The sequence below is a fragment of the Pipistrellus hanaki genome, assembly GCF_964339955.1.
Source record: "Pipistrellus hanaki genome assembly, chromosome: 7".
NCBI classification, from domain to species: Eukaryota; Metazoa; Chordata; class Mammalia; order Chiroptera; family Vespertilionidae; genus Pipistrellus; species Pipistrellus hanaki.
In genome coordinates, this window is record NC_140509.1 from 21,411,445 (window position 1) to 21,555,339 (window position 143,895).

Sequence of the window (143,895 nt, forward strand, 5' to 3'; positions counted from 1 at the left end):
AAGCTTCCTTTCTTGCTCTTGCTTATATGGCCCACATGGCTTGGCAGGGTGTTCTGCTCCATATGGGTACCTTGGCTGATGAGGCTTCTCTACCTTGGAGCTCCGCCATCTGGAACCTGATGTCTCCTCAGTTGCTGAAGCAAAGAAACAGAGCACTGAAGGGTCTCAGACCAGCAGTTACATACCTCATCATTTCTTCTCATAAAGACATTAGTCAGACATAGTCATAGGATGCAGAGTTTCAGCCTTCTGTAAGGCCAAATGGGGTAGGGAATTGGATGTGAGTAAGCACTAGAAATTTCTATCTTGGTGACCTTGGATGAATAATGCTCACAGATATAAAAATGAGCATTAAAAAAGATTATGAAATAACTTCATACCCCAGTTTTCTGCAATTAGTTTTATGTCCACAAGTGTCAGAATTGAGGAATAAAATGTATTTAAATCCGAAACATCTAAGTGAGGAGGTGGAAGAGGAAGAGGATATAGAGGGGATAACTAGGGATGGGGAAAAGGAAAAAATTTAAAAACCCTCAAAAACTTCCCTGTACTCTGAAAAGACAAACAAACAAAAAACAGCCTGGATTGTCCTGACAATCTTTGTTTAGGACTGAACTTCTAGGTAGATCCAACTCAATATGAAACAGAATAAATATAGCAGCAGGTTTGCTTACTAATCAATTATTATTTTTTCTCTGATAGCAAAACATTACATCTCCCAAGATCTATATTACTACAGCTAGGTAGAGCTGTGCTACATTTTGTAGCTAGAAATATTGAGCAATTACAATGGGCCATTATAAGGAAGGGTTATTATTCAGTATTGCCCTAAACTCAGGAAGCTGGAGAAAGTGGCTACGTAAATGACTAGAGCATTTCTTGGAAATCAAAGAAACAGCATGATTTAATAGAAAAAGGGTGAACTGCACAATCAAATGTTCTTGCTTTGTTTCTTAATTCTGCCATTCATTGAGCCTCAAGCTGGTTCAATATAAAAAAGATATAAACATTAACACCTGTCTTACTGGGTAATTGTGAGAAACCAATGGAATATGTATTTTTTATTTTATTTTATGAAATCACTCTCTGGGCTGCAAAGGACTAAAATAACAGTTGTTATTCAAAATGTGTTGGGTTGGTACAGAAGAAATAAATAAATTCTATAACTCATAAAAACCATAGTCTGATCATTGAAAATGTGGCCAGAGAAACTTTCATTTCTTAAGTTTGTTTTTTTCCTAGTTTTATTGCTGGTATTCTAAACATGGTATATTGTATTCTTCCTTCTTCTATGCAGTTCAAGAAATTTTATGGCTAGGGACAATGATCACTTTTAGAACCATTTTCCCCCTAAATTTAATTTTACATAATCAGTAAAAAAAAAATCCATTTATGTAGGAAAAATAAAATAAAGGAAGAAGCTTTAAGTAGTCAATCATGCCAAAAAGATGAATTACTTAAAGTTATTTTGTCCTGAAACACTTACCTAAAAAGGTATTGCATCCCTGGTCGGTGTTTCTCAGTGGTTATAGCATCAGCTCATGCACCAAATGGTCACAGGTTTGATTTCCGGTCAAGGGCACATAGCTGGATTGCATGTTTGGTCCCCAGTCCCAGTCTGGAAGTGTGCAAGAGGCAACCAATTGATGTCTCTCTCTCACATTGATGTTTCTCTCTATTCTCCTTTCTCTCTCCCTTGTACTCTCTTTAAAAACCAATGGGGGGGAAAATATACTTGGGTAAGGATTACCAAAAAATAAAGATATTCCATATGATCAAATAATGAGATTAACCCATTTTAAGGAAGATGTAGTTTGCATATTTGTCTTCACCAAGTAACATGAATTATTTTAAACAATATGTATATGGGTAGGATCCTGCAATTTAAACCATAGAGGTGAACTGGGTCAAATACATGAATAAATCAAATAAATAAAGAAATGAGTAATTCATTAAAATTAAATCTTTACTAGATAAAGACAAGTAATATGTCTATGCTGCCATGGCATTAGTGCTTTAGTTAGCTAATGGGTTGAACAACAAATATTGGAAAACTATGTTTTGGAGTAATAAACACTGTTTTATAAGAACTAATTTCTTCTGAGTGTAACCTCATTTTCACTTTTTGTTTTTTTCTAGAACTGAAAATTTGACAAGTACCATTTTAAATTGCCTAAACAACCAAATGATTAGAGATTTTCTGGATATAGTGCTTCAAAGAATAGGTAGTTACTCATATCTCTAACACACTATGGATATTTTCCTATGACAAAACTAAGCTTGCTATATCACTTTCCTCGCAATTGGATTTGTTCATTTATTCATTCATTTTTTCATTCATTCAATGTATGTTTGAGCTTTTTTTCAGCTGGGCACTCTCCCAGGTGCTGGGAACATAGCTGGTAAAGGGATAGAAAGTGAACGTGGGAGTGGGGACTCTTCAGAGACAGACAGAGGGCCTCTCTGAGGAGTTGAGCACAAGCAGACACCTAAATCAATCAGCCATACAGCATTGGAAGTGCAAATTTAGAAGCACAAGTTGCATTTGTGTCTGGAAGGAGAGTGTTCCACACAAAAGCCCAAGGTCAGAGTGTCCTTTGTGTGTCTGAAAAAGAAGCACATATGGCTACCTGGGCAGGAGGAAGTGAAAATTGGGTCCTTGAAGCTAGATCCTGGAGGGCCTCATCCATCAGAGTGAGAACTGTAAGTTCACTTTGAGATATAAAGGCAACTACTGAATGTTGTGAGGTAGAAGAGAGGGACATGACCACGTTTGTGTTCTAAGGGCTACCCTGGCTGCAATCTAAAGAATAGACTGAATAGGATTATTGTTCAAGCAGGGAAACCAGTTAGAAGACCACAGGGGCAAGCCAGAAGCCCACCTCCATACACCAAAGACATCAAGGACTGTGATTTAAGAGGCAGGTTAAGATGCCAAATTTTCTAACGTCTGGAAGCTCACAAAGCCCTGTTTTGATGTGGCTGAACTTTGTGACTCTGTTTGGTTATTTGTTAATACTCTTCGGAGAAGTTAAAAAGTTCTAAAATCTTTAAAATTCTCAGTTCCAAGTATCAGTAAAATAAAAGGTACCCAACTTTCCTCCCCTATGTAATAGTAATATCAAAGGAGAGAATGTATAATGAAAGCACTGGGTAAGCCCTAAACTTCAAAGCATGCTGCTCTTCAAATGCTGGTATTATTATGCATAATTATTAGTTTTGATTTGATTTTCAGCAAAGAACTGTTTCCTTGAGAATGGTCAAAGAGAAACACAACATTATTCTAAAGTATACTCAAATCTTGCTACCTAGTACCACAAGAAAAGTAAATGGGATGTGAAGATAATCACTTAATATCCCCCCCCCCTTTTTTTTTTCAGAAAAAAAAAGTGTACTTCCTTGAAATTTGGGAGGCATAAAATTGACCATTAGAAATACTTAAATCTGGTGAGATAACTTTGAAAAGGTATTTCTGTGAAATGTCACTGTTTTCATTATAACAGTGAGCCATGGCGGTTTAATTGACTGCAGTACATTGGAATTATAACTGCATTTCAGAACAGTCAGACATCTGTCTGTGCCTGGGTATTGGGACCTCCTGTCCAAACAACAAAGCTCATACCATGGTGCTCCTAATTTTGAAGAATTTAATCAACTTTTTTAAGTGACCAGAGAAGCAGAAGGATGTTTCTCACAATCTCCCCATCCTTCCTTTCATCTTGTTTGTCCACTCTTTTTCCTCTCACTGTATTGAAAATATTCAGGCCTACAGAGAAGTTAAAATGACTGCTGAAGGAATTCCAGCCTATTTTTGAAAACTTCTAATAAGGGTGTCCCTTCCTCTGTGTTTGACTAATTATTTCCTCATAATTAGATTCAGTCCTTTCTCCCAGCTCTCCTCACTCAGATCCTCTTGTCACGGTTTCCCAGGAGATGACTCCGCAATCAAAAGCCTTTCATTTCATGGGAGAAAGGAAGGAAAGAGAAAAACATTTTTAAAATATTGCTCTTCCCTCCCATCAAGCCTTTTGTAGATAGCATCACTTAACATTATTTGCAGTTAGAATTCATATTTATGAAATTTTAGTTTTTGTAAAATGCTTTTAATGTATTATGGTTTTTGTTTTTTAAAAAACACAATAACATAGATACACAGACACAGACTGAAGCATGTATACAGAAGTAAGTGGTAAAACCAGAAAATTAACCTGTCTTTCAATTTTTATTCTAGTTTGTTTCCGCTGAATCATAGTTGCCTAGAAAAGGTATGCTAGTACAGTCTTGCAAATGTATACTCACAAATAATTTAAATATTTTAAATCACCTGCAGGTATAACTGCCTTGACAGAGATTAAGAACATAGAGGATGGCTTCAGGGGGTGGCTGCATCTGGGCTGGAATCCCTGCCCCTTCTCCCATTAGCTTTTTAATACATTCTTATTGATTCAAAAGTATGTATTGGTTACTTATCTTTTTTTCTTTTTTTAATTTTATTTTATTGATTGTGGTATCACATAATTGTCCTCATCCCCTCATTCCCATCCCTAACCCATCCCCACATATGCCCCCACCACCCTGTTGTCCATGGCCACCAGCTAGGCCCATATGCATGCACACAAGTCCTTTGGTTGATCTCTCCCCCTTACCCCCACCCTCCCCTACTTTCCCTCTGAGGTTTGACAGTCTGATCGCTGCTTCTCTTTCTCTGGGTCTGTTTTTGTTCATCAGTTTATGTTGTTCATTATTTCCTCTAGATGTGTGAGATCATGTGATCCAAGAAATACCCTTGTAAGAACGGAAACTGAGACAAGCCATAATGGTTATGCTGAGAGGCAAATGAATCAGTCTGTAGTGAGTTCCTTTCTGGGCTAACAGTTCTTTTGAGTTCCAATTTCAATGTCAAACAGTTTCTTATGTGTATATGTCAGCCATAATATTTCAGATCTGGTTGGTGGACAAATGGTGGTGATGCAGGTCTGATCATCTCTAGTTTGGTCCTTGGCATCCTTCAGTAACACACAGCTGCTGTCTGCTGGTATGGTGAGGCGTCGTCAGCATCTTCCTTTGAATTGTGTCTCTTCTGTCTTCATGGCTGGAGCACTTTTGTCTATTCCTCTCTGTTACAGGAATCCAGATGGTCGTGGAGTTGTTTTAGCTGCGGAAAGGTGTGTCTTTGGAGGTGGAGATCCCAGTGTCTGTGGGTCTGCAGCTGGGGTCGCAGGATATTGGCTAGAGTGTGTGCTGGGTCACGGGGCAGTTCCAAGGCCTGTCTTGTTGGTGATGCTGGTGAGTTTCTAAAAAAGGCCATTTAATATGGCGTGTGCTCCATGCTCTGTATTGGTTACTTATCAACTAATGGGCACTGTGACATAAACATGTGCCAGAAACAGCTAAGGCTCTCATTTTCTAGATGGGAAAACCAGAAAAGAAAAGCAAATTGCTGAAATGTAGAAAGTGAAGTCAGGAGAAGGAAATGCTCCTGAATTCCAGTGTAATTCACTGTCCATATGGCACACAGAGGTCCAAATGCTAGTAAACATAGGGTGGGGCATAGTAGACTTACAGCTGTAACTACACAAAGCCCAGAGCTTATTCTTATATTATTCATTATTGAGTTATGATTGTCCAAATGAGCAACTGTAAACTTACTTTTGCCCAACCATGTAGACTAATTTTATTTTTTAAAGACTACTACTTTTGCAAAGATTTATTGCTTATATCAATATATTGTATATATACTAGTATATACATATCAAATGGACAAAATAGTTTGTGGAATGTTTGGATCAAGCTGTTGGATGTTTAAAAATCTGTAATATCTATTCTTAACCACAGGTACACAGCAGTTAGCAAAAAAAAAAAAAAAATCAGAAAATTACACATAAGGAACTATTTGACATTGAAATTGGAACTCAAAAGAACTGTTGGCCCAGAAAGGAACTCACTACAGACTGATTCATTTGCCTCTCAGCATAACCATTATGGCTTGTCTCAGTTTCCGTTCTTACAAGGGTATTTCTTGGATCACATGATCTCACACATCTAGAGGAAATAATGAACAACATAAACTGATGAACAAAAACAGACCCAGAGAAAGAGAAGCAGTGATCAGACTGTCAAAACTCAGAGGGAAAGTAGGGGAGGGTGGAGGTAAGGGGGAGAAATCAACCAAAGGACTTGTGTGAATGCATATGGGCCTAGCTGGTGGCCAGGGACAACAGGGTGGTGGGGGCATATGTAGGGAGGGGTTTGGGATGGGAATGGGTGGATAAGGACAATTATGTGAGACCATAATCAATAAAATAAAATAAAAAGATTAAAATATATATATTGTAAAATCATGTCAGAGAAATGTTTTACATTATAATCATTGAAGAACAAAAAAGTCTAATATATTTGATTAAGGAATAAAAGTAGGATGTAATGTATATCAAACATCAAAATTTACTTTTGAAGTACACAAAGTAAATTACATAGAGAGATTTATCTTTAGCAAATCTTAAAATTTTTAATAAAGGAAATTAAGGAATCTTTAAGAAAAATGTTAGCATCTATAAAAGTACATTTCCTCTAAGCATTTAATTTTCTAAAGGAGACATTAGTGGCATGTTTATTTTCTTGTGCACAAATCTGGGTGTCAAGGACTTTTGCAAACCTCAAAATATGAGTAGTTGGTAGAAGAGGATTATAATTTATTTATTTATTTATTTATTTATTTATTTTGGCATAGTTCTCCAAGTGTTTGATTTTGCATATTTTAAATTAAAGTAGTAGCACCAAACTAAAATGGACACATCAAAACGTAATAATAAAGTATACTTTTCCAGCTGTGTGTATTACCATGCCTACAATTCTGAGTCATTCACATTATTCCTACTCAAGTAAATACCTATGATTTAAGCCCATTAAGACTGGCCAACAGAGGTAATATTTTGAAGTAAGAAGATAACATTTTTGAAATGCACATACTTCTATTCCCATAACACCTCATTACCTCTGCTCAACCTACAAATAAAAAAAAACAAAACACAAAATGGTAGATAGGTGGGTAAATAGGTAGATGGATACATAGATAGATACATAGATAGGTAAAGAGGCCCTTGCATTGTAGATAAAACATTGTGTAAAAATTTATTTCTAGATAATCAGTTGGAGTTTAAAACTAATGGACAAAATGTGCCAGTTTAAAAAGTATTTTACTTTTTTTTTTATTAAGTTAGTAGTATAGCAGTTTCCAGCATTTTTCAATTACCAGCTAAGTAAACAATGTTCTAAATAGCTTGAAAGGTCATCCATCAAAATTTATTTTAATGCAACAGCTTTATTGAGATATAACATAAAAAGAACTGCATACATTTTTATGAGCCTGGTTCTCTTAACTTCACATAGTATGTTCTAGAAATGAGAATTTGTAGTTTAGGAACTCTGTTATCCTCACCTACCCTGTCTTATTTTGTATTTTTCCTTAGAAGACAAAATAAAATGCTTTCCTCCAATTTCTGTAATTATTTCAATAAAGTGGAGCCCACAGACCCACAATTTGGGGCCTGCTATTGATACTTTCATCTTCAATGTTACTGTCTTTCCAAATGCCAGCTTAAAATTAAAAATAGCCTTAGCAGGTTTGGCTCAGTGGGTAGAACACTGGCCTACAGAAGGACCAAAGAGTGCAGGGTTCGATTCCGGTCAAAGGCACACATCTTGGTTGCAGGCTTCTTCCTGGGTTAGGCACTGGTTGGGGCTCGTGCAGGAGAGAACCAATCCACATGTTTCTCTCACATCAATATTTCCTCTGCCTTGCCCTTTCTCTCCCACTCTCTCTAAAAATCAATGTGAAAATATCCTCAGGTGAGAATTAAAATAAATAAATAAATAAATAAATAAATAAATAAATAAATAAAACTTGTTAACAAGATAGGTTTACCAGAAAGCAAGTTTTACTGACTTGCTTAGAAAACGCTTTCTATTTCTATCTTTAGTTATATATATATATTTTTTTAATTGATTTTTTACAGAGAGGAAGGGAGAGCTAGAAACATTTATGAGAGAGAAACGTTGACCAGCCTCCTCCTGCACACCCTCTATTGGGGATGTGCCCGCAACCAATGTACATGCCCTTGACGGGAATGGAACCTGGGACCTTTCAGTCCACAAACCTACGCTCTATCCACTGAGCCAAACCAGTTTCAGCTGCTTTCTATTTCTTGTTGGGTTTTATTTGGAATTGTGTGACTGATATAACCTTGAAGGATCCTATCCAAGCTAATGAAACGTTTTGTTTACAATAATAATGCATGTGTTTTGTGCCAACTCTTTCTAAATGCTTGACCTTTAGCATCCCATTTCATCCCGAATAATTGTATGGAGGCTGGTAACAATGATATCCACTTAATACAGGGGGAAAGGAGACTTGGAGGGTAGGTACTGTACACAGGACCACTAATGCAATGGGTAGAGCCAAGCTAGGAACCCAGGTAGCCTGGCACTGGTATTCCTGCCTAACAGCCTCACTCTAACTGCTATGTGATATGGGTTAAAGCCAAGGTAGGCAGCACTGACTTAGTCACTAACAATTTTTGTTATATCTAGGCTGTTGTATTGATTTTATGAAATTACTAGAGTCCTGGTGCATGAAATTCATGTATTCGAGGGGGGTATCCCTCAGTTGGATTCTGAGAGGGTGCAGGCTAGGCTGAGGGACCACATTGGTGCAGGATTGAGGCCAGGGAGGGACGTGGGAGGTTGGCCAGCCAGGGAGGAACTACAAGAGGGCTCCAGGGCATGTCCAGCCTGTCTCACTCAGTTCTGATTGTCTGGACCCCAGCAGCAAGCTAACCTACCATTCAGAGTGTCTGCCCTCTAGTGGCCACTGCACAGTCATAGTAACTGGTCGACCAGTCAACTGTCTGCTCCCTGGTGGTCAGTGCACGTCATAGTGAGCAGTTGAGTGGCCTTAGCATATCATTAGCATATTACACTTTGATTGGTTGAATGGCCAACTGGCCAACTGGACAGCTAGCATATTAGGCTTTTATTATAAAGGATAAGACCCTTCTAAAAAGAATGCTTAGCTCATGGACACAAACAACAGTATGGCTTATATATTTTTTTTTTTCTTGCAGAGTCCTCTTCTAGTTTAATATCACAGCAATGTTAACCTCCTAAAGTGAGATAGGAAGTGTTCCAATATCTCCTATTTTTAAGAGTTTAAGAAGGTTTGATATTATGTATGCTTTTAAAAATTTATATAATTCACCTGTGAAACCATCTGGTATTGGACTTTTGTTTATTGGGACTTACTTGGTTACTGATTCAGTGTTCTTACTTATAATTGGTCTGTTCAGATATTCTCTTTTAATGGTGATTCAGTCTCTGTAGGTTGTATGTTTCTAGAAATCTATTTATTTTAGCTGTTCCAATTTGTTGGCATATGATTATAGAGATGATCCTTTTTATTATTTATGATACTTTGTATTTTCATGGTATTAGTTGTAACATCTCTTTTAGAACTAATTTTATTTACTTGAGTATTCTCTCTCTCTCTGTCTCTCTCTCTCTTTGTCTCTCTCTCGGTGAGTCTGGCTATAGGGTTCTCTATTTTTATCTTAAAAAATCCATTTTATTGACAATAATGACAATATTTTCTATTGTCATTTTAGTCTATTTTATTTTCACGTTTTGTTATTTCTTTTCTTCTAACTTTGAACTTAGTGTGTTCTTTTTTCTAGTTCTTGAGGTGTAAAATTATGTTGTTTACTTGAGGTCATTCTTATTCTTACTGTAAGCATTTATTGCTGTGAGCTGTTCCCTTAGAACTGCTTTTGTGTGCCCCAAAGATTTGGTGTGTTGTATTTTCATTTGTATCAAGTTATTTTTAAAGTTCTGTTTGATTTCTTTTTTGATCCATTGTTTATTTAATGGAATGTTGTTTAGTCTTTACCAATTTAATTATTTCAATTTCTTTCTTGTAATTGATTTCTAGTTTCATATTGCTGTGTTTGGAAGAAGTTTTGAAATGATTTCTACTTTAATTTATTAAGAATTGTTTTATGACTTAACATATGACCTCTCCAGGGAAAGTTCCATATGCACTTTCAAAGTACACGAATTCTGCTGTTTTGGGATGAAATGTCTGCTAAATCTATAGTCTAACATGTTATTTAAGTCCTATATTTTCTTACTGATTTTCTGTCTGGAAGAACTATCCATTTTATGAAAGTACAGAATTTAAATGCTCTACCATTATTATATTTCTGTCTGTTTCTTCCTTTTGGTCTTTAATGCTTGCTTTATATATAACTAAGTTTTAAGATAAAGAGAAATGGTATTAATAGTACAGACTTTGTGAAAACTTCCCTATAAATTATTTTTCAGTGCATAGTAGACAGGCAGCAAATATTACAAAGATAAAAATGATTGAATAGTAGATAATTATAATTTGCATGAAGTTGGCATATATTTAATTTTTATCTCAGAAAGCAACAAAATACAATGTAAGATATCTAATTTTGGATGCCATAAAACCTGAGAAAAGGACACTTGTATCAATGCAAAGGCAATAATTTATTCACATAATAGCAAAAAAAAAAATCTACATTGTTATAAAATTCTTATTACTACTCTGAAAAGACTTGCAGACATTAATTTTCACAATACAGATCTATAACAAAACTGACATTTTTAAGGTCAGATATGCTAATTGAATCTTGGGCAAATGCAAGATGCCTTATTGAAAAGAAGTTGGAATAATTAATCTTCCAGATAAAGTACCTGACGGATTAATAAAATCAGAATATCAGTTTAGGGTAAAGGTTAGTAAAAAAATTTTTTTTAAATATTTCTTTTTTCTTTAAGCATTACTGTTACAGACACTTTTGAGGCCAATATTTTTCTCAAACTATTTTCTGTTATTCTACTTAGGAATTTTGGTTAGTTTATCTTTCAAATTTCTGTCTGTTTTTTAAAACTTCAGCATGTATATTAATCACATGGAGATATTGCTAATAAGATAGACTCTGACTTAGTAGGTCTAAGGTAGGGCCCATGTTTCAGCTGCCAGGTGATTCCAACACTGCTGGTCTGAAGACAGTTTCAATGCAGAGGATTTAGGACTGTGGTGCTAGCTTTGGTTGCACATTGGTATAACTAGAGAATCTTAAAAATTACTAGTGCCAAACTACAAAAATCAACAAATTGGGACTACACCAAATTCAAAAGCTTCAGCACATCAAGAAAAACAATTAAAAGTAACTTAATATGGAGAAAATATTTGTAAACCACATATCTGAGAAAGAATTAAGATACAAAATACGTAAGGAACTCATACAAGTCAATAGCAAGAAAAGAAACAATCCAATTAAAAATGGGCAGAAGAACTAAATTGACATTTTTCCAAAGAGGACTGCAGATGGCCAACAGACACATGAGAAAACATTCAACATTACTACTCATTGGAAAATACAAATTAAAACCATGATGAGATATCATCTCATACCTATAAGAATGGCTATCATTAAGAAGACAACAGATAACAGTTGCTGTCGAGAATATAGTCAAAAAGAAACACACATACATTGTAGGTGGGAATGAAAATTGGTCCAACCGTTATGAAAAACAATATAAAGATTTCTCAAAAAATTAAAAATAGGTCTACTATACGGTCCAGTAATCCCATGTCTCGGTATAGACCCAAAAAAAATGAAAACTGAATTTTGAGAATATATATGCGCTCTCATGTTGATTACAACATTACTCACAATAGCCAAGAAATGGGAACAACCTAAATGCCCAACAGATGAGTTGATAAAAAATATATGATGGAATATTGTTTAGCCATGAGAAAAGAGGTTATTCTGCCATTTGCAAGAACACGAATAGACCTTGTGCGCATTAGGTTAAGTGAGATAAGTCAGGAATGATAGTAATATATTATATCACATAACTGAAATCTTAAAAAGTCACTCTTTTAAAAAAATATTTTATTGATTTTTTACAGAGAGGACGAGAGAGGGATAGAGAGTTAGAAACATTGATGAGAGAATCACTGATCAGCCGCCTCTTGCACACTCCCTACTGGTGATGTGCCCACAACCAAGGTACATGCCCTTGACCAGAATTGAACCTGGGACCTTTCAGTCCGCAGGCCAACGCTCTATTCGCTGAGAGAAACCGGTTTCGGCTAAAAAAAAAAGTCACTCTTGAAAAATGGTGGTCACTAAGGGATGGGTGGGGAGAATAATACTGATGTAGTTTCAGTGTATAAACAGGCATTAAATAGTAAATAAGCCATAGAGATATAATGTATAGTATAATGAATATGAACAACAATGTTCTTCTACAATCATTGAACTTGCTGAGAGACTAAAGCTTAATTTTCCCAATCACGAAAAAAGGAAAGTATAGTTATATAATGTGATAGCAGTGCTAAATGTCACTACAATGTCAATCATCCTATATAATAAAAAATGTAATATGCAAATGGTTGTTACACCGTGAATTGTTAACAACTGACTGCGTAATGACCAGGTCACAGATCAGCAGGAGGGTGGGGCAGTGAGTTACAAGCAGGGCAGTGGAGAGCTACAGGAGGGGGCAGGGCAGCAAGTTATGGGGGTGGGGGGGGACAGGTGCTGGGGGAGCTACAGGAGGGCAGGGCAGCAGGCGGAGAGCTACTGGAGAATGGCAGTGAGCTACTGGCAAGCTACTGGCGCATGGATTCGTGCGTAGGGCTAGTAGTACTATAATATTTAAATGTATCAAATTAACACATTATCCATTTTAAATTTACAAAATATATTTCAAATGTATTCAATAAAAAGACGGCTTCATTTCAATTGTAAACATATACAGATCCTAAATGAAGTATTTGCTGATTAAAAAAAAAATACTAGACTCTGGCTTTAATTGTAAGACATTTTATTTACATTGTGATTTATCTGGTCATTGTGATTTTTTAAATTCCCAGGTTTCTGATAGGCAGTAAATTGGTGAAGCCACCGGATTAGAATATATTTAAAACTATTGCATACTTATTTTCTCACAAAATAAGTTAATTCTTTATTTTGGTTATATTTATGATATTTATAGTATATATATGAACCAATATTGTGACTAAAGTATAAAATATAAATTGATTCATGACATTCCCCCCCTCAAATCTAGATAATTAATTAAAATAAATATGATGTCATCGTTCTCTTATAGTGAGTATGTGGGGTAAAATATGTTCATTTAACTAATAACGAAAGTTGTTGGCTTACTAAAAATATCACATTAAGTCTGCACATACACATGCACACACAAATAGTTGTTGATTGGAAATTATAGGAAAAGGGATTATTTTTTTTATATCAAGTAACTTTTCAGGCATTGACAGTTTGCCTTCTTACCACCTACCATCCTCTTCTAAGGGTGTTTACGTAAAATTTGAGTGAAGCAATTGTTTCAGATGGTTGCTAGGGAAACCTAACTCTGAGTTGCAATGGGAAGCCACTTTCTTACTCCTCTGTAATTTTAGTTTATGGATGTCCCTTGATTTATGGCAAAAAAAAAAATGTCTCTGAAATGCTTCCAATTGCAAAGACTTTGCAGCTCTAGGTTCTGGATTTGAAAATTCATAGATGGATTTCAGGTAGTCTGTATGTATGTTTACATGAACATTTCAATGGGAATAGGATTCATTGGATTTCATTAAAGACTTAAATGTGTATGGGAATCGCCACTTTGAAGAACTACTATTCAGAGAAATAACTGCACTCAAATGTCATTTTACAAACAGGAAACTTGAAGTATAAGAAAACAAAATGCCTGTTTCTGGTAGAAACATTTTTTACCTGCTTTATTCTTTTGTTGTTATTGTAAATTTAGATATTGTCAAGATGTGCTTATGTGGAAAGTTAATATTTTTATTCAAAAATATTTGCATGAGTGTTTGACACCTAAGGACAACTATCTAATTGATTACTCTGGTGTGAACATAACTAGAGGACCTCATAAAAAGAGAACTTTACTTCTTATAGACCTTCAAATCTTTTTGTTCCCTGTCATTTCTTATGTTTTTAATTCTTCTAAAATTCTGGTTTATTTTCTTTCAATCAAATCTAAATTTATTTTGTAGAAAAAATACTTTAATGGTAAGAGTCCAAATCTGATTGCTCATAATTTATATTTTATTTCAAAAGAAATCATCAATGCACCTAATATTTAGACTAGTGTGGGTAGCCAACAGGATTTCATATTACACAGAAGGGCTTTTCTCTGATATAGTGTAGATGTGGCCACTATTTTTTCCGCATCCTACCAACAAATGCAAGTGGACACAGCTGAGAGTAGGAAGTGAGGCGGGAAATTGCTATTATGATTAATTTTAACTGTGCTTATGCTTTTTTCCCATAAATACAAGAAAGGTCAAGTGAGGACATCAAAACATCTCGACAAAGCCAAACAAGCCATCATTAAATGAGCAACAAATTAGAAATTAAACATAAACCCTTTAAACACAAGTTTCAAATAAAGTGTGCCAACCATCACTCATACTTTGATATTGTTGATATCAATGCCTCAACTATATAAGCAATTTTAAAAATGATGACAATGTTTTTAAAAGATTTACAGTATGTTCTAAGAGAAGAGAGTATTTACCTGTCCTGGATCACTATCAATCTTTAATTATACCTATATAAAATATGCATATTTTCAAAAATTGTTTGGATTACATTATTTGAGCAAAGTGAATGCACTTGGCTCTCAGGACTTCTAATTGAAAGTCATTTAGAACACTTGATAAGATTGGAGCACTTCAATGCTGTACTTTGCTAAACTTTAATTTCTTAATTCTAAGCATCATCTTTAATAAAAAATAGTGATTGTAATTTATTAAGGACTCTGCCTTTGATAGAGGCACCAAGGAACATTACCAGTGAGGATGTCTCACTCAAGTCCATGTCAATGCGCAGGGTGCAACCCCCAAACATACTTTTGTAAAAGAATAAGTAAACTCACCTGTATTGCACTGGGAACATTTAATGCCATATATTTAAAGAGATTAAACTAATCTTGGTTTTACTGTCATACATGTTGTGTTTCATTTTAATAATTTGCCTTTATTAAATTTAAAAGTCTGGTCCCTAATTTTATATGAAACACTAAATTAAAAAAAAAAAAACCACACACAACACAGTTAAAAACATAAATATCTTAGAATTGAGTCTCTTTCAGTTGTCAAATTTGTATTTAACTGTGTTTTACATGTTAGGACAAAAACCAGTCAAGGATGTCTAAATCAAACCCCAATCCACATCATGACTAGAAATCTAAAAAAATAAATAAATAAAATTTAAATATCGGCTTTGTTGTTTTTAGGGAAGATATTCAACCTTTTGTATTAAATGATTTCTGTACATGCATAGTGTTTTATTTCAGAAACACTTGTTTGAATTGCCAAGGCCTAAAAACTATTCATTGAAGAGATATGTGGGGGTGTAGTTAGACATTTTAACATGCAAAATGTTAATTCATTCTAGCTGTGTAGAAAACAGTTTTTTAAAAAGTTAGCTTTCAAAGTGATAGAAAAATTAAATGGACTCATTCTTATTTTAATTTCAACCCAGGCATTTCAGGAAATCCATAAAGTTTTAAAATAAGATTTAAATAATATTTTATTCTTATTTACATAAACATGAGAGCAACTACTGGATAAGAGCAAAAAATGACTGTGGGTAGTACTCTGAAACAAATTTAGCTGATTTTCCATGACTTCTGATCTGTATGATCTTTGAAAATTTAAGTACCATCTCAGAAAATGAGGTAAGATAACAGCAGCTTCATTTTTGTATTAGGAGGATGAAATAATATATGTCAAGGTCTTGGGTCTACAGGGTGGAACAAAAGGAGGTTTATCATTGTGAGTACATAAAACAGAGTTTATTCTTATACTATTATTTATTAATATTTTATCACTTTCTGTACAAAAGATTAGAAACCTACTTTTGCTCCACCTTGTAGTTATGTTGTTGTTTATTAATGTGGTTATTGTAACACCACTAGAATGATTGTGACTCATTTTATACATGCTGTGATGAAGACCAAGAGGAATGAAGTGTCATAAGCCCTGTTAAGGTGCATATGTTGGTTATTCTATCCTTCTAGTGGCAGCCATCATTCTTAACACTGACACTGACAGGTCTTATTATTTGATATAAATATTGTGATTGGCAGGTTACAAATCAAACATAATAATAGCCTCCCAAGCCAAAACCGGTTTGGCTCAATGGATAGAGCGTCGGCTTGGGGACTGAAGGGTCCTGGGTTAAATTCCGGTCAAGGGCTTGTACCTTGGTTGCAGGCATATCCCCAGTGGGGGGTGTGCAAGAGGCAGCTGATCGATGATTCTCTCTCATCGATGTTTCTAACTCTCTATCTCTCTCCCTTCCTCTCTGTACAAAATCAATAAAATATATTAAAAAAAATAATAGCCTCCCAAAAGTGTGTATGGAGTTATTATTCAGAGTTGAGTCTAAAGCATTGTTATTGAGTTTTTACCTTTGTTTCAAAGAGCTGGTGACTAATAAAACTGAAATCAAACCAAATCAAATCAAACTTGGATATTAAAGCCATACAAAGATATAATAATATCTCTGCTAAAAAGCTACAATAATCGAACATTGTTATACTGAAATAAGAATGGAAATATCGATAAATAAAAAGAATTCGGAGCTTCAAAATTAACCCATGTATCTATGGCTAACTTATTTTTAACAAGGGCGCTAAGATCATTTAATGGGAAAATTGGTTTTTAAATGGTTATAAACTTATTATAAAACTACAGTAGTAAAGTCAGTGTGGTGTTGGTAAAAGAGTAGACAAAAAAAAAAAAAATCCATGGGACAACTAGAAACTCAGAAATAGAACCCCATAAATATAGTCAACTGATCTTTTCAAAGTGGGGAGAAAAGAGAATACAGTTGTGCAAAGAGAGTCTCTTTGACAAATGATGCTGGAACAACTGGACATTCGTATGCAAAAACCATGAATCTAGACAAGGCCTTACAACCTTCACAAAAATTAACTCAAATATTTCACAGACTTAAATATAAAATGCAGAAACATGAAACTTCTAGAAGACAACAGAGCAGAAAATCTAAATGGCCCTAGGTATGTCTATGACTTCTTAGGTAGAATACCAAATGCATGACCTATGAACAAAGTAATTGATAGACTGGACATTATTAAAATTGATGACTTTAGCTCTGTAAAAGGCAATTTCAAGAGAATACAACAAATGGGGGTTACATATTTGCAAAAGACACGTCTGACAAAGAAATGTTATTCAAAATATTCACAAATAAACCTCTTAAAACTCTATAATAAGACAACATACACCAAAAGGGCAATGGACATTAACAGACACCATACCAAAAAAGACATACAGATGGTAAAGAAGCACATGCAAAGATGCTCTATATCATAAGTTATCAGTGAAATTACACACTTAATAGAATGGCTAATTTTTGGAGCACTGCTAACATCTAATGCAAGAATGTGGAACAACAGAAACTCTCATTCATTACCGGTGGGAATACGAAATGGTACAGACACCTTGGAAGACAGTATTGTGATTTCTTCTAAAACTCAACATGCTCCCACTGTATGATCCAGCAACCCTGATGCTTGGCATTTTGTCAAAGGCGTTGAAAATGTATGTCCACACAAACAACTGCATATGGATCTTTCTATCAGCTTTTTATTTTCTTTTTCAAAATTGACCAAACTTAGAAGTAACTAAGATGTCCTTCATAAAGCAAATGGCTAAATAAACTGTGATAGACCCAAATAATAAAAATATTATCTAGTGCTAACAAGGGAAATGAGCTATCAGCCATGAAAAGACATAGAGGAACCTTAAGGCCATATTCCTACGTGAAAGAAGCCACTCTGAGATCTATCTGCCCATTACCCTCAGCCACCTTGAAGGATGGTCTCCCAAGGAGAGCGCAAGTGCAATACCTGCCTTTCCCAAGGTCCGTGCCTGGCCCCAATGAGATCTTACTTTACCCTTTGGGCTTGGGTGCATTGAGATAGCCCTATGTTCTTTCCATAAATGTTATTTTTTATAATGGCAAGTGGTTAAAATGGGAAAATGATAATAGTAAAAAAAGATGTTTCATTGCAGTCCTAAATTGCAGACTGTCACATGATGCCTGCATACTGAATGATGTCCATTCAAACTGTTACATTTTTAAATAATACCCAAATCCCTTAACTGCCACACCACTACCTTCCTTCTGACAGGATCATGATATTAACCTAACACCTAGAACCCTTATCTTTTGTCTTGCCCTTTTTAAATCTAGTCTCTACATCACTGCAAGAGGTTGTTGCAGTGGCCTGACCTTGCTCACTTACCTTGCTTTTGTCCCTCCACTACATGTTTTCTCCTGCTTCCCAGTCTTCAGAAAATGCTGCTTCCTCTGCTTTAACATCCACCAGCCTTCATCACTTAGTAATCTCCTCCTTTGCCTCAAGGAGGTAAGCTCAAGAGTGACTTTCCCTGTAGGGGAGCCATCAATTTTTTTTGTATTCTCCAGGCTGAATTTGGTGTTTTTTTCATGTTCTCATGACATTGCATCCCTCTACCCTAGAAATCCACAGTGATTCTCTCATATGATTCATCAGTGGGCTGTGATATAACTGAGGCTGGGTTATATCTTATTGATCTTCCTGCCCCTAGCTCTTAATGAAACTCCTGGGCATATGAATATACTCCAAAATATTTATTGAAATGAATCTATAAAATGATTATAGAGCAGCAAAAAAATGTGCTCTCACACCCAGGTTAAGAATGTAAAATCTAGGACAGCCCATATAATCTGAGATCTCTAAGCAACCTAACTCCAACCACTGCAAGAGAAAAAAATCGGTGTTAAGTATTATTTTTCTTATCATTTTTAATATATTCAGGTTAGTGGGAGAGCTAAAAGTGGTAGTCAAACAGAAGTACTCAGACTATTGTAAGCTACATTTAAAAATATTTTAACACTTAGGATATGTGTAGCAAATAATATTCATACCATGAGAGCATGTAGTTTTACTTTTTTTTTTCCAGCAAATGTTTTTTTTCAGATCACTTTCTATATCACAGACACAGTTCTAAAAATATCAATCTATTTAATTCTTATAACAGCCTTAAGATGTCATCACATAACCAATTTGGGACTTTCTTTACTGACTTGTGATAATAAGCTGACTCCTTTCCCCAACCTCCAGCAGAAAGATTTTAAATTGAAAAGAATAATAGTATCTGCAGAGCTAAAAATCCTCTTCAAATGTCCTAAAAGGTATCAAAAGATCTAAGGAAGGAGATCACATCAAAATGAGTACTGTAATAATTATCATCTCTAATGTACTTGCAAAAGGGAAAGCAAATAATAAATTGGAGTTTTGAGTGGAATTTTTGTATGACCTTGGAGTACCACATATTTAAAATAAATCACCTGATAAATAATGGACAGAAGGCAATAGAATACTTGTAGGATCAAGATAAATCCTGGCTTGTCACAACATAAAGCAGATAACATAACAGAATCTTGAAAATAGTCGTCTCCTTATTTACACTTTTAGTCAAGAGTGATTAATTGCAGATATAACACTTAAAGAGAGCAGCTTGAAGTACAGACAAGTTGCAGTGCTACAAAATGAAAGCTAAGGACATTGAGTCCTTAGCAAATAGCATACTGGTCCATATTTATGAACCAACTGTCAATGACAAGGAATTTGCACACATTAATGAATATAGATTGGTACTAAAGTTGCAACAGCCTTTCCCCTTTTTGAAAAGAATAGTACATGGAAAAGGAAAACACAGATACTAATAAATCAGAGGGACACATATACCTCTGGATAAAGTTAGCAGAGTTGTATCAATGAACGTGAATGAAGCTACAGAAGGCCTGCTTGTCAAATTTACTGATAACAAGAGGTCTAGAGAAACGACTAATGCTTTAGGTACCATAGTTTCCGGTGTATAAGACGACTTTTGAAACGAAAAAAAGTCAACCGAAAATCGGGGGCAAAAGACCAAAATTGCACAAAAATTACCTGCAGATCTTGACAGCAAAGTAAGTCTTTTCTTTGAAGTGGGGGTGTAGTCTTATACAGCAAATATAGGCCTAAACCTATGTTCTAACTGTAAAATTAGGGGGTCGTCTTATACGCCGGAAAATACGGTAATAAAATCAGCATATAAGAAAATCTGGTTAATCCTCAAATTAACAAAATTAAATTAATACATGTGTATATCATTTGGATATCCTACTTATACTAGTACTAGAGGCCCGGTGCATAGATTCATGCACCGCTCGGGTCCCTCAGTCTGGCCTGTGCCCTCTCACTATCAGGAATATCCGGGGCATGTAGTAGTGCCCAAAGTGGCAGGCAGCCAGGGTGGATTCTAAGCCAGGCCAGGTGCAGTACATCTGGGCTCCGCTGTGGAGGCAGGAGAGGCTCATGCTGGCCTTGAGTCTGAATTCTGACTGAGTGGGGCTCCACTGTGGGAGCTCACTGACCACCAGGGGGCAGCTCCTGCATTGAGCATCTTCCCCCTGGTAGTCAGTGTGCATCATAGCTACTGGTCAACTGGTCACTTAGGCTTTTATATATATGTCACCTTTTCACACAGGCTTCTTTTGATAACCTATTTCTAATATGGCCTTTGGTATTCTCCACTCACCATTACTTCTCTCTATTTAGTTTTTTTAAATTAATTTCTTTATTGATTATGGTATCACATATTTGTCCTCAACTCCCCATTCCAATCCCCCACCCCCTTCCATTCATGCCCCCACCCCCCTATTGTCCTTGACCACTGGTTAGGCTCATATGTATGTATGCACATAAGTCCTTTGGTTGATCTCTCCCTTTTATCCCCACCCTCCCTTTGAGGTCCAACAGTCTGACCCATGGCTCCTTATCTCTGGGTCTGTTCTTGTTCATCAGAGTCTATGTTGTTTGCCATTTCCCCTAGATGAGATCATGTCCTACTGGAAATATACTTATAAGAATAAAAAATGAGATAAGCAATAATCGCTATGTTGAAAGGCATATGAATCAGTCTGTAGTGAGTTTCTTCCTGGGCCACCAGTTCTTTTGAGACCCAATTTCAGTGTCAAACAGTTCCTTATGTGTACGTGTTAGCAATGATATTTCAGTTCTCGATGGTGGGCAAATGGTGGTAATGCAGGTCCAACCCTCTCTGGTTTGGTCCTGGGCAACCTGCAGTGATACACAGCTGCTGACTGCTATTATGGTGAGTTTTAGTTTTCAACATAGCACGTATCCTTTCCTAATACTTTTTTTTTATATACTTATTAACTTGTTTTCTTTCTAGCTTCACTGGAAAGTAAAATGCATGCAGTAGTAACCTAAATTAACTTGTATCACTGAGAGTGAAACAGGAGCACTAAGTAAACATATATCAAAAAATAAAATGCCCATTTTTTATCTTCTCTTAAAAAGAAATTTGACAAGGAAGAACAACATTGAGTTGTTCCAACAACAGTATGTTTTAAGAAATAGGGCATCTGTAGAATAACAGAAGCACTAAGGTGGGATCAAAAGTACTGGGTGGTTTTGCCACTGAGTAGTTCTTTGACCTTCTGTAATTTCTTCAAAAACAGTTTACTCATATGTGAACAAGGCTGATAATGGCCCATCAGAGGTTTTATAATAATGTGTATAAAATAATTTTATAAACTATAATGTACAAAACAAATGTGAAGGACTATGATTGGGGGTCCAGGTATGGGGTTGAATAAATGCTCAATATGAACACTCAGTGTCTTGTGATGTTTGAAAAAATAGTAAGATACAAACACTGGAAATAGTAGTATACATTTTGTACTGGCAAGACCCAATCCAGATAACTGTATTTCCTCTTACCTGCATGTTATTCAAGCTATTGACAAATGTCTAAAGGAAGACCAGGCAAATATAGGTTGTAGAGAGAATGCCATTTCTAAAACAATGGAAATAATTGGGGGGAAAGTGATCTTAGGGTGTATGGGAAGGGGAGGGGACTGTGGTGTTTATTTTTTTTCTCAATATTCTGTATTTTTTTTCTCTTTATTGATTTTGTTATTACATATGTGTCTTTTTCCCCCATTCTACCCCACTCGTTCCCTCAAACCTCCTCTCCCTGCCCCCCCCTCCTGCGTCTGTGTCCATTGGTTAAACTTATATGCACACATACAAGTCCTTTGGTTGTGGTTCTTACTTTGAATATGTGAAGAATTGTCACGTGGAAGACTTAATCCATGCAGCACTAAGATGCCAACTACGAATTAGATATCAAGACTGAGAAAGACAAATGTTGGTTAAATACCTTGTTTCAATGTGTGGCAGAGTTTTCTAAACTTTAAAGCAGTCCCATAATGGTGGATGTAATAAATTACGGTGTCACATCCAAACCAGGGACACATCAGCAATGTTTTCAGGAGGCTTCTACTATTCTGCTGGAGTCTAGCCTAGATGATCCCAAGGTCCTTCCCAAGTCCAAGATTATAATCAAGCAAATGCAATATTCCCATCAGGCTTACTGAGAACGAAAGGATCTTGAAGTCAAACTCAGACACATCCCCAAATACTTTTTCTTAGAGACCAAATCAATCAGTGAGAGAATGACAGGTGATATCAGCCGTGAGTCCAGGAGAAGGAAGACCAGCGGGTGTGGCAATCACCAGAGAGCAATCCTGCTTCAACCACCCCATCCAGCTGGGAACCCCGTTCATGCTGGTTGGCGTGGCTCCTTCGCTTGAGCACGTTTAACTGTGAGTGCACTGATGACCCTCGGTGTCCTTTAAGAATCCGCTGCTCTGTTTCACATGACACTTGCTGTTGCAAACACAAACTTTCACTCACTATGCCTTACAAAAGGGTCTCATTTCCCAGTTTTCAGGGAGAGATGCTGAATTAGAAAAGCTAAACACATGTTAAACTATCTGCCTGGAATGACTTGTGCAGGGTGCTGCTGGAGGAACACAGGGATTCCTCCTCATCCCCTTTATACGGACATCACAGAGACAAAGGCATCAGATACATCCTGCGTGCACCATGCGTTGCCATGTTGCCATGTGCACAGACCTACACATGTATGATTAAGAGAAACTGCAGGTGAGACATGGAGGGGGAAATAGAAAGTAGCAAAGACGAAGATTGGACCCGCAGAGAAACAGGTTGAAATCATTTTCATTACTTTTTCCCCTCCCACTCCAGCTCTCCATCAGCAGCGCGGGTGGAGGCTGTGGGCTGCGGGCTCAGTGCAGGAATGAGGAGTAATTGAGCTTGAGCCGAGCCCAGCGGAGGTAGCGTCTCCTCCCGGTGTCATTGCTGCAGCTCCAGCGCCCGGTCCCTAAGTCCTCAGGCACCTCGCTCCCCGCTCCCCGGTGCAGAAGCGCCTGCAAAGCCAGCCCGGGGCTCCGGTGGCAGCAGAAGTTGCGGGGCGCAGGACTCCGGAGGAGGCATTGGCTCCTGAACTTTTCACGTCATTTTCTCTTCGGAGCCCCTTCTCGCCTCTCCGCGCAGCAGCCGTTCCGCCGCGGATCCCACTGCTCATGGGGCAGGGGCAGAGCCGCTTGCAGCACTGAGCCGAGCCGAACCGGACTGGAGCCCCGTGATGTCCGGCACCAAACTGGAGGACTCCCCCCCTTGCCGCAACTGGACATCCGCTCCGGAGCTGAATGAAACTCAGGAGCCCTTCTTGAGCCCCACCGACTATGACGACGAGGAATTCCTGCGGTACCTGTGGAGGGAATACCTGCACCCCAAGGAATACGAGTGGGTCCTGATCGCGGGGTACATCATCGTGTTCGTGGTGGCGCTCGTTGGGAACATCCTGGGTGAGTCCTGTCCCCAGCAGCCCCCAAGAGGGCTGTCGCATACCCTTCGCCCCAGGCTGCAAAAAGCTCCGAGACCCCTCCCTCCCCCTGGGATGCAAACAAAGGTCCCTGCTCTCGGGGTGGGGTTTTCTATTAAAAAAAAAAAAAAAAAAGTTTTCTGATTTTAGGAACCAGGACCAAGGTCGGAGCGTTGGAAGGGTGATTCCTTGTTTTTTTGTTTTTGTTTTGTTTTGTTTTGGGTGTTTTCTTTTTTTCTGCAGAGAGAAGCGGGGAGCGGAACCGCGTTTCTCTTCGGAGCGCCTGGGTTGCAAAGTGCCGGGAGAGGGGCGGGGAGGGCTGGCGCCAGGTGGATTCGGAGTGAGGGGAAATGGTCCATCCTTTTGTGGGGGCATGGCTGGTGGTTTCAGGGGCTTTGGGGAGAAGGAAAGCTGGAAGGATGAAAAGCTGTTGCCCCTACGGAGCAAGCTTGCTTTGGCTTTTGGAGTCACGGAGGGTTTGCGGGCGAGGTGGAGTGCCCTTTGGCGTGGAGGGTTAGGCTCTGTCTGGAGATGGGCATGAAAGGGCAGGGGGTGGAGGCGGAGGCGAAGCAGCGAGGTGCACTCAGGTACTGAGGCTTAATTAGAGAGGAACCATCCTGGGAGCAATCAAGAAGGAGGGGCATCTGAGAAAAGTGCCAAGGAGATCCCAATCATCCATCCATCCATTCATCATTCATTCATTCATACATTCAACCAATATCCCTACCCTCCCCCTCCCCCAGAACATGCTGTTGCGATGGTTCAGAAATATTTGTAACTGACTGTTGTGTGTGTGTGTGTGTGTGTGTGTGTGTGTGGTGTCCCCTCCCTCCACGCCAAACAAGACCAATTTTAATGCTAGGCTTATCTCTATTTGTCCCTGTCTAAATTTGCATGCAAACCCAGCCCATTCCCCCGCCTCTGCATGATTTCTGAGGGTTGGGGAGTGGGTGTGATGGTGATATGATGGCTGTGGTGGTGCAGCTAGGGAATCCACTTTAAAAGGGCTTTAGGAGGGCCGTGAGGACTTAACATGAATTGTGAATGGACCGAGCATGTGCCTTGATGAATGGAGAGTGGAAGGCAGTTCATATGCAGAGGGCAGTGCGGAGGGAATCTCTGTTGAAAAGAACAGGAGGGGAGCGGGGAGGCTAGGAGAGGATGCTCTCTCCCTCATGATTATGAAAAGGGAAGAAGAGGAGGGATGTGAAATAGTCCTGGAGGCTTTGAAGTCCAAAACAAATAATGTGTAGCTTCAGTGGAGGATGACAAAGGAACTCACCAGGCTTTCAGCATTTTCTCATTTTTACCTTCTCTCTCCCAGTGTGTCAGTCTGGGCAGGAGGCACTCAAAGTAGTCTCTCATCAGCTTAGCAGGTAGTGAGGGTAGTTGGTAGTACATGATGGAGAGGTGTTCTGGAGAAAGTTGGTAGACTTAGTATTTGATAAGAGAAATAAGACTTTTCTGAGAACTTTAGTTTGCTCTTCCTGTATTATTTTAGACTTTTTTTTCTTTTGTTGGTTTTTTTTAAAAATATAAACATAAGGGAATATTTTGGGGATGCCAACAAGGTGGATGAAGGTGCAAATACACATGAGTAGGGCTCTTTGTTATAAGGACACATCTGTTAATAACAATGCCTGTCTTGTTTTCCTTCTTCTTGTCATCCATCCTTAGTGTTCCAACTATCCAGACACATGGCCCCCACTATAGGAACATTGCACTGCATTATGCCAACACTTAATACTAAGTGAATAATTCCAATTGAAAACCTGTTGAGGACCTAATGTGTGCTAGACCCCTTCATATACACTCTCTCACTTAAACTTCAAAGTAGCCCACATTTGACAGAAGAAGCAAGACTTAGAAAATGAAATTACTCATTAAGGAACATGCTTCAGATTCAATTCCATTTTTTCATGACCTCATATCCAGAATCCTTCAAGAATTTTCTACCTTAGAGCTAGAAAGCATACAGAGAATGAATTCCTTACACCTGATTGTCTGCAAGTCTATTAAACATACTTCCTATTCTCTTCTGCACCTGTGTCCAATGCTAGTAAATTACCACAAGGGGTTAATGGTTCTATTATTCTTTCCAACAAAAAAACTTTCCTTGGGGAAATGTTATTGCATTGCAGTAAATGTTTGATATGTCTTGAAGGGATAGCTACAAATCATATTTCCCTTCTCTAATTTTATTTCAGGCTTAATCTCTGTCATAAAATTTGCTCCTCTTTGCTGTTATTTCATTCTGGCTTTGCACAGACCTACCTGTGATTCATACTCTTTATATCCTAATTGAATAGTTTAGGGGCACATGCTTGCTAATCTGGGGAATGTTTTAATCTCAAGAAGACAACTTGTTTCATTACCTAAGGAAAAGAGTGCTGTCCATAGCTCCAAGTGCTGAAATGGCCATTTCCATTTAGCTTACAAAGAAAGCTTTAATCAAAGCCCTCTGCTTTTAAGATTCTGACAGCTATTTTGTTCAGCACTGAATGATACTGAAACCCTCTCTAGCTGAACTGGAATTCATTCTTTACTGACATATTCTGAGAGTTGATGAGGTTAAATTTGACATTTAGACAAATGAGCAGTGTCATTACTCACAGACAACTTCCTGCTCTTTGATGTCACTGTCAAATTTGCAAAACAGATTACATTGAGAACTGTTTTTTTGCCCCTCTGGTATCAGTAATTTTACTCAGAGATTGGCAGGACAAAAAAAATCATATTATTCTTCAAGATAAAGAGGCAACCTTAGGTTTGAAGGTGAAATACCATAATGTAAGTAGCAGATGTAATCACTGACCCTTTAAGTCCATTCATCATTTGCACTTGCCTGCAACTGACTACTTGGAAAATATCAACCTTGTTGAACTTACAAATATAACGTACCAGTTAGAAGGCATTTCTACCACAATGCCCTTTTGTGAAGTGATGTACCAGGATGATAAAGTTTTGATCATCCCACCTTATTTTCTTTAGTCCACAGCTCCTCTCTCATTGTATGCCCTCTCCACTATCAGGGAATACTTCCCAGAGATGGAAAGCAGTTTCCTGCAAAAAAGTGACAAAAGTCATAAAAATGAAGTCAAATATTACTCTACATGGAGTTTCATAAGTATAATCATTCTCATCTAAGGCACACACATTTCATTATATAATTTAAGTCCTAGGGGTGAGGGTGGGACAGTGTTCTTTTTGAAAGCAGTATTTGCCAGCATTAAATTGTTCCCCATAAAACCTACTCCTGGGTGTGCCTTATGCTATATAGCCAATTACTTGACTAGTACATTTTGAGCAATATTATGGTGGGTTTATTTTAATTATATATTTTGGGGGAGAGGGCTCTTGAGGACAACTCAAAGGAAACTCTTTAAGTCCTACATGTTATTTTTATAGTTGACACTGAGAGATAGGTTCTAATCAGTTTAAACATTCAACATTTGGAGAAAGTGAGTAATGCTCTGCCTTTCGAGATTATATATATATATATATATATATATATATATATATATATATATATATATTTTTTTTTTTTTTTTTTACCTAGAATGCTTCTATTTTCCTGTTGGTGTTGCCATATGAAAAATGAGGAGAACATTCAACAAATAACATGAGTCCATCTGTGCTTCTTGCTTCTCATGTGACCATTAACTAGTTATTAAGCTCTCCAAGTCTGTTGTTTTTTTTTTTCGTTTTTTTTTTCTCCATTGAAAATTAAGGGTGGTAATGCCTGTCTTATATAAATCTGATGAGGATGATTTATTCACCAACACATAGTAAACACTAAATGCCAATTTCTCTTCCTTCATTCCCATTGTTGAAGTATCTCACCAATGTGGTTTGCAGCTGTCTTCTGCCTCCATGGCCAGACTGTAGTTCTGTAGCTCCTTATGGTCTCAGCTATATCCTTCTTCTGAATTGTGTATTTAACTGAAAGGTATTAGTAAAGTGGATCTGGCCTTTTCTCAATTGAGGATTTTGCTATCAGCTATTCATAAAATGAAGTTGGCATATGTTATTCTTCTTTTCTATCCCAGCTCCACCCACCAACCCCCTAACAGGTGCTTATAGCCTTTATACCGAGTGACTTGCATTGCCTTCTCACCTCTCTGTGCAAGTCATTCCTATCATGATAATTTTTTTCTCTCTCTTTCATGGTTTCAGTTTGCCTGCATGAGTCCATTCACAGAATTTTTAAATTGTTAGTTGGTTGGTCTATTACTGTTAATGTTTTAAATGGAACCCATGTACACACAGACACACACACACAAAAAAACACGGCAATGATATGTTGATTTAACTGAGTTAAAGCACACTGCTCATTAAGAGCTTACCCAACAGCTGAAACCGGTTTGGCTCAGTGGATAGATCCTTGGCCTGCGGACTGAAGGGTCCCAGGTTCGATCCCAGTCAAGGGCATGTGCATTGATTGTGAGCACATCCCCGGTAGGGAGGTGTTCAAGAGGCAGCTGGTCGATGGTTCTCTCTCATTGATGTTTCTAACTCTATCCCTCTCCCTTCCTCTCTGTAAAAAATCAATTAAAAATATTTTTTTAAAAAGAGTTTACCCAACAGCAGTGAAGCTAAATTGGGTTGGTGGAGTGGGAAGAATATCTGTAACAGGGTTGCTTCTTACAAAGCCAATCTTACGTCCCATGTGTGGAAATGGCAGAGTTACAAGTTCTCACTATTCCTAAAACTAAGAGACACTTCTTTGACGCTTCTTCTGATGCCTACTTCAGCTCTGTGGGTGTGTGCAACCCAGCCTTTCCTACACAGGAAGCAGAAAGAGGTTGGAGATAATACCTTATTCATCTCCTCCAGGACTCCATAGAAGTCATGAGTGGTGACTGTAAAAGGTAATATTAATACTGTCATTAAGCTTTGAACGTGTATGTTTTTAGTTGCAGAATGCAAAACAGACTTATTTGAATAAGAGTTAAAGTGTGCCTCCATCTTTTTATTAAAATTATAACTAGTTAGTTTTACTGGGTAATATAAATCATGTTTTTTACTTGAACAAAATCTCAGTGGTAATTTTTTAAATGCCCATTTCATAGTTAACAGCAATATTTATCATGAACAGGCACTAATGGAATAACAATTGGTACTATAACTTGCATGTAATGGATTCTTCCTACATTAAAAAAAATATGAGTAAAGTGAAATATAAAAAAATACCAATTTTCAAAAAATGACCAATCTGACACTTGAATACAAATTTGTTTTATAAATGAGTATTTCAGTTTTAATTTTTTTTCTTGCTATGTATTAGGTCATACATATGCATTTTATATATTTACGAGTGGCCTGGCACATGAAAATTCATTCCCCCAGGGGCGGGGGTGTTCCTAAGCCTACCCTCACCCTCCCCAATCTGGGACCCCTTGGAGGATGTCCGACTGCCTGTTTAGGCCCAATAACTGGAATCGGGCCTAAACCGGCAGTTGGACATCCCGCTCACAATCTGTGACTGCTGATTCCTAACCATTCACCTGCCTGCCAGCCTGATCAACCCAAACTGCCCTCTCTCCAAGCCTAATCACCCCTAACTGCCGGCCCCCACCAGCCTGCTTGCCTACAACTGTGCTGCCCACTGGCCTGCTTGCCCCGAACTGCCTTCCCACCGACCTGTTCACCCCCCAACAGCACCCAACCTGCCAGCCAGCTCGTTCCCAACTGCCGCCCTTGTTGGCCTGCTCGTTCCCACCTGCTTCCCCCTAACTGCTCCTTTCTCTGGCCTGATCATCCACAATTGCCCTGCCCCTGCTGGCCTGCTCACCCCCAGCTGACCCCCCTGCCAGCCTGCTTTCCCCCAACTGCCTGTGCCTCGGCCCCACCACCATGGCTTTGTCCGGAAGGATGTCTGAAAGGTCTCCTGGTCTAATTAGCATATTACCCTTTTATTAGTATAGATGTAATTTTAATTATTTCATGTTTTAGAATATAATTCCAAATCCTCATGCTCTGAAGCTATTTTAGCATTCCAAAGTCCCTGAATTCTCATTCAGTTTCTCAAATTTTAGGAATAGGCATTGCTGTTATTATTTCTCTGATGAAACAAGATGTTTCCATCTTTCTTCCTATAGCATCCTGACATATCCCACAGCCTTAGTGCCGTTGGCTCCATTAAGTAATGGCTCACTAGTAAGGTGCATTCAATGTCATGTGATGGACGAAGCTGGGGATATTCATTTCTAGTTCCTTTCCTCACTGCAAAGAGAAAGGAAGAATATTTATTGTGTACTATATGCCAGGCTCCACAATGAATGTATTTCATTGATGCCACATAACAAGCTTTTACTGAGGAATTTAATAGCTTTGTTTCATAAATGAGATAAATGAAATTCAAAAAGCTATTTTAATGTGTTCCAAAGTTTAGTCCTACAGTAAGTAGCAGCATTAGGTTGCAAATAAGAATCCATAGGGTTCCATGGCTCACTTGTGTTCCATTATTTCATCCTGTCTCTCTTATTTGCTTCTAATTCTGATTAAGAAACACAAAAGAAAGGAAAGTGGAAATGATACTTAGGTGTGCCCTCTTGACAATTCAGAGTTGTTCTGGCATGTTGCCATGGCATTTCTCTGACAGACTATAGCTGTGAGCTCATCTGATAAACTAATCAAGGTCAGGCTACAGTTACTTCACAAGAGAAAAATTCAAGGTTTTATAGGCACTTCCAAAAATACTTTTGCCTGGCCAGGGGGTGATTCATTGGATACAGGTTAGGTAATTGTGGCCAAGTATTATTTTGTTTATTGTGCTGGGTTTAGGAATAAGTTAAGACTGATGTTCTATCATTCAATATCTTACATGACCTAATGCTTTTTTTTCCTTTTTAAGTTTTCAAACCTACACATGCATTTTAGTTTATTTTTTCATCCTATGTTATAATTAACTAGAGGCTCAGTGAATGAAAATTAATGCACTGGGGGTAAGGGGGAAGGGGTGGTGTCCCTCAGCCCCGCCTGCCCCTCTCACAGTCCAGGAGTCCTCAGGGGTTACCCAGCAATCAGGGGAAGGCAATGCCTCATCACACCTCTGCTGCTGCACTACCAGAAGCACAAGCCTTGCCGAAACCAGTTTGACTCAGTGGATATTGTCGGCCTTTGGACTGGGAGGTCCCAGGTTCAATTCCGGTCAAGGGCATGTGACTTGGTTGCGGACATATCCCCAGTAGGGGGTGTGCAAGAGGCAGCTGATCAATGATTCTCTCTCATCGATGTTTCTAACTCTCTGTCCCTCTCTCTTCCTCTCTGTAAAAAATCAATAAAATATATTAAAAAAAAAAAAAAAAAAAGAAGCACAAGCCTCAGGTGACAATGGATGGCTGGGCAGCCACAATCCAAGCACCATCCAAGGCTTACCTGTGCCTCCAGCATCAGCTGGCCAGCCGCCATCTGACATTTGCCTGTGCCTTGGGCTGGCCCTGGGTGACTAGGGAGCTGAGGGGACTGGGGGACTCTGAAGGCAGGTGCAAGGAGTGGCCAAACCTACCTGGGAGTGGGCCCAGCCTTGCTGCATGCCTGCCACCCAGGCTCGGCTGAAGGGACTGGGCGCCACCATCTTGTGCCTGTGGGTGCCGCCATCTTTGAGGGTGTGGCCGTTAATTAGCATATTCCCTCGTTTTGGTTGTGGGTGCCACAATCTTTGAGGGCGGGGCAGTAATGAGCATATCCCCCTCCTTATTGGCTGTGGGCATCACCATCTTGCAACAGCATTTGGGTCAATTAGCATATTCCCTTTTTATTAGATAGGATGTTAACTTTTAAAAATTATAAATTTATTTTGATTTAACTGAATAGGTCAATATATCACACAACATTGTTCCTAGAGCATAATGGTGCTACATATGTCCAGAGGCATAACTCATAACACCAGATATGAAATGACCATTAGACATTAACAATAGAACATTTTAAGATGAAATACATGACATATATGGCCAGTATTTGAATAGATGATTCATTGGACTGCATTTGTTAATTTTACCTTTGTTCTCAAAGAGAGATGATCTCTTAACCGAGTAAATGGATTTCATACATATTTAAAATAGTATTAACTTTATTGCCAGTAGAACTGTTTTCTAATAAACAACAACAACAAAATGTTCAGAATATGTACTTTATTCTTTAAAATATTTTAGGATTATTAACATTAAGTCTTTTCCAGTAATTTGCTTTCAATATTAAACACATATAAACAATGTTTAATATTTATATAATATTTCTCTCTTCAGAAGATATTGTTACTTATTTATTCTTCTCAACAATTAATGGGGGAAAGAAATCAAGTACTTGAAGTGATTTAAAATCACCTTAAAAGAAAAGTTTGAGTATATGGAAATATCAAGGAGTTTTGTGTCACCTTGGGAAAGTTTGCCATTTTCCTTTATTAGAAGATAACAGGATGAGGGATACTAACTACATTTGCCTGGCCTTCAGCTGTGATGTCTTTGATACCTGGTGTTGGCAACATTCTGTGTTCAGATGTTTATTAACCAAATTTACACACCTGGCAAAAATAAAATAAAATAGCGTTCCAATGTTTAAATATACAATAAGAAGTCACTCTTGCAACTCCTAGAATACTTGAAGTCCTTTTAATCATCACAGCCTCTTTCTGTAAAGGAATCTTTATGAGAGTTTTATTGGTCTGAATAGCTGGGCAATGCCATACTAGACCCTGTTCCATCCAATAACTGGTGGTCCAGGTGCCCCCGAGTTTTATAAACCTTAACAAGTGGTCTCCTTGGTAACCAGCCTCCAAGGTAGCTCCTGATGTTCCTTCATTTTCTGGTCTCCCCATCCTTGTGTAGTCCTTTTCCACATTGTTCCAGGATTGCTCTGAGTGACAGACAACATACAGCACAGATGATAGTATGTATCTTTCAAGATTAGAGCTCCTATAAGAGATCACAGCTTCTACTTTGAGTCCCCACTCTCTCTCTTGCTCTTGGAAGTAAGATGCCTCATTGAGAGATACTAAATATCCATCCAATATCCATAGAGGAAATATGGCCTCTAACAACCACACGTATGATTTTGAGAGCACATCCTTCAGCTAGATTGAGTCTTAAATGACTGTGATTGTATTTTGACTGAAAGTTAACAGACTCTGAGATAGGACAGTCTGGCTAAGTTTTTCACAGTTTCCTGACCCTTTAGAAGGGTAAGATAATACATGTGTTATTTTATTATTACTAGAGGCCCAGTTCAAGAAATGTGTGTATGTAGGATCCCTAAGCCTAGCCAGCGATCAGGGCTGATTGGGGCTTTCCCGCTGCTGGCAGGGCCTTCCTTCATTCCATGCTGCCCCCTGGTGGTCAGCGCATGTCATAGAGAGCAGTTGAACTCCCAATCAATCAAACTCCTGAGGGGACAATTTCCATATTAGCCTTTTATTACATAGGATTTTAAAATTTGGAGATAAATTGTCATGGTAGGAGAAATATGGACTAGAAAAAAAATATTGGGTTCTAACTACTTTTTCCCAGAAGCTACACATGTTAATTTTACCCATGATCACTTGACCATAACAATCACATTCTTTTTTTTTTAATATTTTATTTTTTATTGATTTTTTTACAGAGAGGAAGAGAGAGGAATAGAGAGTTAGAAACATCGATGAGAGAGAATCATCAATCAGCTGCCTCTTGCACACCCCCTACTGGGGATGTGCCCGCAACCCGGGTACATGCCCTTGACCGGAATCGAACCTGGGACCTTTCAGTCCGCAGACCGACGCTCTACCACTGAACCAAACCGGTTTCAGCAACAATCACATTCTATAACCCTAATTGCAAGAGAAGCTGGAAAGTGTAAAGGAACCTTATATCTGTCATGGAAATCCATACCATTGTTACAATAATTTTTAACTTGAATAGATTCAGAACAAGGAAATTTAGAGGAATTGTACTCATGGCATACGACTAAAATAAGTTGATAAATATATCCACTTCACATTTTGAATCTCTGCCAATAAAATTAACTTAAAATATTGGGAAACTTTGCTAAATTAATTACCATGCTAAAAAAAATCTAGGGTACAAAGATATTAGAAGCCAGGGAACCTATACTCCAGTTGGTGAGAGAAGCATATCAATAGATTATTTCAATGTAATGCGGCAAGTGTTCTGACAGATGGTTATAGGATATAGTGAAAGCCTATAAGAAGGGCATTTCATTCCAATTGGGGGATTAGAGAAAGCCCCAGGAGGAGTTGACACCTACACTGAGTTCTATTGCATAAATACAAGTTATACAGGTGAAGAAAATTGGGTAAGGATGTTCTAAGCAGAGGAAACAACATGAGCAAAATCAAAGATGTGTGAAATAGCATGGGCTATGAAGAGAGTGTTAAGCACTTGGGTAACTCAAGTGTAACTGCAGATGAGGAGAGTCTAGAGGTAAGGCTGGAGCATTAGATAAGGGTTGGGTTTCGAAAGACCTTGTGTACCAGACTGAGGATCTTGGCTGGCTTTGACAATGTGATTTAAAGGGAGCCTTAAAAGTTTGTAAAGAGAGTGCTGCCATTGGTTTGCATTTTTTCATGAGAGCATTCTGGGCTTAATGTAAAGAATAAACCCAAAAGGAGAAAGATTTGTGAAGGTTTTACACTGGAGTTTGAGTTCTGTTTGGGGTTCATTAAATTAAGTCTACTTCAATGAAAAAAAAATGATAATAAAGGAGAATCAAAATTATCTAAGTAATTATTTCTATGAGGTTTTATACATGCTGTATTAGTATAAGGAAGGAAAGGAGAAAAGAAGAAAGGGAGAAAATAGAGAACAAAATAAAGGAAGGGAAAAGGAAGAAGACTAAAATATAGGAAAAACTGTTGCTTTTTTGCTTTGCTGAATATTTAAATTTGAGAAATTTCTGTTTACATAATTTTTCATATTATTTTCCTGAAAGATGTATGTACGAATATTACATGTCATGGCTTTATTAATATTTTCCAATATTCTATACAGTTTTCACTAAAATAATTTTTATAGTAACTTATTGTGGGGATTTCAAAAAGTTACTGTACTCCTTGCCATCTTGACCTTTAAATCTTTTTTTAGCCCTATACTGAGACCCAAAAGATGAAAAATTTGAGATCTAATAAATATTTTTATATATTCAAATGAAATCCCCAATTTTTGCTCCAACTCAATTGCAATTTTCTAGTGCTCACTTGAAAATTTATTCATAATGGCATTTTTATCATTCAAATAATCAAAAGAGATATCACATTGACCTCAGGTCATTCCTAAGGGAATTACAGGGAACATTTCTCTACCAGTTAACATGGTAACACTTCAAAATTTCTTAAACTATGATTAGTTTAAAAATTTTACACAATAAAGTATAGATATGTTGTTTTATAAAGTTAACACCTGAAATTTATATATTGTTATTAACCAATGTTAAATCCAATAAATTTATAAAAATTGAAATAAAATTTCAAAATTTTAAAACTGGAAACAAACAAATATATTTAAACACACTTTTATTTGCTATTTGTAGTTCACATTGGGAATAGAGTGGTGGGATTAAGTATTGTGATATACTTTTTTGTTTGCTTTGTTAATCCTCACCCAAGGATATGTTTTCCATTGATTTTTAGAGAGTGTACTGTAGAGGAAGGATGAGAGAAAAAAATAGGGAGAGAGAAACATCAATGTGAGAGAGACACATTGATTGGTTACCTCCTCAGGAGCCCCAACCAGGGCCAGGGTTTGAATTTGCAACCCTTTGGTGTACAGTCCAATGCTCTAACCACTGAGCAGGCTGCAATGTTCTTTTCTAGATTTTTAGTAATTTTTTTATTCCTACTGAGTGACTCTAAAATGAATTTATAAAGGATATGGTTTATAACCATGTGTGGCCTTGATTTTATCAATACATTGCTAGAAAGTGAGTCAAAAAGGTACTGTCTGTAAGAATTCATTTCATCAGTTTAGAGTAAATTTGATGAGTCATCCACTTTTGTAGAGAACTACATTGCTCATAAATACCATTTTAGAGCCAATTTATCTTTTTTCAAATGTGCAGATTGTGCTAACTTTTCTGGATAGAAGTACAAAGATATGGTTAAGTGCTTATGAACCCATTTTGACACTGGGTGAAATTGAGTTAACTTTTCATTATGATAAAATATCTTAAAACGTAATCTCTTTAATGAGAGGACTTCATGTAAAAGTTCTCCAATTTTAGAAAGCTTTAAGAAAATGCATTAACAAATCTCACTAGCTGGTATAAGAAAGGACTTCATAATTATTGGGACAGTTACATGCTTGGTCTTGATATATATTTCAGATGACAGAAGCCTAGAATGACCTTCTTTTTTAAAGTCATCAGAGATGGTGATGGTGACTCATAGATTCCTGAAAGTCAGTAACCCTAGTTCATAGACTTACATGGTTTATTTTTCCTGGGTATAATGGACTTTGCAACTAATTAGTGAAAGGAAGCCAAACTATCTCAGTGGAAAAGAGAAATAATTTAATAACTTAAAAATCATAAATCATAAATGCATGCACACACAATCACAGAGACACATTTGGGGGATTATATTATATAGCTAATAACATTTTAATACACCTTAGTTTTTTTCATGCAGATATAAAGAGCTACCCTCTGAACTTTAAAAATGCCAAAACTGGCCTTGACTTTTCCAAAGTCAAAATACATTCTCAATTATTCTCTGAGTAAAAGAACTAGCTTTTAGGGAAGCAAAAAAGATTAATACAGTAGAGATGAGTAAGTCCTTGAATTAGCATTCACACAAGAAGGAGCATCTCGATCTCTTGATCATTGTAGCATAAGTTAATTCCCTTGGACAGACTCAATATATTCCTGCTCACAATCTCTAACCCCTCTGACCCTCTCATGGCTGGCTCCTTCTCAGGTCACATGTCACACTTTCAGACAAAGTCTCTATGAAGACTCAGTCAGAATCATCACCCCTCTCCCTTGTACTATGATACCATCCTATTTTATATTTGGCATTGAATGTATTACTATTTGCAATTATACTCTTGATTTACTTGTTAGTTTTTCTGTGTGTCCTCAATGTATCATGTAAGTCCCATGAGGAGAGATCCTTTATTTGTCTTTCTGGCAGGTGCATCCTCAGTGTCTAGAACATTGCTAGGCATGCAGCAATTGTTAGCTACCAAATAAATTAGACTTTCACCAGGAGAAATACTTTAGTGATGAGTACATTTTAAAAAAAAAGGCATTGCAGGCTTTAAATGTCTTTGATATAAACATTTAAAATAAAAATTCAGTAATTTGAATTATGTTTGTGATCATTTTGGTCAATATCTTAAGGAACACACACATAAAATGAATATTATATGACTAAAGTAATGATTCCAGAGAACATTTGCAAATCTCTTGCCAGCACTGAAATCCCCTGGACATTAACATGAAACTGTTTGGCTCTTGTCATGAAAAACAAGTGGGATTTATCAACAGTGCAGGGTTTTCTCCCCACCTCCTCCAGAAACTTATACCAAGATCCTTCCAAATAACATGATGTATTTCCATAATAACCGAGGAGAATATGTAATGTACAAAATTCTTACTTAAGCCATCTTTGCTCTTTGTTTTAAAGTAATTCTTATTTGTTGTTGTTGTGTTTTTTCTATTTTTCTTTTCTTTCTTTTTTTTTTTTTTTTTAAGTCTAAGGAAACATTTGTGACCTAGATGCAGTAAGAAGCTGAGACTGAAAGTTATTACCAGGGGCCCACACTTTCTTTCTTTCTTTCTTTCTTTTTTTTTTTTTTTAATATATTTTATTGATTTTCCACAGAGAGGAAGAGAGAGGGATAGAGAGCTAGAAATGTCGATGAGAAAGAAACATCAACCAGCTGCCTCCTGCACACCCCCTACAGGGATGTGCCCATAACCAATGTACATGCCCTCGACCGGAATCGAACCTGGGACCTTTCAGTCCGCAGGCTGACGCTCTATCCACTGAGCCAAACCAGTTTTGGCATGGAGCTCAAACTTTCTGCAATAAAAAGGGTCAAATATAGCCTCATCCCAGGAGGCTTCAGGAATGCCCACAGAGCCTGGGCATTAGGAATCCTTTGTCATCCTGCCCATTGCCAGTGACACAACAATTCTGGTTACTTTGAGATGGAGCACAAGAGCAGTGTTGGGAATAGCTAAATAGTTCTAGATTCTTTATTTAATGAGGAGTAAGAAAAACATAAACAATTTTTACTAACTCTGGACCTCAGTTTCCTGAAATATTCATCAATTTTTAAAATTTTAAAAATCAAAGTGCTGTTTTGCCTGGAGAAAGAAGGCTTTGCTAATTTTGGCAAACACGTAACCAGTTAAACCAATTTTTGTCAATCTTTCTCATTACTGTAAATTAAATAAATTCCAGTAGAATTTACACATTAAACTTTTTGGAGCTGTTATATTGCTCTAATTACATAACTCTTCAACATTTTAGTTAATCCTACAACAACCTATGTGATTTGGCTATTAGTCACTCTTTTTTCCCAGGTAGTAAGTAATATTAAATATCCCCATTTAATATTAGAGAGCTGTGAATTGTGCTCTTGGAACAGTCTCCCATATTATCACTTTGCTTCCCCAAAGGATGAGCACACTAAAGAAATACAGTGTTTTGTTCCCCATTTTCATTTCTCCTTGGATAGTGAAACTAGTGTGCGTAATAAAAAGATAAAGTGTGTAGTTTAAAAAAACCACAAATATTCATGTGCATTTTTGTAAACTCAGCTGAAAGGGTCTGGAGTTTCAGGGACTAATCACCACTGCCCCTGGGATTTGTAACTCATTGTAGGCACCTGGCCACAGAGAGGGGAGGAGGAATGGCAGCAAAAGTCAAGCCTGGCATGGATTTTCTCTCCTGGCAAATAGGAGTGCATAAGACTTCCCTGAGTGCCCAGTCACAATCAGCAACAATGGCAGCATCTACAGATTGTTGGTTTGAAGTCATGAAAATAGATCTTTATCATCCAAAAGGATATAAAAGCAACATAGAAAAGCAAAGGATTCCGTCCAACGGTAGCAGCAAAGTGTGCACACATAGAAATAAGGCAACCTGAATCAACACACAGGTTTTCTAGGGTTTATCTAATTTGGAGCTATTTCCTTTTTATTTATTTAATTCAGCAAAAATTTATTGAACACCCACAGCATGTAATCTGTTCTATTACATTCTGTGGAGGAAGCACAGAAGTGAATGAGACATGCTGCTTACCTGCAAGGAATCTCTAATCTTTGTGGGAGAGACTAGCAGGTAAACAATAGACGGCAGTAGGAGGATTACTGAAGAGGCATGTATGCTAAGTGTTAGAACATGGAAACATAAAAATTGGATCTGACTTGGGGTAGGAAGTACTCTTTCACTTAGTAGGTAGCATTTGAGGTATTGTTGGCATGTGAGTATAATTTTGAAATGTTCCAAAGGATGAAAAGAAATTATACTAATTTGATGAAGTCGCCAGAGTAAATTTATGGTTGCTTGCAAATAGAGGAAAAATTATGCTGAAAGTGTCATTCAGGAAATTCCAGGAAAACACAGGCTTTCATAAATGTTTCTGGCTAATTTCAAGTAACAGAGACTTCAAGTAATCTCTGATGTTTGTGTTGCTTTTCTGGCCTACTTTAGTCTGTGGGTATCTGCCACACAGATACCTGTTATGTTATATCATGGTAGATCCAATGTAAAAAGTTTAAAATCCTGGAGTTATTTAAAAATAAGTTCTGATATATCAGAGTGCCCAAAGGAAGACAGTCTAGGACCGTGGTCGGCAAACTGCTGCTCAAGAGCCACATGCAGCTCTTTGGCTCCTTGACTGTGGCTCTTCCACAAAATACCACGGTCTGGGCGAGTCTATTTTGAAGAAGTGGCATTAGAAGAAGTTTAAGTTTAAAAAATTTGGCTCTCAAAAGAAATTTCAATCATTGTACTGTTGATATTTGGCTCTGTTGACTAATGAGTTTGCCGACGACTGGCCTAGGGCAATGGAAAGTTATGCTAGACCACTTATTGGGAAGCCAGTTCAGAGCCTGTTGAGACTTTTCATGAAAGTGATTATAAGGGTAAAACCAAAGGAGTGGCGTTGGATAGGAAAAACAATGAAGCAAATATACAGGACACTCTGAAGATAGATATTGGCAACCCATCAAATGTAAGGATTTGATGGGAACAGAAAATAATTTTCTGAGTAATAGATATTTTTGCCAAAAGAAAGAATATTGATCATCTCATTTGACTTTTTCTTAACATAGAAACAATAGAAAGAACAGCAAGTGTTGTGAGGAGAGGGGTAATCATGAATTCGGCCAAGGCAGGTTGGGTCAGAATTACTAGAGGAATATATATGTGTAGTTGTTCAATAGGAAGTTGGACTTGCTTTGCCACATGCCATTCACAATCAGTTTTGTTTTGTTTTTTCTTTTTGGATAAGCAAGTAATCTATACAATTTATGTGAGAATTACTTAGGCAATGTCTTCTGGAATAATTAAAAGCATTCAAGGAAGTATAAGTTTATTAATAAGTGAATCAGGTGGCAAGTTCTTTTTTGCAATACTAAAATTTATTGGGGGGAAAAAGCTATTCTGTATCCTTAGCAGCTAAATAAAATAGACAAAACTCATTCCTTTAGGAAATTTATATTCTAGTAGTGTCATTTAAGATATATTTTGACAATAAGGCCAATAGGATTTGCTAATGGATTGCATATGGGTGTGAGAAAAAGAGAGAAGTCAACATTGTCGTGACAAGTAAATGGATGTTGGTGCAATTTAATGAGAAGTGGGATGCTGGGGAGAAGCAGGTTTGAAGTAGGGAAGGGGATAAAATCGAAAGAACTACACAATTTGAAATAGTTCAGGGAGGTGTGTGGTGAGCATCCTATATAATAAAGGCCAGAGACCATAAGCATCACGGCCAGAATGACCAGAGATCAGATCATCACAGCCCCTCGCCAAGCAAGTGGTTAGGGGCAATCAGGTAGGCAGGTAGAATGGTTAGGGGTGATCAGGTAAGCAGACAAGTGGTTAGGGGTGATCAGTTGGCAGATGGCCCTTCGCTGGGCTGGCCCTGCCCCCCCAGCAAAGAAAGAGGGAGGCCCAGGCCAGCCAAGCCATTGCACCCAGCCTGTCACCTGCAGAAGAAGGTCACCAGAGTCAGGGAAGGTGGGGAGGCAGCGCTGCAAAGATGGCAAACAGTGGCAGTGGTGGGGGTGGGGCTAGTTGCTTGCAGCTGGGGGAAAGGGAAGCCCTGATAGGCCCTAATCTCAGGTGAGGCCTAGGGACCCTACCTGAGGGGTCCAGGATTGTGAGAGGGTGCAGGCCGGGCTGAGGGTGAACCCCTCCCCCAAAACCCCCACCCCATTGCATCAATTTTTGTGCACTGGGCCTCTAGTTTGATTATAAAATCAGGAGCTTAAGCATTAAGTCATATGAAGTAAACCTGTGATTTATAATCAGTCATTTTTTATGTTCATGTTTTTTTACATACTCCCCATAGAAATCAAAGACTATAGAAGGAACTGGGTAGTGAATGCAAACATTTTTCCTACATGTTATTTTATTCTTGGCTTTCTCCAGTATGATATTATAACAGATACGTTTCCTTAAATTGGGAAAAGTATCATCTTGAGCCTTGTATGAAGAAACAGAAAATTAGGGTGTGTAGTAAAAATTTTGTTTCAGGGCCCAGGCCAGACTTACTGAGTCAGGTTTATGGGGTAGTAACTCTAGAATCCACATTTTCTTTCCTTTTATAATTTTATTGATTTCAGAGAGGAGAGAGAGATAGAAACATCAATTATGAGAGAGTATTATTGATTGGCTGCCTCCTACATGCCCCCTCCTGAGGACTGAACCTGCATTCAGGGCATATGCCCTTGACCAGAATCAAACCTGGGATCCTTCAGTCCACAGGCTGACATTCTATCCACTGAGCCAAACCAGCTAGGGCTAAAATCGACATTTTCAAAAGAGCCCATGAGAATCCCTGCCATAGGAAAAGGTAAAGTAAGCATCCTGTTATATGAGGTCTCCTATATTTAAAGGTGAGCCTGAAAGCCAGGTAATTTTATATTTGACACAAATTAAAGAGTGCCTATAAAGAGCTATCAGAAGAGAGAAGATTAAAAGACTTGACTTAAAATGGGATTAGACAGAGAATGCAGCAAGGAGGTGTTAAACGAGAAAAAAAAAATGAAGCATTGAGAGTGTGGGAGTAACAAAAGTCCAGTGATAACTTCGAAGTAATAGTTACTTAACATTTTGAGCAGAGGTAGCAGTGGGCACATTTGCTCAATTTATCATTGTTGTAGTCAGTACCCATTGTTTGTTACCCAAGTTTACCAAAAAAAGGACATTTCAGAAGTCTGGCATGGTTAGCAGAATTCACTACAAACAGAATTAGTAATGCAATGATTTAGAAAAATTCTAGTGAAAAATAGTATTGTAAAGGTTTTTCTTCCTTTTTGCATGCTTTAATTTATTATTTTCTACCTGAAGTCATTCTTTCATACTTGAAATAAAATTTACTTCCAATTCCTGTGTCCCTAGAACCGTTAAATAAAATATACACATATATTTTCATGCCTAATAAATGTAGCTAATCAGTTATATCATGGAAGGAATCTGAAGTTTGCTATGAAAAGGTGTTTGACAACACAAAAGCACATCAAAGAGTGGCTTTGATTTAGTTCCAGTGATTTTGATTTATTAAATTATAAGTGTGAGGAGTTGTTAGTCACAGAACAGAAACTAGGATGATGTGAAATTCTAAGAAAATCAACAAGTTTTGGCCATAATATTGAAGATATGGAAATACTGAATGGATACGAATGAAGACAAGGGATAAAAACTGTCCTCCAAGGGCTTGTCTGCAGTAAGGTGTGAGAAATTCAGCTTTTCACTGAAATAGGCTTAATCCTCCAGGAGGAAACATAAGCCGCTGGGAAGCTCCATCTAAATCCAAAGCAGACAGATGGTTACCTACCCTTTTCTTCAATATATTGAAGTTTGCAAATATCCCGCTTACAAAAAGTAGGTGTTATAAAAATATTGAAAAAATTTATAGTACTTGAGATATATTTGGTTATGGTTGGTTAGAGAAGAATCATTTTTATTGTGGACAATAACAGTTCAGATTTGGAATATGTAAGTCTAAATTTTTGCCTATATATTATACATATGTTGCATATAAACATAAAAACTTGGGTAAACTCCTATGTATTTTAAGAAGTTATGGCATTAGTTATAGATAACTTAATTCTCCTTTATATTCAGTTGAAGCAATTCAAATTTAGAATTTCATTTACATTTATAGAAAAATATTTAGGACCTTTCTTGGCTTTTATGAGGAAAGCCATTATCTCCAACTCTCCTGCAACTGGATCCTGGGTTATTATTATTTTTTATTTACCTAGAGTACTGATTAGGTATTCATTGATAAACGATATTAAACTCAATCTTTACTAAATCTAATTGTCTTCCTCTTTACAAGCAATTTCTAAGTATTATATGTTAATCTGAATGCCCTCAATATATCTTCTGAACAGGATGCATGTTGTAGTTTTATGAGCATCTTTCTATTCAACATTCTAATTAAATGCTTAAAGCTCTATTTTTAGCATTGTATGAGCATAAGAAAACATGATCTGTGCTCAGATTTTAAAAAGTAAAGAAATTTACTGAGTCTTCTTAATAATGACCCAAGGTCATAGAGACTGATTCATTCGGAAGGTCACGGACTGCCATTTTCTTGAGGGAAAATGTCAGCCCATGCAGCCTGAATCCTGATGTTCTCCAGAGATCTGATGTGGGTGGTCTGCTGTTGTTAAATAGGTATAAATGAAATATGAGAAATGAAAAATATTCATTCATTCATTCATTCATTCATTCTTGAAACAATTATTAGACATCTATTTATTGACAGGCACTCTCCTTGACACCAGAAAGAACAAATATAAGAAAGATACCATTTTCTTCAAGGGGTTACCAGGGTCCTGGAAAGGACAGAAATGCAACATATTAAAAAAATATAATGTTATATCTCCTATTAAATAGATATGAATAGTGTAGTCAAATGTAAGATCTAATGTATAAAATTAACTTAATGAATGAGAAGAAATCATTAACACTGGAGTCCTGAGCATCAAGGAAATAAAGGGCAGGAGGAACAAAAGATGAAGCAAGCGATGCTACTGAAGCAGAGTACAGGCAAGCCAAATGTTTGCTCCTTCCTGCTTTTAGTATTCAGAAAGACACACAAAAATAGTCTGTGTCCTTGAGAATTTTTTTCCCCTTTCTCTCCATGCAGAACACCTCGGAGTTTATTCACCTCTCTGGCACACCACAATTTATGGGGGAATTCCGACTGTCTTCATCCCAAACTCCTGTTTTCCTGTGATACTTTTTGTTGTTGTTAATCCTCCCCAAAGGATAATCTTTTAATCTTTTTCCCATTGATTTTCAGAGAAAGTGGAAGGGATGGAGAGAGAGAGAGACAGCGATGTGAGACACATAGACTGGTTACCTCCTGCACATGCTCGGACTGAGGCCCGGACTGAGCTGTTACTGAGGTACATGTCTTTGTCCAGAATCAAACCCTGGGCTCTTCAGTCCTTGGGCTAATGCTCTAACCACTGAGCAGAACCGCGAGGGCTACCTGTGAGACTTGATGAAAGTATCATTATCTCCAAATTTCTCGTCAAATGTAATAGTTTGGTTGTTTTATTATTACTTTCTTTGAAGTAATTTTTTTTAAAAAAAAATAAGTCGTTTAGAATCATTAATTTTATCAGTGTAGGACTACCATACTACAGAGTTAGTTCAACAAATGAACTCTTATACCCTTTGCTTTCTGACTTGTGCGTGTCTTTTCTTCTTTTGTTGCTCTGTAAAGACTGGTTCTCAACTTTGGGACATAAATGGGCAAAAATCTTACGTTGGTTGTCTGCCCCAATAATATTAGGCAAAGTTTTATTTATTTATTTTTCAAAACAGGTTTAAAAATAGTGACCTAAAAATGTTTTGTTTCCTTTGTCTAAATTCCCTTTATTTTCTGTGGTGACAGTGTCTCTTAATTTCTTTTACTAACTTATCATTATTAGGAAAGGTAATAGAAAGTTACAAATCTTAGAATGTGGTTCCTATTGCTAAAGGCTTAGGTTTTGCTTGGCTTTGGATGAATATACTATTATTGGAACCATTGGTTATTTGCAAGGTCATTTACTAAAAATTCTAATAGGAGAACATTCAGGAGTAGGCAAAGTAAGTTTACAGTTATGGAGTACATGAAAGACAGAGTTTATTCTTGTGTTATTATTATCACAACCTGCATGTATTTTTCCATAAGAACAACTGTAAACCTATTGTTGCCCAAGCCTGATTTATGTTAATTATCTATGTGACTTCCCTTTAAAAGAGAATAATGCTTTATTTTTTAACAACAATAGTAAATGAAGTAGAATTCATTTAAAACATGATCTTCATATTATAACCATTCTCTTTTTTTAAAAAAAAATTACAACTATGTCATCTGGAAACACTGATCACTTAGTGAAATTTAGAAAATAACTTAATATATAATTAGACATTGATGTTTATTTACAAATTAGAAAATATATCTGGGTTGCTAACCAATCAGCAAATTATGTGTTATTTCCACTTCACTAACAAGATAGGTCTTAATATTAATATTAGGGTCTAATTTTAAAATAAACCTGATGAACAAAGTCAGAAATAAACTTGAGATTCACTTGGGGAAATTCTTTTCTGGTCAGCATCATAATATTTAATTCAACAAATTAGGTATGTATGACCATTGAAACACCAAATCAATGAGATATTGGCAATTCTTTATCTTTAAATCTGATGCTTTCTCAATGAAAGAGCCTTTTGAATTTCTATGAAGAAATTGTGGCTTTTAATTAAAATATAATCATATGAGAAGAAAAGATTAGATTACGAACAAATGTGAAATGAGTCATAAAATATTTAAAATCTAATAATTCAGAAAGAGACACATTGTTTCCTTTAGTCATGTTTTCCAGTAACTGTCTCCCCCAAAACACTGTGAAAGTAGTAATGATGAAGTCATTAACTTTCAGAATAAAGGGCAGAACTAGAAAAGAGTACATGAAGAAGGTACCTAGTTATAATATAGAACAAAAGCATAAATAAAGATAAAATACAAATTCAATAGGATATTGACGTTTTTTAAAAGACAGAAACATCACAATATAAAACACCTGGGGGGGGGTATTATACACACACACACACACACACACACAGCCCCAGAATAATAAAACAAGAGGAAAAGCATGCAAAAATTATCTGATTTAAAGCATTTTGTGTGTGTGTGTGTGTGTGTGTGTGTGTGTGTGTGTGTTTTTTGTTGTTGTTTGTTTTTTTGTTAGTCCTCATCCGATGATTTTTCCATTAATTTTTAGAGAAAGTGGAAGGGAGGGAAAAAGAGAGAGAAACATTTATGTGAGAGACACTGAAACCCAGGTACCTTGCCTAGAATCAAACCTGGACAGTCCACAGGCCAATGCTCTATCCACAGCCAAACGGGCTAGGGCCTGACTTAAAACTTTTGAAATACATTTAGGTAAAGTTTCATGAGGAAAATGTTGTATCAAGGTGCTCTGGCACAGACTCAAGATTTTAAAAAGGAGGAAATGGCTTAAATTAAAATCAGAGAAAACTATAATAGCTAAAACAGACATAGAAAGAGTACAGAAAATAAAAAGGAACACAATTCTGTATATCCCCAAAATGTCTAAATATCAATAGCATAGGGATCTGTTATAGAAACCAGTTGCTTTTTGTCTTCCCAACTACCACATCTCCCCTTCTTCACATATTTCCATTACCTCTTCCTTTAGGAAATTCCCCTTTGCTATTCCATGTAAATGTGGTGGAGAGAGGAAAGAAAACATCATTCACATCATCACCCACTCCTGAACCATAATGCTTGGCAAAGGGATGATAATTTGATCCAAATAGAAATAATTAGCTTGCTTAGTTTTTGCTGCTTGGGATGATTGGACCTAGAGATGCCTAAGATCTTCCCCTTTGCCAAAGAGAAGAAAATCATCTCTTGTAGGAGAATTAAATCAGCTTCCAGAGACCAAGAGATGGAGAGAATCCTCATGATATTATTGGAATCCCTAGATCTAGTTAGACCACCCCTTTCCGGGTACATGAGCTTTCTTTGTTTACTTTCATTAGCTGTGGATGGTATTTCTGCAAAGTACTGACTAAAACAGGAACCAACCTGAGTGATACAAGTAGTGAGAAGGAGGAAGTCTGAAAATGAGAGTGAAAGAATAAAATGAAGGGAAACATGGAGAAGGAACATGAGACACTCTGACCAACTCTTTTCTTTGACATAGTTTACACTCCTCAGCGAGGGTCATATAGAAGGATGAAGATGATACATTTTCTTATAGCCTGGGTGGTCATACAGATAGCTATGGCTGAATGAGTACATTGTTCCCTCAGGAACCTTAGGTCTACCTTGAGGTCTAACCACACTGAACACTAACAAGAAAACTGATCCTTCATATAACACTAACTGCACCCTAACACTAAAAATCCTAACTAACCCTAAACTACCCCCAAAACTAACTCTGATTCTGATTATAGCCATTACCTCGCTGTCCCCCAACTTTGACCTGAAAATCAACTGCAAAGTTAACAAATCTTACCCTTAAAATGTAATACTAAAACTAACCACAGTCTTAACTCTAATCATAAAACTAACTTCAGCCATAGCTCTAACTTAAACCTTAACACTAACCACAAGTCTGCTTCTAATCCTGCCTCTAACCATAACCCAAACATTTACCTGAAACCTGTTTTTCACTAATTAACCTAATCATAATCCTCAAATTTACCTCTAATTTAGTTATAACTAAATTCAAACCTGCTTCAACACTAACTGTTATGCCCAAACCTACCTCAGACCCCATCCATAATATAAATTTCAATCCTACTCCTAACCCTCACTCTGACACTACATGTATATCTAATTGATAGTCCAAATATATCTATAATTGATAATCTAAAACTAAACACAATCCTATCTTGAGCCCCAACTCTTATACTAACCTCAATTCTACCTGCAATCCTAACTCAAATATTGGCAGCAAACATATCTCTAACATAATCTATAACCCAAACTCTAAATTAATCTCCAATATAACTCTAATTTTAACTATAATCCAATTCTTCCCCATACTATAGCCCTAAAAGTAATCCCAACCTTTTTTTATGCTAATGCTAACACTAAATCTAGTTCTAATTATAAACCTATCCCCATGACTAACCCAGGATCCACTATCTTTAACCCTTTCAAAAAACTCAGGCCTACCTCCAGTTCCATGCTAACTGCATACCCAATACAGAATTTACCTCAAAATGTAGCCTTAACCATGATGCAAATTCTACCTATTAATCCCATATCTACCAATAAATCCAACCCCAAAAACTAATCCCAACTCTAATCTCTATTCACAACCCTGTTTTTTATTTTTAAAAAAATATATTTTATTGATTTTGTACAGAGAGGAAGGGAGAGAGATAGAGAGTTAGAAACATCAATGAGAGAGAGTCATCGATCAGTTGCCTCTTGCACACCCCCTACTGGGGACACGCCCACAACCAAGGTACATGACCTTGACCGGAATCGAACCCTGGTCCCTTCAGTCCCCAAGCTGACGCTCTATCCATTGAGCTAAACCGGTCCTGGCACAACCCTGTTTTTAATATTAACCTTAAATTTCAAAGTAACTCCAAACCTATCTCTAATCCTAACCCTGACATTATAATACCCCTAATTTTAGCTCTATGACTAACTCTAAAACAAAGCTCAAACTTAATTCTTATCCTAACCTTAAAATTTACCCCAACATTATTTCTACTCTAATCCTAACATTAACCTCACACCTACCTCTAAGGAACCCAAATCCTACCATAATCCAAATCATAATTCCAAACGACCCATATTTTATCTTAGCATCCACTAATGTACTGGCAATCACTGCTTTGTTTTATTCTCTTCTGTCTTTTCTCACTTTAATTTGATAATTAATCAAAAAATAGCACTTAGAACTACTGCATTAACCAGGATTTGTTTTGTTGCAAGTGAGAAAACACAAAAACTAGCCTAACAAAAATAAATAAGTGTATATGTTTTGAAGTAGGACAGGGGGCAGGATAACTGAATCAAGGAACTGGAACATCCTGGTGGCCTGGATTCACAGATATCTGGATTTGAAGGTTCCAATTCTTGCCATCAGGCTTTGGTCTGTCTCCAACTCCAGACTCCTCTGGCTGTTGGCTTCATTTTCAAGTTTCCTATGACAACATGGCTGCCAACAACTCTGGGACTTGGTCTTGCCTGGACCATCTCCAGTGGTTAAAAGTGCTCCTTTTGGCCCTGACTGTGTTGCTCAGTTGGTTAGAGCGCCATCCCTTGTCCCTCCACACTTAGGCCGCAGGTTATATCACAGTACAAGAATTGGCCAGTGAATACATGAATAAGTGGAACCATAAATTGATGTCTGTCTGTCTCTCTCTCTCTCTCAAATCATTTTTTTTTAAAGTCCTCCTTTTATTCTGGTTGTTCAAATGTGAATCCCAGTATAAGTTTAGATTGAACCTAGTTGATTTTGCGTTGGTCAAATTGCCATTCATTACTAATCATGACTACATTGCAATTATGATCTGTTTGGCCAGTTGTAAGTGATACCAAATTCTGTTTTGTTGTCAGTTTATTTTGTTGTACAGAAGCTTTTTATTTAACATAGTCCCATTTCTTTATTTCTACCTTTACTTTCCTTGCCTGTAGAGTCAAGTTCATAAAATGTTCTCTATGGCAGCCAACCAGATGAGAGATGATATTTGCAAACAGACAAGGTTTAATTTCCAAAATATATAAAGAATTCATTAAACTCAACACCAAACAAACAGACAAACAAACACCAAATAAACAAACAAACAACAGCAACAACAACAAAAAAACACAATAAAAATAGGCAGAGGATCTGAAAATACACTTCTTCCAAGAAGACATAAAACAGGCAATAGATATATGAAAAGAAGCTCAACCTCACTGGCAATTAGGGAAATGCAAATCAAAACTACAATACAATGCAATACCACCTCACACCTGTTAGAGTGGCCATTATCAGCAAGACAAGCAATAACAAATGTTGGAGAGTTTGTGGAGAAAAGGGAACCCTCATGCACTGCTGGTGGGAATGTAAACTGGTGCAACCACTATGGAAAGCAGTATGGTGATTTCTAAAAAAAAATTTAAGAATAGACCTACCATAAGACCCAGCAATCCCACTCTTGGGTTTATGCCCCAAAACTCAAAATCGTATATTCAAAAAATATATGAACCCTATGTTCATTGCAACATTATTCATAGTACTAAGGTATGGAATAACTAAATTGTCCCATGATAAGAGGAATAAAGATGTGGTGCATATACACAATGGTATAATATACTTAGCCATAGAAAAGGAAGAAATAGTGCCATTTGCAACAATATGGATGAACCTTGAGAACATTATGCTGACTGAAATAAGTCAGTCCGTAAAAGCTAAGAACCATATGATTTCACTCATATGTGGGATATAAAACTGAAACTCGTGACCGCAAATAGCAGTGTGGCGGTTGTCAGAGGGAAGAGGGTGAGGGGAGAGGGGGGTCCTAATATATGGTGACAGAATAAGATTTGATTTTGGGTGGTGGACACAGGGTGCAATGAGGTGGACACAGGGAGCAATATAGAGATCTTGCAACATAGAAACCCACGCCTGAAACCTGTTCCTGTTGACCAATGTCACCCCAATAAATTTAATATAAATAGATAAATAAATAAATAAATAAATAAATGAAGCCCACTCTCAGAGACAGGAATTGAGGGGAGTAATGGCATTGGAGGTATTTATATGAAAAGTGGGAGACTTGGGGGGTTCCCCAAAAGAAAAAGAAAGGTACTGCCAATAGGAGTACTAATGTCCACTGCAAATTTTGAGGAAGAACTTTTCTTCATAATGTCTAGCCCAACTTTGTCATTTTATGAGGATATTGCAGATTTGACCATTATTTTAATGCAACATTTCACAAATCTGGGGATGGATCAACATCTTGAAAATTTGGAGACTATAATACTTAACTAAAGATGCTTACTTAGACAGGAACAGATTGGATAGTTTTCACGAATGTAAACAGGGTTCTATTGTGGGTAATATAGGAGTTTTCTAGGAAAAGCTGACTCATGACTTCCTTTTCTTTCTAAGTTTTAAGAAGATTTTTATTGATTTTAGAGAAGGGAGAGGGAGAGATAGAAACATCAATGATGAGAAGGGAAAAAAATCACTGACAGGCCACTTCCTGCATGTCATCTACTGGGGATGGAGTCTGAAACCTGGGTATGTGATTGAGAATCTACCACAACCTCCTGGTTGATAGGAGTATGCTCAACCACTGAGACACACTGGTCAGCCTCTTTCTAAATCTCAACACTATTTTTTTTATGTATAAATTTATTTCTGTTCTTTTGCTAATTTACCCCATGTATACAGATCCAAGTTTATGCATTAGAATGATTTTTCTGGTAAGAACATTATTTTAAAAAGCAGTGGGAAAGTCTATACAAAATAAAATCATGAATTTAAAATAATGGTTTTTAATGTCTCCTTTAGGCACTTGAAAAATTTACCTTTGTTTTATTTTGAGAAAAAAAATTAACAAGAAGATGTAATTGGGGGATAATTTAAAGCTAGTGGAAAAAAACATTCACTATAATTGATTATGTGAGAGGAATATTACATTAAAATTTCAGGTTTCTCCTCTATTTCTGTGAATGAAATGAAAAATTCATAAGGGAAGGATCTAATCAGTCTGTCAACAATCTAAATCCATCACAACATTATTCATTCACTGCACACTCTCAGTGTGTTCCGGACTGGAATGAATGCATTTTAAAAATCTACACTGTGCTATGAACATGAATGAGAACAGCAGTGGTTAACGATTGTTCTTTGGTGCCTGAGGAGCCTGGGCTCTGCCACTCGCAGCCCCAAGTGAACATTCCCATCCATCTGCTTTCTCCACCTGGAAGGGAAGATCCACTCTGATGGCAGCAATCGAGAGGAAAATGTTTATCATTTATGATCCTTTTGTAAAAAAAAAACACAAAAAAACAAAAAACAAAAAAACTTAGGTGAATCTAGATGCTCTTTTACTACATCTATTCTCTATCTTTATAATGCTCTTTTTTTAAAAAAAATATATATATATATTTTATTAAATTTTTTATAGAGAGAAAGGGAGTTAGAAACATCAAGGAGAGAAAAACATCAATAATTTGCCTCCTGCACACTCCCTACTGGGGATGTGCCCGCAACCAAGGTACATGCCCTTGACCAGAATTGAACTGGGGACCCTTGAGTCCACAGGCCAACACTATCCACTGAGCCAAACCAGTTAGGGCTATAATGTTGTTGTTGTTTTTTTTTTTTTAAAAAAAACATTCAATTGTACTATATTTTTTTGTGCCCGTTTGTTTTCTTGTTTCCTACAATCTTTATTAGCGATTTTTCAAAGTGGAAGTTGCAAGCTTAATTCTACAATGCTTGCTTTAAAATTGTTTAGTAAATGCATCCATTGCTCTTTCTCCCTCTGCCCTGCTTATAATTTTCCATTTTTCCTTGTACCTATTTCTAACTTTCCTGATTCTGTTCTCAAAATTAAAATCTATGGAGTAATTTTTATTGTTTTGCCATTCATGAGAAGACATTTAGTGTAATTTTGGCTCTTCTTATCTACAATTACAGGCTCAATATATTTTACGTACTATTATATATTCTATAAATATTATTCTGTATAATAGCTTTCAGCATTTCCTTTAAATTCTGAATGCATATTGACAAATTACTTGTTTTTAATAATATACTATAATTGGTTACACTATTCAACTATGGTTATTCATACTTTGTTTTTTCAGGTTGGTGTCTTGATTTTGATATATTTATTGGTTTTGTGGATCCAAATTTCTCTTTCCTGGCAGACAGTATAATTTTATTAGCTTTGTGAGTGAACATAAGATTGATTAGACATAAAATTCTTTAGTAATAAAGTTTTAATGTCTGATTCTATACACATTTGCCCAAATGTCTTTGCACTTTAGTGCTGTGAAGAAATAATTTTAGTCAAACCTGCTCATTTTTCTCTCTGAGAAGTAACATGTTTTTCTCCTTCCCTAGTAATCATTCATATTATACGAAATTATATGAATATATGCCATCTGATCCGAGTCTCATGTTTAGGAAATATTTCTGTTTTTTTCTTAGTGTTTTATTTTTGTAATAGTGCATATAATTCTTAAACTGTATCAGAATCTGTTCTATTATCTCCTCTTACATACTTTTATCTCATTCTTTTTCTACTGAATTCTGGGATGTTTCTCTTCACAACGTTGATTTTAGATTATAGCGCCTCTAAAGTGTGTTTAAATCCTTCCCTTGAACTTTATCTCATTGTGCTATTTTTAATTCATCCATCTTTTGTTCTCTATTTTCATCTTAGCACATTCATGAATCCTTACTCTTCTTTGAGAGGAGTCACCATATTCCTTCGTTTTTGGAAAAACTAAAACAAAATGCTTTCCAAGATTTCACCAAAATGTTTCTTAGAATAATATTTAACTCAGCCTTGTTTGTGAATCATCTGTGCAATGTTTGGGTTTTAGTCATATATCTTTCTTCCCTCATCTCACAATTCATTTTTATATATATGTACTGAGATATAGGCGCCCCCTCCCCCCAATTATTTTTTTCAGGGGGTGGTTTACCTTTCCTTCCTGTTCACTTGAGTGCTGGCAACTTTTTCTTCTCAGATTCAATCCACAATGTCAAGTTTATGGGTGCAGAACCTACCTAAATGTATGAAATTCATAAGGTGGGCTTTCTGGGCTAGTATTGAAGTGTTTTCTCTACAAATTACGTGATACTCTAACTCAACTATTAGAATTAGATGTGGGTTTTAACTTTTAATATAAACTTGAGTCTAGAGGACTGAATCATTCAGCAAACATTGACCTCCACCTCACTCTCACTTTATATATTTTTTTACTTGGATAAATAAGCATTTCTTTTCATTCCCTCCTGTTTGCCTCCATGCTGTGTGCTTTATAGGTACAGAAAGAGTGGAACTGATGAGAGTTCTATACTTCACAAAAGTTTGTAACAATGAAGGGAGACATATTTGGTAAGTTTTCTAAAATTTTAGAGGATGACCATCTTCTTTTCTTGGTCATTGAAGCTTTTTATATCTTGGAATTGGGTGCAGACAGAGCAGATGTATCAGACTCTCTTTCTTCCTTAGTGCCATTTGTCCTGTTGTGCTTTAGGCAGAGAAGCATATGTAGCTCAGGATCTTCCATCTAGCTGCATCCGTTATGCAGTTAGTAAAATTCCATTCGGACTTAGAACTTTGCTGTTCTCTTTTCTCTGTGTTTAGGTCATGCTAACTATTCAGACAATCTATGAACAGAAAGCTTAGAGAAGATGAATAAAGATACATGTGTTCACTTCAAAAACACGTGTGAAATTCTAAAAGTAAATTTTAATGACACAATTCTAATTTATAATCAGAAAAAATGAGATGATTTGTGTGCATTTATAAATATATTTGAAATAGTAGAATTTATACATTATTATTTTTATTGTTTAGTAGCATTGATCTAATAGTAGTAAAATAAAATCTTAAGCAAAAATAATTTGTCATGGGTATAAATGAACTCATTATATATAGAATGCTTAGGAGAACTTTACATAAATTTGAGAGTTATATTTCACCTCCTACTAACCTGAAGGTTAATGTGATATTATATACTTCAAGAAAATGTGTGGCATATTTAGTTTTACCAGATTATTTAGATACCAAGACTGAAATTTTATAGTTAGTATCTAGAAAATTAAGCCAGAAACATCTATTAACATCTACTTACATAATGCTCAGATTTATGATATGATTAATGTTTTTGAAATAATTTTGACCATAGACCTAAATACTAAATTTATTTCATAAACAATCTTAAGCTGATATAAGAAAAGAACTAAGTATAAAACAATATTACAAATTAAACAGAAGGTAAGACAAAGGCTATATGAGAGCCCATAGCTTCTCAGATTTGGAAATAAGGATAGAGAAAATATTTCAAATAAAAGAATATGGTAATAAATTTTAAAGCAAAGCTTTGATAATCTGAATAAGATAAGATTTCTTTCATTTCTATTTTTGCTATTCCAGCATAAAATAATACTTCTAGCTACATATATCTGTTTCTTTTCTTTCCACCACCAATTCTTGCTAACTCCGTTTTTGCCCACTCACAAAATTTAATCTCATTGGATAGTATTTATTGAATATAGTATTTATGGAGGTGATATCTCCATTAAATAAAGAGTCCATCTATATCCTATCCTTCATCATTTTGACCTTAACATACATGTTCGACTTCAAGAGCTGATTTCATGAAATGATTTCTCTGGATAAAGCTCTGCCAAAAGTATGACAGGAACAAATAATATGAGGGGCAATGCCCATTATACACACCAAATTTAAACTTCAGAGGCTCAAAGTTTAGTTTATTAATGTAATATTTGGTTCAACATTAAAGTTGTTTTAAATATATTTCTATTCCTTTTATAAAGTAAAAACAAGTGGTTTAGAGAAAAAAGTCACCTTCCATTATTCAGAGTTCTCTAAGTATTATTAATATGTCAAAATTAGAATTGGAAGCACCAACATAATTAGATCAAGATATCCTTAAAAACTCCTTCTCAGAAATTGCCTCTATAAAGAGAGAAACTGTGCTGTAAACTTTACATTCACCCTGTGGATGAGTGTATAAAATAAAATTCCTCTCAGGATAGAAATTTGTCCTTTGTCCTGTATATAAAAACTCATTTGACAAATAGCATGCATAGCTTGAAGCTTGATAAATAATGTGTTATTTCTTTTATTACTTACTATCTCTAATTAAACACTGGTATTCTATACTGTGGTCATGGTTTAGTTTTCTGTTTTTTGCTTTTCTCTTGTGGGCCTACCCTGTGCCTGTTTGTGTTAGAAGAACAGGGGGTGGAGACATGAACAAGCAGACACAATCCCAGTCCTTGTGGAGTTCATTTCTATTGCAAATTGAGAGACAATTAACAAGAGCAGTAAATAAATCTATACATTACATTTTTAGATGAAATTAAGTGCTATAAAAATGGAAGAGGATCTGGGGATGCCTGGTGGATATAGGTTCACCTTACAATTGGGTAATTAGAGAAGTGCTCGTTGAGAAGGAAACATGAGTTCTTACAATTGCTTACATGTTCTTATCAGATGTTCCATACAGCCCTCAACTATATCTCAATGTCTAGCTCTCCAGTTTGACTTGCAATTTGTGTGACATTTTGCAAAAATGCCTTTTCTATGCTTTCTCTTAAGGGTTGTTCATATTTTTCTTACTGCTTTTTGTTCATTCTCTCTCAATTCCCAGTAGAGAGGAAGTACCATGGACCACACGCCAGAAGCATTCTCACCATATGTCTCATAGTAGTTGGTGGACAAATACCTCAACTTTCTCTCCATCCTGGGAGAGAAAAATGTGAGATGTGTGTTCTACAGTATCACGATTAGGCCCCCCTCTTAATTAAGTTCAACTTACTGAAAGCAGTATCTTGCCTCATGACATTATTTTTATTAATTTTCTCTCCTCCCAACTTCACTTCTCTATTTCTCAACAGTATTTCTGGGAAGCATTTCCAAATAAATTACATTTGCTTGAATCCTTTTTTTAAGAATGTTTTTCTTGGGGAACCTGAGCTGAGACTGGGTCCAGGCAGAGAGAGAGAAAAAAATGAGAGAGAGAGAGAGAGAGAGAGAGAGAGAGAGAGAGAGAGAGAGAGAGAGAGAGAGAGAGAGAAATAACATCATTAAAATTGTTGCCCTAAGCAAGTGGAAGACTGAATTTGGAGATTCAAATGTTCAAATTCAAGAATACCAAAATTTTACTTTTAGCTATTTGACTTTGAGATATCTATTAGATATCAAGTGCAGAGGCCAAGTAGGTACTTATGAGAGTGGAATTTGGTAGAGAAGTCCAGGTTGAAGTTATATATTTGGAAAGTGTCAGCAACTACTTGATATTTAGTGAAGAGCCTAGATGAGAACACTAAGTAAATGAATATAGATAAAGAAGAGAAAACATCCAAGGACTGAGATGTAAAATATTTTAATAAATGTTAGGAAAACAACAAAACAAGAGAGGAGAATGAAAAGAATGACCTTTGGAGAAGAAATCTAAGGAGCCCAAGGTATTTAATTGTTTTAAGAGCTAAGGTATTTAGCTGTATCACATCTTACTAAGTGAGATGTGGAATGAGAATGGACTGTGAGGATCATTAATAACCTTAAGGAGAATGCTTTTTGAATAGTAAGGGAATAGGGGGAACAATAAGTAGAGTGGATTCGAGAGAAAATAGAAAGAGATGAATTAGATACATTGATATAGATCAGTGATTTTCAACCTGTGTGCCTCAATAATTTTTTTTTAATTGATGCTTAGAGAAAGAGAAGGGGATCAGGGGAGAGAGAAACTTTGATGTGAGAGTGAAACATCAGTTGCTACCTCATACATACACGCTAATAGGAATCAAACCCACAACCCAGGCATATACACTGACCAGGAATTGAACTGGAAACCTTTTGGTTAACAGGAAAACACCAACCAACTGAGCCTCAATGGCCAGGTTACAAGAATTTTAAGTCATATAATTATTAACTATTTAGTCAAATGTACTGACCTCTTTTCTCTTAGCTAGACAAATATAAAATAGTAACAGCCAGCACAACAATAATCATCCAATGTGAATGAATCAAAATTATAACAATTTTTTTGTCAGGCAAAAAAAATATATATTTTTTGGTGTACTATAGAATTTAGTAATTAGTTTATTTGTGCCACGAGATGAAAAAGGTTGAAAATTGCTGACATAGGCAATAACTTCAATGAGATTTACAATTAAAGTAAAAAACAAGAAATTGGAAGTGCTTAGATGGCAGGATAATCTCGGTTGATTTCTGGTGATTTTTTTGTTAGTTGGTTCATATCTTTGCTTTTTAGGTGGGAGAAATATCATCATTTATATTTATATCCATGCTTTTATTCTTGCTCTGGCTGCTTACTATAGCACATCCATATTTATTATTAATCTTTTACAGTTTACCTACCCTATATTTTTTCTCATGCACTTATTATGTTTGCACTGTCTTTTATAAAACTTTCTGTAATATTTTTATGTTTGTTAATAATATCTATTAACTTTATCACTTATTGAAACCATTCTCCTTTTGGGGGAAGACTGAGGCTTAAATAAGTATTTAATATGGCTCTGAGAAACATTTAGTAAGACTAAAGGAAGGCCAAGTATTGGTTGAAGAAAATTTCAGATATTTTAATAGTAGAAAGGACTAAGTTATGGCTCAACCTGTTTAAATAAAAGTGTGTGGCAGTAGTTATACAAATTATCAATTAGTTTTTATAAAAATTAAAATATTTATTTGAATGAATAATCATTAAAACAATTAGAAAATTAGAGAAATTCCAGTTACAATTATAAAAATGTAATATTGTAAGATACTTATAAATAAGAAATGATCTCATGACTGAGATTACACTTGGGAATTTTCTTCACCTTCTTTAAAAGAACAATATTTAATCTCCTATTTTTATTCCTTTTATGGAACTATTTATGTGTTCAAACACTAAGCTAAGATAAAGCATGAGAAACAGAAACTGGGAGAAACGGAAACTATGTGAGGCTTATAAGAATCAATAAGCATTTGGTTTATTTGAAAAGAAAAGTGACTACAGGAATATGGTGAAAATGATATCTACCTATCAGAATTTGCAAAGCCAGCATTACTTTTGAAAATGTCAACTATCAAGAATTCAGGTTCATGTCCTTGGCTCATTCTAACTAGATCAAAATAATGGCTGCAATAATAAGATATGTGACATTGACTGAAAATAAGAAAGGTTTTATATGCATCAGAAAGATTTTATCATTTAATTAATTTCAAAAAAAATTTAACATGACTTGTTCCTCGTGTAAAGATCACATCAGAAAAGAGAAAAATAATTGGATGATTAGAGTGGGATAATTTTTTGTGAGAGTTATCAACATAGGGTCAATTTCCAAGTTCAGGATTTATCATGCAGTGAAAAATAATCCAGAAGACAGGAGTTTTATTATATTCCTGTCTTTAAAACTAATTGATGTATGCCCTTATAAAGTATGCTACCCTTCTTGACCTTGGTGTGTTTTCTATAAAATGGGATGATTCAGGAAAATGTCCAAATTATAACTCAAAACCCTTTTATTTAGGTAAGAAAATCTATATTAATCAATAAATTAATACATTTTGCCCTAATTGGTTTGGCTCAGTGTATAGAGCATCAGCCTGCAGACTCAAGGGTCCCAGGTTCAATTCTGGTCAAGGGCATGTTTCTTTTTTTAAAATTTTATTTTATTGACTTTATGCAGAGGGAAATTGAGAGGGAGAGAGAGTTAGATTTTTGCCTTGACTACAAGATCAAAATGGTGACCCATAAAGTTTCTTTTAACAGTAGCATAATATTATTCCCTGTGTTTTATTCTTTAAAAATATCTGGTATCAAGAGTACTCATGCAGTAGACTATTGCTGCAATGTCAGTCATCTGTGTGTTTTGTTTTTGTTTTTGTTTTATGAAAAAATCTGCTACAACTCCAGATATTGGAAAACACACACATTTTATAATCTTTGTAATACTAGAACAATTTTAGCTTTAAAACCAAGCCAATCTTGCTTGTCTTAATATAACTTTTTTTGGACCTCATTGAGCTTTAATGGCATCATCATGGGATATGGCTTGAGATTTGTATTTGGAAAAGCTTTGAACAATCATGATTGCTACCTTAATGAGGCAGGACATTCAATCTTTTTAACAATCACTATTTTTTGTTTATCAAAATAGGCAGAATTCTGAATTTTATCTGTAAACCTCCACTTAAGAATGCATTATTCATAAATTTGCCTAATTGCTGATTAGATCTAAACCATCAGAGATATATATTTTTGAAATGTGGGGTTTGCGGTGCACACTTCTCATGGATTCTTGTCTGACAAAGTTTGAAGAATAAACTCATGGACTAACATATTCCTTTAATAAAAATGTAAAAGTTTAGTAGAAGCATATACAAACTCCATCTGGGCAGGGGTGTCCTGGAAGGGGACTCCCTGGGGAAAGGGAACCCAAATGGGAAAGGCCTGCTCTCTCTCTCCAATGGTAAATTCTCATGTATAAAAGCCCTGGGTCTGTCACATCCACAATGACCAGAGCCTTGACCTAACCCAGGCTGCACATGCAGTAGGCTCTGGTGGGTGGGGACTTGTGGCAGCAGAGACGGGGATGGGGAAGCAGGGCTGGCACTCACACTCACACTCACAACTACACACACACACACACACACACACACACACACACACACACACAGTGCCCACCAGCTCACAGTCTTTTCTTGCTTTCTTTTCCTCCCTCCCAGCTCACTCTCAAAGCCTCTCTCAGAATGAGGAAACAAAACAGACTGGGCCTGAAAAAGCCTGGATGGAAGGGAGTGTGGACAGAGAGTGGAGTGGCACTCTCTTGCCCTGCCCCCTCCCAGCCAAGAAAGAGGAAGAGGGAGACAGGGAGGCAGGAAAGCCTGGAGGACTGCTAAGAAAAACAAAGAGAGACAGAAACTGGGCAAGATCAGGCTGGCAGGGGAGAGCAGTTGGGGGTGATCAGGCAGGCAAAGGCAGTTGGGGGCCAGATCAGGACTGCAGGGGAGGGCAGTTAGGGGCCATCAGGCAGGCAGGCAGAGGCAGTTAGGGGCAATCAGGCAGACAGGCAGGTGAGCAGTTAGGAGCCTAGGGTCCCAGATTGTGAGAGGGATGTCTGACTGCCAGTTTAGGCCCAATCCCACAGCGGGGTCCCTAATCGGAGAGGGTACAGGCTGAGCTGAGGGAACCCATCGTGCACGAATTTTGTGCACCTAGCTACTAGTATCTAAATAATCTGAATCTACTGAGTCTGTCTTTGGTTTTTAAAGGCTGTAGCTCTTTGTATGAACATGAGCTTTTCTAACTGGTCCCTTTAATTTGGGAACCTGTGCTTTCCTCATTGGTCATTCTGTTACATAGAATTAGTTTCAAAGTTCAAAGCCCACATGGTGCCCCCCTTTTTCTCTTCCTTATCTTGCAACATTCCTCATCCTCTATGAAAATATATTTCCTTCTTCTCTATATCCTGTGACTTTTCTTTATCCTCTATGAATATATGTCTTCCTTCCCTGCTCATTCTGTGGCATTTCTCTATCCTTCCTATATCCATCTTATCTGTTCAGGTTGGAGTTGCTTTTGATCTAACTTATGGCTGGCCAGTTGTCCTGGTCTGAGATATTTTTTATTATTATTATTATTTTAATATATTTTATTGATTTTGTACAGAGAGGAAGGGAGAGAGATAGAGAGTTAGAAACATCGATGAGAGAGAGTCATCGATCAGCTGCCTCTTGCACACCCCCTACTGGGGATCTGCCCGCAACCAAGGTACATGCCCTTGACCAGAATCGAACCCGGGATCCTTCATTCCCCAAGCCGACACTCTATCCATTGAACCAAACCGGTCCCGGCTGGTCTGAGATATTTTAATGCCTTTATGGCTCTCCCAGCTGCTCAGGTCAGGGCTGCTTTGATCTAACTTATGGCGGCTTTAATTGCTCAGGCCAAGATGCCTCTGTCCTCTCTGGACCCCCTCCATTTCTGTCTTCCTGATTTAGCTAGCTAGCTAACCGTTATCATTTTGATGGTAGCCGGAAAGTTATTTGAGGTTGTTTTTCTATTATTGATTTTCAGCTATCGATTTCTGCTCTGATACATATGACTAAATCTGCACCTTACACTTTTTGAGCTGGTATCATTCTTCCTGTGTGTGTGTGTGTGTGTGTGAGAGAGAGAGAGAGAGAGAGAGAAAGAGAGAGAGATGTGCATTTCAGGACCTCCAAATTAAATCTGTAATAGAATCTGGCAATAACAAATATTTATAGCTGTATATAAATGGACTCAGTGATGAGCTATGTTTCAATCAACATCAGTCTTAGATAAACTATGTAAATGAAAGTTGTTAAGTTGACATTCATGCAAAAGTATTACTTACTGAAGTTCACATGGAGCTAAGAAGAGTACTTAGAGCAATCTTAAATTACATTGTCACTTAAATCATGTCTCTGGCCCTAACTCAAGGCCTGAATATAGGTACTGTTGCCAAGGCATCACTCAGAAGGGAGATGTGAAGTACTGCAGAATATTAGCAAATTTAAAATTATTTTTATTTTGCTTACCATATATCTTTTATTATAAGTGTATTTTCTAAGTTAACTCTTTGCATATTAACATTTGTGCTATGTTAACATAATGATAAAATAATCCACATTGTCTTTTAAATCCATTAAATCAGAGCCTCTAAGGGAGTTATAAACAATTCTACCATATGCTATTGTTATGCTTTATGAGATATAATTTAATCTCTAGGCTACCTAAAATCACATACTAAAGAATAATATATTAAAAGAGACTTAATCATGCTATTACGGTATCATTGAAAAGACTTGTTGATCAAGATTTACCTAGAAAAATATTATAGAATACCTCATTGAATTCAATAGTTTTTCCAGAAAATGTCCTTTGGTTTCTTTTTTAGAATGATTCCATCGGAAACTATCTAACTCAGCATAGCTTCTTTGATGTTAACTAAAATGAGGTAGATAAGAATTATTACAAAGATTTGTTATTTTTTAAAATGTTTTTATTGATTTTAGAGAGATCAAGGGAAAGGGAGAAATGGAAACATCCATGAGAGAGAAACACATATCAGCGGCCTCATACATGCCCCCTACTGGTGATCAAACCCTCACCCAGGCATGTATCCTGACCTGGAATCAAATCTCTAACCAGTGAGCTCCTGGTGCATGGGACAGTGCTCAGTCAACTGAACCACAATGCTCAACCAACCGAGACACAACTGAGGCAGAAATGTGTTATTTCTCAAGCTGATATGATAATAGATATTGTTTGGCTACATACCTTAAATTACTAAATATAATGAATCACACAATTATTAGAATAGGAGAAGTCTTTAGTGCTGTACTGAAACTTTGGGGTGTATTCCTAGCTCAGAATAACACCTTTTTGGGGGACCTGCTCTCCAAAACCATAGGACTGAGTGGCCTGCAGATATACTCTGTAACCCTGTAATTCTGACCCTTGCTGAATAGCTCAAGGGTAGACATCTTCCCTGGGGCCCTCAGATGATTTATTCTTTAAATTTATGTTGTGAACTGGGAGGCTGTAGCTAATATCTTCCATCACTTATATTAGACTAAGACCAACACTCATATTCTACTTTCTCAGGGGGGATCTGAGAAACCCAGTCCACAGGGAGTGAAAAAGAAGAGAAGAAAATAGTTAAGAAAAGAAGGAAATGGATGGCCCCAATGGTTTTCTGTTTTCTGATCTCAGTCCCTTCCTGTGGCCAGATATAAACAGGTCTCAGGGCTCCGAAAGACATGCTTGTATCTTTCTAAGCTTTTCTACTTATTTTCATATGCTGGAGTTGGTTTCTTTAATGTAACAAAAAGACCTTGACCAGTGCAACCTGACCTTGACACAATGTCCCAGATTTAAAAGTCCTTTTGGACATTGATTGGCATTGTTTTTTTTTTCTTAAGAGTATTATGAAGTATCTAATTTTATAACATTTCATTTGATCATGAGGTCATTGAAAATAAATACAATTTTTAAACTTACAGTAAATTTTCACAGTGACTGATCTGAACTATCAATCTCACTTGTATTTTGCAAAGCATAAAATGTTTATACTTCATATTGCTGCTAAAATACCTACAATTGATACTCTGTTTGGTTCTGGTAAAGGCATGTTGCCTAAAAGTTTATAGAAGCTGGAGCTTTCCCCCCACCACTTCATTTTGCTCAGTACTTCATTTAATGTAGGGGCTATGTGTTGCCTCCTCTATCTGCTCTTGAGTGGAGACACACTCCTAATGTCTTGTGATGTGTGAAAGCCTTTCACAGTCTAGTCCAGTTGTCAGCAAAGTCATTAGTCAACAGAGCCAAATATCAACAGTACAATGATTGAAATTTTTTTTTAGAGCCAAATTTTTTAAACTTAAACTTCTTCTAATGCCACTTCTTCAAAATAGACTCACCCAGGCCATGGTATTTTGTGAAAGAACCACAGTCAAGGGGCCAAAGAGCCGCATGTGGCTCATGAGTCCAGTTTGCTGACCATTGGTCTAGTCTATCTTTTATGACTTCCCTTTTCAACTCTGTTCTCCATCCTATGGATATCTCTCAGATTGTTTAATACAACATGTCTCCCTAAACTTCAAGCTTTTGCACATAATACGTTCCTGATGTAGAGCTTCTTGGCCAATTCCTATTCCTTCAGGGCATAGTGAGAATATTACTGTGCCTGGGAAGCTTTCTGTGATTTCCAAGGTCCTGGGATATGTATTCCCACAGTGTGCTGGGCTACGTGTCACAATACCACTGCATTTTATTGTTATTATTTATTCAGTGATGTCTTCCAGCTGGCTATGAGTACTGTTAGAGTAGCATGACACTGCCCTGTGCCCTGTTTAGCACAGGGTCTCTCTATAAGGAAGTGCTCAACAACAAAACAACACATGCTAAATTAATTGACATTAACAGACAGAATAAATACCGTCTTTACTGACATCCATGAATATGCTGAATGTCCTGCATTTGTTCATATGTCCCTAGGCCAGTAATGAGGATGAAAGATGAAAATGACATCTCCCTAGAACCTCATCATGGCTGAAGTTCTATCCTGAGTGTGAGGTTTGCTTCTAGTGTGGCTGGAGGAATTTTGTTCCCTCATGATTATACATATTTGGAAATGACACTGAGGTGGACATGGTTAGATACCTTCCCATGCCATTTCATCTTTTTCTTTATCATGGGCATCTCAACCTTGTTCAAGTGGCAACATGACCAGCTTCAGGGGATTTTTAATGAAGCAGAATATATAAAGTATCTTTTCATTGTAATGACTTATTTTTTCTAGTTTCTCTCTCTCTCTCTCTCTCTCTCTCTCTCTCTCTCTCTCTCTCTCTCTCTTTCTCTTTCTCTCTCTCTCTGGGGGTGGGGGGGTGGCTAGTTAATTTTCTTAAATTATTGACACCATATTTGATGTTTTGTTAAATTCTCCATTAGCAGCAGGAACCCTTTCAGCTACATCTATGTGATGCCAAACAGCTAGTAGATTTGGTTAATTAGTGACAACAGTCCATCTGGTTACTTTGGTGAATAGGTCCTTACTCAATTCTCTTTTGTGCCTTCCCAGAATCATGATTATCCTGTGAGCATGAGTTAAAAATACAGCATCATTATGAAACTTCCTGAAGGGACTTTTACATCAGCAAATGAGATAAATCCCCTCTGTTTGGTGTTCTTTGAGCCACATTAACTTTTAGAACTAAAGTATGTTTGCAAAATCACAAGTAGTTGACTGGGTTCCGGAGGGATCTTTTTCTGACTATGTATTTGTCATTACTTTTGTTTTTTATGTTAACAATGGGTTTTTATACCTAGCTTTAGGTTTGTTACCTATTGATCTTTTATCACTTCAATATACTTTTCATGCTATCGTTTGTCAAATGTCTATATGGTGTGCAACTTCTTCAGATTTAGGTAAATTATAATTTCAATTAAAATTCTAGTTCTCATTAAGAAAGTTGAAAAAAAAGAATCTGACAGTTCACCTTGCATAAAATGTAATCATACTTAATTCATATACATCACCCATTCACTTTTACTTAATTGATCATTTTAGAATAATTTTGTTCATTATGAATAAAAAAGAAATTGCTCATTTCGCTTCATCAATAAGCAGTAAAGCTTGTGAGCCAGATCTCTACCTGCTGAGCATAAGTAATAGTTGAACAAATATAAGTGGATGCATTTTCTGTAACTCACATTTCAGAGACACTTTTTCAGATTCAGGGGTCCTCAAACTTTTTAAAGTGGGGGCCAGATCACGGTCCCTCAGAGAGCTGGAGGGCCGGACTATATGAACTACTAATTCCTACTGTAACACCTCGGCTGCGCTCACTGCCCAAAAAACCTGGCGGGCTGGATCAAACTCCTCTGCGGGCCGCATGTGGCCCGCGGGCCGTAGTTTGAAGACCCCTGAATGCGGTTTTTATTCAGATTTAGTGTTATCTTGTATTCTTTAGTCTTAATTTAAAGTTAATTTATAATGTTTTATTTTTCTTTCTAAACACTAATATTGATTAATGAAAAAGTTAGGAATTAGAATGTGAAAATTACGTATTGTATGCTGTTAGTCTGTGTTCACATAAGTGTCTCTACAGCCTTCTGGCTCCTGGCTGGGGCCTTCCTTCGTTCCACCTGATGGTCAGTGCATGCCATAATGAACAGTTGAACTCCTGGTTGGTTGAACTCCCAAGGAGACAATTTGCATATTAGCCTTTTATTGTACAGAATAGGCTGCAAACAGAAACATAACTTTACAAAATGATGCCTTCGATCACTTATCACCACAGTTATTATTTTTTTTAATCTTGAATCCTTTTTTTTTTTTTTTAACTTAAAACATGTTCTGATTCTCACTCCCAACCTCCTATGAGATGAATTATTGACCATAATCCAGAGTAGCGGTGTACTGCTCCACTATAAATGGTGAGCCAAAGGCATGAGTTGTTGTAAGCATGGTTTCTGTAGGCAAAATAAATAACTCAGCAAATGCTTCTTGAAAGATTCTACTATGATATGTTCCAAAAGCTGCATAAGCACAGAGAATAAAAATGTGAACAGTCACTCCTATTTCTTCATTCAACATGTTCCAGTACCTGGAAATACCAGTGCGGTGTATTTTTAAAAAAAATATATATATTTTTTTATTTTTTTAAAGAGGAAGAGAGAGAGATAGAGAGCAAGAAACATCCATGAGAGAGAAACATTGATCAACTGCCTCCTGCACACCCACCACTGGGGATGTGCCCGCAACCAAGGTACATGTCCTTGACCAGAATTGAACCTGGGGCCTTTCAGTCCTGCAAGTCCACTCTCTATCCACTGAGCCAAACTGGTTTCAGCAATGCCAGTGTCGTGTATTTTAATTCCATATAATATACTTATATTTTTAGATGTACAAAGAATGATGTTGTAATTAATAAACTATAAATGCATTTAAAGATTTCACTGTAAGAAATTATAATAGTTTTTATCAACAGAAATAACTAAAAGTATAATGCCTGTTAAGTATATCTTCTTCTTTAAAAAAAAAATATATTTTATTGATTTTTTTACAGAGAGGAAGAGAGAGGGATAGAGAGTTAGAAACATCAATGGGAGAGAATCATTGATCAGCTGCCTCTTGCACACCCCGTACCGGGGATGTGCTTGCAACCAAGGTACATGCCCTTGACTGGAATCGAACCCGGGACCCTTCAGTCCGCAGGTGGACGCTCTATCCATTGAGCCAAACTGGTTTCAGCAAGTATATCTTCTTTTAAGTATAGCTTTTATTAAATTCATTTGACATTATTTGCCTTATAGAAGGGTCTATGTATTTAAAATTTTTGGTAAGTCTACTTCATATATTAATTAGTTTTATATGGTCCCCATGACAACACTGAGAGAGATACAGGATAGGCTGTTTTGTGCTTTTTCCCCCCTAATTGAGTATCAGTGTGTAATGGGAGGGGGTAAATAATATGATTTTAAGGCCATGGACATTGGGTTATGGAATCCTTGGGAGGTTTATAAGAACAATAGTTATCAAATATTACCAATACATATTTATACTGTAGTGATCCTCATGCCTTCTCAATTATTCTTTTTTTTTTATTAACACTCATTTATTTTACTTTTAAGTTTTATTTTTATTATTGGCACCAGTAGAGATGTCCTCATTTCCTTCCTCTTTGTCCACCTCCATCCAGCCCCTGCTCCACTTGCCCCCTCTCTAGTCATATATGTCTATGGGTTGTACATATATGTTCTTTGGCTAATTTCTTGATTTCTTCCTTTCTGATTCTCCTCCTTTTTCTTTTTCCCTGTGGCTTTATAGGCCTCATTAAATCCATATTACATTGTAGGATGAATTCAAGTGCCTAAAGCACTTTCTATTTGTTCAGGATAATATCCAAAAGAGAAAAAAAACAATGATCCTTATGGCATTATGGACACCTAAACTCTAGGTGTCCATAATGCCATAGTTATGTTCAATGTCTGACCTAGATGAGTTGTGGACTGATAACAAATCCCAGAGGATTTTGTGCAATATAAAAGAGCTTGTGAAAACAGGATATAGATTATTGAAACATTTTTTCACATTAAATGTATTTTTTTCTAGTTCAAATTTAAAGGGGATAGAATTTAAATGTTAAAATTTTGATAATCTAAAACAAGGGAAAAACAAAAAAATCCAGTAATAATTATAATTGATGTTCATTGAGTATTTCATTAGATGCCAGGGATTGTTCTGATACTTGGATTTCATCACTTAGCCCTTAGAGCATTCTATGAGGTTAGTACTATTTTTATCCAGGTGTTACAGATTGGGCATAGAGAGGTTTAAGTGACTAGCCAAGGTGACACTCTAGTAATGTCCTTGATACCCATCCAGTTGGCAAGTATTTATTGATTGTTCACTGGGAGTCAGGCATGGAGGTATCAACATGTGTTATTTCAATTAATTTTAACATGAATTGCATGGGGGTAGAAAGCAGAGTCTCCCTTAGTTTTAGGCCATTAAAATAGGTTTACTAAAGTCACTAAACCTATTACTAAAATAGGTTTACTAATAGCTATTACATATTGGAACCTGAATTAGAATCCAGTTCAGTCTGGCTGCATTTTTTCTCCCCATTTCTTAAATATGTGTTTGTGTGTCTGTGTGTGCACATACAACATAAAAAACCATTCCAATGCAAAAAGCATTAATATTTCCAGATATGTGTTTGAGAGGAGAATTTGGTACTGTGTAAAAAGCTATCTTGAACAATATACCTAGTCAATCACACAGAACTATTATTTGACTATTGACTGTCCTTGTGTATTTCTACAGTATTTTCTTATTCCCATGAAAACCACACTATTCTGAGGACAGGTACCTTCATTATCTCTAGTTTCCCTGTGGTGCACAGTACATGATGCTAAGTAGATGCTCTTAGGGGAGGAGGTTGCAGGACAGCGTAAAAAAATGTGAAGGGATTAAGCAACACACACACACACACACACACACACACACAAAAAAAAAAAAAAAAAAAAAAAAAAAAAAAAACCTCATAGTTCACACACCATATGTTGATTACCAGAGGATAAAGGGGGGAGAAATGGTGGTATAAAGATACTTGACTTGGTGCAGTGAAAACACAATATAATATACAAATGCTATGTTATAGACTTGTACGCCTGAAACCTACAGGATTTTATCAACCAATGTCACCCCAATAAATTCATTTTTTAAAAAGTAAATGATCTTGTTTCCACTTGGTGAGGAAAATGGTGGTGACAGTATAAAAAATGAGTCAATTTCCATTGTGAACAACAAAAGGAGAGAAAGGAAAGATAAATGGAAATGAACTAAAAGTGAAATTGTGATTTAGAATTAAATCTATATAATTAAGATATCAAAATCCTGATCAGAGAGTTAAAAGAAAATATATGAAAGTGATCATAACAATTATTATTTATCCAAATACGTAGTAACTTGACAGTTGGCAGACAGGAAATTACTTGGGCACTGGTTGGAGTCTGAAAGATGATTCGGTAGGTGAGTTTGTTTGGGCCGAAGGCACTTTGGTGAAAAGAGACAGTAAGGAAGGAGACAGTTAAGACTCAGAACAAATGCAGAAGTCATGGATGAAGTAGTAAGAGGATTACCAGGACAATGATGAATAACAGAATCACAGCAGAAAGAATACGTGGACTTATATCATAACATGAATAATGATGGGACCAGGGGAAAAACAAGTCAAGCAGAATGGGAAGAAAAAGGTTTGCAACTTGTATATAGAAATTAAAAAAAACAGAAGTTAAAACCTGAAGAACAAATAATGTTAAGTTCCAATTTGGAAAGAAGAAATTTTAATAAGCAAAATCAAAATGTAAAAGTTTGATATGTGACATTGTAGGACTTGGACACCCTGAGCACATGATTTCAGTTTATGACACTGTTTCATAATATCTTTAGCTTGAAATGTAGATTGAAATATAAGGCTTTCTGTATCTTACAGCTTGTGACTATTAAGAAGTCAGGGCCATAATATTCAATTTTTTTCCTCTTTAGAACCACATAATTTCTTCAGGAAACTGCTTGTTGTAATGTTAACAGACATTCTAAGCAAATAAAAAATTTTCCCAATAACAGGACCCAATCATTTGCAGCAATCAAACAGATAGCTCCTGAAATCTCATCTACATTCCGTTTGTCTGTTGAGGTCTCATTCAACTTTCTGCATCAAGTGGAAGCAACTTTCTAAAACAATAAGTTTATTTATATTCTTAAACCTTTATAGATTAATTAAATGTCTTTATTGTTTTTCTAAAATGACTTTTTTAAAATATCATAACAATTGAAACATTTCTAAGGGTTCTCCATTTCCTTTATAAATTCTGTTGTATACATCTCTCTATATTAAGTGTTATATGCAAATCAACCAGACAGTGGAATGACTGGTTGGCTATGAAACACACTGACCACCAGGGGGAAGACACTTAACACAGGAGCTGCCCCCAGCCCACAGGCCCTGATCACCCAATTGGGCCTGTAGCCAACTTCTTAGGCAGGCTCCAATAATCCAATGGGGAACCAGGAACGGGGGTGGGTTGTGGCTGACATGGTGGTGTCAGGGCCCTGATCGCCCTGATCACCCTGCCAGTCATCCCACACACAGAGGATGACTGGTGATAGTGGGGTGGGAGACGAGGACAGGGCCAACTGCCGGCAGCCAGTGAAAATCGGCCAGGCCTACGGACCCTACCTGTGCACGAATTTTGTGTACCTCTAAACTACAATTATTTGACCAGTGACCATAAATTTAATAAATGGTTTGTTTTTATGGGTGCTATTTACACTAATATATCTAGTAATACTAATAAAGCAACAAGAAAGAGTTTGAGATGACAGGGTCCTTAGAGCCACCTGATTCAGAATATATAGTTCATAGACCAATAACAGTAATTCCCTAATCCAGAAACTTTGGGGATTTCTTAAAAATGTATAATATGGGTTAGAGAAAAGTTGAATTTATGCATGAATTTAAATGAATGAAAGTAAATTTTAAAATGTATGATATGAATTAACAAAATAATGAGTTATAGAAATGACTTTTTTTTTCCTGAATATATATCCAATGACGTGGAGGCAGAATTACTAAAAAGATAGCATCAACACATTTTTACCACCACTTAGCATGGTGATGCAGAGCATAATAGCATATTTTTGTTACTATATAAATTCCAATTTTATATGAATGAATACATGAATATTTGAAAACAGATTTTTAAAATCCAAATCACAGTATATAGTTTTGTGTTTTGCACAAAATGAACATTCATATGTTGAAACATGTAGTATAATACTTTCCTGTCTTCAGAACCATCCATTCACCCTTTTCTCTAAATTCTGCACATATGCCTAGAGTGACAGAGAATTTACTTCACCTCTGTATAAAATCTCTTATTGAGAGCTGTGAAAAAAAAATTAGGTAATTTAATGTTTTCCAGAATTAGCCCAGGTAATTACTGATTCCCATAATCTCTATGTTCCTAGGCTCTTTCCCATACACCTCTCAGACTAAAGTGTCATTCAGAGATGTATTAGTAAGCTTCAGGAAAAAGACACTTATTTCCCCCTAAAAGTCCTATTCCAATCAACATCCTAATTATACTACTCATTTACACACACATCAGTAACTAAGAAAAAGTGCATAAAATTTATAAATAACAATGTCTTATCTATTTATGTAATAATAGATGAATATGCAAATTTTCAAGGACACCATCACAGTAACAGTAACAACGGGATAACAGGGTGGGGTGACAGGGCTGGCAGAGGGTTAGTGAGGGACAGGCAAATGACTGGACAGCAGGCTGGGTGGGGTGTCCAGGCTTTCAGGGAGGGGGGTGCAGTTGTGGGTAACCAGGCTGGCAGGATGGCAGTTTCGGGTATCCAGACTGGTGTGTGTGTGTGGGGGGGGGGGGGAGGCAGTTGGGAGCAACCAGGATGGCAGGGGGCATTTGGAGGTAACCAAGCCAGCAAGGAGGCACTAAGGGGTGGCCAGGCTGGTGCGAGGGGGTGGGGGGGGGGCAGTTAGGGGCTACCAGGTCAGCAGAGTGGGGCAGTTGGGGGCAACCAGGCCAATAAAGGGGGGCCAATTGAGGCAACCAGGCCAGCAGGCTGATGCAGTTAGGGGTGATCAGACTGGCAGAGGAAGCAGTTAGGGGCAATTAGGCAGGCAGGAGGTGAGTGGTTAGGAGCCAACTGTCCCGGATTGTGAGAGGGATTTCCGACTGCCGGTTTAGGCATAATCCCCAAGATCAGACTGAAACTGGCAGTAGGACATCCCCAGATGGAGTTTGGAGAGGATGCAGGCTGGGCTGAGGAGACATCCCCCTCCAAGTGCACAAATTTCATGCACTGGGTTTCTAATATATATATATATATATATATATATATATATATATATATATATATATAAAAGTCTAAATGACAGTTCAACTATTCTACCCTCAACCAGTAGTTATGACACACACTGACCATCTGGAGGAAGATGCTCAATGCACAGGCATGAAAACATGGAACAGACTGATGAACCTCAGAGGGAGGGGGTATAGGGGAGGGTGGGAAGAGATTAATAACCAAAGATCTTATATGTATACTAGAGGCCCAGTGCATGGATTCATGCACCAGTAGGATCCCTTGGACTGGCCTCAGAGATCGGGCTCAAACCAGCGTGGTACATGAATTTGTACACCGGTGCGGATCCTCAGCCTGGCCTGAGGAGATTGGGCTGAAACTGGCAGTCCAACATCTCCCAAGTAGTCCCAGATTGTGAGAGGGCACAGGCCAGGCAGAAGGACCCCACCAGTGCATGAGTGTGCACTGAACCTCTAGTTTTTAAATAATAGACATAGTTCTATTAGGGGTACTTTTTAATCTTTGACCAGCAAAAATTTTAATATTCATTTTTATCAATTTAAAGTTGGTGGAGCAGAGTTAGACATGCATTGACGTGTTAGACATATTCTCTTTAAAGAAGAGAACCAAAAATGAAATATCTATATAACATTATATAATGGATCATATTTTGTGTTATAATGGAGATCAGAGTAAAAAGGAACACCCACTTTAACAACTAAAAGTGCCAGGGTTGTTGATTTCTAGTTTAAACTATGATATTTGCATTTTTTCTAAGGAAAGGAAGCAATGCTTTGTAAAAACAATTGTCTATTTTGTGTAGTTTCAAAGTAGAAATGCATGACTCTAGTATGGCAGAATCAGTTATTAAAAAATATTACTTAACCAAAAAATATGAAAGGAAAGAAGAAAAAGCAAGGAATTTGGCTATTAAAAGGAAAAGATTGTCAAGGCTTGAAAAATTATTAGCTGGTGAAATGACAACCTAAAAACAAGCCAACATAGTCTTATGACAAGCCATCCCTTTAATAAATGCTCCATCATTCTAGGCACGTATCTGTCTTTAATCACACATTTTGTTGTTGCTCTACATTTCAGTACACCACAGAACATTTCCTGATATAAGTTGCTTAGGCACATCAAATTTAAATGTCCACAATGAAACTCATAATCTTCTCACCTCCACCCTACCCCTCCTGCTGTGATTCATTTCTTCATCCCTGTTAATTGTCCAACATCTTCCACAGAGCAGATGTGTCCTAGCCCATTTTCCTGAACACAATTTGGTATATCAAATTATTTCCTTTTTTTTATTTCCAAGATCTATTCTAACAGAAACATTTGGCCTCAGCATATAATTAAAAGCTTAACAACACTAATAGTTGCTTCAAAAAACATCCCCTCTTTGTCAATGTGCAGCTATTTACATTCATTTGCATGCAATTCACTTTCGAACCCATTCACTGGGGTATGAATATTACTTAGTCAACTGGGCAATTAATTAATACAATCTTTACATATTCACTTATTGAAATGCACTGCGCAGTTCCTATTTCCATGGGAGTTCTCATGAAGCCACGGGATGTGGATTTTGAACAGCTGCAGCCATTTATGCATTTGCTCTTGTTGCACAGAAGAGCCAGGTGGACGTTCATTTTTTGTTTTCTCGCTTTGCCTTGAGCTGAAATTTTTAAAAATCTCACTTCTTCTGGCATGCTGTCTGAAAGGTTGTTGTCTTACCTTACCCAATAAGGGCTCAAAAACTATGATATGTTTATCCATCACTGATTGCGAGTCGAATTGGAAGTATGGAATAAAGATCAGAATATTCAGTGAAATTTTTAAAATAGCCAGTGTTATAGTTTTGTTGTTGGATGATAGGATAATTTTATTAAGTTTTAATCTATTAAAAGTATCATTTTTTTAAAGCTGATTCATGTTATAAACTCTAAACCAAGTACTATTATGGTCATTAAGACAGTTCTATGAGATATCTACAGACAGGTATCTCATTCTGATACATGTCAAATCCGAAATACAGAGAGGTTAAGTAACTTTCCCAAAGTTAAAGGGTATTGAAGCTGGAATTTCAGTTAGGTTTTTAAAATCCAAAATATATGATTTTTACCTCCATAAAAATCTATGTTTGTTTGAAGAGAAATTTATAATACAAATAGCTTGATCATTTAAGAACCAGGCTTTCTTTTATATTTCTTTCAGGAAACAATATTTTATACTATTCCATACTTTTAGCAGTGAGGTAAAGAATTTAAAATTTTGTGTTCTAAGGAACGTGAGATACATTTTATAGACAAAGGTGCATTTTTAAAAATTAGCTAGTTTTAAAATACAGGATTATTATACAGTATTATCAAAATTTACTTGAAAGTCATAATCCTGGACAAGCCTAAAATTAGTAATAGTGGGGGAAGACACAAATAGTTTTCCCTTCCACTTATTCAGTTATTGCAACTATAGTCAGAGCTAAGGAGTGAAATATGTTTTAACATATTTTAGTAAGTTAAGCATGTATCAGATTCACTTATGTTCATCTGTAGATATAAAAGCCAAGTGACCAGAACAACCAGTCCCTATGACATGCACTACAGTGGCCAACTGGCCCAATCAGGGCCCCAATCAGCCCCTCCAACTTCCTATGGCCCTTGCCCCCCAGCTAGCCCACCTTTCCACCCCAATCGTTCCCCTAACTCCTATTGGGGGTGGGGCTGGCTTGCCAACCTCCCATGACCTACACCTGCCAACCCTGCCCCCAATCAGCCCCCTCACCATGATTGGGGCAGGGCACACCCGCCCCATCCCTGATTGGCCCATCAGGTCAACTGGCTGGACCCAACCGATGCATGAATTTGTGCACTGGGTCTTTAGTTAAATATAAATTGCTATAAAATAGAAATCAATATGGTTTGTAGCAGAGATTAGAGTTTTTCTAATTATAATGTACCTATGCCCTAGCAGAAAGGTTTTCTTTCAGTCTCTAACTGAGTTGAAAACACATTTAATGTGGTCCATTCTATTATCTAAAAGGTCATTCCATTGTTTTCAGTCTTCATTCAAGACACTCTCAGACACTAACTATATCAGGGATGAGCAGAATGACATGAAGTACCACAGTGAAAGGAAGTACTCTGATTTATGCATATTGAATTATTTATTTTTTCTCTCCAGGATTAAATAGTCATGATAAATTCTCTAATGTAAAAAACAAAATCTGAATCATGAAAATTTTATACAATCAAGGAATTACTCAGCAGTCATTTATTGGACACTTACTATATCCAGAATAGAGGCCCTGCCTTTAGAAAATAAAAAGTAAAATATAGTTCTTTAAGATGACACAATTTTAGGACAGATAAACTATATTTGATGGTAAAAATATAAAAGTTGACAAACTACTAAGAAGAGAGAGAAATGGCTAGAACAATTTGAGGGATACCAAGTTTTAAAACAAGTACAGATTTAATAGCAAGTTTTAAAACAAGTCCAGATTTAAATAAAGGATCCATCATGTTAATTTTAAAATAAATTGTACCTACAGTAGCCATCAAATTGCCCTATGAAATTTTGAATAAGAATTTTTTTTAAATAACAAAGCCCTGGAAAGTAATGGGCTCTTCCATTTACAAATAGCCAATAAAAATAAGAATGTTAAACTTGAATCTAAAATGAAAAGAGACTGACAGTGCCCAGTGTTGGCAAACATATAGAGTGACTGAGACACTCACCTTTGTTTGTGAGAGTACAAACTGGCACTGCAACGTTTTGGAACTCTTTAGCAATTATGTCATAATGGTGATCATATACACAGTCTATGATATCAATTTCAGTCTAAGATATATAACTAACAGAGACCTACACATGAATCTGTCAAAGGCATATAGAAGAATGTTAATAACAGCCTTTCTTACAAAAGTCCTAAATTAGAATCAACCAAAATGTCCATCAGTAGTAGACAAATGGTAATCTAATTCATATTGCAATACTGTTCAGCAATAAAATTATCCTATATAATAAAGAGATAATATGTAAATATACCCTCATGCCCTCGCACAAGATGGCCACCTCCATGTCATCAAAGATGGCCATCAGAGGAGGGTAATTGTGGGTGATCAGGCCTGCAGGGAAGAGCAGTTAGGAGCACCCAGGCTGGCAGGGGAGGGCAGTTGAGGGTGACCCGGCCTGCAGGGGAGGGTAGTTAGGGGTGACCAGACTAACAGGAGAGGGCAGTTGGGCGGGGGAGTACCAGGGCTGCAGGGGAGGGCAGTTGGGGTGACCAGGCCAGCAGGGGAAAGAAGTTGGGGGTTACCAGGCCAGCAGGGTAGGGCAGTTGGGGGCAATTGGGTCGGTAGGGGAGCTTTTATGCTTCAATCAGGCTGGCAGGGGAGTGATTAGGGGTAATCAGGCTGGCAGGCAGGCCAGTGGTTGGGAGCCAGCAGTACCAGATTATGAGAGGGAGACGGCAGGTTTAGGCTCAATCCCAGGGCCTAAACCCACAGTCGGACATCCCCTGAGGGGCCCAGATTGGAGAAGGTACAGGCTGGCCCTGAGGGACACTCTCCTCAGTGCACAAATTTCTTTTACCAGGCCTCTAGTAGAACTATATCTACACATACAACATTGATGATCTCACAAACATAATGGTGAATATTGTAATAATATTTTATTTATTGGTCTATAAACAAGTATCTCTATAATTTGTCTAGTAATATATTTATGGTTTTTAGTAGTATACTTTTCTACATGTGACACTTCAATAAAAAGTATATTAAAAGAAACAAGAACAGTAGCAGCAAGAGTCAATTAACTACAATAGACGATTATACAAATTGACCTTTTAAAAATAAATACATTGGAAATATCTTCTCTCACTCTGTGGTATATATTTTTATTGTAAATATTTTTGATTGGTTAGTTTTATTAGGTGACTTTACCAACTGTTAAATCTGTCTGCTGTGTTTCTAGCTAAAATATTTTTAGGTTCTACAATTTCCCTTTGAACATTTTTCCAATTCTTTATTCATATTTTACATAATATTATGCAAATACTTGAACTTAGCCCAATTATTTTAAAAATTTCTGAAAGCTTTATTCTTTTTCTTTTTTATAGAGACTTTTTATCATGACTATTGCCATCTTGTATGCCTGGTGTTTTTTTATTGAATGAGTGACATTTTGTATGAAAATTTGTAGAAATTATTTCATGCTCTTGATAGTTATCTTCTTCCATAGATGATTTGCCTTTGCTTTGGCAGACAGTTTTGGGACAAAAAACCCTATGTCAGTAAATGAAGGCATTTGAAGCCAGTTTTCATTCTTTAGGAAACCTTGTCTCCATCAGGTTTATTCTTACTAGTTAGCAGAAAGCCAAGGTTGCTGACTTATCTCCAGTGTTACCTGTTCAACAGGACTACTCAAGTTCCTACTCATCTTCTCCATTCCTGTTGCTTTCCTTCTCAGTCCTTAGCTGGTGCTTGCAAATGGCCAACAGCTTTGAGAAGAGAAGGGGTGCTGGCTGTCATTTTCTCCAGGATATTGACCCTCAAGTCCTCACTGCCTTGGCAGCTTTCCAATGTCCTGAAGAGATGTGTGCCACTTCTGGCTGTTTTAGGTGGGAGGTTTGCTCTGCAGCAAGCTTATCTGCCATTACAAAAACGAAAACACTTTGTAGTCATAAAACCAATGTACCCTTCAGTGCTACAATATTTAGTACTTCAGAGAAAAATTAGCCCTTCTTTAATATTTACCAACTAAGAATAGATGTGCCTAAAATTGCAGAGTTCTATAGATATTTTTTCTCTTCTTACTGAAACTCTACCCTGGTTTATCTTATCCACTACCTGGCTTTAATTACTATCTTTATTCTGATGAACTCTCAATATTTATCTATATCTGAAATGTACTTCCTGAAATATCGATCCATAAATCCAAATGCCAAATTGATACTGATTGTAGGATAACTCACAAGTGTTTCAAACTCATATATACAAAATGGAGTTCCTCATCTTCTATTCCTATTTACAAATGAAGCCACCTCATTCTCCTTTGCTCCATAGGTAGGTGAGCAACACGATCTTCTCCCAAAATGCCAAGCAATGTATCTGGTAACCACACCTAGTTCTTTATGTCCCCTTACCCTCATATGTCATTCCTCACTGAGGCCTCATATTTCAACCTCATTATTATTACTTGAATTCATTCATTTTTCCCACTTCTGTTGTCAGCACTTTGTTTTCTTGGAATTAGAAAACACTCTAAAAATTGCTCCCTCACCTCCCATTTCCAGTTCAGGAGTATATATAATATATACATTCCCCCTAAGTCATCTTTAAAAAAATAAAATTAGGTTCTTGTGACTCCCTTGCTTACTAGTAGTAAAAGCCTTCAGTGATTCTTCATAACCTGTAGGACAATACCCAAGCAGTTTGACGTGGTATAAATATAGTTGATGATTCATGAGTTGAATGTGAAATAAATATTGAACCTCTAGAAGGTAAAAAAAAAATGTAGTTAGAAATTTTGGTATGGAAAGAAAAAGAGAACACAATACAGACTTATCATTTTGGAAGTTAGTCTCCTAGAGATGAGAATTGAAGTTGTGAGAGTAAATAATAGAGAAAAGAGAACATAGGAGAAAAAAGATAAGAGGTGAGAAAAGTAATGCATGTCCTGAAAGAAGAACAAAAATAAGTACATTGTGTCCTGACCAACGTTGCTCAGTGGTTAGAATGTGGGCCCCCACACACCGAAGGGTTGCAGGTTCAATTCCCAGTCAAGGGCATGTACCAAGGTTGGAGGTTTGATCCCCAGCCCAGGTCGGGATGTGTGAAGGCAGCAATCAAACAGGAAGAAAAACAGAAGTGAAATGTCATAGGATAGGCTGCATTTTGTTAATTGGTACAAAGGGGCCAAGGATGAGGACGGACCATTTGTCTCTGAGCAGCTCTGAGGGCAGGGAGAGACCCAGATGCAGCTCTGAGAGGCTGCACCGGGAACCAGACTTACCTGAAAAGAATAAAAAGACAAGGGCAACAGAAAATGTCTCTGTAAACAAATCCTACTGAAGTGAAATTACAGCTACTACATGTAGCATTAATAGAACTGCAGATTCTAAGACCCCAGGATCTTCTGCTCCCCTAAACTTCTCTGCAAACCAGCCTTAACTAGGAATACCTATTAATCACAGCACCATGTTGGTCTTTGACAGCTCCTTCCTGTACAGAAGGCTCGGTGCCCAGGAGGTTGAGCTCCTCCCTGAGAGGAATCATGCCACTCACAGACAGGTGAAGAGTCACCCCGAGTTCTCCACTTTCTCCACTGTGTTTTTCTCCTCTGAAGATTTTTTTAAAAATTTGATTTCCATAAACTATCTTCTCCGTGTTTCCGTTTTATAACATTCTTCTACGCACAGTGTCTCCCTGCCCATCTGTGTGTGTGAACAGACTATTTTCCTAAATCCCTTTCCAGATGAATTGTTAATTGTGGTGTCTTAATTATTCCCCACACTGCCTCGCTGATATCAACACCAGAGGGACATCAGCTAGTCTCCATGCGATTTCCCGCCCACATTAACATAATGAGCAGGTGCCAATGAAAACATATTTGTCAAATGATAGACTTTTACATTTTCTCGGGGAAACAAAAACTGAAATGTATTTTAGACGTATTGTTGTGCATGCATATGTGATCACTTTTTCAAAAGTTTGCTTTCTGTCACTATTAGATAACCTTTTGGGTGGCATATTTCACACTACAGATGTGATTCTTGGCAGTAGCCCATCTGTCAGACTTGTAAAAACAAAAAAAAAGAAGTGGCACATTTGCCTGCTGTTCTTCTGGGTACAGACAGAGAGATTTATAGACAACCTTGCCAAGGTGTGGAGGTGGAGAATGGGAGATGGAGCTGGCATATTGGCCCAGGAGGAGAAGGACACAAACTAAAATTAGAGAGAAGGGTCAATGTCAGAGTGTGGGGTGCAAAGAGAGTGAGAAAAGGGGAGGCGGGTGTCTTAAGATTTCATGCAGAGTTTGTAATACCTTTTTAGGACTCCAAGTCAACGTCCCTGTTTCTAAATTCTACATTCTGTAGTGTTTCTGGATGGCTTTATGTCTACTTGCTTTCTTATGGGAGTTAAGTTTAAGGCTACTAGTATTTTCCATGTGTATTCAATTGCTTTATTTATTGTTTTTAGTAAGAAAAACTGCTTCATTTCACCTTACCTCATTCATTTGTATTTAATTGAGAAGATGGTGCCTATTTTATTATTTGTAACAAATATTTTTGGTCTAAAAAAATCTCACTTGGAAAAGTGTATTCATTTCCTCATTATAAAGAATATTACAATTTACTTTATGTTTAGAATTCATCCCTGAAGTGACAAAGTAAGCAGTTTCAAAGGCTTTCACTGACACGGTGTGGCAAAGGGTGGAACTACAGTATGTTTCTAAAGGTATTTCCTGGCATGTCTTGGTAATTTTATATGTATGTAATACAACAAATAACCACCTAGGGATTATCTTATATATCTATATGCATGTATTTATAGGTTAAAATTTAAAAACCCTAGAAAGTGAACAATATTTTATTAGCAAATCTAAACTACAACATACAAATAATTAAACATATATAAAAATCATGCAGTTACTTCTTTTTAACACTGCCATTAATATTGTAGAACTACAGTATTTTTGAAACATTGTGTTTTCATAAAATCTTTTAGCTGTTTGTGAATTTTAAAAATTTATAAAATGCGTAATTAAAATTGCTCCTTGACAGTTCCATTTAGGATTATTGAGAGACATCATTATAGTTCAATTTCTTTTTCCAATTTTATAGCATCTTTTTTCATCGAAGTTGATTTTTAAATTTTGATAAGATATACATAACTGAAAATTTGCCATTTTCACTATTTCTAATGGTACAGTTCCATGACACTAAGTACATCGACACTGTTGGACAACCATCCCCACTATGCATTTCCAGAACTTTTTTCATCTTGTGAAACTGAACCTTTAGTCACCTTAAACAGTGATACCTTCCAAGGGTCCTCAAACTTTTTAAAGTGGGGGCCAGATCAAGGTCCCTCAGAGAGCTGGAGGGCCGGACTATATGAACTACTAATTCCTACTGTAACACCTCAGCTGCGCTCACTGCCCAAAAAACCTGGTGGGCCGGATCAGACTCCTCTGCGGGCCGCATGTGGCCCGCGGGCCGTAGTTTGAAGACCCCTGCAACCTCTCCTCCTTCCAGCCCCTGGAAACCACCATTCTTCTTTTTGTGGTAATGAGTTTGTCTCAGTACATAACCCAAGTAGAACTACACAATCATCATCCTTTTGTGTCTGGCTTATTTTGCTTAGTATAATAACATCTAAACCTTGTTTTAATGTTACAAAATTAAATACATTTTAAAATGCGTAAAATAAAATTGATATACTTAATGCAAATATTTTCAAGATGCACAGTAACACACACTATATCATGCTTAATTACCTCTTGAAATCACAAAATTGGTTATTACTTGACATTTGAAGACATAAGCGTACGTTTAATAAGAGTTGCAATCTCACTTCTGAAGTTTATATGTCTTCAATTGTCGTATCACCAACAGATTGACAGCATGTCACCTTATGTAGTGTTAGTTTAAATTTTTCTAAGTTCAAATGTCAATTTGAGAGAGAAACATTTTCCATATTTGGGCCTGATAGGTATTAAACTAAAAGGAAATAGTTTATTATAAGTGCAGAATAAAATAGCAAAGGTATTTTTAAACTAATATTTCCTTTTACTATTTGCAAGTCAGTTAAACCTTTGACCCAAACAATGGTTAAGGTTATATCTAATGACTGCATCTATATATTATTTTTAAAATCCATCTTTGCATCACAAGCTGCTATGTTCCCATACATCTTGAGCCACTTTTCCCTTCGTCAGTCCTGTGGAGAAAAGATGGGTGATATATATATTGTACAATCAGATTCTTACCAAAGGAGAGAAGGTAACCTTACAGAAGGGCAAGAGAGGAGGGAATAAACAGATCTTTATCTTCTCGGCACCTCTGCATCTCAAAAAAAGCTCTACTTTAATAAAGTCTGTGCTAGAGCTGGCATGTCATTGATGGTATTCTTGCCTTCAGTGATGGTCTTTCATTCCTGTGTTCTCAAAGATTCCTCCCTTGTTCGTGGTTAATGAGGGCAGGCTTTTCAGTTCAAATTCACTATAAATAGACTTGAATATTGATGGACCATGATCATTCAGAAAACTGGTTTTAAAAGTAATGCCAAGTTCATGTCTTGGAACCTACCAAAGCTCATCAGAATGTAGTGTATGGAGACTTGTGAGCCAAGCGAATAATTGCCATGCAATTATGTTATGCCAGCTGTCAGAGATTACTCAAAAAGGAATGAAGAAGATAAATGCTTTCTTCAGCTAGGGGGCTTTTCTCTCCCTTTAAAGCAGAGAAATGGGTAAATGCACTCATTAGTGTTAAGGTTTAGGAGTCATTCTCTGAGGCTTGGTGCTCTGTTCTCCTAGCCCAGCAGGGCAGTGGCCCTGTCCTGATGAGTTGCAAACTTACTCTAGAGCAGTGACCCCTTATTTGGAAATAGAGTCCCTGCAGATGAAATTAGTTCAGATGGAGCCAGTGCCTAATCCAATAACACTGGTATCCTGATAAGAAGACAGCCATGTGAAGGTGGAGACACATGTGATGATGAAGGTAGAGGTCAGGGTTATGCAGCCGCATACCAAGCAATGATTGCCAGCAAACAACCGGAGGCTAGGAGACAGTCAAAGCATTTCCCTACAGGTTTCAGGGGGAGCAAGGCCACGTTGACTCCTTGATTTTGGACTTCTAACCTCCAGAGCTGTGAGACAATACATTTCTGTTGTTTTTAAGAGACCCCATTTATTGTACTTTGTGGTAGCAGCCCTAGGAAAACTAATAAGAGTTATGATGTAGAGAAAACAGATAAGGTTTATTCCTTCCATACATGGAAAGAATTTAAAACCCATGAACAGAAAGGAAAGGGAAGAAGTTATCAACTCAACATAAACAAGAACTTGCTAGTAGTTAATGCCACCACAAAATGAACTCCAGGTCCTTAGCAAGTTATGAGTTTCCTATTATTAAAAATGTTCAAGCTGGATCGATCAGGCAGGTAACTGAGGTGACTTATGCATCAAATGGCAGGTTAGATTGAATGATCTCTGTTGAAGTCTCATCAGATAGATGTTGGCCACTTCCTTTTCATCTTCTGCTTCAATAGAGGGCATAATATAATGGCATAGCATGGGAGATACGAGTTACACCTAAGCTCTGGCACTTATAGCTATATGTCCTTAGGTAGGTTTCATAACTTCTCTAGCCTCCGTTTCCCACCCGTTAAATAGGAATATTAATAGTCATCACTTCATAGTATTATTATGAGGTTTAAACTAGTTAGAAACTTAAACTGATTAGAAGAGTGCATGGCAAAAGAAAGTAGTATGAAAGTGTTGCTTGGGAAGAAAACAACTTGCTTTCATATTGGTTAAACAGAATGCATTAACACTGTCTTTCTTTCCATCACTGCTATTTCTCACCTACAAAATATGGAGAATTAAGAGAACTGGGGTGGGAGGGTGTCAATTTGGGAGAAAGGAGACACATGTAATACTTTAAACAATAAAAAAAATAAAAAAGAGAACCAGACTGCTTTTTTTTTTTTTTTTTTTAAGTATTGTGGGGTTTTGTTTGTTTTTTGTTTGTCGATTCAAAATTATACTATTTGGACCATTTTTTGACCAATTATTAGTGGTATGATGCTTTTGACAATTTCCTTATAACAAGGCTTGATAATGTGTTAGTCCCTGCTAGGATGGGTTTGTGCATGGGAGGGAGGGAGAGAGAGAGAGAGGGAGGGGACAGGAAGAGAGAGAGAGAGAGAGAGAGAGAGAGAGAGAGAGAGAGAGAGAAATAGAGAGAGATTTATGTGTTTCTGAGAAACAAATAATTCTGCAGCATCGTTTTCAGATACTAACAAACTACAGTTCACCCTAACAAAGTTCACCTGAGTTTGAGGGTCCTAGGGTGATGGAGTTAGATAAAGATGTAAAGTTTTTTTGCAGAATTAAATCCTGGGAAATTTAACCCTATTAAATTAGCATCTGTTGGTGACTGAAGGGTAATTTCAGCTTCAGGAGCTAGTGAAAGTATTTTTCAGTATATGAAACTCTTAATAAATGATATATAATTACCAAAAGGAAATCATCATTCAGTGACTTAAATTTAACAAAATGTGCTTTTGTTTCTTCACTATATAAGGTTATTAATCACTGCATCATTTGGGTGTATATAGGAGACAGCTCTGGCAGGTTAATGATACCCCAGGCAAATTCACAGTTACTCTCTGTGAAACAAACCATCAATAAATGTGGTAGCAGTGCTTGCAACTATTATAATTCTGAAGTCAGTTATTATGTAACTGTTGGATACACCAGACAGAAGGAGGGCAGATGATCAAGGACTGGTTGTTCCTTCCATAAAGAGCAGATCAGTGAGATAGCGCAGCTCTTAAACATAAGTGTATACTGAAAGGCAACGAGGCAGGCTCAGCTGTGAAAGACGGAAGAGTATGTTTGTGTTAAGGTGATGTTTAGAGGCCAAGAAGTATAAGAGAAAGAAGGATTGCACTTCTAGAATTTATATGGGCTTTGTTATAACTTCTTTATTTTCCCAAAAGAAAGCAACCAGCGTGGTGAAAGGCCAGCTCTTCTCTTGGTGTTTAATCCCAGTTCTTCTGCTTTATGAGCCATTTGTCCTTAGACAAGTTCCATGAATTCCCTGTGTCTCAATTACCTCATGTTGGTCATGATGTCCTCCCTTCTGGTTTGTTATCCAAATTAAATGACCTCGACATACAAACCATCTCGCTCAGTGTTTGGCAATAACAGGAGCTGAATAGTTATTGACTTTTGTCTTTGAAGCCTCTTCATCTATTGACGTTCCAGACACAGCGTTTGAGATCAGATAAGCTTAAAAGTCAGGGATGAGGCAAACTACAGTTCATTGGAAATCGCTAGCTTCTAATTCAACTTAATTCAGTAAATACTTTTTTGAACATCTACTACATGTTGAGCACTGAGGGAACATCAAGAAAAGTCAAAGGCTATTCTATAACTTCTGGGAATCACAATTCAACATGAAGTAAAAGTTAACACATTCTTATGATCCATTGAGAAATGTCTTGCAAGGCAAGTGAACTGATTTTAAGTATATATTCAGCATTCACACAGATTGATGAATTCAATGAAAATTCAGCACAGCCTTAAAGTATCTTTCCTTTTCAATATTTGTTTGTGGACTTTATAAGAATATTAATTAGCTTAACAGTGTTTCCTCTTGAGTATCTATTTTGTTTCTTTGTTTAGTTTACTCTCTTATTCTTTCTTGGCTACTAGAACAGAATACCACCATCTGGATGGTTTACAAATGACAAATGATAGAAATTTATTTCTCACAGTTCTAGAGGCAGGAAAGTCCAAGAACAAGGTATTGCACTTTCAGGCCTGGTGAATGACCACTTTCTAATTTATAGACAATAGACTTTTTGCAAGTAGTCCTTACAAGTAGTCCTTACAAGTAGTCAGAGATAAGGACAGGAATCCCATTCATGAGTGCTCCACACTTATGATGTAATCTCCACCCAAAGGCCCACCTCCTAATACCATCACAATGAGGGTTAGGAGGTAAACACATGAATTCTGGGAGAATACAAGCATCCAGTCCATAATAATTACTATTCCTTTTTCTTTCCATATTAGTGTGTGTGGCAGTGTGGAAGAACCACCACATGAGGACGGTGACCAACTACTTCATAGTCAACCTTTCTCTGGCTGACGTGCTCGTGACCATCACCTGCCTTCCAGCCACACTGGTTGTGGACATCACTGAGACCTGGTTCTTTGGAAATTCCCTCTGCAAAGTGATTCCTTACTTACAGGTAATGGTTTATTATATATTTTTGGTGCAAACACAGAGCTACTGAAAAAAATTACTTTTAATTGTAGTCACAGTGCTCTAATGACTAGTTAGCTAAGAAAGCAATAGATTTGCCCAAGGAATTGGCAAATAAGGAAAACAAAAAAAATCAGCAAACCTAAGGAAAGAAATACTTGAGACTTTCTATATAAACAAGTTAAGTTCTGGGTTAACAGAAAGCAACAGAATCCTCAAGTCATTATTAGATGCTGTGTAAACTTTTTACTTCATTCACCTCTAATTTTCTGATGATAAAATAAGGAATATGAACAAAGCAATGATTGAAATTCTCCCAGGCCAAATAATAGACAGTTATCTGTTTTCACAAATGGTTGCATTTCATGCTGAAAAATTAGGAACCATGTGATCAAAGCAGTACAGTACATGGGTTTTAGTGCAGTTTCTGAATAAAACCACCAGATTTGGAATATCTGTTCTGCCATTTACCAACTGTATGCTATCATAGCCAAACACATAAGCTCTTTGTGATTCACCTATTTAAAAAGGATAATAATTTTAATTATAGTTATAGTTTGTGGTTGTTAGTCTACTTACATAATTTATATAAATCACTTGGCATAAGTGATTACCCTCTGGTGGATATTATAAAAACTTAGGCCTTGGCTAGTTTTGCTCAGTGGATAGAGCATCAGCCTGTGGACTAAAGGGTCTTGGGTTTGATCCTGGTCAAGAGCATATGCCCAGGTTGTGGGCTCGATCCCCAGTAGGGGGTGTGCAGGAGGCAGCCTATCAATGATTCTCTTTTATCATTCATGTTTCTATATCTCTCTCCTTTACCTTTCCTCTCTAAAATCAATAACAAAAAATATATATAATAAATAAAAACTTAGTATGTTCTCAGTAACTATCATTCATCATCATCATCATCATCATCATCATCATCATTAGATTCTTTATTGTTCAGTAATAAAAGCAGCTTAACTGCCCTATAAGATAAGAACCAATACTTTCAAAGAGTATATCTTAAATGATATTTTGGTAGCTCTAAAATCTTTGAACAAAAAAAATTCCTAAGCTGTGGGCCCCAGCCATAATACTCAAAGACATGGATGTCCTTTAGCAATTGGCTGTGAATAAAATACTGGCCATTCTCTGCTTGTGTTCCCAAACCCCATACCCTTATCCATTCTCTGCCATCTCAATTCTTACTCCATCCAGTCTCCCACAGACTGATCATAGTATTTGGAGGAAACAAAAATGTGCTCCTAATTATAAAAAAATCTGATAAGCAGAACAAACAAAAATATTAATCTAGATACAGACCTTACACCCTTCAGAAAAAAAGTAGTTCAAGATGTATCATAGATCTGAATGTAAAATACAAAACCATAAAACTCCTAGAAGATAATATAAAACTTAGATGACCTTCAGGATGTTGATGATTTTTTAGATACAACACAAAAAGCATTTATATATGAAAGAAATAACTGATAAGCTGACATTTTCAAAATTCAAAAATTCTGCTCTGAAAAAGATAATATCAAGACAATGAAAAGACAAGCTACAGATAGAGAAAATATTTGTAAAAAGATAAACATTATAAAGTAAGGCTATGTAAAATTAAGGGGACTTTTAAAACTAGTTTTTATTAAAGAAATAAACACCCCAATTAAAAAAAGGCCAAAGATCTTAATGAACACCACACCAAAGAAGTTACACAGATGGCAAAGAAGCATCTGTAAAGATGCTCATCCTCATATGTCACCAGCAAAATGCAAATTAAAACAGCAGTGAAATATCACTGCACAACTGTTAGAATGGACAAATGCTGGAATACTAGCAACACCAAATGCTGGTGACAATTTAGAATAATACTAATGCTTATCCATTGCTGCTACTAGGTATTCAAAATGGTACCACCACTTTGGAAGATGGTTTGGTGGTTTGTTGCACAATTAAACATAGTCTTTCCATATCATCCAGCAATTGAATTTCTTGGTATTTCCCAAAGGAATTGAAAATGTATGCCCTCACAAAAACTTGCACACAAATTTGTATAGCAGCTTTATTTATAATTATTAAAACTTGGAAGCCACCAAGATGTCCTTTAGTAGATGAACGAATAAATAAAATGTGATACATATATACAATAGAATGTCATTCAGCACTAAAAATAAATGAACTATCAAGCCATGACATTATAAAGATAGTCCTTATTACTAAATGAAAAAAAGACAGTCTAAGGAGACTAAGTATATTCTGTATGATTCCAATACAATGGCACTCTAAAAAAGGCAAAATTATGGAGAAAGTGAAAAAAGAACTGAAGTTATCAAGGATGGGAAAGGTTGAATAGGCAGAACACAGAGGATTTTTAAGGCAGTGCAATGATAATATATAATGGTGAATACATGTTGTTATACCTTTATTTAAAACCATGGAATGTACAACATCAAGAGTGAACCATAACATAAACTATGATCTTTGGATGACTAGAATGTGCAGTGTTGTTTCATCAATTATAACAGGTGTATCACTCTGGTGGGGGTGTTAATAACAGGACAGGCTATGGATATGGGAAGGGTGGCCAAGGTATATTGAAAATCTCTGTACCTTCTCCAAAATTTTGATGTGATCCTAAAAGTATTCCAAAAACACAAAGTCTTGATAAAAACCCAAATTGGAGGAGACTACAAATAGCTCATTGGTAGAAATCATACTAATTTGGATCTGAAATGTTATAAAAATATTTGTAGCCCAGTAGTTTTTCAATGACTTCTTATAGAGATAAGTGATTATTTTTTAGGTCAGATTCTTAGAATAGTAAGTGGGAAATAGTAAATGGAAATTATAAGCTTTATAGAAGGCATTAAGTTTAATAGGATTAGTTTGGATCAGTTGGCTGAAAACCATGAATGGGTTACAAAAATACACTGCAGCAAGATTCTTCCAGAGAAATACTACATTGAGCAACATTAAAAAAATTCCATAAGAAAGGGGTCTTTTGTTGTTTTTATAGAAACACAGGGGACATCATACTAGCAGAGAATTCTAATATGTCTCCATTGCTATGCTACTTCCAGCAAGCTTTGTATTTCTCTTGGTTCCAGTAACTATCTGGGGGGAAATTAGGAGAATCCTATTAAGTTTCAAGATGGTTTTAGTTGCCCAGAATCTTCTATTTTCTGGGAGAGATGATTTCAAACTCTCTTCATGAAACAGAACAGTCCCTTGTTAAGAGTGAGGTGATGCGTGAGGTGTGGATCATGCAGTAATGGTGCAGTCCTGATCTACTGCACAATGACCCCTTGTTATAGACTGGGTGTTCCAGATTCTCCTGTTAACACTGGAGGACTGACTGGAAGCAGTGGGTACAGTGAACGATGCAGGATATCCATCTCTCTGAAAGTCATGGACAATAATCATCTACACTTTTGTCCTACTGAATATTTTAAAACGAATTACAGAATGCCCGGCCAGTTTTTAAGGTTATTTGATTATATTTAAGATTCTTTGTACATTTTCTGATTCTTCATAATTTATAGGTTCTTTTTCTTCTAAACATAATACTATGCAACCTTTAGATTTATGAATGTTGTACTATAACACTTTGGCAAATGCTCAAAAGTCTTTAAAATCTCACAAATAAAACAAGTCTTAGATAAATAATTAAAATGATCATTTTATATCCTATATAATAAAGATATAATATGCAAATTGATCCTCACGCCATCTCACAAGATAGCTGCCCCCATGTGGTCCAAATGGCCACCACAAGATGGCCAGCAGGGGAGAGTAGTTGTGGGCAATCAGCAGTGGAAGGCAGTTGGGGGGGAACCAGGCCTTCAGGGGAGGCAGTTAGGAATGACCAGGCCAGGAGGGGAGGGCAGTTAGGAGAAACCAAGTCACCAGGGGAAGGCAGTTAGGCATTGATCAGGCTGGCAGGGGAGTGGTTAGAGGTGATCAGGCTGGCAGACAGGTGAGTGGTTAGAAGACAGCAGTCCCTGATGGTGAGAGGAATGTCTGACTACCAGTTTAGGCCCGATCCCTGTGGGCCTGATGTGGGATCGAGCCTAAACTGTCAGTCAAACATCCACCAAGGGATCCCAGATTGGAGAGGGTGCAGGCTGGGCTGAGGGACACCCCCCAAGTGCACAAATTTCATGCACAGCCTCTAGTCTTTAATAATTATACAAATATAAGACCATTAACATTTTTTAGGCTAGGTGCTGAATAATTACTATGAATTTTTAAAATTTTATTTTCATATATATATATATAATTTAATTAAAAAATTTTTTTTTTCAGATATAGCAGTCGTTAGCTTCTTTTTCCATGTGACTATTTTTCTAATATATTTTTTATTGTTGATAGTATTAGAGATATCTCTCATTCCCCCTCTTTTCCACCCTCTTCCAAGCCACTTCCATCCCCAAGTCTGAGTGATTATTTTTTTATGAGCAAAGAAATGGTTCTGCACAGGAAATGCCAGGAGAAGAACAGAATCCAATAGAGATGTGGGTTGTGGGTGCTTGATGGTCAGACAGGCTGCTTCACTCACAGTCACACATTCCCACCTTCCAATCTATTAGTGCCTGTCATCCAAACCTGTGATGTGGCAAAATTTCCACTTCTACCTGTCATGGGTCTCTGAGGTCCTTTTGTCATTTCTATGTGCAAATATAAAACAGACTCATTCTCTGCCAAAGAAAGCTTCCAGTAACACGCTGACCACAGGATGCCCACAGGAAGAGTGAGTGACCACGTACCTGACAACAAAGAAATTCACATCATCTCACCTCACTTCATTCTCAACCACTAGGTTCATTTTTGAAATGATTAACAATCTGGTTGATTTCAACTAATATCAAAATCTAAATGGAAAAGGCACTCAGAAGAGCACTCCTGGAAGCGAAAAGCAGTAACAAAACTCTTCATTTATAATCACTTATGATATGAAGGAATTTTATATCCACCCCCCCAAGAAAATCAAGTAAGTTGAATGCTAGTGTGTATAACACACCAATAAATATAGTCATCAAACAGTACATATTAAATCACTGATTGTCAAGGGTACATTCATAGGATTCTACCGATGGATCAGAAATGCAGCATAGTCTCTCACACAACATCCCCTAACTGAGAAGGCACTGCTCTTTGGCTAACTGTAGGCACTGGGTGGCAGTCTTTCAGTGAACTGTTTTGAATAGATTCTTACTTTTTAAAAATAGAGAGAAACACTAAAAATGACTTTGTAATTTGAACCATACTATGTCTAGCTCTTTCACCCACATTGATTAGAATTCATGAATAATAAATCACTAAACCTTGTTGAACATTTTACACTTCTAATTTCTTGATTGGCTAAATATAGCTCTGGCACAGCAGCTATGAAAGGTCAAGTGTGCCTATCAAGACCATAAGAATTCTACCCCCAATTTAGTAATGGTATTGAGGGGCCTTAGATGCTAGACATATTGGCAAGGAAGCAATGGAAGTTGGTAAGAGAAAAGGACTGGGTTGGAAAAGAGGTCTGAATACACTCTAAGTAACACCAAGAATTCCCAGGTGCTATCAACTAATCTAAGCCTACTCTGATAGAGCTTAGCCCTTTAAGGTTATAATTATAGATGAAATTAGAGGGTTTTCCAGTTCAAATTAATCATATGTGTTTTATTTTTTCCAGTTGAGGATATGATTTTCTCTATCAATGGAAAAGTTTCAAGACAATATAAGGATAGTAATCACTCAAAGACTGCCAGATTATAAATTAAAACGTTTTGCATCGAAAAAGTATGCAATGCTTTCATTGTACCTTTTGCATGTTCAATAAGAAATATTATTTTTTTCCCTAAAACATGTTTAATATTACTTTTGGCAGACATATATATATATTTTAATTAGAAAGCACTGCATAGAATGTTTTTTGGCAATTTTAAATATGGTTATTTGTTGTGACTGCCTTTCTTATAAGGTAAAAATATTAAGAGTGATCCATGTAATACCAGGCACCTCTCTTGTGTTCTGTCCTTCTTTCTCTAGACCGTGTCAGTGTCTGTGTCTGTCCTCACACTGAGCTGCATTGCCCTGGATCGATGGTATGCGATCTGTCATCCTTTGATGTTTAAGAGCACAGCCAAGCGGGCCCGGAACAGCATCGTCATCATCTGGATCGTCTCCTGCATTATAATGATCCCTCAGGCCATCGTCATGGAGTGCTACACCATGATCCCTGCGCTGGCCAATAAAACCACCCTCTTCACAGTGTGTGACGAGCACTGGGGAGGTAAGTGCATCATGGCCCACAAGCTGGCATTTCTGTTACAGCTGCATGCTGGAAACGTCAGTTGCATAGCCACGGTAAAGCTGGCCTGGTATGTTTTATTGCCATTTGTTCATAGTTTTGTAAAAGCATGAAAACCAAGTGGAAACCTAAAATAGTGTTACAGAAGGAGCTCCGCCTGTCCTGGTCCTTCAGAAATGCTATGTATTATGATCTAGTTTCCAGATAGGAAAGGGAAGGAGGAGTTTATTCCTCAATTCAGATTTGGTTATGTTTCCCTTTCTTAAATTCTCTAAAATAAAAAAGGACTCATTTATATGAATTCAAATATGAATTCTGGAGTTATTTGCATTTTATAATATGGCACAGCATTATATTGCCCCAATGGGCTTCAAAATGACTGAATTTTTCATTTGAAAACCATGTGCTTAACTGGAGTTGAATATGTGGACCAATGCCCTTCTCTGTGTCAAAATGTCTAAGTTTGCTTTCTCTGGTCATTACATATCCTAATATATAAAAACCCTGGTCATAAGGTCCAGTAACAACTGGCGGCTGACCAATCGAAGTCAGTGCAAGCTCCACCCCAAAGAAAGTCGAAAGGGGCAATCAGGCAGGCAGGAAGAGGGGTTAGGGATGATAAGATAGGCAGACCAGCGGTTAGGGGTGATCAAGTATGCAGGCAAGTGGTTAGGGGAGATCAGGTAGGCAGATAAGTAGTTAGGGGTGGTGAGATAGGCCAGCAAGTGGTTAGGGGATATCAGGTAGGCAGGGCTGGCCACGACTCCCCACCCCCAGCAAAGAAAGAGGGAGGACCAGGCCAGCTAAGCCATTGCTCCCCAGCCTATCACCTGCAGAGGGAGGCCACCGGTGGAGGGGAGAGGGGGCAATGCTGCACAGATGGCCAGCAGTGGCAGTGGTAGGAGTGGGGCCAGCTGCCTGCAGCCCAGAGAAGGAAAGCCCTGGTAGGCCCTGATCTCAGGCAAGGCCTAGCGACCCTACCCGAGGGTTCCCAGATTGTGAGAGGGTGCAGGCCGGGCTGAGGGTACCCTCTGAGTGTAGGAACTTTTGTGCACTGGGCCTCTAGTTAAATTAATAAAGTTTATGTCTGGAATAATTATGACATAATTTAGGAATTACAATACATGAATTATGAATCTTTTTCTTTCCTATATGATATGTAAGGTAGTTCATTTTAAATAAGCAGAAGCTTAGAGGTTTATGCTCTTTTGATCCAAAACTCTCAGTGACAGTCTAAGGTTTTTCTGTAACCGTGGAAACATTTCAATCAGTGCTGGGTGGTAACACAAATCTGAACCCAGCAAAGAATGACTGCAAATTTTAAAAATCCTTCATTTTAGCATAGCATGCACTAGCACTAGTTCCATAATTATTGCATAAAATCTGAAGAAAAAAAATATATCCTCTTCTGAATAAGTGTATAACAATGGCTCATAATTATGGAATTTAAACATTAGGAAATCATTGGTTTATTAGAAAGCTATACATGTATGCATATGAGAAAGATGTACTCTGCTCTTACTAGTTTGGCTCAGTGGATAGATCATCTGCCTGCAGAATAAAAGGTCCCATATTCGATTCCGGTCAAGGGCATGCACCTTGATTGCGGGGTATGCAGGAAGCAGCTGATCGATGTTTCTCTCCCATCAATGTTTCTAATTCTCTATCCCTCTCCCTTCTTCTCTGTAAAAAATCAATAAAATGTATTTTAAAAAAGAAAGAAAAAAAGATGTACCCCAAAACAAGCAGTGCACCAATGGGATACCTTATGCATATAATTTCAAGTATTTGAATTAATTTATGTTAATTCCTATATTGGTACTTTATAGGAACACTGAAAAGAGAAAAAGTCAATAACTAAGAAATTAGGTATATGCTTTCACTAGGGCAAGATAGAGTTTAAAAGTCACTAGGATAATGTACATTTTCTTGTTAGTTATATTTCACAATTTGGTTTTTCTATTATCTCAAATAATATCATTTTTGTTGCTGAGATTTACTCTTCTAACATTTGGACAAAAGTTTACAGAGGAGTTAAGATTTCAGCCACACGTTAGAGATGAGCAGGATTTCTTTAGACAGGGAAGAGGTAAAAAGATGTCCCAGGAAGCAAGGAAACCTACATAATGGGCAGAAGAAAGGAAGAGGGACCCAACTGACAGTTTAGGGAATGTAAGGCTATGTAGATTTATGAATGAATTGTATTTGGATAGAAAGTGGGTTGGGCCCCATTGTGATATGTCTCTTATGCAATTCCTTTATAATGAGTTATATTTGGAAACATCCCAAAAATCTCTTGGTCAGAATTCTTTAATTAATTCATGATGAAATTGAACCATAAATTATTTGGTCATGAAGCAAACAGATAATTGTAAATCTAAGCTTTCAGTTTAAAGTTGAGATTTTAAAATTTTATGGAAATGGTAAGTAGATAAAACACCCACTTACTATTCAAATATTTAATAACATTTTTACTAAAGTATTTTAGGAGTTTCATTTATAAGTTTATAGAAAGTTTTTATAAACTTTTCCTTTTTTGATATTGCCATGAATAACCAGATAATGTTAATTCCCATTAACAAACAATATACAAAGGTAGTGAATACTGACAGTTGTTACAATTAATAACCACATCATCTTCTAATTATGTTTGAGCAATATATATATATATATATATATATATATATATATCACATATATAGATATATATATATATATTTTATATATATATATATTTCAACCTTGAGTATTTTTATTATCTTGCTCTAGCAGGGACATTTTCAAAAATATTTTTTTAAAAGCAATTATTGTTGAGTACCTAAAAATCTAAACTCAGCCTTAGAAGTCATTTAGGAAAATTACTTAAAAGTAATTTTATATTAGTCCATAATTACTGAAAATTATTATAAAGGCTAAAATTGAGTGGCTCAAATTGAATTTGATCATCTTCAAAAAAAAACAATAAAATCTAAAATATATATATCTTTTCTAAATTTGATATAATAAAAGCCTAATATGCTAAGTGTCTGGTTGTCTGGTTGGCCATTCAACCAATCAAAGCATAATACATTAATGATATGCTAAGGTCGCTCAACCGCTTGGTAATGATGTGCACTGACCACCAGGGGGCAGGCAGTCTACCATTTGACCAGTTGCTATGACATGCATTGACCACCAGGGGCAGATTCTCCAACCCGTAGGTTAACTAGCTGCTGGGGTCTAGCTGATTGGAACTGAGGGAGATGGGCCAGACACCCCCTGGAGCTCTCCTGCAGTCCCTCCCTGGCTGGCTAACCTCCTGTGTCCCTCCCTGGCCCTGTCATACACCAGTAGGGTCCTTCAGCCTGATCTGATTCTTCTCACAATCCAGGACCCCTCAGGGGATGTCAAAGAGCTGGTTTCAGCCCAATCCCTCAGGCTAGGCTGAGGGACTGGTCCACAAATTCAATATTTTCAGTATGACAGAGTTCTCAATTAATTTGCACAATGAATGAGACAATATTAAATGAAATTGTTAATCACAATTTTTCAAGAATAATCTGAAAGAATCCAAAGCAGGTTTTTATTTTTCTCATTAAACATTTAGTTTATGATAATTTTTACATAGCATGAGCTTTGCTAATTTAGGCTATTTATAAGTCCATATTCAACTTTAAAATGTTATAACTCACATACATGTATGATACTTTCAACCTTAAAAACATCATAGGAATTATATTTTACATTGTCAGCTCTCTAAAGTTTAAACATTTTTAAAATCTGAATACCATTTTGTACAGTTTTAAAAAATGTGTTGTGAACTGTGTTTTCCCCCTCTTTATCCTAAGTTATATCAGTAATGTTATAAAAGCAGATGGTGATATCATAATTGTTTTACAACCAATATTCAGTGTGAAAAGAGACAATAAACAATGTGGTCTCTTGATTCATATCTATCAAATAACCTTTGGAAAATGCTGTCTCATTCATTGTGCAAAATAACTGAGAACTCTGTCATACTGAAAATATTACCAGAAAGATGTGATATTTTATGGAAGTCATTATATTCATTATTGCCTATGGCTTGATGAGAAGAAGAAAAAATGACCACAAATCAGAACTTTTGGTAGGCACACTTGACACTCAAAAACAAATAAAATGTGTTAATATTTATCTTAATGATCTTAAAATATGTATTTGTATATGTTCATTGTTTGCCTCAGTCACATCAATTCACATTTCTAAAACTTAAAAATTCTTCCAGAATTATACCCATATGTTTTTGATTGATTGGTTTATAAATACATCATTTCACAGGATGATCCTATGGGGAGGAAAGCAACTTTCTTTTTGCACTCAGACAGTGATATAATTGTCTCATTATTCAATCATCCACTGTTTAATGAGCAGGCACTATTTGTCAAAATAGTTCTGGACACTGGGAATATATAATTCTCCTCTTTTGGATTTTATTGCAAAATTGTTCTTTAAGGGTATGAAAAAACATAATAATGGATCTCTTCTTTGCGGCCAAATTCATTATGGCATCTAGTCTTTATGAGATTTTGAAAATCTATAAATATGTGTGTATTATGTGCATGAATAGGAACATTTATTACAATATTTATTAGGGAGAAGATACTAAAATGTATTAAAGATTCAGGTGAACTTTAATGGATCCATAAACTTGGATAAGGTGGTTCAAATTAAATATTTGTGAAATTATTTTTAATTTACTTGCCATTAAATCCCTGATAGGATACCATGAAGTAGAAAATGTTTACAGTTTTTAGATAATTAGATTAACATGTTGGCTCACTAATGGACATTAACTCATCTGAGAGAAATTATGTTTTCCTTAGCCAGTCTTGCTCAGTGGAGAGAGTGTCCGCCCCCAGATTGCAGGGTCCCAGGTTCAATTATCAAATGCAACCAATATATGTTTCTGTCTCTCCCCCGCCCTTCTACTCTCTCTAAAAAAAGAAATTAAGTTTTGTCTAATATATGATAGTATTCTTTAATCTCTGATTTCAAAGCTGAAATAAATACCCACATTTGCTCCTTATTTGTTCATTTAATATGTATGCAAGAATTTATCCAGATATGCCTATTCATCAGTTGAATAGAAACACCAATTTTTAAGGTTGTCAATCTTCAAAATGCTTAGGTTATCTAACTTAGATTATCCTTTAGTGGGACAAGTTTCATGTAGTTACATTCTAGGTTGTATATAAATGTTTTAAAACATATTTAAGACGTTGCTCCTCAAGTACAGAGAGACTACAAAGACAACTTCAACACAGACAACTTAACATTTTCATGGTATTTCTGGGTTTCTGATCAGCTTAGACTCTAAGCATGAAATGAGGAATTTAAGAATATCATGTTACCCCAATTATGTATAATAATATCTTTATTAAAACAAGCTACTATCCCAGCCTGAAAGTATAATTTTGCTTGATCAGCTTTTCTGTGTGTGGGTATTCATTAACATAATATGTATTTACCAGCCAATTACATATTTTCCCAAGTATTTATATAAATGTGCCAACCTCTGAATGAGCTTTCTCTCCTATCTGTTTTAAACTTCAGACTGTTATCACAGTGATGGGAACCATAGCTACAGTAAAAAAAAAAAAAAAAAAAAAAAAAAAAAAAGCTTATTAAAATCTACCTTCCTCCACTCACTCAATTGAGTAAGTCTAATGCAGACATCAAGGCCTCCCAGGTATGCAAGCTTCAAAGCTATATCTTTATGTGGGGAGCTCATGTGACACCTTTTTTTAAAACAAACAAAAGTTCAAAGCCACTTAGGTGCCTGGAAAGTGCTGAAGTCACTCTTCTTGGAAATTGGTTTACCAAATGCTGCTGGGCTATGGCACTTCAAAAGGAATGGCTGTTTGTTATTCCTCTAGGCAGGCTGCTTGGGTTCCATCACTTTTTATGGAACTGGCCTGTTTTACAGGATAAGCTTGAAAGGGAGTTGGAAACTGATGAGCTAGGTGTAAGCCACTTGGGCCAAAGAGAAGCTAAAAATGACTCATTGCGCTCTTAGACCCCTTCACACCCCTTGCTGTCTCCTCTGAAGATTATGGTAGGGAAATATTTCCATCAGAGAAAAAAGACCGAGTTTTAGAAAGAAGATTAAGGCGAATATTAAACTCAACCAACTCTAGAAGATAAGGCTATGAAATCAAGTGGAGGATATTCAAATTAAAGATATGTCTAAAATATATTCAGTAAGAATTGAAAGATTGCTCAGTAAATGTTATCTTTAGGATGGTGATCATCACAATTATTATTCATTGATCCTGAGTATATATTGCCCTTAAAACATTTGATGGCATAACTGAGTCTTCATGCTTCTATACAATATGCCCTTTGTGAAGTAATGAAAATAATAAAATGCACAGTGGTGATAGAATTATCCCTCAATGATAGTATGGAACCAACTGATTGTCAATATCAAAGACAAAATGACTTGTGTAATTTTTAGAAATTAATTTTAAAAACCCTTTGTTTTGTTAGCTTTTAGTTAGAATTATTTCTAATTTTTGCATTTAATGTCTATGGAATCCATGCAGGATACTTTTCTGGTTTTTGTTTTACATTTACATAAGAGTAATATATTCAGATACTAGTGTAAGAAAAATATCCTTTAAAGCATTTTTTAAATATCAGTAATATATTTATTTTAGGAAAGCAAGAAAAATACACTAATAAAAGAGCAACATGCTAATTGACCGTACTTTCGAGACACCCACCAGCCAATAAGGAGTGGGCATGCAAATTTTTCCAACAAAGATGGTGGGTTAATTTGCATATGCAGGCACTGAACAGCCAGGAGCAGGGCAGGACACTTGCATCATCACCATGGCTATGACATAGGTGTTCTGCACCATTCCAGCCACTCCAGGCCTCTGGGCAGCATGGGAAGGTGGGAAGGCAGCTCCTGCCAGAGCCGAGGTGGTGCTGGCAGGCAGGGGAAGGAAGGCCCATTCTTGCATGAATCTTTGTGCATTGGGCCTCTAGTATCCTATATACAATAATAAAAGAGTAATATACAAATTGACCATCATTCCAACACACAAGATGGCCAGCAGAGGAGGGAAGTTGGGGGCAAACAGGCTGGCAGGGGAGTGGTTAGGGAGTGATCAGGCTGGCAGGCAGAAGCGGTTAGGAGCAATCAGGAAGGCAGGGAGATGAGCAGTTGGAAGCCAACAGTCCTGCATTATGAGAGGGATGTCCTACTGGGATTGGGCCTAAACGGACAGTCGGACATCCCTTGAAGGGTCCCAGAGTGGAGAGGGTGTGTATATATATATATATATATATATATATATATATATATATATATACCTAATATGCAAAGTGTTCCCTCAGGAATTTAACCAACCAGAAGTTTGACTGCTCACTATGATGTGCACTTACTACCAGGGGTGGTGTTAAACAAGAAGGCCCCAGCCGGCAGCCAGCATCCAGGGAAGGGAGGCCCCAATTGGCAGCCAGCAGCCGCTAGGGACTCTAATCATACATGAATGTCATGCACTGGGCCTCTAGTAGTAATAATAATAATAATAATAATAATAATAATAGCAATAATGTTAAGCCACAATGCCATTCATTAATTTATTAATTGATTGTTTAATAAATGCCTAATCTGAGATAAGATTTACTGTGTTAAAAAATTAATGATAAGAAATAGTTATACTTCTACAGATGCTTATCCATAATGATCTATAATAATAAAAGCATAATATGCTAATTAGACCGGATGTTCTTCCAGATGACCTTTCAGATGAAGCCAGGGCTGCAAGGGAAGCCCAGGTCCCAGGTGCCTGCTGGCAACCACAGGAAGCCTGGGTCCCAGGTGCCAGAGGCTAAGTTGGTGCTGGCAGCCATAAGAAGGAAGGCTTACTCTTGCACGAATTTCATGCATCTGGCCTCTAGTGACTAATAAGTGAGATAGTTGTAAAAAAGACAATACTTGTGTCATTTTAAAGACTAACTTTGCCTGACCAGCATGGCTCAGAGGTTGAGTGTCGACCTATGAACCAGGAAGTCATGGTTCAATTTATGGCCAGGGTACCTGATGGGGGCATGCAGGAGGGGGGCATGAATGATTCTCATCATCAATGTTTCTCCCTCTTCCTTCCAGTCTGAAATCAATAAAATATATTTTAAAAACACTTAAAAAATACTAACTTTAAAAGTCTCTTAAAAATCTCATTTTTATTAACAGTAGATGCATATATACATAAATATACACACAACATACTTAACAATTAATTTTCTATGTGTTCTATTTATCAAATGTTTGCTGTATTTATTTTTCCAATTTTTTCCACATTTGAAGTTACAGTTTATATTTTAATAAGAAGAAATCAACTGAGTTTACATTTTCTTGCTATTTTAACAAAAGCATTGGTAATTAGGTTTTGATTGAGCCATGTCCCTTCTTGTAAATGTGAGTGTAGGAAAATCCAATTTAATTTTTATTAATTAGCTCCATGTAATCAAAACAAATAAGGGCTTTCAATAAATGAACACTTGACTGGATAGACTATGACAGCACAAATTAAGAAATAGCTAATTGTTATTCCTCTCTGGGTCATTAAATGAAATCAAAAATTCACATTTTGTACATACATACACTGAATAAATGTAAGTAGTTAGTGTAAATTATTTTTCCCCTTTGTATATAGATGTGCCAGTGAAATTATATAGAATATGATATAACAAAGTTACCTTTTAAAATATCTATGAGTTATAAGATTTTATTATTTTGACTTTCATTCCAGGTGATATTTACCCCAAGATGTATCACATCTGTTTCTTTCTGGTGACATACATGGCACCTCTGTGTCTCATGGTGTTGGCCTATCTGCAGATATTTCGTAAACTCTGGTGCCGGCAGGTATGTATTTCAAACAATGTCCTTGTGCTTTCTTCAGGATGTGCTTAAAAATGAAATATAAGAGAGGATGCTTAGCAAAGGATTGTACATTTTCCTAAAACACTGAGGCTCTCTGGCCCTGGCAATGTGTCCAGGCATTTCTTTAGAGAGATAGTTGTAGAATGTATTTTATGAACTGCTTCATGACTTTAAATTTAAACCTCTGTGATTAATTGACTTGATTTTTTTTTGTCTAGGTCTGATACTATAAATTTTACTTTTTATAAGAAATAGAAAATTAAAATTCCATTAAACTTTTCTGATGCATTTTTATTATATGGGTTGAATCTCCAACTTCAAAGATTTTTTTTTTTTTTAGAACAGTAGAAGATTCCAACAGAATTCAGTGTTTTAGAAACTGTTGATAGTGCTGATTTGGGAATACTAAAATTTGTTGGTAATGTTGCTTTTTCCAGTTTATGTAGTAAATCACTTGGTGGTTCATTCATCAAACATTTATTGTATTTTTTGTATGCATATCTGATTAAAAGTTAAATGTCTATGTCATTGATGAATTCATAGCCTACAGAAGGGAGACATTCAGATACAGAATGAACATTACCTTAATAAATATAAGCACAGGGAATCAGAGGAAGGCTTAGTGGAAGGGAATCTAAGTCAAAGCAGATAGCACTTAAGGTAAACCTTGATTTGTAGGATATCACAAAAAAACACATATAGTGGTTTATAAAGGTATAGACAAAGAATAAAGCTCAGCCTCTTCTATTTGTAAATTCTATATTTAAATGACATAACTTACAGTATCTCTGTCTCTAAATGTATTGCCAGTACTTTGAGTTTACCTGGCTTTGTGAAAATCCATTCCTTTAGTCTGTTTACTTTGACACATTTTATCCAACTGAAATAATTTGTTGGGCCACTTCAATTCATTAAAATAATTTCACAAACCTTTTATTTGGTTTTTGTCTGAGGATGAGTCTTAATTTGAGTCTTCTTTATCCCCTGTTATTCAAAGCAATTTTCAAGTTCATCTTTTAGTGGTTGGATATGAGCAACAGCTGCATTTTTCAGCTCTGTATGTCTCATAATTCCAAATTTTCTATTCCTCTATTTTTGCAAAGAAGTCATTTCTTTTATGATATCATAAATGCAACCAATACCAACACTTATTATCATTCTGTTTCCGACCTTTTAAAATAAATTAGCAAATGCATGCCACTATAAAACGTAGGTGGTGATTTTGCAAATTCTAATGATGGTTTCCTCAACACTCTCCACTGACCACAAAGTCAATGCCACATATTTTAGGCTAAGCCAATGCTACATATTTTAGGCTGTTTGTTACTGTTATACTCCACTTCTTAATAACTATTATCATACTAGTCAGTTTTTATTTATTTTTTAAGAGACCCATCACCACAAAGCATAAGGATTCTTTTTTTTCCCTCTTTTTTAATCCTCACCCAAGTGTATTTTTTCATTGAGTTTAGAAATAAAGGAAGGGGTGGGAGTGGGGAGAGAGAAAGAAGCATCAATGTGAGAAAAAAAATCAATTGATTGCCTCCCATCTGCACCCCAATCAGGATGGAATCTACAAACTAGCTATGTGGCCTGACCAGGAATCAAACCCGAAGCCTTTTTGGCTTATGAGAAGATTCTCTAACCAAGTGAGCAGCCCAGCAGGGGCATATTAGTCAGTGTTTGCTAGGTTATTCAGCTGTAAAAAACAACTCCCAAGTATGTGGCTTGTGATAGTAGTTTGTCTCACTCGTGTTCCATGCCAGTGGTGAGGTTGAGCAGAAACTATGCTCCACTTGTCTACACAATCTGAAGGACCATCACTTCCTGGAACATGCCATTCTGGGACAGAGGAAAAGGGCGAGAAAGCTGGGAGAAATATGTAATGTCTCAAAATTTTGCTTTGAACTGGCATAAGTTATGTCTCCCCAGTTTTCAGTAGTCAAAACAAGGCATGTGGTTAAGCTTGACCATGAAGGAGGGAAGTACCCTTTACTCACAAAGGGCAATGGGTATCTTCTTAGAAGCTGGGGAGTGAATAACTGGAAATGATCGACAAGTCAAACATAGACTCAAGGTTCAGACTATACGAGTTTCAATCCTGACTCTTCAACTTAGTGGATAGATGAATTTTGTTAATTATATACTTCCACTTCTATGCCTCTCTTTCTTCATTTTTATAGTGTGGTTATATAGCATTTACATCAAAGTTTTGTTACATTTAATAGATTAATTAATTCAAGTGCCTACTATATGGGAAGTGTTAAATAAATAAAATACTTGAATACTATGTGCTATTATGCAGACTTTTAACTAATGTTATGTGGATTTCTAAAATAACAAGCATAAATTGAATTAATGTACTATATGACTACTTCACTAGATTTCTTTTTGTAGCACTTTTAACTAACGTTATAATGACTTTTTTTGGCTATCTTCCTTACTCTACTACATTGAAAACAGTATACTCTCACCTTCATCTTATATCCTTCATTAGTACATGCTTAGCCCATATCAGTTGCTCAGTAAATAGTTTATGAGGAAAAAAAGTGAGTAAAACAATGTTTAAAAAATGGTTAGATATAGGAAAACAAGGGGAATCCATTGTCAAGTTATTCATTAAAATAGGTTCAGAGGAAAATTAGAATTTGGACATATTCTTAAAGAAGAAAAATCTTATTGAGCACGTAAGAATAAAAATATTTTAGATTTAGACTGAGATTTAGATGTTAGATATTCAGTGTTAAGAGAATTTCCTAGTTCTATCTTTTTACTGGTTAGTGTGCATTACATATAATAGGTGCTTATGTTTTATTCATTTATTTACAGATTGACCTAACTTTAAAACTACTTGGGGATACCTGAATCTTTGTTGTTCATAGCTGCAACCCCAACAATTATCATGGTACCTTGTCTGAAGAAAGTATTAAAAAAAAAAAAAAGTCTGTTGAATAATTAGATAACTACCAAACCCAGCCAATTTACTTCTTGGTTGTTTAAGTTTATAGTTCTCCATTTCTCAAGCTCTAAAATAAGTTCAAAATTGGATTATAAGTTTAGAAATAATCTACTTACACTCTTTTGATGGAGTGTAAGAAATAATCTACTTACACTCTTTTGATGGGTTAGTACAATCCACATGATTCAGAAGATTCACAGTAAAACACATGGGTTGTAAAAATAAAGACATTTACAAAACATATCAGAATAGAATATGGCAAGTCCAACTGAGTTCACTTTAGTAGCTAAAATAAAGTAAATTAACCACAAGTGAGTGATTATATAGAATTCTGCTTGAGCAGCTATCAAAGTCCAACTGTTAATGTCTATAAACAACATTGCAAGGCGTGGAGTGCCATAGGCTAAAGTGGGACATCAATGAATGCCTATCCTATTTAATCATATTACAAAGATGCATGGAATCTATTACATACATCAAAATTAATAAGTGTATGATTATTAGCACCCAAAATGCGTCCCTTGTCTGACTTTTTCAAGACCTTTAAGCATCATTAAAAGAATTATCCAATGTTTTGCTACAATCAATGACTTCAATTCTCTCTTTGACAGTCTTGAACTCACTCAGTCTTGAAATTCTATAGACTATTTTATATTAAAATTTCTCTTTTTTAAAGACCTGCTTAATCTTAGTCTACTTGGTCCTGTGTGCATATAATCATTCTTTCCAGTTTTAGCCCTCACATATTATAATACTTTGATCTTAATCAACATGTGGACTCATGTTCATTTATCCTGCAAATATTTAAAAAGCACCTACTATGTGTCTAGTACTCTGTATGGAAATGGAGATGAAATATGATAAATATTTGAGTCATACACTAAATTTCAACATTCAAAGTTCTTTCCAATTTTGAAAGACCTTCCCTTCTCAACTTTTATCAGTCTCTACTTCCCTTTATTCTTCAACACTCTTTTAAGAGAGCTTACCAGTAATTAATATTATGTGATGACAAGTCAATCTAGTGTGACAAAATAGAAAGAAATTTTAATTGCAAAGGCAGAATGAAAAGACAGTAACACAAGTCCACAGATAGAAATAGAGTATCAGTAAATGTAATTATGTGTGTAAATAAGAGAGTATAAATGTATTTTGTTTATGATTATTTTCTCCTATTTGACTTGAAAAGACAATAGCATAAAGCAATAATTATAAAACTCTGAAGATTCAGCTTACAATATATAAAGATGTAATTCAGCCTGGCTGGTGATGCTCAGTGGTTTGACCTATCAGGAAGTCAGGGTTCAATTCTAGGTCAGGGCACATGCCTGGGGGCAGGCAGGGGACAGACAATCAGTGATTCTCTCTCATCATTGATATCTCACTCTCTCTCCCCCTCTCTCCCTCCCTTCCTTTCAAAAATCAATAAAAATGTATTTTAAACAGTTATAATTCAAAGAAAAAAGGGAATGAAACTATATTTGAGAAAACTTTTTGCAAATTATTGAAAGTTAGAACTAATCTGTGGTATTTGTCTTTTTCGGTTTTTGCCTTATTTCACTTAGCATTATATGCTCTAGGTCCATCTGTGTGCTGCAAATGGCAAGATTTCATTCTTTTTTATGACTGAATACTATTCTATTGTCCATATGTACCCAATCTTCTTTATCCATTTGTCTATAGATGAACACCTAGACTGCTTCCATATCTTAGCTATTGTAAATAATGTTTCAATGTACATAGGGGTGAATGTATCTCTTTGAATTAGTGTTTTGGATTTCTTCAGGTAAATAACTAAAGTGGAATTTCTGGGTCATAAGATAGTTTCATTTTTAATTTTTGAGGAACCTCCGTACTGTTTTCCATAGTGGCTGCACCAAGTTACCATCTCACAAACAATGTAGTAGGGTTCTTATTCTACCACATCTTCCCTAACACTTGTTCATTGATTTATTAGTGATGCCATTCAGACAGATGTGAGGTGATATATCACTGTGGGTTTTATTTGCATTTTCCTGATGATTAGTGATGTTGAGCATCTTTTCACATGTCTATTGGCTGTCTGGAGATATGTCGATCTATGCCCTCTAACCATTTTTAAATCACTTGTTTGTTGATGTTGAGCTGTCTGAGTTATTTATATATTTTTTATATTAATCCCTTATCCGATATATCATTTACAAATATATTTTCCCATTTAGTGGGTTGCTTTTGTATATTGTTGTTAGTTTCTTTTTTGGTGCAAAAGCTTTTTAGTTTGATGTAGTTCCACTTGTTTATTTTTGCTACTGTTGAGTTTGCCCTAGGAGACATATCCAAAAAAATATTACTAAGACCAATGTTAACTAGAATCTAAAAAACAATAAATAAAACAAAAGCAAACTCATAGACACAGAGAACAAATTGATGGTCTCCAGATGGAGGATGATTTTGGGGATGAGTGAAAATGGTGAAAGAGATTAGGAAGTACAGACATCAAGTTATAAAAATGTAAATGAAGATATACAGCACAGGAAATATAGTCAGTAATCTTATAATAACTATTTATTGCAATGATCATTTGGTAAAGGTATATAAACATCAATCACTGAAAATAAAATGTCATACACCTAAAAATAAAATAATGTTGTATTTCAACTGTAGTTGAAGAATAATATTTTAAGTCTTATTTATAAAATGGTAAAATTTTACGTTTTTTTTTTTATGTAGTTTTAACCACAATAAAAAAGTAGATGAAAAAATGTTGGCATTAATCTAAACAGAAAGAATCAATAAGATAATTAAATTGCTATACTATAAAATGTCTACTTAACACAAATAAAGCAGCAATTGGAGAATAGAGGACCAAAATAGACATACTATACAGAGAGAACAAATAGCAAAATGGCAGATGTAAAGTATATCTTCTTAATAATTACATTAAATATAAATGAATCAAACACTCCAGAATTGGCAGGATATGTGAAACAAGCAAAAAAACAAAACAAAAAACAAACAAACAAACAAACAAAAAAAACCCAACCAAACAAACAAACAAACAAAAAACATGATCCAAATCTATGCTATCTATAAGAGACACAGCTCATCTTCAAAGACAAATAGGTTATATGTAAAATATTGTAACCAAAAGAAAGCCAGAGTAGCCATAATATTAATGAGACAAAAGAGACTTTAACAAAAATTATTGTAATAAACAGGGACATTTCATAATGACAAGTCAGTCCATCAGGAAAATATAAAAATTTTAAACTTCTCTGCACATATAAGAGCTGAAACCCACAGCACATGAAGTAAGCACTACTGAACTAGAGGGAGAAACCGACAACTCAACAATGATAGTTAACGATGTTAATCCCCCTTTTTCAGCAGTAGGTACAAACACTAGTCAGAAGATCAATAAGGACACAGACAACTTAGAACTACCAACCTGATGGACACAGAAATATCTGCAACAAATTGTTCAAAAATCAGAATACATGTTCTTCCCAGTAGTGCATGGAATCGCAAGAGCCTATAGAATCCTCTCCAGGTCAGACCATATGATAGGCCATAGGAAGCCTAAAGTCACTTAAAATGATTGAAATAATAAAAGTGTACATTAATGAAATGATCAAAGTAATAAAAAGTACATTATCCTATGACCATGGACTTATACAAAAAATAAACCATAGGAATAAAATGAGGAGTTCACAAATATATGGAAATTAAACATTATACTTTTAAATAACTGATCAGTAAAATAAGAAATCACAAGAGAAATTAGAAAATACTTTGAAATGAACAAAAAAGAAAGCACGATACACCAAAATTTATGAAATGCAGCCAAAGCCGGGACCGGTTTGTCTCAGTGGATAGAGCGTCGGCCTGCAGACTGAAAGGTCCCAGGTTTGATTTCCATCAAGGGCATGTACCTTGGTTGCCGGCACATCCCCAGTAGGGGGTGTGCAAGAGGCAGCTGATCGATCATGTCTCTCTCATCGATGTTTCTAACTCTCTATCCCTCTCTCTTCCTCTCTGTAAAAACTCAATAAGACATATTAAAAAAAAAAAAAAATGAAAGAAAGAACTTTGAAATGCAGCCAAAGAAGTGTTTGGAAGGAAATTTACAACTGTAATTTGCTGTATTAAAAAAAAAAAATAAATCTCAAATCAGGAACATAACATTCTTACTTCAGAAATTATAAATAGAAAAAAATATTAAAAATGAAAGCCAGTAGTAGGGAGTAAATGATAAAGATTAGAGTGCAAATAAAGTATAATAAAAACAATAAAACATTCAAAGTGGCACAGACAACAGTAATAGTTAAACATTTTAATTCCCCCTTTTCAGCAGTAGGTAGAAACACTAGTCAGAAGATGAGTGGTGATTGTGGAGGGGGTGGGAGGTGGTGGAGGGAATAGGGATAAATTGTGATGGAAGGAGACTTGACTTGGGGTAATGAGCATACAATATACAGATGATGTATTATACAATTGTACATCTGAGACCTACATAATTTTACTAACTAATGTCACCGCAATGAAGTCAACAGAAAGGAAATGAACATTAAAAAAGAAAAGAAAAAAAAACTGATGGCTGCCAGAGGAGAGTGGGGCGGAGGGATGGGTGAAAAAGGTGGAGGGGAGTATAGTCAGCAATGCTGTGGTAACGACATGGTAACAGCTGGTTACTAGACTTATTGTGGTGATCACACGGTAAGGTCTATAAATGTTGAATCGCCATGCTGTGCACCTTATATATATTGTATAACAACTGCACCTAAATAAATAAGCATACTTTATTAAAAATAAAAGCAAAAATAAATCAATAAAACTGGAAGTTTTTTTTTTTTTTTTTAAAAAGATCAGAGATAATGACAAACCATTAGCTAAATTCGCCAAGAAACAAGAGGAGATGTTACCACATCTTTTTGTAGTTTTTTCTGGTGACAGGGACCAGAGCCATGCTCCCTGGGACAGATCCCCTTTACGAGGACACTTTCTGATGATTGCAGAACTCATCTGATGCAGACTGCTGAATCTCTCCTTCAGGGGAGCATTCAATACAACTGCTAAGGTTCCACAGATCTCTCAGAGATCATTTAGAAAACAGTTCAAGGCCATTTAGCAGACATTTATGGAGCTATTCATACTAAAGGTCTTCTGGAACTTTCCATTGCAGCTTCTCCTCAATTATAATGTCTATTTAAAAAGAGACTCACAGAATAGGAAAGATTCTCAGCTCCTGCCTCCTGCCAGCCAAAGGTAAGAATTTTGAGGGGACCTATATGAAAAGCTCAGTCTTCATGACAAGATAGGTAGAATCAGAAGATAAATCATTTTTTTTTCCTTCTAATTGAGGGCAGGTTTCTATTAACCACTGTTGCTTCCTTTTGAGAGAGAATAGTTATGGCCAAAAGGAGCATCATATTCATTCATCTGTGTGAGCCTCAAGGTAAAAGTCTCTTCTCAAATTAGAAATTATCTAACACAGTTGGATCTTGTGATGTATAAAGCAACAAGACCCATCCAACATCCATTCGCAGAGGCCACAGGGACACATTGATCTGTCAGGGTTTGCAGCACAGACATAAAAGCAACAGCTGAATGATCTTAATAGAACTAAGATGGCCTTATGGTGTGCTTGCTGACACATTTTCTTTTTTTAAAAAATTACACATGCTGAATTTTATTGTTTTGCTCACTAAACCCTATCAATCTCCATGAGCTTATAATTAAGAAAATATTATACTTGGAGGGACCCCTGCTTTTATCAAGTAACTTTGAAAAGAAATGGAAAAGTACAAGTTGTATAACTGTCTTTACAAATTCCAGGTATTTGAAATGTTAATGTAAGACCACAAGGGATTCTCAGTGTTTTTGTGTGCATGTTAAAGTGCCAGACCATAAAACTGGCTTCAAGTAATTTCATAATAATACATAGTAAGCAACAAAGAATTTTTTTTTTTTTAAATTCCCTTCATTCAAAGGTTTGCATTGGCCAAACTTGAGAAGCTGAAAACCCCAATAAAAAGCAAAAGGTAGTTAAGTCCTCTCTCTCCAGCTGGCAGCAGATGGCAGTAGTGATACATAGAAAATTCATTCAGGTGGCTCGAATGCAGTTACCTGCATTTTTTCTTCTCTTTAAACTTAGGTATCTATGCTGAACCAGGATTCCTAGGAAGATAATGGGGTTGTCATCCCTTTACTGTTTAACACAGTTTTCATCTCCCTCTTTTTAAAAAATTAAGTGTTTGCTTTAATTTTGTTTTTATTTTGTTTAGAGCAATTTTGGCTCACAGCAAAGTTGTCTAGAAGATACTGGGAATTCCTACTTGTCCCAGTTCCACTTAGGCACAGCTTCCCCATTATCAAAATCCCCCAGAGGAGTGGTTACAATTGATGAACCTGCATTGGCCCATCATAACCACCCAAAGTCTATAGTTTACCTCAAGATTCTCTTTTGATGCTGTACATTCTATGGGTTTGGACACTGTATCCAAATACATTGTATACTATATAATGGCATGTATCCATTATGATGGCATCATACAGAATATTTTCTTAAAAACCCTTTATACTTGCCTATTCATCCCTCCTTCCTTTAGCCAATCACTGACCATTCTAGTGTATTCATAGTTTTATCTTTTCCAAGGTGTATCATAATTGAATTATATAATATGTAGCATTTTTAGATTAGATCCTTTTAGTAATATGCATTTAAAATTTCTATTTTTTATAGCTTGGTAGCTGGTTTTCTTTTTAAAAAAATATATTTTTATTGGTTTCAGAGTGGAAGGGAGAGGTAGAGATAGAAACATCAATGATGAGAGAGAATCACTAATCCACTCATCTGCCTCCTGCATGCCCCCTATTTGGGGTGGGGGGGGGGGAGGGGGAGGGCGGGCGGTAGGGGGCGGACGGATCAAGCCTGCAACGTGAACTGAACCTGGGATCCTTCAGTCTACAGGCGGACACTCTATCCACTGAGCCAAACCAGCTAGGATGATAGCTGACTTCTTTATAGCATTGTATAATATTCCATTGTCTGGATATATGACTTTTCTTTAAATAAAGAGATATATTGTAGCTCTCTTTAGACCTTGTGTAGAGTTTCCACATTTTTTTTTTCCATTCAAACTGCTATTTGGCACTCGGATGCATCATTCACGAACATGCTCCATTCAAACATTCTAGGGAAACAGGCTCTTGAACCTCTCAGACCATGGGTGTCTGGGACACGCTCCTGACTGTGTCCTATAATCACTTCTCCGAAGTGGAACTTTCCGAAGTCAGACAGCAATGGAGGGTCTCCGCTTCTTTCAGATCCCTGGGACATCATCTGTGGTTCAGAGGAAATGGAAGCCCCTGCAGCCCGTTTCGCAGCCTCGAGGGTCAGGACAGCAGACCAAGTCCAGGATTAGCGCTGTGGCTGCTGAAATAAAGCAGATCCGAGCCAGACGAAAAACAGCCCGCATGCTGATGGTGGTGCTTTTGGTGTTTGCAATTTGCTATCTACCAATTAGCATCCTCAATGTGCTAAAGAGGTACGGTTCACCTATTATTTGAAAATAAAGTGGCCTGACATTTCTTGCTTCCTAAGAACTTCTTTTTTTTAAGCCAGAGAAAAACGGAAGCCCTCTGTCTAGATAGCTTGTCAGGCTTGATAACGGTGTTGTTACCAGTAGGTAAGGGGCAAACATCCTTTTGGAGCGCTCAGACTGTAAATGCTCTTGTCCATGCAAATTCCCTGTTGAATGGCAGACACAAAGCAGACATTCCCTGATCTCTTCAATCTAATTGCAGAAAGAAAGAAAAAAAGTTCTAATGCAAAAAAACTCATTTACAGCTTGGAGTTCTCTTTTGATCAGAACGAATGGGTTTTCAACTGACATGGGGGACTGTGACAGAATTCCATCTAAAGGCTAAAAAAGAGATAAGAATATTTTGTTAGCATTCTAATTATGCTTAAACGTACATTTGTGAGCACATGAACACAAAAATGAACTCATGACACTGTGTTTGAATGTTTAAACAGAGAGAAAGATAATCCGTTTCCTAAAGTTATTGAATCAAACTCAGGGTGAATATTAATTTTTTTTTAAATCAGTTCAAAATTTTTCAGCCAGAGAAAGCCTGTCATGTGTTTCACTGCAGACACACTGTTAACACAATTGATCAACACCAACACAGCCAATGCAGGAGCAATGCAGGGCACACTTGAACTTTATGGCCAGCCAACTTTATCGGAACTCATCAGAACCGTTGCACGTCCACTGGTCCCAAAGTAGTCCTAATTCTGTTTATAATAGACTTAGAACTACAACTAGGTTTGCTGCTCTCACTTTCCCCTGATTCAGGGTCAATATCATGTTCCTCGCAGCTGGGGACTCTGGAGAGAGCTTTGGCTGGAGTCGCGCAGACAAAAGGTGGTAGAATCAGCTGCAAAGATTTCTCATTCTCTTTGGCCCTTTTACTGAGTGTTTAATGGCTTTTCCAACGCCGAAAAAAGTGGAAAATGCACTTTTGTTTAGTAACATTATTTACTGCAGGCTCAGTTTTAAATGTAAAAGATTTCAGCCGCCTGTGTCCTTGGCTCACAAATAAATGAGCGACTTGACTCTCCATATCTTTCCATAATTTCCTTATTTTTTTCTTGCCCATAGCAATCCTATACACATTTATTGTGATCTTTTGCCAAATGACGTTTTCTGCCCCTAAGAACTTTGTAAATATGCTGTGAAAATGGATGGGTTTTCTCCTCACTTTTTTCTTTCTTTTTGTACTTTTATTTTAGCCAGTCTAAATTCAATGAAAATTAGATTTACTGCTCTCTGGAATGCTCATTTGGATTTCCTGCATCTCGGCGCTTGTACTTTCCTTAAGCTACTTCCAAATACCTACACGTCCACAATATTTCTCTTATTCTTCCAACTTAAATACCTTCCTTTTCAAGGAAAGGAAATTGCTTTCTAAGGAGAAGGTCCATGTTTAATTTAGAATATTTTTGATTTTTTTGAGCATTCTGCTCTTTTCCACAAAATAAATAATAACCTCAAAAATCATTTTTTCTTTACCACACAAAACATTTTCTTTAAATGTGTATCTCTTTGCTCTTGCATAATATAATTATTGAAAAGATATTCATTTGCCAGAATCACACTGGATTTCCTGTTGTCCTTTATTTGCTTACAGAGTATTTGGGATGTTTACCCACACAGAAGACAGAGAGACTGTATATGCCTGGTTTACATTTTCACACTGGCTTGTATATGCCAATAGTGCTGCGAACCCAATTATTTATAATTTTCTCAGTGGTAAGTTTGCAACTGTTTTTTCTGTATAAGCCATAGTTCTAACCAAGGGTGAGGGATCAATGACCAGAGGTTTTGAACACTCTTGAACTAGATGAAGATCTTAGGTGCTGTACAGTGAGAATTTTTTTATTATTATTTTTTTTACTGATGTGATTTATCTTGAGGTTTTCCCCTTATGAGCAGAAACACACTACCTAGGGTAATAGAGAGAATTATCTAAAGGATTTCTCTCCCTTCCCCAACTCATAAAACTTAGAAGAAATTTTGTAATAGGAAGAAAGTGAAAATTGTGAGACCACAGAATCTTGCTTGTCAAGACCCACAGGTTGAGAATCACTAGCAGTGTCTCCTAAAACCATCGGAAAACACAGATATTTACATTATAATTCAAAACAGTAGCAAAATTACAGTTATGAAGTAGCAACAAAAATAATTTTATGGTTAGGGGTCACCACAACATGAGGAACTGTATTAAAGGGTCACAGTGTTAGAAAAGTCGAGAACCACTATCCTACATTAAAGGTTAATTTCTGAAAATGTAAAATAAGTTTGTCTGAAATAAAACAGCCATGCTACATTATTTTCCTGGCCAACATTTGTAGCCTAATTGAGATTGAATTGGAACCCTTCCACTTTTAGGAACTTTTCCATTCACATTAATCTTGTATGTAACATCTCTTGGGTTTTTCTCAAGATTCCTCACTGACCACAAAAAAATGATATTCCTCCTAAATAACACTTAAGCTAAGTGGCACACCACACGCATTTGTAAATTATTTAACCTGTTTATGAATCTATACAATGATTAAAATTATTTAGCTAATTATTGTTTTATTTACAAATATTTTCGCCTGACTTTTAGAACCGTGTTTTAATTAGCTATGTCTTTACATTGTCTTATTCTTTAACTGGTTGGTTATTTCTTTTTCATTCCTACTTCCAAATATCTGGTAATTATATATGGAGTGATAAGCCATTTACTTTATTGCGCACCTAATAAAGTATGTGCATTTTGTAACTTCATATTTGGCCTTCTGGGTTATAAAAATAAAAATCAGTCAATGATTGATTTTTTAAAAATAATTTTTTATTCAAACATTGCACATACCCTATATGTATTACCTGCTTTAGTTCAGCTTTCAGAAAAGCAGGTGGTATGTGTGTGAGGCTTGTTTTGTGTCCAGGTGCCCTTTTCATTGCCTTCCCTGCCACACCCAATTCCAGTTTCCAAAACAAAGACCCCATGCCCTGGAGACAACCAGATAAGGCTGCTCAGTGCTGCTTGAAGGGAGAGGGGAATGTGGAGCTGTGACTTAGAAAGCAGTGAGGAAGCAGTTGGCAAGGGATTAGGGATGACTAAAGCGCTGAGCCTTGTACTAAGCAGGTAAAACCTATTAGGAGGTTGTAGGGGAAAATGTTTGAAACAGAAGCCACAGAACAAGTCAAAATGCAATTATGTGGTAAAGAGTGAGCTAAAAATCACTGGGGACTTAGGTTCCTGCTCTTGTATCATTTATCCCTTAACCTTCATCTTCACGTGTAATCACTCAATAACCCAATTTGGTAATTGAGGCTCAGAAAAAAATAAATTATAATTCCCAACACTGCCATTTACCTTTAAAAAGGTTATTGTTTCATTTTCCTACCTCTCCAATTCCGTATCAGTAATTTTAAAGACAAGGAATAACTTCTAAAATCGGCGTGTGAGTGTTTTAAGTGTTGTTCAGCCAAGGCAGATTATAAAACTTCAGGCTTTGTAGATCTTTTAAGATATTTTTCTAGATATTTTGTTCAATTGATTGTTTCAGTAGAAAAGTTTCTTCTGAGTAAAAAGGGGTAAGTCTGTATAGTTTGGGTTTGTTCAATGTAAGTTTTATCATTTTTGAAATTATTAAATATTTCTGGACATTGTTCTACTGATCACTTTTATAATAATAAACTACTTAAAAGTAATCCGCACTCAAAAATATATAAGGTTTGACTCAAAAGGAATGAGACAGACTCCAAATACAAGCACGAAAAACAGTCTCATTATTTTATGAAAATACCTCATTGTTTCAAGAGTCTACCAAGCTTCCCCATAACGCAATTTCCTTTTCCTATTTTCCCCATCTTTGCAAAATGTGGCACTTCATTGTTAGTTTGGCTCAAGGGAGCCACTCAGCTGTACCCTTACTCGTGATTTGTTAAGACATATTTACGCACAATTCTTTTTCCTTTCCTTCTCCCCCGCCTGCCAGGAAAATTTCGAGAGGAATTTAAAGCTGCTTTTTCATGCTGTTGCCTGGGCCCTCACCATCGCCAGGAGGATCGGCTTGCCAGAGGGCGGACCAGCACAGAGAGCAGAAAGTCCCTGACCACCCAGATCAGCAACTTTGATAACATATCAAAACTCTCAGAGCAAGTCGTGCTCACCAGTATAAGCACACTCCCAGCAGCCAACGGGGCGGGGCTGCTTCAAAACTGGTAGAATATTGATTTACATTACAAGGATACCTGAGTAAAATGATTCTTTTTTGTCTTTTTAGTTCACGGAAATCTTAGGATCTGACCCACCTGAAGCTAAAATTACTTGTGGACCTATTTATTTATTTATTTATTTACTTATTTATTTGCAAAAGAAAAAAACCTATTGCTCTTTGGAAATAAAAGTCAGTTTAAACTAATTTCTCAACTATTGATTTAAATATGTTAGGCGTTTCACTTTCAACTGCATTGATTTCAGGCTATTTCACTTTCAGTTTCCTGTTTTATGCTTTGTGTGCATCAAATGCTTAAATATTTCCAATTCGAATTATTTCCATTTCACATTCAAGCTGGTTGCTAAAAATTACCCAAAGTTCTCCTGTAGTTTTTTTTTTTTTTTGGCAACTAAGAGAAATAGCAAGTACTAACTGAATTAAAGACATGTTAGTTGATTTCATTGTTTAAAAAAAAAGATCACAAGGGACTGTCATTCTGATGTGACATCGGAGAGAATATTTATTTACAGAATAGCATATTATATTAGATAACTCAAAAGCTACCTTCCAAAACCACATAAAAATAAACATTATTAAACTTTATTTTTCATGAATTCTATCACTCAGTAACACAATTTTCTCAGGTTTGTGACTTTACCATGGCTAACATTTCTCATCTCAACATATGGCCAGTAAGACTCAGTGTTGGCATAAAGATTTTGGAGTAACTATAAATACATAATAATTTCCATCTCTTAGACTTCAACATTTAAGAATAAGGTAAAATCACATCATTGTACTCTTCTAACCAGTGAAAATGATGTAGTCAGCCTTGGTGGATCCATGAAGAATGCAGTTTATTTACAAAGAAAAGTAGTGGACCCACTAAATCCCAGCTGGCTTCCCTATCGCACAGGTTCACACCATGAAGATTTGATGGTAAACATTTGCCTTTGTTTTAATCCTGTAAACATTGCTCAAGCACCTACCAGAAGGCACCAGCTGCGCTGTGTGCTAGGAAATGAGGTGGGGGTCGATATAAACGTGCCTTTCAAAGAGCTCAGGTCTACTGAGAGAGCAGGCTGGTCCAGGCCGCGGGGCGGCAAAGCATTCTGGGGGGCAGGCTCCGACAGAGCAGCGACAACTAGGATGCTGTTCCTACCAAGGTTGGCACTGTTTTTTGTTTGTTTGTTTCTACATAATTACAGCGACATTGTTGATGCCAGTGAATGCCTCTAGGCCTGTGGCTGAGAGCCAGGTGATTAGACTAATGGAGGGGCTTGCTCTCAACCTACGCACAAATGAACAGGAGCAGTATGTTTTGTACAAATATATGCTCTGGGGTTCGAAGCGCTGGATAGTTCCGATTTGTTTTTCTGCACAATTTTTCTGATTCAAATGTTCACTTCAAAATTAAGTTGAAAGTAAAAAACCTTTTCCTAAAGACTTGCCCTTCTCATGTAAGAGCAGGTGTTCTTATTTATTGAAACAAAAAAATGAACAATAATATTTAAGAAAGATTTCCATAGAAGATAAAAATTATCCTCTTCTTTTCTTGATTTTACCCAACTCATCACTTTTCGAAAGAAATAATACAACCAAAGTATACACAAGTCATTTTCAAATTTTAGAATTGGGGACTACTTTGTTGTTGTTTTTTTACTACTTAAAGCAAAACTACTCTCACGTGAGGTTTATTGAAATGATATTACTAGTTAGAAAAACAATATCAATAAAATCAAAAGTAATATAACTCTTCTTTCTTCCCTTTGTACATCTTAGATCTTTTTTTCTTATTTATGCTGCATGAAAGGGGAGTTGTAATGTTCAGATTGTGAAAGAAGCTAGCACTTTAAATAGTTTGAAGATAACTTCAGATACTATTGATAACATGCCTTAATAGCTAAATAAAATCGCAGAGTAAGAGCTAAATCTTTAGACCCTAATATATATCGTTTTTTTGTTTTGTTTTGTTTTTTTTTTTAATCATTTAAGAATGAGAGGAGAGAGAGAGAGAGAGAGAGAGAGAGAGAGAGAGAGAGAGAGAGCGCGAGTGCGCTAGTTCACAGTTCTGTGGTTGTGTGCCAAGGACATTCTCAGAAGTTAGAATTCCTTTGTTCTAAATTGGTGATTCTCCCTGTGTGGTTCCTGTACCATCAGCATCAGAATGGCCTGAGATTTTATTAGACATGCAAATTTCCACCCTATCCTAGATCTGCTGAATCAGAAACTTTTGAGGGTGGTATCAGAAATCTGTGTGTTAACAAGCCCTACAGGTAATTCTGAAGCATCCTAAAATTGAGAACCAAATCATTGCTCTAAATATTACTACTTGGTACCTATTTATCATCCATGTGATAAAAAGTGTTTACTGCACAGCTATCTACAATAGGGACCACTGTCATCCCCACTGTCAGTCTGCTTGGAGGTCTGAAAAAAGAGGCTGAGCATCAGTGTTGAATGTCACCCAATGTCATCTCAGTTCAAGAGATTACGGTTTATGGAATAATCGTGCCTGAGCTACAAGTGCAGTGTGAAAGAAGACTGATTTTACAGCCCATACTTGGATGGCCAGTTTCTAATTAAAAAAAAAAAAAAAAAGTCCAATTTCCAACTTTTTCCCCACTAAGTTATTAAGGCTACTTTTGTGGAAGTAGTCTCTAAGAATAAATATTACCTGGGAGAAAAGTGAGCAAACACCAATTTTTATGAGAAACTGAGGAAGTGGAATAATAGACTGTGCATGTTGTGTTCAATACATTCATATAGGAATCCTTCTAAGAGGTCTAGATCTAAATCCTCTAATCTTAATGGTTACCTTAATGGAACAAAGTAAAGAAATAGGTGTTCCCCAAACCTGCCAATCTATGGAACAAAGGGTCAACTCCTTACCTCATTATGTGCTAATAACACAAATGAGAAGATGTCTTATAAAAAGAATGTGTTGTGACTGTTTTATGGTATAAATAAAATAAGTATCTTTTTTATATTTCAAAGACGTAATGTAAAATGTCATTAATGTTACTGAAATTTATTATCAATAATTTTATCTAATATGAATTCAGTTGATTTTTATTGTTTCTGAATTTCTGCAAACCCATGGAAAGTTTAACATGTGAATTTATTCTTACCAAAATAGGACTTGAGGCATTTCTTGGATATTAAATAACTGTTAGAAACCATTGATGGGTTAATTGTAAATGTGTTACACACAATTAATTCAATGATATTGAATTTTATTCCCAGTGTACATTGTTTTAATAAAGATACAGGTAAATATGCCTATAAACATAATTTGGATATGCATAAACCTGAAATATCAGAATGACAAAATCCGAAGACACTTACTGGTCACAAATCATGAGGAGGGCTATTATTATTTTCATACTAGTGTAATAATAGAATGTTTCATTTGACTTAAATCATAATAGTAATCACTTGCATTTGAAAACAATCTGAATAGTCATTACAATTTAGAAAGCTTTTCAATTCTAGTTAATTTTATAACAGATGACTTTTCTACTTCCTATAAGTTACAAGTCAAAAAAAGAGTACATTCAATTAGGTCATGCACAAAATTAGTTTTCAAATGGCATGAAGCTAAATAATAGATTTTTTTAAAAGACAGTAAACAAAGGAAAAACTAGTAATATACTAGTAAGTCTCTTCTATTACCTTATATACTACAGAAAACGAACTGCCATGGCATGAATAACACTGTCATCACCCAAAATTCAAAGGGGATTATTTTCTAGAAACTATTGCAATCAAAGAGGGGACAAAAAGCCACGTATTTCTATTATCTTACATTTTCTTTATAAGCTTTGGAGCTAGAGTGTCTTTAAGTTTTTCATGAAATGTATTTCTCTAATTGTTGTATCCCATGTGTGTAACATCACTTGTTTAATAATTATCTTACACACTTAAAGTTCTTTATGCCTGATTTACTGTGTCTTCATGAAGAATTTTGTATCAAATCCAATGTGATAGCACACCAACTACTGTGAAGGATGCTCGTTATGTAATTTTTAAGTAAAAACCATATTGAGAATTCAATAATCACATTCACACTGTCCTCTGTATTGTATGAAAAATCTTGTTGTTGATTCAATAAGTTGGATATTCAGTCATAACTAGTGTCAAATCTTTGCAGTTAAGGATTAAATTAAGCCTTCTGGTACAGTACTTAATAACCAAATATTTTTCTCAATAAGGTTATATAACCAGGGATAATCATGATATAAAAGGTTTTTAATGTTATTTTAAGGGCAGGAACTATAATAAAGATGGTTAAGATTAATATAGAAATACTTCAAAAATTATGTAAAACCACATATGTATATAGAACATTAACTTTTGGACCTTTTATCTGAGTGAAGAGACTTAGAGAAAATGATAACTTTGTGATTTTAAATTAATTATTAGAATAGTAAGTATAGTGTTTACATAATTAAGCAATTCATTTTTCTTGGTCATTATATGAAAAACTTTTAGCATTATTTTAAGTATAATGATAAAGTTTAAACATGTATATTTTCTTCTTTTCATTTACCTAAATGCTTCTGAGACATGACAGACTCAACGACCAAGGAATTCGATTTAAATTCAGTTTTATTCCACAATGTTTATTTTAACTGGTATCAAAAATGGAACTAAAATAACTGGGCAAGGTAAACACTTGACTCCTTATACAGAACTAGAGGCCCTGTGCACAAAATCCGTGCACGGGAGTGGGGCAGGGGTGTCCCTCAGCCCAGCCTGCATCCTTTCCAATCTGGAACCCTGCGAGGGATGTCAGACTGCCCATTTAGGGATCGGGTCTAAATGGGCAGTCTGACATCCCTCTCACAATCCAGGACTGCTGGCTCCCAACTGCTCACCTTGCCTGCCTTCCTGATTGCCCTTAACCGCTTCTGCCTACCAGCCTGATCACCCCTTAACCACTCCCATGCCAGCCTGATTGATGTCTGACTGCTCCCCTGCCAGCCTGTTTGCCCCCAACTTCCCTCCTCTGCTGGCCTGGTCACCCCTAACTGCCCTCCCCTGCAGGCCTTGTGCCTCCCAACTGCCCTCACCTGCTGGCCATCTTGGGTGGCCATCTTATGTATTGGAGTGATGGTCAATCTGCATATTACTTTTTTATTAGATAGGAAAGAGGCCTGGTGCATGGGTGGGGGACAGCTGGTTTGCCCTGAAGGGTGTCCCAGATCAGGGTGGGGGTACCCTTGGGGCATGGGCGGCCTGGGTGAGGGGCCTATGGTTGTTTGCAGGCTGGCCAAGCCCCCCAGTGACCCAAGTAGAGGCGCTGGTATCTGGAATTTATTTACCTTCTGCAATTGAAACTTTGTAGCCTGGAGCAGAGCCAACCCTTCTGCTGGCTCCCTGGTGGCTGGGGATTTATTTACCTTCTATAATTGAAACTTTGTAGTCTTAAGGGGAGGCCTGGGCCAACCAGGGTATGTGGAAAGCTTGGCTTCCTCTATCACCTGGGAAACTCAAGCCTCCCTCCTGCTTTCTCTGAGGCTGCAACCATCTTGGGTGGGTTAATTTGCATACTTGCTCTGATTGGCTAGTGGGTGTGGCTTGTGGGCATAGCAGAGTGATGGTTAATTTGCATATTACTTTTTTATAATACAGAATATGATTTGAGAGTGGGGTGGTTTCTAAAGACGAAGTGAAGCTCTAAGTAAATTCCTAAGAAGGACTAACTATCTCATTGGTGAGGATGTTGTTATTGTTTTGTTAACATGTTTTTATTGATTTTTATTTTTTATTTTCTTTATTTTTTTAAAATATATTTTATTGATTTTGTACAGAGAGGAAGGGAGAGAGACAGAGAGCTAGAAACATCGATGAGAGAGTCATCGATCAGCTGCCTCTTGCACACCCCCCACTGGGGATATGCCCGCAACCAAGGTACATGCTCTTGACCGGAATCGAACTTGGGTCCCCCCAGTCCCCAAGCCGATACTCTATCCATTGAGCCAAACCGGTCTCAGCTGTTTTTATTGATTTTTAGAAAGAGAGGAAGTGAGAGGGATAGAGAGGCAGAAACATACAAACATCAATGAGAGAGAAACATCATCTGTAGGCTGCTTCATGCACGCCCCCTACTGGGGATCAAGCTGGCAACCCAGTCATGTGCCCTGACCAGGAATAGTTCATGGGTCCATGTTCAACCATTGAGCAACACCATCTGGTTGAGATTATTTTATTTGAGGAATCCATTAGCACAGATTAGATACTTGCCTCTAGGCCTTCTAGTCAGCCCTGAAGAGGGGACAGCCATTTTTACTTGCAACTAGAACAGTGACCATGAATGGGAAGCCGGGTATCAAAGAAAACTTTCTTGAAGCACCTCTCTGGTCTTGCCCTGCTTGGCACTGTTTCTCCCCCTCCAGCTGTAGTTGTTACCCCTAGTCTTACCCCCAAGCTAAGCATGGCCTAACCTCCCTCCACAGCTTGCCTTGCCCTATAGAATTCCTGGACCTTCCTAGGCCCAAACCCAGACAATAGGCATGAGTCATTGCCTCAGGTAGTTGTTAATCTCCTAGGGTAAAGCAATTACCAAGTGGCTAATTTGAAAACAAATGAAGCAGAGCTCAAGGGGGAAAAAAAAAACACATTTTAAAATTCAAAAGTTTAAATTTTACATCCAAACACAAGCAGTTTATTTTCTTCCCAGAATATCTGTGTTTATCATTGGCCTCTGGATCTGTCAGCTCCCTTTCCAAGCTTCAACTGAGTTTGTTGCCTCCACTTGGAAGGGATCTGAATTTTGGGATTCTTAGGCCAAGGTCACAGCAGGTCACTAGGCCTAAAGAAGTACTGTTTGTGCCACTTTAGGAAACAAACATCTATTCCATCCATAGACCCAGCCTCTAGGGAATAACAGAAAGATAATACTCAATTCTTAAAATATACAAACTGTTGCTATTATGCAATTTCTAATTAATTTCACAACATTTGAGTTAATATAATTCCCAAAGGGAGACTGGTGCAAACATCATGTTTGTAGAACTGGCAAATGTTTCCTTAACATTACATGGCAACATGAAGCTTAATTTACTGCAGATGTATTAACAAGTGCGTCTCCAGGAAGAAGTGTTGTTCCTTTCCATAGCCACACAGATATAAAAGCTCTTCTTAGATAGACTAGGCCGGTGGTCAGCAAACTGCGACTCATGAGCCACATGTGGCTCTTTGGCCCCTTGAGTGTGGCTCTTCCACAAAATACCACGGCCCAGGCGAGTCTATTTTGAAGAAGTGGCATTAGAAAAAGTTTAAGTTTAAAAATTTTGGCTCTCAAAAGAAATTTCAATCATTGTACTGTTGATATTTGGCTCTGTTGACTAATGAGTTTGCCGACCACTGGTCTAGGTAAATGAAGTGGAGAATTTGTTTATACAGGTGTGTCTAGATCGTGCAGAAAAATCCACTAAAGAGTGGGAAGAATACCACGTCATATACATGTGTATGCATTTGTGTGTGTGTAACTGAGTGATTGCTGTAGGTAGGTTGATAGATTAGATAGACATGATAGATGGTAGGTAGGTAGATGGATGATAGATATCAGTTATTTAGTCTGAGAATATCCCATAGTGTATATGAAGTTAATATCCCAACCTTTTAAAGATTTCCCTTCATCTACTTTACTCCTCTTTTAAATTTTGTATTTTAGTTTGGTGGCTAGTTTTCCTCAATGTTTCCAAATATCTAGGTTCCATATTTCTGCTATTTTGGACAGCCTTTGTCTAAGACAAATTTCTCCATTCCTTTATATTTTATTTATTTATTTATCTATTAATATAGCAATCCTATAGTTATAGCAATCTGGAACAAATGAAAAGGAGAAATCTATAAACTGCCTATGTCCTCCAAAATTTCATTAAGTGGTCAGTAAGAATTGAAGCTTGATGAAACAGGCTTTCTATGTATTGTGTACTGCTATATCACTGGTTTCTAAAATGGTGCCTGGCAGATGGAAGCCACTTAATTTCTTGAATTAATGAATTAATAATCATTCTTTTGTTACTTTTAACCCCCAAATTCTTCCCCAGTTCTCTCTGTAACTTCCTTTCCACTGAAAGCAAAACATCCTATATTCTGAGTCTATAACACTCATATATTTTCTTTACCAAAATTAAGCTGTACGTTGAGAACACTAATTCCCATTCCCCAACCACCATCAAACTGGGATATTACACCAGTGTTCTCCTTCTCATCAACCCTAAACCCAGATGATTACTCTTCCATTCATAAGAGAAAGTTGGCCTTTTCATGGGGCTTTACCATTATTGACCTCTCTCTGTTGCTGGCATTGAAAGCTTTTTTATCTCTCTTCCTTTCACACACATACGCTTGCCTAGAAGGCAGACTCTCCAGTCCCAGACCATGTGGATTAAGTACCCAGAATCCAGCCTTACATTTCCTTGTTCTTAATGCGAAAGACTTTGGCTCACTGTTCTTCATGAAACCACTCTCATAAGGCAGTTTTACATAAAACAGCTCATAGGTTGCACCTTAATACTTATCTCTTATGACAACAGGTCCACCTCTGACATGCAAACTCTTAGTCTATTGTGAGCCAACAATCACCTATCTCTTAATATCATGCTTATGTTCCCACTACAATGTTCCTTCTAATCCCCAATGGGATTACTGTTAACCCTTTTATTTCATTCCAGTCCACTAGTCCCATCCTGGTTTTGCCTTCTTCCTCAGTCAGAAAACTAAGACCATTAGGTAGTATTGCACTCATTCCCATACATTATTTACTTAAGAAAAATATGTTTGCCCTGATGAAGAGATCATGGCAGCTCTTATACAACCAAGAGCCTGCTGTTCTATAGTGTTGAAAATCAGTGCTTTGAGCAAGCTGTAAAGGTCTTACTGAGTTAGATGTGATGCCAGCCACTCTTCTTTTATATGGGATTGCACTCCAGAGATTCACATCTCTATGTGGAAAGTATGATGTGGCATTAATTATAGCCTTTTCTTTACCATATCAGCACTATCATCAGCCCTTCTTATTCTTTCTCCTACGTCAGAAGCTGGTCTGAAAATAATTTCATTATTTGTTAATTCTCTTTAAAACCAGATACATTTGCCTCGTTTGACTTTGCAAATCCACTGCAGCTCTTCTTATTGTGGAATCTTGGCTTTTAACTGTGTGTGTTTGGGAGCAGGAGAAAGTCATCTAATTTTTTTTCTTGACCAGCTATTAATACTTTTCTTATGTATTCATCTTTTTAAAATAGTAAAGTATCCATTTCAAATCCATCTGCTGCTGGGACTTGTTTACTTTGTACACTCTGTGGCCTTAATTTCTTCTGTTGAGAGTTGTTGTAAGAGTAGACCTTCCTGTCCTCTGCCATCATGAAAAAAATGGTAGAACTCCGTTCATTTGATTATAAAGTTAATATGAATGCATTTTTCCTACTCTATAAGGAGGAGTCTCCATGTGATTTGACAAACATTTTGGCTTTTAACAATCGACTTAATTAAAATATTAGAAAATTGTATATTTCTCTTCACAAAGTATCTATCGTCCTTGCATCTATATTCTACCAATTTAAAGTCCACTTTCCTAATGTGAAAACCTAGACTAGGCCTAAGGATATATTATTTTAAAGAAGCACTTTTAAAGCCTTGTTTTTATTCATTTGTTTTGTTTTATCAATAGAATCTGAATAGTTAACTTAAATGATTCTCCATGGTTTTTACACTCCTGCTGTTGTAAGGGGCATTCTCTTTATCTTCTTGATCCTAAATTGTGCTCTTATAATGTTTTATTTTGCCCCTTAACTGGAATGGAGTATGATCACTGAGTTCAGAAGATTGAGAAAGACAAATATATTTCCCTTATTTCATTAGCAGAAACCCATGGTTCAAAAGTAGATAACACTCTACGTATTCTCGGTGGGAGATTCTTTCATGCTTATTATTCAACAAGTTACATGGAGGTGAAAGCCAATCCTGAATGCAACTTGTTCAGGCCCTATCACCTTTCAAAGAGTATAGGTAAGTCCTGAGAGTGAGGCTCATACTGGTTCTGTGTGGGATCCCTTAACAGGACCCGTGTGGTTCAGGATTCCTCTTCAGGGTTCCGTGTTTCTGGAGAAGGCCGCACACAAATGAATAGATTGGAAAAAAGTTAATTTGGGAAATTGGGGGCCAGGTGGGAGTTTACCTCTGTGGGGAGGACTACCCAATGCTCTCTGGCCTTTTGCCACTCCTTTTATTGAGATTCTGAGACAAAGACATCCCTTAGGCACAAAATTCCAACAATAGAAAATCAATAAGAATTTACATATGGTTAGCAAATTAAAGTTGCCTCAACTACCACTATCTCAACTAAACAATGAGTTAATAGCTCTGACCATTCAGAGCCATCAAGGTTGGCCAGTTCCTTTTACATTTTACTAGCAGTGACAATGTTCAGTTTTGGTTTCAGGCAGTTCTGAAGCACAGTATTTTCTCAAGAGTCAGGAGCTATTGAGATGTCCCTCTGACAAGATCTTCAAGATTTTCTAATGGGATTACACATTAAGATATTGAAAAATTTGGTTTAATAGAATGTTTAAATATTTGCAGAAAGGAATACTATGCAAATACATGATCCCTCTCTCTGTTACATAGTACAGAATGATAGTATTTTATATACATATGACAAAATCACATTGCTTATAGAAGAATCCCAAACCACTGAAACAGCTTTCTAATTATTACCATAAAAGAGCCTTAAATAAAATATTTGAAATAAACGTTATTTTGTGTACATATGCCCCAATAACACCACCAACCAAAAGTTGTACAATTTGATGCTGTTGACCTAAAATTCTAGTGTAAATCATGGCCACCCAAATTAAACACCTCATTCAATTTTGTTTGTACAAGAGACCTGGTGCACAAAATCCGTGCATTGGGGTGTGGTGGAGGTCCCTCAGCCCAGTCTGCCCCTTCTCACAGTGTGAGAGCCCTCAGGGGATGTCTTTCTGATAGCTTACCTACCTCTTCAGGAGGCAACTGAGCTGATCAGGGGAAGGCGCCATCCTCATCACCCCACTGCTGCTGCCACTGTTGGCCATCACAGCCTCTAAGGTGTTTTTATGAACATGGACTCCAGTCCCTTCACCACGAAAAAATGTTTGTGTCCCCTCCAGGCCTGCTCAAACTGCACTGTGGCAGCTCAGGCATGTCCCCCTGTCTGTGTCTGCTCTGGGCCTGCTCAAGCCATGCGGTGGTGGCTCAGCCAGGCCACCTGTCTGTGTCCCATCCCACTAACTCCTGCCTGCATGTGCCTCTGTTGGGAGTGGCCTCTGCCTCTGAGGCAGCATGATGTTAGTGCTGGGTAGGCCTGCATGCACCTCTGCTGGGGGCAGAAGTCCCTGCCCCCCATCCCTGTCCACCAGCTCCTGTGTGCTAACAACCTCTTGACTGGTTGTGACTGGGACACCATTAAGACCATGTTAATGGGGGGAAAAAACATTGAAACCTGTAAAGAATTTTTGTGAGTTTATTTGAGCCAAACTCTCAATGGATTGAGATAATGCTCCGAAGAATGGCGTGTTACATTTCTCTATTTATACACTGAAATCAAGGGAGGGACATAGGTGGGTTCATGAAATTCATTGGTGATGGAGTAAGAAGGCGGGAGAAAGCAAAGTGGTGGGAACCTCCTGGGATTAGATAAAAAGTGAAATGATGGATGTGTGATCAGGTGAGTGCAGGAAAAATTAACATGATAACGAAGGAATTTGAGGCATCTGTCCTGGTGCCCACCACATTGGGTTGTGCCCCAGAGGCTCTGGAAAAAGGGAAGTTACAAGTTACCCAGACATCTCATAGATATGTTATCTTAGAGGCCAAAAGGCAAATGGGCTCAGTAAAAAGATCAAAGTTGATCTTTGTCCGGGAAAATATGGGCCTAGAACATGACTACCCACTATAACCTGTTTGTAGTTAGATATTTAATTTTCAAACCATCTTTTGTGGTTATTTTAGATCTCTAAGTTTGCAAGACTACTAAGCAGGTCTCCCCTGAGCTTGTCAGGTTAGCATGTGGCTCTTTTCTTTCACAACCAATTAGCATATTCATCCAAATATATATATTAATATATATATATATATATATATATATATATATATATATATATATGTTTACTTATTTTCAATTAGATAAACTCCGAGGTTATATCAGCATAGTGAAGCTTAAAGCTGATATGTGTGAGTGACTTACTAGGACATTTAAAAATGGCCACAGTATTTGACTATACTCTATATCCAAACTCAAATTATTGTGGCCAGATTTTCATAGCAGGGACTACCAACCCATCACTTCTTGGAATCCCCTTGAAAATCTTAAAAATGCAGATCTCCCTGGTCACCACTTCCAATGCCCACTTTAGTTTGTCTAGGGTGAAATTCAGGGATTCTGATTTAACCAGTGTAGTCTTGACTACTGGTATATATTCCATGGACTCTAGGGCTTCAGTTACCCAGTTTTTTATTTTAAAGCCAACTCCACCTTATCTTCAGGAGATTAGCTATAGTCAATGGACCTCTCAGCCCACTTCTGACCAGAGTAAGCAGCATTTCATTTAAGACATTGTCCTTGTTGGTTTCTTATTTTCAAAAAATTTCAACCAAACACCAGTTTCATGAGAGCTAAATTATATGGCTCTGCTTTTTTCTGGTTAATATAAACTGTATTCCAAGCTCTTGTCAAGATTCATGGATATCCTCACAGTTACAAATTTTCAAATAACAATATTTGATAACCAAAAAAAAAGTTGGACAAAGCAAAACTTTACCACTACCAGATAGTACTTTGAACTTACCTGAAACAGACTTTCAAATGTCTTTTCAGAAAGTAACTGGAGATAATTAGACCTTATAGAACACACTATTGTTATTTGCATATCCAAACCTAATCTAGGAAACTATACCTTTGGAGAATTTCTGTAGGGTATGCAGGCTTTCCCCCCTCAAGTTACTTTAAAGTTCATCATCATATCTTCAAGTCCCTTTTTTTTTTCTTTCTTTTACTAAAGGCCCAGTGCATGAATTCCCTCTGCCTGGCCTGTGGGATTGGGCCAAAACCATCTCTCACACATCTCCTGAGGAGTGCCAGATTGTGAGAGAGCACAGGCCAGGCCAAGGGACCCCACCATTGCACGACCAGAGTTCAGGAGAGACACAGGAGGTTGGTCATCCAGGGAGAGACCGCAGGAGGGCTCCAGGGAGTGTCACACCCATCTCACTCAGTCTTGATGGGCACGCAGCAGCAAGCTCACCTATCTGTCGAAGCGTCTTCCCCCTGGTGGTCAGTGCATGTCATAAGGAGCAGTTTAGCAGCCTTAGTGTATCATTAGCATATTATGCTTTGATTGGTTGACCAGACACTTAGTATATTAGGATTTTATTATATAGGATATTACAGTAAACATATACACACAGAATAATACAGTCATTGCATTGTACTTTGATATGATGATAACATCCCTCATTGAGAAGCATTGCAAGATAGAGCACTAATGACATGTCACTATGTTATCAGTGTTGAGGACGTTGTCCATGGCATTTCAAGGTATCTTATCAAGGAACATATAAAAATATATCAATATATATATTTAGTCCAGGAATATTTGCTTTCATCTTAAGATCATTGCACAACCTTCAAATTGCCTGCTAGAGGATTAAAGGCAAATCTGTCCTGTGTCCACTCACACCTTAACAAGTGTGGCCAACATTGTATGGATTAATCCTCATGTAGCTTCACTTTGTTTATTACCCTTCCTGTTTGCCTCCATTCCCTGGAATTTTAATTTAAAAAATATATATTTTATTGATTTTTTTACAGAGAGAAAGAGAGAGGGATAGATAGTTAGAAACATCGATGAGAGAGAATCATTGATCAGCTGCCTCCTGCACACCTCCTGTTGGGGATATGCTTGCAACCAAGGTACATGCCCTTGACCGGAATCGAACCTGGGACCCCTCAGTCTGCAAGCCGACGCTCTATCCACTGAGCCAAACCGGTTTCAGCTAGAATTTTAATTTTTATACTGCACTTAAATTATTTTTGAAACAAATAAATGTGTTTGAGAACACAAAAGATAAACATACCTAGAAAATTTTAAGATATTAATGCTAAGCAAACCTAGAATTAGCTATAAAACTACATATAACTGCATATATTTTACCAAACTATTTCTTTACAAAAAATTCATAATATTTAACAGAGAGGGAACACTTGAACTTATATATAAATAAGGTACAAATGCAGATTTTGGGTCCCAGTCTCCCTGGTTGCAGCTTCTGTGGAAGAGATTGTGCTGGCTCAAAATTCCACAGCTGATTGGATAAGTTGATCCAGCCCATGTCACAACTGAAGAGTGAGCTTCTCTGCTTTATATATTTCAGGCCTCCCACAGTGGAATTTGGTAATCCTCTATACCATGAGGACTTTAGAATCATTTTTATTTTAAAAATATCTCCCAGAAAGGATTTCTTGAAATGTCAAAATCCATTTAAATGCTTTCCCGATTTTTGATGGGTTTCAAATCCTGATGAACATCCCAGTTCTCATTATTTTTCACAGTGATGCTGGAGAAATTAATGAGACAGATTTCCCAGGCAGGAGTTAAAATGGGGTCTTTGGGGCTCATCTCAAAGAAGCATTTTCAGAAGCCCCATGGGAGGATTAGAGGTGGAAGATTTTTTTTGGCATAGAGTTACATTTCTTGGATTCCAATGTCCCACTTTCCCCAAGCCAGTCCTGAAAGAGGGGCAGTTGGGAGTTTAGCAAAGCCAGAAACAGGGCCAGTGTCCAGACTTTCTCTCCCATGCTGCAGTTGGGTTTGGTTCAGTATTCAGATCAGGTTAAAGTCTATTAGTCCATGTGTAGAGTCCAACATGGCCATGAGCCATGGGGCCACATGGGAGCATACCCCTGACACAGAGATCTCAGGAGCTGGTATCCTGGAGCCAGGTGAGAGTGTTCCTTTGTCTAGAAGTTTAGATATTTAGATTGTGCACACATGCTTGCAGTGGCCATGCCCAACCTGGACAATTACCTATTTCCAGGTATGATTGATGGGTAAGCATTTTCTCACATCATCACTCAGACCCTTACTGCCTTTGTCTAGGTCCTTCCCTCATTAATCAATGGGGAATAGAATTGGAGAATGTTAAATGCAACTTTTTGGCAAAGCTGTTTGTCCATATTATTTGGTCTCCCCACCAACCTCTGCCTTTCCTCTGAAATTCAGCAGTCTGTTACATGCTTCTATGTCTCTGGGTCTATTTATTCATCAATTTATTTTGTTCATTAGGTTCCACTTATGAATGAGATCATGTGGTACTTGCCTTTCTCTGACCAGCTTATTTCACTTAGCATAATGCTCTCCAGTTTCATCCATGCTCTTGAAAATGGTAAAAGTTCTTTCATTTTTACAGCTTCATACTATTCCATTGAGTAGATGTACCACAGCTTTTTTATCCACTCATCTGCTAATGGACACTTGGCTGTTTCTAAACCTTAGCTATTGTAAATTCCACTGCTATGAACATAGGGGCGGATATATTCTTTCTGATTTCTTAGGATATATTCCTATAAGCAGGATCACTGGGTAAAATGGGAGTTCCATTTTTAATTGGATTGTTTATTTTATTTTCTGGTGTTGAGGGGCATGAGTTCTTCGTAAATTTTGGATATTAACTCATCATGGGATGCATTATTGACACATATGTTCCCCCATTCTGTAGGCTATCTTTCATGTTATTGATGATTTTCTTTGCTGTGCAAAAAGATTTTAGTTTGATTTAGTCCCACGTGTTTATATTTCTTTCTTTTGCTTTTCTTGCCTGAGAAGATAATATCATAAAAAAATATTGCTATGAGAAATATAAGAGAGTTTTCTACATGTGTTTTCTTTTTGGAATTTTATAGTTTTGAGTCTAACATTTAAGTCTATAATCCATTTTGAGTTTATTCTTGTGTCTGGTATCAGAAGCTGCTCTTTCATTTATTTTTATTTTTATTTTTTTGCAAATATCTGTATAATTTTTTCATTTCTATTGAACAAACTGTCTTTATCCCATTGTATGTTCTTGCTTTCTTTATTAGATGTTAATTCACCAAAAAGGCATGGGTTTATTTCTGGTATCTCTATTTTTCCATTTGTCTATTTTTATGCCAGTACAATGCTGTGTTTTTTTGTTTGTTTGTTTGTTTTATTTTTTGTGTTTGTGTGTGTGTGTGTGTGTGTGTGTGTGTTTTACTATGGCTTTGAGATAACTGTGTTCATCTTTCTCAAGATTATGGTGGCTATTCAGGACCTTTTTGGTTTCATATGAATTTTTGGATTATTTGTTCTAATTTTGTGAAAATGCCATTGGTATCAATGATAGACAAATATGTAAATTGACCATACTTCTGCGATGCCTATAACCAATCAGGAGTTAGTATGCAAATTAACCTGACAAAGATGGCAGGCCTGTGGGCAGCACACAAGCATGCAGGTACCGAGCAGCTTGGGTGGGGGAGTGGAGTGGGATGCCCACCCACCCCCCATGTGGCCAGGGCAATGTGGCAGGTGTCCCTGGGACCCCGCCATCTTCGAACCTGTGGTCAGTGAGCATGTGCTGGCACTGAGCAACCAGGGTCCCAGGAATGCCACTGGAGTGTCTAGTCCTGTCAGCCCAGCCTAGGGGTAGCAGGAGTTCACAGTCCTTTTGGTTTGTGCAGCCCCTTGACTGGAAGAGGAAGCCTAGAGTGCGGGGAGCACCAAGAATGCTGGGAATCCTAGTTCTGGTGGCAAACGTGTTGCAGGATCTCCTAGATACTAGAGCAAAGTGAGCCTGGAGCAAGTTACTGTTACAGTCTGGGATGGAGGGAAAACATAGGTGAGATACATAAGTAAAGTCACAGTGTCAAGGAAATATTAAAGGGAAAATATCCTGCAACTTCTAGAAAATCTCCAGCAATGGAGCAAAAACAAACAAACAAACAAACAAAAAACCTTTATTATTCTGTGAGCACCAAATCAAACTAGTTTGGGGTCTCATACAATTTGCTCATATGATTGCAAAGACAGACATAAACTCCCGGATTTGGAGATGGCTCCCTTGAGAGCTCCCAGATTGGAGAGGGTGCAGGTCAGGCTGAAGGACCCATTCCCCGTGCATGAATCTTCATGCCCTGGGCCCCTAGTTTTAATATAAATTTAATTGAATCTATATATAGTTTTGGGTAGTATGGACATTGTTTTAATGATGTTAATTCTTTATATACATGGGCACAGTATATGCATCTATTTTATTTTTATTTTATTCAATTTCTTTTTTAAGGTCATATAATTTTCTGAGTATAGGTCTTTTATATCCTTGGTTGAATTTATTCTTAGGTATTTTTTTTTATGCAATTGTAAATGACATTGTTTTCTTAGTTTCTCTTTCTGTTAGTTCATTATTGGAGTATAAAAATGCATAGAATTGGAATATTTTTAACTAGTTAACAAAGAGTACTGCTTGGTAGGGTCAAATAGTCTGGTTGAGGATAGAAATTAACAATAATAATGCCAAAAAACAGTAATGAAATTTTCTTTATTATGATTCAGCACTGCAGAGGCAGAGATCATTTGATTCTGGAATTTGCATATTTAGCATATTTAGGGATCACAAATAGAAGGCATCCTAGGATAATAAAGAATGTTAAGAAATTCCTTACTATAGACTTCAGGATGGGAGGCGAGGAAGTGAAATCAGGGGAGTAATGAGAGAATAAGAAAATCATGCAGAACCGGAGCTATAGGTTTAAGTATAAGATCATACTTACAAGAAGCTACAATATTTGAAAAGGAAGGCGGTTGGTGTGTTTGGGAGATGTGGCAGACTATAATCTTTCAAATATTGCTGCAGTATAGATACCCAGTTCTATATGCTGTTCTGACAATACTATCGTGACTTTCCCCCATTAGGAGGTGGGGGTCTGTGTCTCTTTCCCTTGAAACCAAGTACCTTAGAACTTTGTCATTCCCTGGGCCAAAATACTGGCAGTGGAAGTGATGTTCAGTGCTTCAGAGGCTAGCCCGCAAAAGGCAATGCTGGCTTCCATCTGGCTTTCTCTTGGGACATGTGCCATGGGAGCCCTGAACTGACGTGTACGGAGCGCAGCATGTGGAGAAACTACATAGAGATAAAAACTATGTCAAGGAGTACCAGATGCATAAGTTTTCACAATTCAAGCACCAGACACATGGTGAAGAGACTTTCGAGATCATCCCTCTGAAATAACTCTCTTCAATATCAAGAGAGATTTAAGCCAGGCCATGCAACCAAGCCACTCCCAATTCCAGACCCACAGAAAGAGTAAACTATAGTAAATTGATATTATTGTTTCAAGACACTCTGTTTTGGCATAATTTTTACATTGCAATAGAAAAAAACACACAAATAAATTGGAGACTTGGAAAAGCATACAAAGTAGGAGAAAATGGGGGGCGTGGAGGAGATAAAGAGAAAAATAATACAGTGCTCTGCAGAGAGAGGCAATGGAATGGCTTTCAAAAGGAAAAGTTTACTCTGAGAATCTTGATGGTCAGATTACATGGTTCAAGTACCATTAATCCCAGGCCCTATTTGTAATAATTAAACTATTAGAAAAATACGATTTGAAAATGAACATTACATCAACAGAGATATTGAATTTATTTAGAAATCTAAATTAGGAGGTGAAGAACAAAAACTGTTGGAAAAGTTTTTATATAATTCCATTAAAGAGACAAAGGCTTTTTCAGGAGGGAATTAAAGGGGAGTGAAAATCTGATGATCTGCTTAAAATGATATAACATATTAATAGTTCCCAGAAAACAGCAGACAGATGTAGAATATGGATGAGAAACACCCAGAATGACACCACAATGGGGGTGGAGAAAACTAATCTTGGGTGGGTGCTTCTAATTTAGAGACAAGGGGGCCTATAGGAGAGATCCCAAGTTGTAGTATAGTAGTGACTCAAAAATTCACTTCAATTGTATCTACAGTCAGGAAAAGTGTGGTAGGTATAAAACAAATATAATTGAATATCTCTCCCTTGACCTCCTATCCCTCCCCAGATATCTCCCCAGTTCTCTGTTTCACTCCAGCAAATTTCCTTGAAAGAGGAAACACCTATTGTCAGAAATTCTTTTGCTTCTGCTTTATCCTCAATCTTACTCTATCTAGGTTTTTGCACCCCAGGTTTTCACAAACACTTTATTCTTATCACCAATGGCCTCCATGTTGCTAACTTAATCCTCCATTCTCATTGCATTTGAGTTATTGGTTACCCATCTTCTCCTTGAAACACTTCTCCTTGGCTTCTAGAATGCTCCATGTTCATGGACTACTTTCACTTCATTGGCCATTTCTTCCCAAGGCCTTGTCACTTTCCTGACCCCATATTTCGGTGTCCCCCATGGCACTGAACTAGCTTCCCAACTAGGCTCCCTGCTTTTACCTCAACTCATATACTCTCTTCTCTACACAGCAGGAGTTGTGATCCATTTTTAAAAACTAACATCAATCTTATTACTTCTCTGCAATGTTATTCAAGTAAAAATAAAAAATCCAAGTCCTTACTGTAAACCTACAAATACCCACATAGTCTGGCCACAGAACCCCTTTAACCTCATGTCCTATCACACTGCCACTTCAGCCACAGGGGCCTACTTGCTCATCTGGGAACATACTCAGCACTTACCTAGCTCAAGGGGTTTTTACTTGCTCCTCCCCTGCTTGGAATTTCTCCCTAACTTGTTCTCTTGAGTAATACTGTGCTATCTATACTTTGAAAAAATGGTGTATGGAGTACATATCTATGTAGATATGTAACAAGAACTAGAAGAAAAACAAAAAAAAACACATGTACATTAGTTGCCCATAAGTCATAAGATTATTGAGATTTTTCCCCCTTCACATTTGTAATCAGAAGAAAAGATGGTTTTATCATTTTAAAATATTTTTATTGATTTCAGAGAGGAAGGGAGAAGAAGAGAAAGATAGAACATCAATGATGAAAGAGAATCATTGATCGGCTGCCTCCTGCATGCCCTACCCTGGGGATCGAGCCCCCAACCTGGGCATGTGCTCAGTTGGGAATTGAACCGTGAACTCCTCATTCATAGGTTGATGCTCAACCACTGAGCCATGCCAGCCCGGCAGTTTTATAATTTTAATGAACAAATGTGTATGTGAATATGATAATGACCTTAAAGTAATAAAAAATATAATAAAACAATTTAAAGAAAATAAATCAAAAGGTGAATAGTGGATCTCTTAGTAATTCAAACGTAAATATTTTTATTTGTTTTTTCCAGTGCTATACTTAAGTACCAAATATTTTACAATGGAAACAAAATTGACTTTGAAAAGAATAAGAAGGTAATTTAAACAGTATAATCTGCTTCCAGTAGCTTTAACAACATATTAATAATAGCATGTTCCTGTATGTTATTGTCAGACATCTCTTCCATGGAGTATAATAAAGATGCTTTCTCCAATACTTCCTTGGGAGAATTGATCTTATAAAAATAGTTCAGTCTGTAATTCAACAGCAACCTTTCCCTACTGCTAATTATTTATTTTTCTGGAGGACAATATGCCATGAGTGGATGACCTCATTTCAAAGGCTGCTATATCTTATAATAAAGGGAAGAAAATATATTAAATTTAAAACTAAATATATAGTACTTTGAGGTTATCTAGTAATAAGTGGTCCCTCCTCCATTTAGTAATAAACTTACCAAAATAACAGACACAGAAAATCTTCCTGCCATGATGATTAGAATGTCCAGGAGACCCTAGTATTAACATGAAATAGGAAATAGCACAACAGAGTAAGGAAAACAAAACCTAAAGGAATTAAAAATTATTCAACAGTTGGTTTTGATTCATTCTGTTTTTAGAGGTGTCGTGAATTCCTAAAAATTATATCCAACTAATAGAAATTCCAGAGAAAGTCAAAACCAGTATACAGAACTGCTGTTTCAGATAGGAATATTAGCTGTTTTATAGACAAAGGTTTCTGTCATACATTTGACTCTTACAATTATCCCAATTGTAAATGATATTCTATATAAATATTTAAATTACATGTCAACACAAAGGATATGAGCACATTGGAGTTGCAATATTTCTGGAGAGCTTGGAAGAAAAATGACCAAAATTTAAACTATATAACCAACAAACCACAATCACGGAGAGAGATGTCCAATATTGTCTTGGGCTGCTCTGATTGAGTACATTAATTTATCCAAAGAAAGCAACAGTGTGTCATATACCCCATTGTCACACAGGGTGATATCTGGGGACTATTCTAACCTGATGCCAAAAAGTATTCAGGACTAATCCTCCTTCATGTAAATCTTTCATCTATTTCCCCTGTTGGCATGCCTACATGAAGTAAATATAATAGCAAGGAATTAGATTTCTTCTTATGAATAAATAAATTGGCACTATCATTAATATTTCCATTCCCATGATCTTTCTTAATGCTAGTGAGGTCCAAAAGGACAAATCCATTTTGATCCTATTAGATTGCAAGCAGTCCTTGTACAACAATAATCACCACAGCAGTGCTATCTCCTGGAGCTGTTTTGATCCTCTTGGAGATAGCCTAACTATCCTCCCCAGTGACAGATGGACCATAGAAACAGCTGTTTCATTCTAACTTTTAAGTTCTTCAATGGATAATATTATGTGGTATATAGAGCATTGAACCGTGAGACAAGTGACTCAATAAATAACAACAATCAACACTACTTTACACAAACCACAAGTAAGAATGCATCCTGGACTCCTCCTTCTCCCCATACTGTCTCTATCTCAAATGGTCACCAGGTCCTGTAAATATCTTGGATCTACCAACCTCTCTATTGTCACTACTTCTTAGTATAGCCATTGCCACATCTCTCCTCAACTACTGAAATAGACTCAGAACTGGTAATTACTTTTGTTTCCAAATCATCTTCCATAGCATTGCTCAAGCAGTTTCTCAAAATACCAACTTGATTGTTTTCTCTTGAAACTCACTAATATCCTCCTTTTGTCTTTGTGGATAAGCACTAGTCTCCTTGGTGAGGTATAAGATGCTTCCTATAATATGGTTATTTATACCCCTCCCCCACACACACACACTCACACACACGCACCATGAGTTTCAGTGATATTAGTCCTTCTGAAGTCCCCAGAATATGTCTTAGAGTCTTGTCTCTAAGCTATTTCCCATTTTCTTCCTGGCTTCCCTGTCTCCTCATGCAAAGCCATCTCCCATCAGTTTGTTAGTGAGGAGACCAGTTTGTTCATAATGAGTTGATTACATACACTATCACATTGGCCCTCTGTAAAAGACAGTGAGAAGCTCTCCCCCCCCCAATACTGTATGTCTTCCTTTTATTACTGACCTAGAACCTTTAGAGACCTTATAGTTAAGATATATCTATATCTATATCTATATCTATATCTATATCTATATCTATATCTATATCTATATCTATATCCATATCCATATCCATATCCATATCTATATCTATATCTATATCTATATCTATATCTATATCTATATCTATATCTACACCTATACCTATACCTATACCTATACCTATACCTATACCTATACCTATCTATTTTGTTCTAGAGCTGTCAATTTTAGGTTGACTCTAAATTTGAGGCTGATTAAATTGTATTTATCTCCTCCAGATGAGTGTCGGATATAGAATATAGTATCACTGCAGGGGTAGTTGGAGAAGACGTGCTCTCATTGTCACCAAGTAGTTTCCATGTGTTCATTCCAAAAAAAAATGTCTTCTTGAAATAGGTGTTTCACTGATTGACTATTGTTTTCATCACCAAGTAGTTTCCTTGTGTTCATTCCAAAAGAAATGTCTTCTTGAAATAGGTGTTTCACTGATTAACTATTGTTTTCATTTTTCAACATTTTCTTTCCTTTTTTTTTTTTTAAAAAAAAAAGTATTTTATTGATTTTTTACAGAGAGGAAGGGAGAAGGACAGAGAGTCAGAAATATTGATGAGAGAAAAACATCCATCAGCTGCCTCCTGCACACCCCCCACTGGGGATGTGCCTGCAACCAAAGTACGTGCCCATGAGCGGAATCAAACCCTGGACCCTTGAGTCCGCAGGCCGAAGCTCTATCCATTGAGCCAAAGCAGTTTTGGCCAACATTTTCTTTTCTTATGTGTAGTTTCATCTGATCTGTGAAACAAGGGACCATCTCTTATTTTTTTGCACAGAGGCTTGGGTATAGCAGGCTTTTAGTAAACAGTTGTTGAATAAAAATTCTAGTGTCTTTTGCCCAGTGACAAGATATAAGGTCTTGTGCATTTCACCTATCTGTTATGAAAATGGATTCTTTATGTGAAAAAATTAGAACAATCAAATGAGATGAGTGAATTTTTAATAGGAGTTCTATAAACTGTGGATGCCTCAGTAGGAGCTGTGGATGGTGATGGCAATGAACAGAGGTTGGGATTTCCACACAGATTTCAGCTAAATCAACTTTGTTTTCTTCTTTTCTTCATTAATTAGTAGCATGATATTCAAAACATAGATATATTTTAAAATCTCACACTGATGGTCATTGTAACTAAAGATTTTATCATTTCCTCTCACCTCTAAAATGTTTTGCTTCAATGGCTGATTTTCATTTGAGTACGTAATCGAGTTGAAATTACTTTTTTTGTTGAGGTTAGAATAAGGTTTATTAATTTGAGGTTTCTGTATATTTGCCCAGAGCAAAATTGTAATCTATTTATACTATACTCCAATTGAAATTCAGTACTCCTTGTGCTATCATTGTCACCAATAGAAATTACAGACATTTTTACATGATACTGAATTTGTGGCAATTATCCCAAATTAGCATTTATGGTCATCAGTCACTATACTGAAATTACAGTATTATTTAGTCCTCCCTGGATAAAGTACCATATATATTTCTTTCTCAGAAATTTATTTGATAAATGTATTTTAATATATGTTTAATTTTCTCCATAATCCTCTTTTAAAATGTACCTTGAAGACAGTCCTAAAAATATAGAAAAAGGGCTTGGGATTGGAGAGCATTATGCTAAGTGAAATAGGATAGTCAGAGAAAATAGGTATCACACGATCTAATTCATTTGTAGAATCTAATGAGCAAAATAAATTGCTGAACAAAAATAGATCCAGAGATATGGAAGCATCAAACAGACTGTTGAATCTCAGTGGGAAAGCAGGGGAGGGTTAATGGATGGGGAGAGGTCAACCAATGAACTTACATGCGTATATACATAATTCATGGATACAAACAATAGGGTGGTGAAGGCCCAGGATTGGGGGGGTGGGAGTGGGCTGGATGAGGCCAGTGGGATAAAATGAAAGTTCATATGTAATGCTTTCAGCAATAAAGGTTAAAAAAATTAAAAGTTTAAGACAAAAATGAAACTTAAGGAAAATATATTTTGGAATAGGTATATGAATACTAGTAATCTGAATAAAATAAAAAGGATACTAAGAAAAATATATAGAAAGAAAGAGTGCTAATGGCACAATGCGATGCTACAAATGTCCTGATTTAGATGGAGAGACAGCTGATAGTTATTATTTTGGAATAAGCAGCTGTAAGACCACGGATACTTTCTACACCTGTCAGTGATAGACCTCAGCAGCTGTACTTATTTGGTAACAATTAGCCTCTTTCATCCAGTGTCGTAAGTTCAGGGTCTGCGTATCACTGCACTCAAGAAAGTCATAACTATATCACCTTCCTGAACAGGAAGTTGTGTTTTGGTATTCTTTCCCTTTGTTTCAGCAGTTTATTTAGCCCTACATAAATCCACCTTTTTAAAGATGCTTTACTGAGTATGTTTTTTTCACTTTCCCATGATCCTTTCACATGCTTCTTTTAATAAAATGGTTTTCCTTGGCTATGCACTCCTCTCCCACCGTGGGCACCTGTGATTTGAACAGGGTCAACGCCACCTATCTCTGTGATGCTGGACACCAACGGGGATCAGTCTCCATGGATGGGCATGGGACACATGTAGAACTCAGGTGACTCTATTCTGGAATTTTAATAGGAAAAGTGTCACCTTTCTTACTCTGGCTTCTAAGAGAAAGGTGCATAACCAGGCCATGACAATTACCTTCCCATGGAAGAAAAGCAACTGCCTGAGAATGAAGCTGACATGGAAGAAAGCACTCAGAGACAGGAGGAGGGAAACCCTCAGGCCCAAAAGACAAGGTTTAAGGCATGCCTGAAGTCAATTCTGCATCTGGACTCGTCAGCTATGGAAGCCTATTGGAGAAGGTAAAGAAAGGACATAACTGCCTGCTGACCCTCAAGCTGGACTCAGCAATTAGAGCTTCCTCACCCCCTCCTCTGTCCTTGGAATGTATGCTCTGTTCACAGTTCCCACAGTGGAAGCTGTTTCAAGGACACAAAGTGAGAGAATAATGTATTGTTGAGCCAATATTGGCTGACTATGTGACTGAACCCAGAAAGGCTTCCATATAAACTTTGAAGATTCTGGCAGATGGGTACAGAGATCTACTAATCTTTCCATCACCCAAGACAATTGCAATCAACAATTCTCTCATTGTAGAACCGTGTACACACAAATGCTTCTTTCCCTTATCAATAGTTGATTATCTAAACATACCGTATTTTTCTAATTTCTTGTCAAAGTGGCATTTTATATTTCTAAGCATCCATTACAGCAGTGTTTCCCAAACTTTTGACATATGTGTACCCCTTCTATAATTTTCTTAATGCTGAGTACCCCTCGTACTCATGAGAACGTAGAATTAGGTGCAGCTAAGCACAGTGCAGTGCATATCTCCACAAACTCTGGTGCAACGCTTACCCGCACCAAGCTCTTCCTGTACCCTGGGGGTACACGTACCACACTTTGGGAAACACTGCATTACAGAAAGGTGAGGGGTAAGTGGGGGACGGATTTAAAAGTGGAAGCTTCATGATGCCCCAAGGGAAATGATGTGTTCTGGGTTCTTGTGAGGAAGAACACAAAGTACAATGAGCCTGACTGACATGGCTCAGTGGTTAAGTGTTGACCAATGAGCCAAGAGATCATGGATTGATTCCCAATCAGAGCACATGCCCAGGTTTCAGTCTTGGTCCCCAGTGTGGGGCATGCAGAAGGAGGCCAATCAATGATTCTCATCATTGATGTTTCTAGCTCTCTCTTCCACTCCCTTCCTCTCTGAAATAAATTTTTTTTAAAAAGTATAATGAAGTAAATAATGCCTTCTAGTCCAGACCTTGCATTTTTGCTAGGACAAATTATTACAGACTAGGAGGCTTATTAAACAATGGCAAATTATTTCTCACAGTTCTGGAAACTGAAGTCCAATGTCAAGTCACCTCCCTAGTCACATTCTCATCAGGGTGTTCTTCCTGGTTCATAGCTGGCACTTCTTGCTATATCCCCACAAGGTGGAAGGAGCAAGGGATCTCTCTAGAACCTCCTTTTTAAGGCAATAATCCAATTCACAGGGGTTCCACAGTCACAAGAATCTCCCAACCTCTCTGCCTACTCATCCCTCTTCACCTTTAGATTTTAGTATTTTTGACATATGAATTATAGGAGGACACATATTTATTTAGACAATAGCAATGCCTCCCATTGAAGCCAGGAGAAGAATAGGTGTCAAGTGTTGAGTACATGTGGATGATTCCATTTCCAATGAAGAAGATTTTATGCATTGTGGTGAGAAGTCATTTCTTACACTGTCACTGTGTTGGAGGCTTTGAGGAACTGTAGCTGAAGCATGCTGAACCTTTAAGCATATGGAGTTATGGCACATGGAGAAAGCATTTTCTATTTGGAAAGACGAAGTACACCAGTTTGATACCACTGGATCTTGAATTTCCCAGACATTTTTCTGAGCTGCTTTGATGTCTTTTCTCCTTTTTAATCTTCTCAAATAACATAAAATTGACTTAATGAGGTGAATTAAGCAAGTGGAAACTGAGCATGCTCAATCGTTTAGGAAAATTTTGGGTTATAGTTGGCAGTCTTTTACACAATTCCATATTCTAGTTGTAGGAAAAAAGGAATTTCCCATGTTTTCATGAATGTGCAAGGTATGTATCATTTCTTAGT

At 36.8% G+C, this 143,895-nt stretch overlaps 1 protein-coding gene across 1 annotated transcript; it reads left to right on the forward strand.

The window, feature by feature from the left end:
* Positions 1–23,665: 23,665 nt before the first annotated feature.
* HCRTR2 (hypocretin receptor 2) lies at positions 23,666–116,735 on the forward strand (the record flags this gene model as incomplete). The annotated part of the gene is made up of 7 exons (XM_084890871.1): positions 23,666–23,888; positions 86,615–86,793; positions 92,835–93,078; positions 101,877–101,992; positions 112,275–112,495; positions 114,144–114,265; positions 116,506–116,735. The coding sequence occupies 7 exons, from the start codon at positions 23,666–23,668 to the stop codon at positions 116,733–116,735; spliced, it is 1,335 nt and encodes a 444-aa protein (XP_084746997.1).
* Positions 116,736–143,895: the final 27,160 nt, after the last annotated feature.